Consider the following 126194-nt stretch of genomic DNA (forward strand, 5'->3'; position numbering starts at 1 on the left):
AGGGACCACCTTATCAAAGCAGGTTTCTGTCTTGTGATATTAACAATACCACCACATCCTTTGGAGTCCTTTATGACAGTCTTTTCTGATGCCATGTCACTCCATATCCCATTGAAGGTACTTGGCTTCTGTCGAATAGAAAAAGCACCCGATGTAAACGCTGGCAAAACAAATATCTTGTATATAAACTGGCAACCATCTAGAATAGTTCACCCAGTTTGTGACAAAAATGAAAGGCACCATAGCCGACATCGACGACAAATGTAAACTCCATAGTCCTTCTCTTTCGGATCGAATGTTTTGCAACATTATTTCGACTGTCGTGAGGAGCATGTCCCAAAATTTCAATGTTGGTGATACATTGCAACCCCATTGTTTCAAGTCTTTTAAGAGAGGAAGCATGTGACGTTCAATGTCAGCCATTGCAGAATTAATCGATGATAAGACTTCTGGATTTGAATTGAAGTTAGAAGCTATGTACGACAAAGAAGACCACAGTGATAGGAAATGACTTAATAACGTCTTTTTCGACGCACCATTTGAAGAAAGCAGACAATAATGATAAATACAAAGCTTCGAATGCCAAAGTCAAAGCTCTTACGGCTCGATTTAACTGTTTTCCATTCAGCATAAACCGAAGAATCAACCAACAAATCTTTAAAACCTCCATCACCACATAACTTTCCAATAGCTACAATGAAGCATAGTGATATGATAGTGTATGGAAACCACCTAGGCGTATTATGTGATTTTGGAATGTCTCTGGCATAATCCATGCGACTTGCTTTGATATGGAGTATAGTTGTTTGTCAAATGTTTGAACTGAATACTTTTGTCCCATGGCTACTGTCATATCAACACACTTTCGCATGGTAGTGTATACAGTTGCCATATCATTTGGCTTAGAATCGATAATTGGTGTATATGACACTATCGAGAAATGGGGTTTGAAATTCGACAAACAGCTGTTATAGCCGGTCCAAAACGGTATTTTCTGAGGTACGTCTGTTGGGAATAAAACAGTAATGTCTAAATTCTTTCTAGAGATCGACCGTAAGAGAACTTAAAGCATTTCTGATGTATTGGATAGTTTGCTTGCATGGTCAGTTATGTTGCCATATACATTTTTATTTCTACGAGGCGTTTCTCTTTGTTTTTGGTTTAACAAACGGCATACAAGCGGACAGAGAGGAAGCACTGTCATCGATCTGTATTGACCTTTCTTTGGTTCTTCGTTATAATGTCGAATTTGGAAAACAGCCCTTGCCATTGAATGGAATGTGTCTTTTCCATCTATGGTTTCCGTGTTAATATCAATATTATCAGCACCTTCCTGAATCAAACCTCCGCCATCTGGAATAGGAATTATTCCATCCGGAACATAAACAGTGATTTTTTTCTATTTCATGATTGGCAGTGCTGGTTAGGTATCGTCTGATCTCTCCGTATGAAGCACAGAAACCATCAGAATATAACGTCTCTATGAGATGTTTCGATCCGAAATCGTGGTGTAACTCACAGCAAGACCAATGTAGAACGGAGTAACAGTATACTTGGAAACCGAAACAATACACTCAGTTATACCCATCACCTTTCTTATTTTGTCAAACGGAACAACATAAGGTTCAGACGAGTCCTTCAATGACTTGTTGTCCATCAGCCAACAGACAAATTTTGTAAGCGATGAAGGCATCCGCTCCATAGACACGGCAAATGACGCCTCGTTTGGAGTTGAGTATTCATCGGTAGGAACGGTTAAATGTCACGTCTAAGGATTTTAGCCGCGGAATGTAATATTTGATCATAGCTAATATTGTCGGACACTTGCGATACTTCGTGTTCAATTTCAGATGTCTTTAACTTTGATTTCAACTTTCCCGCGGCTGCAACAACTTAACCTTTTGATACGTTGGTGCTAAATACAAAGTTTGACTTCCCTTGACCGCGCTGTGGTTGCACAATAATTGCCTTGTCGTAATACCTATCCAGTTTGTCTTGTAGTTTGGTTACAGGGTATGTCTTTGGCAGGTGATCAGGAAAATGAAAAATATATATTTGCAATATTTGCGACATGGGGAATACCTTTCTACCAACAAATAAATTTATGTGTACATCTGAAATTGGCGACCGAAAAGCGGTGTCGTGGTCTAGTATAGAACTAGCAATGTTTAAGCTTTCAGACTTAGCTTTACTTAACAAATATTTGGTAATACAACCTTTATGATAGACTGCATTGTCAAACAATGCTTTTTCATCCATCATTTCAAGCATTCTTAGGTCATTCTTTTCAAATGCTGATCTTCTTAAATTATCCTTTCTGTCATTTGACTCTACTTTGCGGAGCTTCCTGTCTTTTTTAAATGTTTTATTTTCACATTAAAAAACATCACAATTTAAAACTTTGCAAATAGATTGAACCTGCATGTTTGGCACAGGGGTTTGCTCGGGCGTACCTAATGACGATTCAGCTTTAAAATAACTGCAGTTGTGTCTGCTAGTGTAGGATTTATAGCACGAACGGTTGTATAATATTTTGTAATGATCAGCACGAAGATGATTTAGGTCTGAAACAATATGCAATATCCTAAAATATACATGAACATCAATAAAGCTATTTTTGCTAATTCCTCGCATGTTGATGAGCAATTCAGAAGCAGAACCCTGACATATAATACACTGATCCCATTGTATATTTCATTCCTACAATGTTTCGGACTTGATGGACATAGTTTAACATGACTGTGAATGTGCCATATGAATTCAATAAAACAACTTAAGTGTTTTCCTCAAATAAAACAACGAACTTCAACCATATTCCGGGACTTAAACGTGACCAAAGGATTTAATTGGTATGTTACAATTATAACAAAACTATGATTTCAATACAATAACTTAAGTTTTCCAACAAAAAATATTTCCTCAAATAAAGCAAAAAACTTCAGCAATATTCCGGGTCTGAAACGTGACCGGCGGATTTGATTTGTGTATTACAATTATAGGTAGCACTCCACAGATAGAAAATAAAGTTAAAAATGAGCCGCAAAATGTTTTATCATCTCCTATTCCTTGATTTCTAATACATTAACCTAACTGTTTGTGTTGTACATGTGCATATGTATGTAATCAGTATCTTCCATAGATTCAATTTTCAAAAGTTAAAAGGATGAAAGTTAATTCCTTTCATGTGTATCCATGGCAACATTCTGCATTTATTTACCATAGAATATTGCAAAAAGGGGGGTGAACATGTCATATATCCCCCCAAAATTTGGATCAAACTAGAATTTCAATGCCTTTGAGTGATACCTTTTTAGAAACTGTTTTCTTAAATCTTCCTTATGATCAAATAAAAATTGGGTGTCTTTCGCCTCATTTTTTCGTAAAATCCAATCACAAAGTTCGTGCGATAAAAAGTTGGAAAAAAACATTGCAATAATTGCCGGACCAATGTATGGTATGGACATGCAAATACGGACTGTCATACAGAAAACAGCCTATATTACATACATTACATAACCTTGATGTTCATATAAACCCAATTCAAAGGCTATTTTAATACTCAGCTATCCAAAAATGAATTTTATTGCACACTAGCTCTCATATTTGAAAAATCCACAGGGGCCAAAATGCGAAACTACACACCTAACTGTGGAGTGCTACCTTAAGGTGAAATTTTTCCCCTTCTGCATCAACATTTTTTATATTTTCTGTGTTCTACTAGCTGTTACGATGAAAGTGGTACCTTAGTTTTTAAAATTGGTTCAGTAATAAAGATTTTATGAAGGTTAGCAGTTGATGTTGAAACGCGACAAAAAGTGATTTAAAAATAAATGCTGGATCATAGTGAAAAACCCCAAGTCTGTCTCATTTTTGGGGTAAATTTCTAAAACTTTCCCCTTTTTTTTATTTGAAATTATAAAATTACCTTATAAGAGGACAAATTGTACAAATTTTAGGTGTTTGAAAGCACTTATAGGTAATTTTTGCTGTGAATAGCATACCTAACCTTGGTTTAGAAGCTCTCAAGCAGGGTATAAATTTCTAACAGTACTGGCATCATTAAATTTAATTAATGCCAAATTATAATATAAAATCCTGCTAAAAATGTTTATTTGACTTATTCGCATTCAAAAATATAAAGCGATACATTCTGAGATTATCATATAAAGCGCAATCTTTGGTTACAAGGGCAAAGCTTACGGAGTAAAAATTTAAGACCGCAACATGTCTAAGTGTCAAAATGTGTATACTTGGTTGCTAAGGACAGTTAACAATAAAATTAACATAAATTGCATTCCTAGCAGTTTTTTTACCTTCAGAACTAAAACAAGAACATAAAAGACTAAAGATTTGTGGTCAATCTTATCTTCAAAAGTGCATTTCTGTGCTTTCTGATGTGCCATAAGGTAGCACTCCACAGATAGAAAATAAAGTTAAAAATGAGCCGCAAAATGTTTTATCATCTCCTATTCCTTGATTTCTAATACATTAACCTAACTGTTTGTGTTGTACATGTGCATATGTATGTAATCAGTATCTTCCATAGATTCAATTTTCAAAAGTTAAAAGGATGAAAGTTAATTCCTTTCATGTGTATCCATGGCAACATTCTGCATTTATTTACCATAGAATATTGCAAAAAGGGGGGTGAACATGTCATATATCCCCCCAAAATTTGGATCAAACTAGAATTTCAATGCCTTTGAGTGATACCTTTTTAGAAACTGTTTTCTTAAATCTTCCTTATGATCAAATAAAAATTGGGTGTCTTTCGCCTCATTTTTTCGTAAAATCCAATCACAAAGTTCGTGCGATAAAAAGTTGGAAAAAAACATTGCAATAATTGCCGGACCAATGTATGGTATGGACATGCAAATACGGACTGTCATACAGAAAACAGCCTATATTACATACATTACATAACCTTGATGTTCATATAAACCCAATACAAAGGCTATTTTAATACTCAGCTATCCAAAAATGAATTTTACTGCACACTAGCTCTCATATTTGAAAAATCCACAGGGGCCAAAATGCGAAACTACACACCTAACTGTGGAGTGCTACCATAACAAAACTATCACTTCAATGAATCAAATTAAAGTTATAAAAACCAACAACAAAAATATTTCCTCAAACAAAACAACGAACTTCAAATTTATTAGACTATTCAAAACATAAAAATTAATCATACAAGCATAAATGAGAAACGAAGTGAGTGACAATTGTCCTAATTAATGACCTGGTTGTGTGAACTACAAAACGATTCACGACACGAGGTAATGCGTGTTTGAATCAAGGCAGAAATTTGGACTAAATTTATGTTTTAAATTGCTATTTTCTTCGCATCGATTACATTACACGAAAGATATTTGGCACAAATGTGAACCCTGTCTTATTGCTTCAATCCGAATAAAAATCCCGTGATAGCAACACGTAATAAAATTCCTTTCGTTGAAAATGTTGTTAATTTCAGCTATAAAAATAGACATACCAAATAGTTATCAAAAGTAACAGGATTATAATTTTAAACGCCAGACGCGCGTTTCGTCTACATAAGACTCATCAGTGACGCTCAGTTTTGCAGTCATTGTCGATACGATGGCCGTTCGTACGTTTATGAAATGGCTGTTCTGACTCGCCACCACATTTTTTTCTACTTTTACATGTAGGCGATACACAGCATTAACTATATATAGTAGTCTTGCAATTGATATTGCTAAATATGGTATCTTCCTAACCAGTGGAGCGACTTTATAACCTAGGTTTGCACTATTTGATTGCAATTCAGACACCAATCGTTTACGCACCACTTGCAAGAGCCAATAGGCAAAAATGAACCCTCACCAGAAAGTCTTTGAAGCTTTTGGTACTATGGAAAGCACGAACAGGTTGCTCAGGTAAGATCTTGGATAATAACGACGTTTCCGATTTCTTTCCAATTTTCGCAGATAATATGTGATTACTTGTCAAAGTTGTAATGGTCAGTGAGTACTAATGGCACTCTTTTTTTGTCTTCATATTTTAAATGTTCATCTCGGCTCATGTAATAGGCACAAGAAAAACGTTTATCATTTGTATTATATCCATTTGACGTGGCTCTGTACTTATGCATCCCGTAAATGTGCTATGGTAATTTCTTGCATTCTTTTAGTGTTTCTTAATTACATATTTGTTTGTTTTCATAGGAATTAAGATTATAACCCAATGTTGACTGCTGTATCCCAATTTTAAACAGTTTTATCTATTGTGTCTGTTTTTTAGTTCACACATCGTTGTTAATATAATGGTATTTAGCGCAAATGTCATTCAAGTTAGAGGTTTAGCTAACTGTAAAACCAGGTTTAATCCACCATTTTCTACATCCAAGTAGGTAATATGACAGTTGTTATTCATTCGATTGATGTGTTTAAGCTTTTGATTTTGCCATTAAAATTTGATTGGGGACTTTCCGTTTTGAATTTTTTAACGGCATTCGGTATTACAGTAAAAAAAATTTAAGCGACACGAGTAGAATTAACATCATTATTAGAGTATCAATACTCTTTCACATGATATCTTCTGCTTCTTATGATTATGAGATCATGTTACTGACTAGTTCTGTTAGAATAATAAATATTTGCTTATAGTCTCTTTGACGCTCTCTCTTACAATGAGGCATCAGATTTGACATCCTTTTTGACCATATGTGGCTACGTAATTTACATCCAGAAAATCAATTATGCATCCTTTCTTATGAGAAAAAAAGTTAGGAGCTAACTGTAATCAACTGTATGTAGCATTAATGTACACAGCTAACTGGTACATGCTGATTTATGGTCATTTATGGAGCTTTTGTAGTTTCACCATATTATTTTGCTTAAGTCTACTTGTATCATTTTAAATACTTATGAAAGAAGCGAACGATATCTCAATCTCTCCTGGTGACAATAATTCTCATGGAGACGAGAAGATATAAGCCATACCAGTGTTGCAATATCGCTATACTGGCGTAATTAAGAAATTAACAGTATATAAAATACACAGTGCTGCGTTAGGGGAAAATATGTTTCAAATTTCCGGTGAATTATCCTTCCGCAAAATGGATATAGTTACTAATAAGTATAGCTCATATTACGACATACTAGATGTGTTTCTGTAGACTTAACTTGTTATAGGCATCCCTTTAATGAACAGCTTAATCAATATATATCGAAAATTTAACGAGGAATTCATACAATTCTACAGATTATTTTCCAGCAAAGAATCAGAATGGCTACGTATAAACATTAGTGGCAGAACCTCACGACATCGCTTGGAATTTAATTAAGATAGATTGGAAATTGTAGGAGTTCTACTGGGAATATTTCTTGTTGATCATTAGAAAACGTCTTGGATTGGGATTTATCAAGAGAGCTTCAGGTAATTTTGAGTTTATTCAACTCGTAAGTTAATAAGAAATATATATATTAAATATATATTAGTTATTTCAGTATTAGATATGACCGTATAAATGTATTTTTGATGTATACAAGTTTTGTTAACAATAGGAATACGGTGCTAATTTGTCGTTAATCAAATTGCAGATTCAAGGGAGGGGGTGGTGTTGGAATTATATCTATGTATCTATTTGACGATCAATGTTTTTAAATAGGGACATATGGTTGGAACACTATACATCCTACCACCCCCATCGTTTAAAAATTGCCGGATCATATCTTTTTTCTTCAAACATTTTCGTTTAATTACACAATAGAGTTTAAAAAAAAACTTGCTTTTAAATAATACAAGTTAAAACAGACAAGTAACGAATTACTTAACACGTTTTTTTAAAGTGTAATGACGTATGCAGTACATATTTTATTACACTATCTTACAATTGAACATAACGGACATGATAATCAAAACCGGATAAACTTACTACATGTTAAAGCTATGTTTGACATGAATAAATATAGGTCATGTTGAACACTGGTTCAGTGAAAAACATATATAAACTATGTTTAAGTGTCCTTTTCCACCACGCTTTCAAAAGGACTAAGACTCCATGGAATTCCATAAAAAGCTATTGGTTTACTTTAATAAATATAAATAAAATCGGTACCATGGTCATCTCCAGTTCGGCAGTGAAACCCATGTTGGAAGCGCCTTTTCGGTGGTTGGGATGTATAAGTACGCAACCACGTCCGATGGTTTTCTGTATGTTTTTTTTTTTGGCTGTCCGTATTTATTGATGTTATGTAATGACTGTATACCATTGTAATTGCAAAGGTTGAACAGATTAATTATGAAACATGTTCATGAATCATTGCACTTAATTTTCGAGGAATTATGTGTCTCATTGCAGGAATATTTATTATCGTCTTGAATATTTAAATGAATAATTGCCACTAGATGTTATGCAAATACAATTTCAGAAATCAACCTCTAAATACACCCATGTTGGACTGATAAATTTATATCAAAGTTAACTTTATCAGATAATATATCGCGACTAAGCATTTGGCTACGGACTCTCTCGAACTACATTTATTTCTAACTCTACGATAACAAATGCACACACTTTATTCGATATGAGTAATAGAGCGAAACATTCAAAGTTGCGCATATTTCAACATCTCTTCATTTGAACCTATTTCAGATGTTGCGATCAAAATCGAAGGTCCTACCAACATGGTTTCATTTTCGAAGTGGCAGTAAAATTTGAACATTTATTATCCTGGTCCATCGACCTCTCACTAGTTAATTGAATTAACGGTTTACAGTAGAATTGCCTCTCCTTTTATATGCATGCAATATTTGCCAATGGTCATTAATCAAATATAAACCAATCAGTCAATCAATAATTAATCCCTGCTTTAGTCGGTCTAAACCTCAGAAATTCTTGTAAGGTTTGCATTCAGAGATTAAAAGCTTTATGGATCTATTTATACTTTTATAACTTCTTCAACTGAAACAAAAAGATGATTAAATGTATTTTAAAATATACTTTACAAGTTCGACCGTAAAATTTTTCCTGTTTCAAGTTCCCCATAACAGCAGAAAGTCCTTTCCTTTCTTAAATTAATTACTCTTACCACTATTTTCTGGAAAACTGCAATAATTACACAGGAAACTGTTAGGAGGAGGGGTTATTCTGAATAGTTTCGGATTTTTTCTTCTTCATGTTTATTCGATATTAACGTTAATAGCAGTATTGAATAACTTTCCCAAATCGCAATTAAGGCTCCTTGGTATGAATATCGTTTTGTGTCGGAAAAAATATGTATTGTTAAAGAAAATTCAGTGGAGTATTGAACTGATCACCAACTTTTTGTAAACGCTCCTTGTTTAACAAACGTTAACGTTTTACTTTTCACAAAAGCGAGGTTTGGTAGCCACAAAACCAGGTTCAACCGACTATTTGTTTTCTTAATATGTCCTGTACAAAGTCAGGAATATGGCAGGTGTTATCTAATGGTTCGTTTCTATGTATGATGCATTGCAGTTTGTTTTTTGTTGCACTTCGGTGTTTCTGTTGTTTCTTTGTTCCAAGTTTCCTCTTATAGTTTGTGTGTTTCTCTTTGTTTTAATAAGTAACCAAAACTTGACTAGTGAACAGCGATATACTACTGTTGCTTTATTTATAAAAGTTTCTCGTCATTTTCCATGTGTGCATTTATTATAAATGATATGAATGTGGCAAAGAAATTTGAATTTACCACTCTTTTTCTGGCCTTTAATGTTACTTCTTCGTTATATTGTGTTTTTTCTTTTATGTCACAAAAACAATGTGTTTATATGGGTGTCATCGTGGTTTTCCAACAATGAAATATAACTATTTTGTATAGGGAAAATCTTGTTTTTTCCGAAGCTTATCAAAAATTTCACTTTAGCACATTTATATTATGTGCCCACGATTAACGCTTTTACAACCCTATATAATTAATAAAAAAAAAAAGCAGACAGTTCTTATGCCACAAACTTACTGTTACGAGTTATACCAAATGTTTTTCTGTTTTGTCCTGTGCATTGTTGGTTTGCTCCCACGAGGAGCACGTGCTGTCTTTTTTTTTGGAATGTTCTCAACGGATTCTTATGAAACATACTAAATGACCAGCTTCAACATTTTTTTCGACGCTATCAATCAATTTTTTTCTACAAAATTTGACATTATAATTTGGTATGGGGAAATCTGGATTTGGATTTAGAAAAACAATTTTTTCATCTGCTTGACCACATTATATTTTTCCCAGGAAATTGGGAACAGAATATATTAAGGACCCCCCACCTTTTTTTTTTTATTAAATTGTCGTAGCCTTATTTATATTCAAAACACAATAAGTCAGTGAAGATTAACAACTCGCAAATTAAAATTTATTTGAAAACAAAAATAACTTACAAAAACAAAACAAACAAAAAGAGTTCATAATCAATCATATCGTCAAAGCCGCATATTTCTATCAAAGCTGTCACCATATTTACTATTTTCCTGAAACGAAAATAAAAATTCCAATTTAATTTCTTTGATATCCTACGTAAATGCGTCCTGTCGATACCTCTATTTTGGTATTGAACAGAACAAATTCAGTAATTGCGAATACTCTCAAATCTTTACTTTGTGGGGTGTTTATTTGGTGTTTAGTTTCGTATGATGACGTAATTCTTTTTTGTAATTAGTTGCTTGTTCTTTCACTGTTCGGTATCACGTACGACAACGGCATGACGAAACAAAGAAAAATTCTAAAAGACTACAACAAAACTTAAAAAACTAAAGAATGAGCAAAAATTACCGAACCAAAAACCGAGGGTAATCTCAGGTGCTCTGGAAGGGAAAGCATATCTTGTTCCACATGTAGCATCCATCGTTTTGCTTAAAAGTATGCATTAGTACAATAGCATACTTCGACGGCTTATCTACACTACGAGACACTTATATTGCTTTTTGAAGTAATATCAACTTTACAGCATAGTATAAATGAGTATTGGCAAAATGTGTACGACTCCAATCTTAATAGACTCAGTTAATAGTTTTGATACCGAAGGTCGGTAACTTTCTCTGGGTACTCGGGCTTCAGCCACTACTGACTGACTGCCAGAATGTAGCTTGTTGTGTATTAGTAGTAGCTTTAAACACCTAGGAGCAATCAAGATTAAGATATATGCAAGTTATTTCAAACGAAACTCACCGAAATAACTCTCCAGCAGTTGCACATCTCCTACTATGGACTTCAGGATACCTTCATCTTCAACCATATATCCTTCCACTTCATTTATTGCTGCGTCTGTGAAAAATATTTATGAATATAGTTATAGAACCCACTGGTTTACTTTTACAAATTGTGACTTGGATGGAGAGTTGTCTCATTGGCACTGATCATTATATTCTTATTTCTAACTAAGATTTTAGTACCCACAACTCTTTCTGTCATTAAAGCTCAACGGTTTTTTTTATGTATATAAAATTAAATAATAAACGTGCAACGATCATTAGAACACACATAAAAAAGAAGCTTAATGTATTGATCTTTAAAATATATATAAATAGATATAAGATTTTTTTTTAAAACATGTTCATATCATATTTTCAAGACGAAACCAATGCTTACACAGATCTACACAGATCTACAGACAAATGCGCTTAAATCAATTTTGATTGACGTCACGTGTTGTAAGAAAAATTAAACAATAAAAAAAAGAATATAACATACCAAAACGTCCCCGAATTTCAGCCAACTGGACTTTTAATTTCTCACTATTGGCCTTTACGTTCAAATTTATGTCTAGTAAGCTGAAAGTTGTGTACTGATTGGACCAACTGTCTTTGAGATAGTCTACATCGTCTTTAATGAGTTCTAGATCCCCCTTTCCAGGAATAATTTCTTCAATCTTTTTGAATCTCTTCTCCATAGCCTTCGACTTTCTTTTCATTCCTTTAATTAGGCATTCTGTGTCTGGAAGTAAAAGTTAAAGATGTATATAGCGTTACTGTAGTAGAATAGAAATTTCTTTATTGGAGTTGGAAAAACAAATCTAAAATATTGTTTTCACATTAAGAAATATCAAACTATTTGTTCCTTATACGATTGAAATAAAGGTATATATTTTCCATGAGGTTCATCTGTTACGAGTAATATTAAACAAAACGTTGATGCCGATAATGAGGGAATGGATGGGGCTCCTTCATTTCTCTAAATATATATGGATTATATTCACTAAAATTAACAAGTATAATTTATTACCTGAGTAAAAGTTTGAAACATCAGACATTTCTTCATCACCTTCAATACATTGGCCGAAAACTGTTTTCATTTCTGAAAAATGATTACGTGAAATTGTAAGAAAACAATATCAAGCAATCAATTCAAAGTTGCTAGATAATTTTTAAAACGTGCAAATCATTTTTATGGTTATTTGTGTTTGTTTGGATAGTTCATCTTATTTGCAATCTCCTTATGTTTTATATATAGAAGTTTGTCAGTATCTGCTTTCATTTACATTAGAAACTGTCATTGTGTTTTCCAAAAAGAGTATAGGGAGCAAAAACATGGTTGTTTTAACCGTGCCCCCTCTTGTCTCCACCTTCTATGCTAGAGTACTTTACCTTTAATTTCTCTCTTGAGTAGTTTGTGTTGATAGACCGCTGCAAGGAATAATGCAACAATCAGAACACTCATCATGATCTCCTGACAAGTATAAGGGCATCCAAAAGTCATATTCTGAAGAAGAAAAAAAGGTCTTTCATTCATCAGCACAAATATAAAAGAACAGTTAAATCGCTTACATCCGGGTATCTTTGTGGGAATGGTTATAATAGTGAACCGATCTAAAATATATGGTAAGCTTAAAATAAATTGTGACAATAAGCTCTAAAAATGAAATTGCGACACCTCAAAATGTTTAAAAAAGCCAATATAATACTTCAATGTTATGGTGTGAACCCTTACCTCGTAATCTATAAATTCTAGGTCAGCGGGATCGAAGGTAAATACTGGTTCCATGCTGAAACAACAAAAAAAGACGGATTAGCCATATAACAAACTGAAATTATTGCTTGTATATACATATTTACATGTATATATTTTATCTAAATCTAAATAAAAATGAAAGCTATATGTACAAAATACAGTTACTTTACTGATTATGTAACTGTAGGCGGTCGGGCTCAGATGCTTTCACTGAATTGTGTGGTACTAAAAATTTTACCGAGTTTTGTTTAGGCAGCAACCATTTGATTTTCGGAAGGGGGTGGGGTGGGGTCTATGGATTTTTTTGGGAAAAAGTTTGTTTACAGTTTTGGGAGAAAAAAATAATTTGTTGTTGATTTCGCCAAAGTCGAAAAAAAAGTTTGTCCAGAAAAAAATCCATAGCCCCCCCCGAATATCAAATGGTTGCTGCCTCAGTATCAAACAACAGACAGGTACATTGATGGCTACACAGGCTCGATTAGAACCCCTTCGTATCTCTTGCCTACTATTATAAATTTACAAAATAGTACATATTATATATTATGAATTATTTTATCTTAAAACCATGAATTATTTATCGTTCTTCAATAGAAATTCATAACGGTAACAGTAAAAATGGTATTTCGGGATTTGCACAATATAACAAGTATTCTTTATTTGCAAAAACAGACAAAAAAACAATTTTGTTTATGGCAAATACAGTAACAAAACAAACATGATTAAACATAATGAAAACTCGAGAATATTATAAAAAATATGATAAAGTTATTGTTCTCCTTTCCTCAGTTCTAATGACTCTTTAATGGAAGAAACAACCGCTTTTACAATTCAATTGAATTCAATATTTTATTTAAGTCTCATATTTCAATAATATATAATACAATATTACATGAATTATAAATTACATCATTTGATGTTGATGGAGTATAATAACGGGTTTATCAGTAACATTAAGTGTATCAAAATTTACATATTAATATAAACACTAATGTTTTGCCCAGTTAACGTCTTTGTTACCGCTAGTCTGGTACAGATGGGTTTTTTTATATGGAATTAAGACCGTGATAATGCATGGTTACAATATATTAAGTAATTCACTTTTTGGTTAAACTGTTTGAATTATCAAAGACGCTTTGGATAGGGGTTAGAGAAAGGAGAATAATGCACAAAGACTAAAATTGTAAATAATAGAGAAAAGTAGGTCACAAACATAAAGAATAGAGAAAAATGGGATACTAAGTGAAATTATAAAGAATAGAGAAAAATGATATACTAAATAAAATTATAAAGAATATATTCAATAGAGAAAAATGGAATATTAAATAGAATTATAAAGAATAGAGAAAAATGGGATTCTAAATAAAATAATAAAGAATATAGAAAAATGAGATACTAAATAAAATTATAAAGAATAAAGAAAAATGAGATACTTAAAATACAAAATTATAAAGAATATATTCAATAGAGAAAAGTGACTGACTAAAAATACAGAATGCAGTTGCAAGTATTTGATGAATACAAACAAACACGACCAGTTCAGTAGAGTCTTAATAGTGTTAAGGCTTACCTAATTTTATCTTCTGGATTATTAGCAGACTGTAGAACCATAACTGCTACCAGTGATGTCAACCATACAAACACAGCCATGGCGAATGTTGATGATACAGGTGTAACTTTTAACACGATATAAGCAAACTAACAACACAAATAAGACAATATAAAACACACGCTTCAGGTTGTCGCGCTGTTGCGGTTGTTAATGAGGTTCACGTAACGTCACAGTGACTTTTACTTTATGACCGTTACATGCACAGTGACGTCAGGCAGTCTTTTCCGTCAAACTTCATGGTATGCGATCGAATAAGGCATTGTTAGAGGGGTCTACCTTTATTTATGAATACAAATAGCTGCAAACATCGGTGTACTGAAGTGCGTTTTTTTTCTGGTTTTTTTTTCACGAAACAAGAACGATAACTGTAAAATGCAGTTAATATTCAACAATTTTATGGAGTATTGTTTATGACAGTGACAAAAAAGAACATGTGGTATGATTGCCAATGCGACAACTCCGCCACGAAATCTCTACAAGAGACAAAATGACACAGAAATTAACAACTATCACCGTACGCAGTGGCAGATCCGGGGAGGTCCGGGGCTTGGAACCCCCCTTTTTGGGGCCGATCAATGCATTTGGATGGGAGCATATAGTTGGACCCCCCCCCCCCCTTTTTTTTAAACTGGCTGGATCCGCTCTTGGAACCAATAATGCCGTACGATATTGACACAAGAAATAATTTTAAATATTTTAACTTTTATTGACTAGCCTAGATTAATAAAACACTGTGGACTTGTTCATTTGATCCCTCTTAAGTTCTCCTTATTGTCACTTTTTATTCAGTGGCAGTTCCATCATCATTCTACGTTTCACAATATTTAACGCCCACTTAGTGTTCGTTTTCAATCAATCTAAATGAGGCAGTAACAACGGTATAAACCATTCACAATGCATGTAATCTTGAATAATTCACTCCATTGATATTAAAATCAATTATTTTCCTTGTGACAACTTCTAAATAGTCCAAAACCAGGGATTTGAACTGATTCGACATTTGTAAATAGAAATAAACTATTAAGCTTTTACAAATTTTAATTAAATAATGAAACGCATTTGACACAGTTCGACACCAGATAGACTACCGTCGTTGTACAGTAATGGATTTTAATATCTAAAAATGCATGTACTATTATTGACATGAATTATCATTGATAAATCAACTGCTTACAAAACTTATAGTTGTCGTTGTATTAGTGATTTTCTGCCCAATGAATACATTGAAAACCTTGCATGTATTTAGCGATTATTTTTTTTCGGAACTACACGTATATCCTCGATGCTCTTATGATATCTAATGGTTCGTTTCTATGTATGATGCATTGCAGTTTGTTTGGTTTTTTTTGCACTTCGGTGTTTCTGTTGTTTCTTTGTTCCAAGGTTCCTCTTATAGTTGGTGTCTTTCTCTTTGTTTTAATAAGTAACCCGAACTTGAAAAGTGAACAGCGGTATACTACTGTTGCTTTATTTATAAAAGTTTCTCGTCATTTTCCATGTGTGCGTTTATTATAACTTTAATGTTACTTCTTCGTTACATTGTGTTTTTTTTAATTTTATATCACAAAAACAATGAGTTTATATGGGTGTCATCATGGTTTTCCAACATTGAAATATAACTATTTTGTAGGAAAATCTAGTTTTTTTCCGAAGCTTATCAAAAATTTCACCTAAGCACATTTGTACAATGTGCCCACGATTAACGCTTTTATAACCCTATATAATTAATAAAATAAGCAGTCAGTTCTGACTTATGCCACAAACAAACGGCTGTTACGAGCTATACCAAATGTTTCGTTGTTTTGTCCTGTGCATTGTTGTTTCGTTGCCACGAGTAGCACATGGTGTCTTGAAAGTTCCATTTATTCGAGAGAAAAAAAATCATTTTTTGAAATGTCTTCAAAGGTACGGATTCTTATGAAACATGCTAATTGACAAAAACAAGTATTTTAATTATTATTATTATTAAGTGTATATTGCAGTCATACAATCTGTTTCATGTATTAAACAGACCGAACACCCTTCTTTATTATCGAACCAATAATGCCGTACGATATTGACACCAAAGAAATAATTTTAAATATTTTAACTTTTATTGACTAGCCTAGATTAATAAAACACTGTGGACTTGTTCATTTGATCCCTGTTAAGTTCCTATTATTGTCACTTTTTATTGCAGTTCCATCATTATTGTACGTTTCACAGTATTCAACGCCCACTTAGTGTTCGTTTTTAATCAATCTGAATGAGGCAGTAACAACGGTATAAACCATTCACAATGCATGTAATCTTGAATAATTCACTCTATTGGTATTAAAATCAATTATTTTCCTTGTGACAACTTCTAAATAGTCCAAAACCAGGGATCTGAAAAGATTCGACATTAATAAATATAATAAACTATTGAGCTTTTACAAAATTTGATTAAATAATGAAATGCATTTGACACAGTTCGACACCAGAGAGACTACCGTTGTTGTATACAGTAATGGATTTTAATCTTAAACTTAAATACATGTACTTTCATTGACATGGATTATCATTGATATAAATCAACTGCTTACAAAACTAATAATTGTCGACATATTAGGGATTTTCTGCCCAAGGAATGCATTGAAAACCATATATATTAGACATACTGTTCCCAGGGTGTATTTAGCAACAACAAAAATTCGGAATTACAGATCCTCAATGCTTTTGCTTACAAGATTTTAATATAAAAATAAGGAGACGTGGTATGATTACCAATGAGTCAACTAAACATGCACCAAATTTGAAATAAAGTGGATGTAAATAATTATCGAGAAACTTATAGGTAACCGTAGCGCCTTCAACAATGAGAAACACCCATATAGTATGGTTGGCTTTAGCAGGCATGAAAAGCTCTTACTTTGTTTATAAGTTTGAAAACAAATTTAATTGTTTGCCTAAAAGATAAGACTGTTCAACCTCCAGTGTTTAACATGGTATCTTTATATAGTTAGATCTATTTCTAGATGATTCTATTTAGTAAATAATATGTGTAAAAGATTGTAAAAATAAATTCAAACTGTATGAATTATTTAAAATAAAAGGATATGATGATTTTGATTTTACCATTTAACACATGCATATCCTAAATTAAATCCTATTAAATTTCATCAGATACTATATAACGAGAAAGAAACAAAAATATCCAATACACTATCAAATATTTGTTTTGTCCTTAAATATTGCCATTAACTTAGGTTCATCGTTAATTTAAACAAACAAACTTCGGTTAACCAGATAATAAGTACTTTTTATGAGAGTAATGTACTGGTTTATGGTATCAAAAGTCACCTTGGCTTGGCCTCGTTTTACACATAAGTATAAGAATGTGCTTGAAGTAAAAAATTCTGAAAGCCTAAGGGACATAACTTAAGCCATTTTTTTTTACCTATACAAGTAAATAAAATTCACTTGTATAAGTATCCTACAAAATTACTTATATGTGTATATTTTTTTTTACTTCTTCAAGTAAATAAAATACACTTGTATAAGTAGTACCCCTGACTGTATTAGGATGACAAATAGCACAATTAAAAAGAATATGGAGTTTGGAATTTCTTTTTAATATGTGGATTTCATTTTTGTTTTCTAGTACACTCGAAGCCAGATAATCCAAAGTTATTAACTTAATTATCTCAAAAATATCTTCACCTACCCCATGGCTGTCTTAATGTTTGTTTTACTTCTATATCAAACAGAAATTGTTGAGCAAATTACGATAGTACTTGTTGTATTTATTTGCAAGTAATGGTCAATTATTTATTTAAAATAACCTTCATCTGCATATGTGCTTTGATGGAAGACTATAGGCATCCATCGAAGTCTTCCGCCCAAACGACAAGTTTTCGTGATTAGGTCTATTTCCAAAATAGCTATAAGTAATTAGTCAACTTTATCTTTTGTATGTATTGTATTATTATGAGGTCCATAGTATTATTTTGAGGTGTTCATGCCCCTCAGTCAAAGTTCATCTGACTGTTACTTGATTTTCATGCACCATTGATGATGTTTCTGTTATACACGTTATTAGAATTTGTTCTTAAAGACTTTCAACATAAAATGTAATCATAAACAGAAAAGCAAGTGAGAGAACTCATGCTGTATCATATACAGAATATTGCCAAAACCTGATGACGCTCGGTCTAAATTTTCGTATAATGTTTTATGCTTTTTCCTGGGATGTTGAGCAAATAAAAATCGTTGGTTTTAGACATGCAAACAACATGAATTGACATCTTCCTACTTTTTAGTCCATGATCCAGTGAATGAATAATCAAATATTTAAAGTCTATCATTGCACATTGAAATTTATACAATATGAAATGTTTAAATGACTCACCGTGCACAATCATGAGCATCACCAATTTAGCATATTTACATCATTATAATGTAAACATTTCAAATTTTTAAATTGATTTGACTATTAAAGTTAAATATTGACAATATTCTTCACATAATCATGGTGCATATACTATGCAGGAGACCATAGAATGGCATTTTATGAAGTGATCAATTTTACGGTAATTTTGTCATATGTCATGTATGTGTATTCAGAAACTGTTAATTCAGTTAAAATATTATAAAATGCAAATAAAATATATACCGATACAGGTCTATGGTCTTATACAAGAATTTACAAATAATGGTGCCATATTTCACTCAATCAATTGTAAACTGCAATTGCATAACTTTGACTGTTGAATACTCTGATACATCTGTTTCTGATACAAGGAGGATTACTTTTGCAAAACTTGTTTCAACACTGTATCTAGACTCACCATTCATCGGTGTTTCATGCAGATCAGATAATGAAGATGTTATATAATAGAAAAGTTTACTATTATATGTATAAGACTCTAGGAGAGCCTCATAACTATGGTCCCTAGGTGTATTTTGCAGTTGAGCTACCGACTTCTAACATGAAAAAAAACCCTCTTTAACAAGTTGAGTTATGTATAACGAAAAAAGACATGTTATAATAAAATTAACGGTACCAATTTTCTTGCACCAGATGCGAATTTCGACAATACATGTCTCTTCAGGGATGCTCGTGGCCAAAATATTTGAAATCCAAAGCTTATATAAAAGATGAAGAGCTTCAATCCAAAAGGTCCAAAAAGTATAGCCAAACTCGTGAAAGGAATCAGAGATTTGCATGAGGGAGATACATTCCTTCATTTAAAATAATTTCTAATATTTTGTAACAGCAAATTTTAATAACACAAAAAATCCGTAATCCGTAAAACGATGACGAGCCGGGGTGAACCCGAGCTGCATCGCTGGACTCTTAATTCAGGTTATATCATACTGAATAATGTATCGCGCTGGTTGCTTATATTCTGCAATTATTCAATTATGAATGTGCTTTTAAATGCGCAGTGTAAATGCTCCTGTGGGACACTGTTTGACATGATAAATATTTGATAGCATATGATATGTCAAGCATTCAATTTGTTTTTTTTAAGCATAGATGTAATATGTAATGTAATGTTTAAGGTTAAACCCTCATACTTTGCTCAATGATTTGTATTGGAACGTTGCTTTGAAATATAGGAGGTATATCGTTTGCCAGATCCATGATTTTGGGGAAAAAAAAAGTTTTTTTTTTAACTTAAGTTATGTTAAAATATTATAATCGTATTTCAATAAAAAAAAAAGTGCATTTATGGTTCTCCCTCTAGATCCATTGTCATCGAGTTATTTACCAAGGCACCAATGGGATTTATCTTCAAAGATTTATAGGCCTAGATTCGTTATGTCAGATCAGATGTACATTTATATTAATAATCAAGACAGATAAGAAAGATTGCCATCGTCTTTTGTTGACCTTACAAAATATACTGTGTATACTAATATCAATAGTCGATTTATCAATAGACTTGGCAACAGATGTTTATAAGTTATATGTGCAGACTTTCTCTTATTCACTTGTTCGACACATATTTTTTCACATTGCCAAATTGATGAATCATTCTGAAATGTTAATAAAACATGTACGTTTACACCATGGTACATCGCATGGTACCATGCTATCCTGCATTTTTTTTGATTTATCCTAAAATAGTTTCAAATTTCCCAAAGTGTTCTCCTTTAAATGATTTAAAGCTATCATTTTGCATTTAAAACAAAATGGTTCAAACTAAAGATACTAGCATGACTATAGTATACACAAAGGGGTTTAAAATCTAATATACATAAAATATATAAATTGTATTATCATGATTAGGTACGACAGAAGCAAAAGTCAGTGGCATACAGCTGACGAAAATGCTTGAGCCTCCATTACTAGCTATTATTAAAATTCATTTTTAAGTGTGAAAATAATGGGGACAAATTTTATTATATTATACGGAAACAGTTATCGTCTTTAACTAAAAGAAGGAAGTATAACTTATACTGAGATATTTTTAGCACAACACATTAAATTGTACATCTTGAACAGTAGCTTTTCCTACATTTTTCAAACTAAGCCCATCAATCACATAAACATATCATTACTTACAAATATATAGGTTATTTCAGATTCTGCCCACGATAAATCCGTAAAGATGAACAAGTTCAATTTAATTTCCTTTTTCTGATGTGTACATACATCAGACTTTACGCTAGTTTGACGTTTCTAAACATAACTTCCCTAAAGCTAATGAATTTAGCAGCCACACGAAAATCACTACTTAATTTCAGTTCCTAACAATGAAATCATTTTCAGTATGGTAAATCAATTTGATGTCGAATGTTTCATTCTCATGGCGGGTCTTATCTCCAGCAGACGATTATAGTCACAGGTACTTGTCCTTGATTCTCGAACTCTTTGTTGAAACCTCAAAGTTGATGCATATTTGATTTATAAGTACTTGTATTATAAATTCTTTCCGATTGCCCTTTGATTCTTGTCAAAATGGACTACAAATAAATCTAACAAAAGCTGACACACACATATGTATAATCCGAATAATATACAACGTTTACGATTTAAAAAAATAGCGTGAGGGATTATATTTAAACTTATAGTATATACATGTAACCTTTTATCGTATTTATTAATGTACTGTGTAAGAAAAATTAATGATCCACTACACTATTGACCGAGGCAAGCATATTATTACACCAACATGTACATTCATCTCTTTGTTGTAATTATGCAACGTTATGTGATCTTATGAATGTTCTACTTTACATGCCCTTTCACAATAAAACTTGAATTGTTCAAGTTCTTTATTATCTAAATCAATATCATAGATTTTAAATTCAATTTAAAATTCAATTTAAAAGAGTAATGGGATTTATCAGTCAGTTATGCATGCACAGTAAACACACGTGTACTTATTGTCAGCTGAACAGATGTGTGGGAAAACACATGCTGCGAGTTCCTCTGTATGCTGTAAATACACTTATCATTGGTACCAGGCTTATTTTTTTACGCTAGATTTGCGTTTCGTATCTGTACTTTGTATGCTTTAATTCAATGGTCTCACCAATCATAAACAATGATAAAAAAATAATATGAATCAGTTAAAGCGAGCACAATAGTTGCCACAACGTCACCCAGATGGTATAGCTTGCTGTTATTCAAGCCAAAATTTTGCACGCTTAATTCCTTAACTAAAAATGATACGATGCATCTAAAAGAATGCAACCCAAAATGATTTTAGAGATGAGTCAGACGAATTTTACACTAAATCTGTTTGCTGTATGACCTTCCTTATCTAATTCCTTTGCACCTGTTAACTTCAAATTAATCAAAATGATAACAAATATAAAAATGTTAATGTTAAAACTTACCTAAAGGACTGATATAATAACAATATCTGTGTCACATCATGCATCGATTTACTAACAGATTTAAACATCCCATGATTAACGAGAGTGGTAAGTAATTTATATGCTATTCATATGTTGCAGATCGATGGAGTTGTGAAAATGGAAAACAAGTGCGACAAAACATATGTAAGGCCACACCAATTTAATTTCTTGTTCTACGGATTTTTGAACTCCAAAAATTGGGGCGAGCGAGCGATTTGAAAATTTTAATAAAAAAATATTTAATTTGCAAATTTTTGAGGCGAACCTTAAAAAGTAAAGGCGAGCGATTATATTTTTTTTTTGTAAACATAAAATAGTAGGTTTTGACTATATTAAAACTTGATTTATCACTTGTACCTTGACATTTCTTTAATTTATGAAGTATTTTTTCCCTGTTCAACAAGAAATAATTGGATAATTAAATCTGGTCTATGTATGTGTGACTGACAATGAGACAATTCTCCTTCCAAGTCATAATCAAGTTCAGAACAACCCCTTAATGTTATGAATATTAATGTTATGAATATCCCTGTTATGAATATCCCTTTTATGAGGGGTCAAAATAAGTTATAATATATTTTTTTTGTAAAAACACTTCAAGTACAAAAGGGCTTATATTTTCCCAAAGAACTAATGGTCAAAACATGTCCAAGAATTTTGTAATATTCCTGGACTTTATCCATGTTAACACATTTACTTTAACAGTTTAATATTATTCAAAATAAGTGGACCCATCCCTCTTTTAGAAAAGTTGTTTAAAATATAATGTATTTCTCCTCTTTTAGAGTAAAAAATTCTAAGTTGTCAAAGGTTTTGTATAGTAGCACTGTACAAATCCTTAGTATTTCTATTTTCTTTTCTACAACAGTAAACATGGTAAAATGACCCCTTCAAGGCCCTTGTCTGAAGGAGGGTTGGTCCCAACCTGATAATAACAAACATAGGTCAAAGTACGGCCTTTTACACAACAGAGCTTTGATCAAGACCAACCAGCAAGCTATAAGAGACCACAACTTAGTATTGTACACAATTCGAACAGGAAAACCAACGATCTAAATTATATTTCCAAACGGGAAAATACCAATGAACCACATCAACAAACGATAACTGCTGAACGACAGGTCCGTGAATCAACAATGACAGGTGCACAAACCTGCAGCGGGTATGACCGTAACCATACATTATAATTGCAGTTGAAGGCAAATCCTTCAGAAGTTCTTTGTACTTTATTTTAACAACGAACATTTATTTAAAGGGAATATAAGTTAGGGGGAAAGAAACCAACGTTTTGTTCTGTACTGGTATTTCTATTTATATCGGAGCACTACCGCTTGGAATAAATTGGTTTCATGCTGAAACAAATATTCTTGCAGATATTTACAGTGTTGTGGGGTGGTGATAGGTATAAAATCGTTATATAAAGGCTAGACTGTGATTTAAAAAAAAAATGTTGAGATCTTTATATAATATTTACAAAAAAACGGTGCGGGATATGGACATGATTTCATTTCCGGATGCGGGAAGCGGGAATATAATAAAAATAAAAAAAATCTGTTTTGAAAAAAATAGGTGCGGGCGGGTCCGTCGAACAAGGAATCAAATTGGTGTGGCCTAAGCACATTCTTATACTTATGTGTAAAACGAGGCCAAGCCAAGGTGACTTTTGATACCATAAACCAGTACATTACTCTCATAAAAAGTACTTATTATCTGGTTAACCGAAGTTTGTTTGTTTAAATTAACGATGAACCTAAGTTAATGGCAATATTTAAGGACAAAACAAATATTTGATAGTGTATTGGATATTTTTGTTTCTTTCTCGTTATATAGTATCTGATGAAATTTAATAGGATTTAATTTAGGATATGCATGTGTTAAATGGTAAAATCAAAATCATCATATCCTTTTATTTTAAATAATTCATACAGTTTGAATTTATTTTTACAATCTTTTACACATATTATTTACTAAATAGAATCATCTAGAAATAGATCTAACTATATAAAGATACCATGTTAAACACTGGAGGTTGAACAGTCTTATCTTTTAGGCAAACAATTAAATTTGTTTTCAAACTTATAAACAAAGTAAGAGCTTTTCATGCCTGCTAAAGCCAACCATACTATATGGGTGTTTCTCATTGTTGAAGGCGCTACGGTTACCTATAAGTTTCTCGATAATTATTTACATCCACTTTATTTCAAATTTGGTGCATGTTTAGTTGACTCATTGGTAATCATACCACGTCTCCTTATTTTTATATTAAAATCTTGTAAGCAAAAGCATTGAGGATCTGTAATTCCGAATTTTTGTTGTTGCTAAATACACCCTGGGAACAGTATGTCTAATATATATGGTTTTCAATGCATTCCTTGGGCAGAAAATCCCTAATATGTCGACAATTATTAGTTTTGTAAGCAGTTGATTTATATCAATGATAATCCATGTCAATGAAAGTACATGTATTTAAGTTTAAGATTAAAATCCATTACTGTATACAACAACGGTAGTCTCTCTGGTGTCGAACTGTGTCAAATGCATTTCATTATTTAATCAAATTTTGTAAAAGCTCAATAGTTTATTATATTTATTAATGTCGAATCTTTTCAGATCCCTGGTTTTGGACTATTTAGAAGTTGTCACAAGGAAAATAATTGATTTTAATACCAATAGAGTGAATTATTCAAGATTACATGCATTGTGAATGGTTTATACCGTTGTTACTGCCTCATTCAGATTGATTAAAAACGAACACTAAGTGGGCGTTGAATACTGTGAAACGTACAATAATGATGGAACTGCAATAAAAAGTGACAATAATAGGAACTTAACAGGGATCAAATGAACAAGTCCACAGTGTTTTATTAATCTAGGCTAGTCAATAAAAGTTAAAATATTTAAAATTATTTCTTTGGTGTCAATATCGTACGGCATTATTGGTTCGATAATAAAGAAGGGTGTTCGGTCTGTTTAATACATGAAACAGATTGTATGACTGCAATATACACTTAATAATAATAATAATTAAAATACTTGTTTTTGTCAATTAGCATGTTTCATAAGAATCCGTACCTTTGAAGACATTTCAAAAAATGATTTTTTTTCTCTCGAATAAATGGAACTTTCAAGACACCATGTGCTACTCGTGGCAACGAAACAACAATGCACAGGACAAAACAACGAAACATTTGGTATAGCTCGTAACAGCCGTTTGTTTGTGGCATAAGTCAGAACTGACTGCTTATTTTATTAATTATATAGGGTTATAAAAGCGTTAATCGTGGGCACATTGTACAAATGTGCTTAGGTGAAATTTTTGATAAGCTTCGGAAAAAAACTAGATTTTCCTACAAAATAGTTATATTTCAATGTTGGAAAACCATGATGACACCCATATAAACTCATTGTTTTTGTGATATAAAATTAAAAAAAACACAATGTAACGAAGAAGTAACATTAAAGTTATAATAAACGCACACATGGAAAATGACGAGAAACTTTTATAAATAAAGCAACAGTAGTATACCGCTGTTCACTTTTCAAGTTCGGGTTACTTATTAAAACAAAGAGAAAGACACCAACTATAAGAGGAACCTTGGAACAAAGAAACAACAGAAACACCGAAGTGCAAAAAAAACCAAACAAACTGCAATGCATCATACATAGAAACGAACCATTAGATATCATAAGAGCATCGAGGATATACGTGTAGTTCCGAAAAAAAATAATCGCTAAATACATGCAAGGTTTTCAATGTATTCATTGGGCAGAAAATCACTAATACAACGACAACTATAAGTTTTGTAAGCAGTTGATTTATCAATGATAATTCATGTCAATAATAGTACATGCATTTTTAGATATTAAAATCCATTACTGTACAACGACGGTAGTCTATCTGGTGTCGAACTGTGTCAAATGCGTTTCATTATTTAATTAAAATTTGTAAAAGCTTAATAGTTTATTTCTATTTACAAATGTCGAATCAGTTCAAATCCCTGGTTTTGGACTATTTAGAAGTTGTCACAAGGAAAATAATTGATTTTAATATCAATGGAGTGAATTATTCAAGATTACATGCATTGTGAATGGTTTATACCGTTGTTACTGCCTCATTTAGATTGATTGAAAACGAACACTAAGTGGGCGTTAAATATTGTGAAACGTAGAATGATGATGGAACTGCCACTGAATAAAAAGTGACAATAAGGAGAACTTAAGAGGGATCAAATGAACAAGTCCACAGTGTTTTATTAATCTAGGCTAGTCAATAAAAGTTAAAATATTTAAAATTATTTCTTGTGTCAATATCGTACGGCATTATTGGTTCCAAGAGCGGATCCAGCCAGTTTAAAAAAAAGGGGGGGGGGGGGTCCAACTATATGCTCCCATCCAAATGCATTGATCGGCCCCAAAAAGGGGGGTTCCAAGCCCCGGACCTCCCCGGATCTGCCACTGCGTACGGTGATAGTTGTTAATTTCTGTGTCATTTTGTCTCTTGTAGAGATTTCGTGGCGGAGTTGTCGCATTGGCAATCATACCACATGTTCTTTTTTGTCACTGTCATAAACAATACTCCATAAAATTGTTGAATATTAACTGCATTTTACAGTTATCGTTCTTGTTTCGTGAAAAAAAAACCAGAAAAAAAACGCACTTCAGTACACCGATGTTTGCAGCTATTTGTATTCATAAATAAAGGTAGACCCCTCTAACAATGCCTTATTCGATCGCATACCATGAAGTTTGACGGAAAAGACTGCCTGACGTCACTGTGCATGTAACGGTCATAAAGTAAAAGTCACTGTGACGTTACGTGAACCTCATTAACAACCGCAACAGCGCGACAACCTGAAGCGTGTGTTTTATATTGTCTTATTTGTGTTGTTAGTTTGCTTATATCGTGTTAAAAGTTACACCTGTATCATCAACATTCGCCATGGCTGTGTTTGTATGGTTGACATCACTGGTAGCAGTTATGGTTCTACAGTCTGCTAATAATCCAGAAGATAAAATTAGGTAAGCCTTAACACTATTAAGACTCTACTGAACTGGTCGTGTTTGTTTGTATTCATCAAATACTTGCAACTGCATTCTGTATTTTTAGTCAGTCACTTTTCTCTATTGAATATATTCTTTATAATTTTGTATTTTAAGTATCTCATTTTTCTTTATTCTTTATAATTTTATTTAGTATCTCATTTTTCTATATTCTTTATTATTTTATTTAGAATCCCATTTTTCTCTATTCTTTATAATTCTATTTAATATTCCATTTTTCTCTATTGAATATATTCTTTATAATTTTATTTAGTATATCATTTTTCTCTATTCTTTATAATTTCACTTAGTATCCCATTTTTCTCTATTCTTTATGTTTGTGACCTACTTTTCTCTATTATTTACAATTTTAGTCTTTGTGCATTATTCTCCTTTCTCTAACCCCTATCCAAAGCGTCTTTGATAATTCAAACAGTTTAACCAAAAAGTGAATTACTTAATATATTGTAACCATGCATTATCACGGTCTTAATTCCATATAAAAAAACCCATCTGTACCAGACTAGCGGTAACAAAGACGTTAACTGGGCAAAACATTAGTGTTTATATTAATATGTAAATTTTGATACACTTAATGTTACTGATAAACCCGTTATTATACTCCATCAACATCAAATGATGTAATTTATAATTCATGTAATATTGTATTATATATTATTGAAATATGAGACTTAAATAAAATATTGAATTCAATTGAATTGTAAAAGCGGTTGTTTCTTCCATTAAAGAGTCATTAGAACTGAGGAAAGGAGAACAATAACTTTATCATATTTTTTATAATATTCTCGAGTTTTCATTATGTTTAATCATGTTTGTTTTGTTACTGTATTTGCCATAAACAAAATTGTTTTTTTGTCTGTTTTTGCAAATAAAGAATACTTGTTATATTGTGCAAATCCCGAAATACCATTTTTACTGTTACCGTTATGAATTTCTATTGAAGAACGATAAATAATTCATGGTTTTAAGATAAAATAATTCATAATATATAATATGTACTATTTTGTAAATTTATAATAGTAGGCAAGAGATACGAAGGGGTTCTAATCGAGCCTGTGTAGCCATCAATGTACCTGTCTGTTGTTTGATACTGAGGCAGCAACCATTTGATATTCGGGGGGGGCTATGGATTTTTTTCTGGACAAACTTTTTTTTCGACTTTGGCGAAATCAACAACAAATTATTTTTTTCTCCCAAAACTGTAAACAAACTTTTTCCCAAAAAAATCCATAGACCCCACCCCACCCCCTTCCGAAAATCAAATGGTTGCTGCCTAAACAAAACTCGGTAAAATTTTTAGTACCACACAATTCAGTGAAAGCATCTGAGCCCGACCGCCTACAGTTACATAATCAGTAAAGTAACTGTATTTTGTACATATAGCTTTCATTTTTATTTAGATTTAGATAAAATATATACATGTAAATATGTATATACAAGCAATAATTTCAGTTTGTTATATGGCTAATCCGTCTTTTTTTGTTGTTTCAGCATGGAACCAGTATTTACCTTCGATCCCGCTGACCTAGAATTTATAGATTACGAGGTAAGGGTTCACACCATAACATTGAAGTATTATATTGGCTTTTTTAAACATTTTGAGGTGTCGCAATTTCATTTTTAGAGCTTATTGTCACAATTTATTTTAAGCTTACCATATATTTTAGATCGGTTCACTATTATAACCATTCCCACAAAGATACCCGGATGTAAGCGATTTAACTGTTCTTTTATATTTGTGCTGATGAATGAAAGACCTTTTTTTCTTCTTCAGAATATGACTTTTGGATGCCCTTATACTTGTCAGGAGATCATGATGAGTGTTCTGATTGTTGCATTATTCCTTGCAGCGGTCTATCAACACAAACTACTCAAGAGAGAAATTAAAGGTAAAGTACTCTAGCATAGAAGGTGGAGACAAGAGGGGGCACGGTTAAAACAACCATGTTTTTGCTCCCTATACTCTTTTTGGAAAACACAATGACAGTTTCTAATGTAAATGAAAGCAGATACTGACAAACTTCTATATATAAAACATAAGGAGATTGCAAATAAGATGAACTATCCAAACAAACACAAATAACCATAAAAATGATTTGCACGTTTTAAAAATTATCTAGCAACTTTGAATTGATTGCTTGATATTGTTTTCTTACAATTTCACGTAATCATTTTTCAGAAATGAAAACAGTTTTCGGCCAATGTATTGAAGGTGATGAAGAAATGTCTGATGTTTCAAACTTTTACTCAGGTAATAAATTATACTTGTTAATTTTAGTGAATATAATCCATATATATTTAGAGAAATGAAGGAGCCCCATCCATTCCCTCATTATCGGCATCAACGTTTTGTTTAATATTACTCGTAACAGATGAACCTCATGGAAAATATATACCTTTATTTCAATCGTATAAGGAACAAATAGTTTGATATTTCTTAATGTGAAAACAATATTTTAGATTTGTTTTTCCAACTCCAATAAAGAAATTTCTATTCTACTACAGTAACGCTATATACATCTTTAACTTTTACTTCCAGACACAGAATGCCTAATTAAAGGAATGAAAAGAAAGTCGAAGGCTATGGAGAAGAGATTCAAAAAGATTGAAGAAATTATTCCTGGAAAGGGGGATCTAGAACTCATTAAAGACGATGTAGACTATCTCAAAGACAGTTGGTCCAATCAGTACACAACTTTCAGCTTACTAGACATAAATTTGAACGTAAAGGCCAATAGTGAGAAATTAAAAGTCCAGTTGGCTGAAATTCGGGGACGTTTTGGTATGTTATATTCTTTTTTTTATTGTTTAATTTTTCTTACAACACGTGACGTCAATCAAAATTGATTTAAGCGCATTTGTCTGTAGATCTGTGTAGATCTGTGTAAGCATTGGTTTCGTCTTGAAAATATGATATGAACATGTTTTAAAAAAAAATCTTATATCTATTTATATATATTTTAAAGATCAATACATTAAGCTTCTTTTTTATGTGTGTTCTAATGATCGTTGCACGTTTATTATTTAATTTTATATACATAAAAAAAACCGTTGAGCTTTAATGACAGAAAGAGTTGTGGGTACTAAAATCTTAGTTAGAAATAAGAATATAATGATCAGTGCCAATGAGACAACTCTCCATCCAAGTCACAATTTGTAAAAGTAAACCAGTGGGTTCTATAACTATATTCATAAATATTTTTCACAGACGCAGCAATAAATGAAGTGGAAGGATATATGGTTGAAGATGAAGGTATCCTGAAGTCCATAGTAGGAGATGTGCAACTGCTGGAGAGTTATTTCGGTGAGTTTCGTTTGAAATAACTTGCATATATCTTAATCTTGATTGCTCCTAGGTGTTTAAAGCTACTACTAATACACAACAAGCTACATTCTGGCAGTCAGTCAGTAGTGGCTGAAGCCCGAGTACCCAGAGAAAGTTACCGACCTTCGGTATCAAAACTATTAACTGAGTCTATTAAGATTGGAGTCGTACACATTTTGCCAATACTCATTTATACTATGCTGTAAAGTTGATATTACTTCAAAAAGCAATATAAGTGTCTCGTAGTGTAGATAAGCCGTCGAAGTATGCTATTGTACTAATGCATACTTTTAAGCAAAACGATGGATGCTACATGTGGAACAAGATATGCTTTCCCTTCCAGAGCACCTGAGATTACCCTCGGTTTTTGGTTCGGTAATTTTTGCTCATTCTTTAGTTTTTTAAGTTTTGTTGTAGTCTTTTAGAATTTTTCTTTGTTTCGTCATGCCGTTGTCGTACGTGATACCGAACAGTGAAAGAACAAGCAACTAATTACAAAAAAGAATTACGTCATCATACGAAACTAAACACCAAATAAACACCCCACAAAGTAAAGATTTGAGAGTATTCGCAATTACTGAATTTGTTCTGTTCAATACCAAAATAGAGGTATCGACAGGACGCATTTACGTAGGATATCAAAGAAATTAAATTGGAATTTTTATTTTCGTTTCAGGAAAATAGTAAATATGGTGACAGCTTTGATAGAAATATGCGGCTTTGACGATATGATTGATTATGAACTCTTTTTGTTTGTTTTGTTTTTGTAAGTTATTTTTGTTTTCAAATAAATTTTAATTTGCGAGTTGTTAATCTTCACTGACTTATTGTGTTTTGAATATAAATAAGGCTACGACAATTTAATAAAAAAAAAAAGGTGGGGGGTCCTTAATATATTCTGTTCCCAATTTCCTGGGAAAAATATAATGTGGTCAAGCAGATGAAAAAATTGTTTTTCTAAATCCAAATCCAGATTTCCCCATACCAAATTATAATGTCAAATTTTGTAGAAAAAAATTGATTGATAGCGTCGAAAAAAATGTTGAAGCTGGTCATTTAGTATGTTTCATAAGAATCCGTTGAGAACATTCCAAAAAAAAAGACAGCACGTGCTCCTCGTGGGAGCAAACCAACAATGCACAGGACAAAACAGAAAAACATTTGGTATAACTCGTAACAGTAAGTTTGTGGCATAAGAACTGTCTGCTTTTTTTTTTTATTAATTATATAGGGTTGTAAAAGCGTTAATCGTGGGCACATAATATAAATGTGCTAAAGTGAAATTTTTGATAAGCTTCGGAAAAAACAAGATTTTCCCTATACAAAATAGTTATATTTCATTGTTGGAAAACCACGATGACACCCATATAAACACATTGTTTTTGTGACATAAAAGAAAAAACACAATATAACGAAGAAGTAACATTAAAGGCCAGAAAAAGAGTGGTAAATTCAAATTTCTTTGCCACATTCATATCATTTATAATAAATGCACACATGGAAAATGACGAGAAACTTTTATAAATAAAGCAACAGTAGTATATCGCTGTTCACTAGTCAAGTTTTGGTTACTTATTAAAACAAAGAGAAACACACAAACTATAAGAGGAAACTTGGAACAAAGAAACAACAGAAACACCGAAGTGCAACAAAAAACAAACTGCAATGCATCATACATAGAAACGAACCATTAGATAACACCTGCCATATTCCTGACTTTGTACAGGACATATTAAGAAAACAAATAGTCGGTTGAACCTGGTTTTGTGGCTACCAAACCTCGCTTTTGTGAAAAGTAAAACGTTAACGTTTGTTAAACAAGGAGCGTTTACAAAAAGTTGGTGATCAGTTCAATACTCCACTGAATTTTCTTTAACAATACATATTTTTTCCGACACAAAACGATATTCATACCAAGGAGCCTTAATTGCGATTTGGGAAAGTTATTCAATACTGCTATTAACGTTAATATCGAATAAACATGAAGAAGAAAAAATCCGAAACTATTCAGAATAACCCCTCCTCCTAACAGTTTCCTGTGTAATTATTGCAGTTTTCCAGAAAATAGTGGTAAGAGTAATTAATTTAAGAAAGGAAAGGACTTTCTGCTGTTATGGGGAACTTGAAACAGGAAAAATTTTACGGTCGAACTTGTAAAGTATATTTTAAAATACATTTAATCATCTTTTTGTTTCAGTTGAAGAAGTTATAAAAGTATAAATAGATCCATAAAGCTTTTAATCTCTGAATGCAAACCTTACAAGAATTTCTGAGGTTTAGACCGACTAAAGCAGGGATTAATTATTGATTGACTGATTGGTTTATATTTGATTAATGACCATTGGCAAATATTGCATGCATATAAAAGGAGAGGCAATTCTACTGTAAACCGTTAATTCAATTAACTAGTGAGAGGTCGATGGACCAGGATAATAAATGTTCAAATTTTACTGCCACTTCGAAAATGAAACCATGTTGGTAGGACCTTCGATTTTGATCGCAACATCTGAAATAGGTTCAAATGAAGAGATGTTGAAATATGCGCAACTTTGAATGTTTCGCTCTATTACTCATATCGAATAAAGTGTGTGCATTTGTTATCGTAGAGTTAGAAATAAATGTAGTTCGAGAGAGTCCGTAGCCAAATGCTTAGTCGCGATATATTATCTGATAAAGTTAACTTTGATATAAATTTATCAGTCCAACATGGGTGTATTTAGAGGTTGATTTCTGAAATTGTATTTGCATAACATCTAGTGGCAATTATTCATTTAAATATTCAAGACGATAATAAATATTCCTGCAATGAGACACATAATTCCTCGAAAATTAAGTGCAATGATTCATGAACATGTTTCATAATTAATCTGTTCAACCTTTGCAATTACAATGGTATACAGTCATTACATAACATCAATAAATACGGACAGCCAAAAAAAAAAACATACAGAAAACCATCGGACGTGGTTGCGTACTTATACATCCCAACCACCGAAAAGGCGCTTCCAACATGGGTTTCACTGCCGAACTGGAGATGACCATGGTACCGATTTTATTTATATTTATTAAAGTAAACCAATAGCTTTTTATGGAATTCCATGGAGTCTTAGTCCTTTTGAAAGCGTGGTGGAAAAGGACACTTAAACATAGTTTATATATGTTTTTCACTGAACCAGTGTTCAACATGACCTATATTTATTCATGTCAAACATAGCTTTAACATGTAGTAAGTTTATCCGGTTTTGATTATCATGTCCGTTATGTTCAATTGTAAGATAGTGTAATAAAATATGTACTGCATACGTCATTACACTTTAAAAAAACGTGTTAAGTAATTCGTTACTTGTCTGTTTTAACTTGTATTATTTAAAAGCAAGTTTTTTTTTAAACTCTATTGTGTAATTAAACGAAAATGTTTGAAGAAAAAAGATATGATCCGGCAATTTTTAAACGATGGGGGTGGTAGGATGTATAGTGTTCCAACCATATGTCCCTATTTAAAAACATTGATCGTCAAATAGATACATAGATATAATTCCAACACCACCCCCTCCCTTGAATCTGCAATTTGATTAACGACAAATTAGCACCGTATTCCTATTGTTAACAAAACTTGTATACATCAAAAATACATTTATACGGTCATATCTAATACTGAAATAACTAATATATATTTAATATATATATTTCTTATTAACTTACGAGTTGAATAAACTCAAAATTACCTGAAGCTCTCTTGATAAATCCCAATCCAAGACGTTTTCTAATGATCAACAAGAAATATTCCCAGTAGAACTCCTACAATTTCCAATCTATCTTAATTAAATTCCAAGCGATGTCGTGAGGTTCTGCCACTAATGTTTATACGTAGCCATTCTGATTCTTTGCTGGAAAATAATCTGTAGAATTGTATGAATTCCTCGTTAAATTTTCGATATATATTGATTAAGCTGTTCATTAAAGGGATGCCTATAACAAGTTAAGTCTACAGAAACACATCTAGTATGTCGTAATATGAGCTATACTTATTAGTAACTATATCCATTTTGCGGAAGGATAATTCACCGGAAATTTGAAACATATTTTCCCCTAACGCAGCACTGTGTATTTTATATACTGTTAATTTCTTAATTACGCCAGTATAGCGATATTGCAACACTGGTATGGCTTATATCTTCTCGTCTCCATGAGAATTATTGTCACCAGGAGAGATTGAGATATCGTTCGCTTCTTTCATAAGTATTTAAAATGATACAAGTAGACTTAAGCAAAATAATATGGTGAAACTACAAAAGCTCCATAAATGACCATAAATCAGCATGTACCAGTTAGCTGTGTACATTAATGCTACATACAGTTGATTACAGTTAGCTCCTAACTTTTTTTCTCATAAGAAAGGATGCATAATTGATTTTCTGGATGTAAATTACGTAGCCACATATGGTCAAAAAGGATGTCAAATCTGATGCCTCATTGTAAGAGAGAGCGTCAAAGAGACTATAAGCAAATATTTATTATTCTAACAGAACTAGTCAGTAACATGATCTCATAATCATAAGAAGCAGAAGATATCATGTGAAAGAGTATTGATACTCTAATAATGATGTTAATTCTACTCGTGTCGCTTAAATTTTTTTTACTGTAATACCGAATGCCGTTAAAAAATTCAAAACGGAAAGTCCCCAATCAAATTTTAATGGCAAAATCAAAAGCTTAAACACATCAATCGAATGAATAACAACTGTCATATTACCTACTTGGATGTAGAAAATGGTGGATTAAACCTGGTTTTACAGTTAGCTAAACCTCTAACTTGAATGACATTTGCGCTAAATACCATTATATTAACAACGATGTGTGAACTAAAAAACAGACACAATAGATAAAACTGTTTAAAATTGGGATACAGCAGTCAACATTGGGTTATAATCTTAATTCCTATGAAAACAAACAAATATGTAATTAAGAAACACTAAAAGAATGCAAGAAATTACCATAGCACATTTACGGGATGCATAAGTACAGAGCCACGTCAAATGGATATAATACAAATGATAAACGTTTTTCTTGTGCCTATTACATGAGCCGAGATGAACATTTAAAATATGAAGACAAAAAAAGAGTGCCATTAGTACTCACTGACCATTACAACTTTGACAAGTAATCACATATTATCTGCGAAAATTGGAAAGAAATCGGAAACGTCGTTATTATCCAAGATCTTACCTGAGCAACCTGTTCGTGCTTTCCATAGTACCAAAAGCTTCAAAGACTTTCTGGTGAGGGTTCATTTTTGCCTATTGGCTCTTGCAAGTGGTGCGTAAACGATTGGTGTCTGAATTGCAATCAAATAGTGCAAACCTAGGTTATAAAGTCGCTCCACTGGTTAGGAAGATACCATATTTAGCAATATCAATTGCAAGACTACTATATATAGTTAATGCTGTGTATCGCCTACATGTAAAAGTAGAAAAAAATGTGGTGGCGAGTCAGAACAGCCATTTCATAAACGTACGAACGGCCATCGTATCGACAATGACTGCAAAACTGAGCGTCACTGATGAGTCTTATGTAGACGAAACGCGCGTCTGGCGTTTAAAATTATAATCCTGTTACTTTTGATAACTATTTGGTATGTCTATTTTTATAGCTGAAATTAACAACATTTTCAACGAAAGGAATTTTATTACGTGTTGCTATCACGGGATTTTTATTCGGATTGAAGCAATAAGACAGGGTTCACATTTGTGCCAAATATCTTTCGTGTAATGTAATCGATGCGAAGAAAATAGCAATTTAAAACATAAATTTAGTCCAAATTTCTGCCTTGATTCAAACACGCATTACCTCGTGTCGTGAATCGTTTTGTAGTTCACACAACCAGGTCATTAATTAGGACAATTGTCACTCACTTCGTTTCTCATTTATGCTTGTATGATTAATTTTTATGTTTTGAATAGTCTAATAAATTTGAAGTTCGTTGTTTTGTTTGAGGAAATATTTTTGTTGTTGGTTTTTATAACTTTAATTTGATTCATTGAAGTGATAGTTTTGTTATGGTAGCACTCCACAGTTAGGTGTGTAGTTTCGCATTTTGGCCCCTGTGGATTTTTCAAATATGAGAGCTAGTGTGCAGTAAAATTCATTTTTGGATAGCTGAGTATTAAAATAGCCTTTGTATTGGGTTTATATGAACATCAAGGTTATGTAATGTATGTAATATAGGCTGTTTTCTGTATGACAGTCCGTATTTGCATGTCCATACCATACATTGGTCCGGCAATTATTGCAATGTTTTTTTCCAACTTTTTATCGCACGAACTTTGTGATTGGATTTTACGAAAAAATGAGGCGAAAGACACCCAATTTTTATTTGATCATAAGGAAGATTTAAGAAAACAGTTTCTAAAAAGGTATCACTCAAAGGCATTGAAATTCTAGTTTGATCCAAATTTTGGGGGGATATATGACATGTTCACCCCCCTTTTTGCAATATTCTATGGTAAATAAATGCAGAATGTTGCCATGGATACACATGAAAGGAATTAACTTTCATCCTTTTAACTTTTGAAAATTGAATCTATGGAAGATACTGATTACATACATATGCACATGTACAACACAAACAGTTAGGTTAATGTATTAGAAATCAAGGAATAGGAGATGATAAAACATTTTGCGGCTCATTTTTAACTTTATTTTCTATCTGTGGAGTGCTACCTTATGGCACATCAGAAAGCACAGAAATGCACTTTTGAAGATAAGATTGACCACAAATCTTTAGTCTTTTATGTTCTTGTTTTAGTTCTGAAGGTAAAAAAACTGCTAGGAATGCAATTTATGTTAATTTTATTGTTAACTGTCCTTAGCAACCAAGTATACACATTTTGACACTTAGACATGTTGCGGTCTTAAATTTTTACTCCGTAAGCTTTGCCCTTGTAACCAAAGATTGCGCTTTATATGATAATCTCAGAATGTATCGCTTTATATTTTTGAATGCGAATAAGTCAAATAAACATTTTTAGCAGGATTTTATATTATAATTTGGCATTAATTAAATTTAATGATGCCAGTACTGTTAGAAATTTATACCCTGCTTGAGAGCTTCTAAACCAAGGTTAGGTATGCTATTCACAGCAAAAATTACCTATAAGTGCTTTCAAACACCTAAAATTTGTACAATTTGTCCTCTTATAAGGTAATTTTATAATTTCAAATAAAAAAAAGGGGAAAGTTTTAGAAATTTACCCCAAAAATGAGACAGACTTGGGGTTTTTCACTATGATCCAGCATTTATTTTTAAATCACTTTTTGTCGCGTTTCAACATCAACTGCTAACCTTCATAAAATCTTTATTACTGAACCAATTTTAAAAACTAAGGTACCACTTTCATCGTAACAGCTAGTAGAACACAGAAAATATAAAAAATGTTGATGCAGAAGGGGAAAAATTTCACCTTAAGGTAGCACTCCACAGTTAGGTGTGTAGTTTCGCATTTTGGCCCCTGTGGATTTTTCAAATATGAGAGCTAGTGTGCAATAAAATTCATTTTTGGATAGCTGAGTATTAAAATAGCCTTTGAATTGGGTTTATATGAACATCAAGGTTATGTAATGTATGTAATATAGGCTGTTTTCTGTATGACAGTCCGTATTTGCATGTCCATACCATACATTGGTCCGGCAATTATTGCAATGTTTTTTTCCAACTTTTTATCGCACGAACTTTGTGATTGGATTTTACGAAAAAATGAGGCGAAAGACACCCAATTTTTATTTGATCATAAGGAAGATTTAAGAAAACAGTTTCTAAAAAGGTATCACTCAAAGGCATTGAAATTCTAGTTTGATCCAAATTTTGGGGGGATATATGACATGTTCACCCCCCTTTTTGCAATATTCTATGGTAAATAAATGCAGAATGTTGCCATGGATACACATGAAAGGAATTAACTTTCATCCTTTTAACTTTTGAAAATTGAATCTATGGAAGATACTGATTACATACATATGCACATGTACAACACAAACAGTTAGGTTAATGTATTAGAAATCAAGGAATAGGAGATGATAAAACATTTTGCGGCTCATTTTTAACTTTATTTTCTATCTGTGGAGTGCTACCTATAATTGTAATACACAAATCAAATCCGCCGGTCACGTTTCAGACCCGGAATATTGCTGAAGTTTTTTGCTTTATTTGAGGAAATATTTTTTGTTGGAAAACTTAAGTTATTGTATTGAAATCATAGTTTTGTTATAATTGTAACATACCAATTAAATCCTTTGGTCACGTTTAAGTCCCGGAATATGGTTGAAGTTCGTTGTTTTATTTGAGGAAAACACTTAAGTTGTTTTATTGAATTCATATGGCACATTCACAGTCATGTTAAACTATGTCCATCAAGTCCGAAACATTGTAGGAATGAAATATACAATGGGATCAGTGTATTATATGTCAGGGTTCTGCTTCTGAATTGCTCATCAACATGCGAGGAATTAGCAAAAATAGCTTTATTGATGTTCATGTATATTTTAGGATATTGCATATTGTTTCAGACCTAAATCATCTTCGTGCTGATCATTACAAAATATTATACAACCGTTCGTGCTATAAATCCTACACTAGCAGACACAACTGCAGTTATTTTAAAGCTGAATCGTCATTAGGTACGCCCGAGCAAACCCCTGTGCCAAACATGCAGGTTCAATCTATTTGCAAAGTTTTAAATTGTGATGTTTTTTAATGTGAAAATAAAACATTTAAAAAAGACAGGAAGCTCCGCAAAGTAGAGTCAAATGACAGAAAGGATAATTTAAGAAGATCAGCATTTGAAAAGAATGACCTAAGAATGCTTGAAATGATGGATGAAAAAGCATTGTTTGACAATGCAGTCTATCATAAAGGTTGTATTACCAAATATTTGTTAAGTAAAGCTAAGTCTGAAAGCTTAAACATTGCTAGTTCTATACTAGACCACGACACCGCTTTTCGGTCGCCAATTTCAGATGTACACATAAATTTATTTGTTGGTAGAAAGGTATTCCCCATGTCGCAAATATTGCAAATATATATTTTTCATTTTCCTGATCACCTGCCAAAGACATACCCTGTAACCAAACTACAAGACAAACTGGATAGGTATTACGACAAGGCAATTATTGTGCAACCACAGCGCGGTCAAGGGAAGTCAAACTTTGTATTTAGCACCAACGTATCAAAAGGTTAAGTTGTTGCAGCCGCGGGAAAGTTGAAATCAAAGTTAAAGACATCTGAAATTGAACACGAAGTATCGCAAGTGTCCGACAATATTAGCTATGATCAAATATTACATTCCGCGGCTAAAATCCTTAGACGTGACATTTAACCGTTCCTACCGATGAATACTCAACTCCAAACGAGGCGTCATTTGCCGTGTCTATGGAGCGGATGCCTTCATCGCTTACAAAATTTGTCTGTTGGCTGATGGACAACAAGTCATTGAAGGACTCGTCTGAACCTTATGTTGTTCCGTTTGACAAAATAAGAAAGGTGATGGGTATAACTGAGTGTATTGTTTCGGTTTCCAAGTATACTGTTACTCCGTTCTACATTGGTCTTGCTGTGAGTTACACCACGATTTCGGATCGAAACATCTCATAGAGACGTTATATTCTGATGGTTTCTGTGCTTCATACGGAGAGATCAGACGATACCTAACCAGCACTGCCAATCATGAAATAGAAAAAAATCACTGTTTATGTTCCGGATGGAATAATTCCTATTCCAGATGGCGGAGGTTTGATTCAGGAAGGTGCTGATAATATTGATATTAACACGGAAACCATAGATGGAAAAGACACATTCCATTCAATGGCAAGGGCTGTTTTCCAAATTCGACATTATAACGAAGAACCAAAGAAAGGTCAATACAGATCGATGACAGTGCTTCCTCTCTGTCCGCTTGTATGCCGTTTGTTAAACCAAAAACAAAGAGAAACGCCTCGTAGAAATAAAAATGTATATGGCAACATAACTGACCATGCAAGCAAACTATCCAATACATCAGAAATGCTTTAAGTTCTCTTACGGTCGATCTCTAGAAAGAATTTAGACATTACTGTTTTATTCCCAACAGACGTACCTCAGAAAATACCGTTTTGGACCGGCTATAACAGCTGTTTGTCGAATTTCAAACCCCATTTCTCGATAGTGTCATATACACCAATTATCGATTCTAAGCCAAATGATATGGCAACTGTATACACTACCATGCGAAAGTGTGTTGATATGACAGTAGCCATGGGACAAAAGTATTCAGTTCAAACATTTGACAAACAACTATACTCCATATCAAAGCAAGTCGCATGGATTATGCCAGAGACATTCCAAAATCACATAATACGCCTAGGTGGTTTCCATACACTATCATATCACTATGCTTCATTGTAGCTATTGGAAAGTTATGTGGTGATGGAGGTTTTAAAGATTTGTTGGTTGATTCTTCGGTTTATGCTGAATGGAAAACAGTTAAATCGAGCCGTAAGAGCTTTGACTTTGGCATTCGAAGCTTTGTATTTATCATTATTGTCTGCTTTCTTCAAATGGTGCGTCGAAAAAGACGTTATTAAGTCATTTCCTATCACTGTGGTCTTCTTTGTCGTACATAGCTTCTAACTTCAATTCAAATCCAGAAGTCTTATCATCGATTAATTCTGCAATGGCTGACATTGAACGTCACATGCTTCCTCTCTTAAAAGACTTGAAACAATGGGGTTGCAATGTATCACCAACATTGAAATTTTGGGACATGCTCCTCACGACAGTCGAAATAATGTTGCAAAACATTCGATCCGAAAGAGAAGGACTATGGAGTTTACATTTGTCGTCGATGTCGGCTATGGTGCCTTTCATTTTTGTCACAAACTGGGTGAACTATTCTAGATGGTTGCCAGTTTATATACAAGATATTTGTTTTGCCAGCGTTTACATCGGGTGCTTTTTCTATTCGACAGAAGCCAAGTACCTTCAATGGGATATGGAGTGACATGGCATCAGAAAAGACTGTCATAAAGGACTCCAAAGGATGTGGTGGTATTGTTAATATCACAAGACAGAAACCTGCTTTGATAAGGTGGTCCCTTACACTCCACATTCTAGCCGATTTCAGTTCTGAGATGAGAAAAAGATCTGGTTTCACTGCTGTTGCGGAGCAACTGTCCCAAGAAGAGGCAAAACCAACATCTATGAGAAGAGACGCTGATCATCTGAAACTTCTCTAAGATCATATGCAGCAAAGAATGACAGATCCCTTTGACGTCTCACTGCATCCAAAACCTCTAATCAACATCTCGACAGGAATGCATGCACCAAGAGATATCGAATCATCATTAATCAATGCAGCACAGGATGGTGCGAAGATGGCAAAATCATTTATTGACGGCGCTCTTGCAGACGACCAACATGGTAATTTTTATGGTCCAATTACTCGTTCAAAGTTAAAGATCTTACCAAAAAGACAAAACTGAAATGTAGGTCAGGTGAAATTATTGAAGGTCACATCAATCCCGAGTTGGTCTTTCGTCGGGCATTGGTGCTTGCAAATAGTCGGGATGACGTCATTGTGGAAAAAGTCTTGTCATTTCCTATCGGGCAAATACCAACATCACTTTTCATGATGATGGAACTATGATGAAAACATGCAAAGCCGATCTTGGCCATCAACTGGAAGCTTCAGTTTCAAGTGTGAAGTCTTTGGAACATTCCGATAAATTTTCTACTGTATTTATACGAGACGGTATGGCTTTGATTCAATCTCTGCAAGTGAAACAATTTGGTGATTTGGCACTAGACTTTATCAAATCCCAATTGTTTTGTTTGAAAAGTACAATTTGTCTCGTCGACGTTTTCGATAGATATGATTTAGAACAGTCAATAAAATCAGCGGAACGTGACCGAAGATCAAGTTCTTGTTGGTCATTTAAAGTCATAGACGGTCGTCAAATTCCCGACTGGAAAAAGTTTCTTGGAGTAGATGAGAACAAGCAGGCCTTAATTAGATTTCTTGGCGAATCGATTGTTCAGCATCACGATAGACCAACCGTTTCAATGACCCCACGGGAAGTCATTTATCTAGCTGGCACTTCCACTGACCCTATTTCTGTTACGAAAATATGTTCAGAAGGAGTATTCAGATTTGATGAATTGTTTTGTACACACGAGGAAGCGGATACTCGCATGATTTTACATGCTATTCATGCAGACAAAGTGTTTGGTGTGAAAGGAATCAAGGGAAGGATAATAATGAAGTCACCAGATACAGATGTACTGATTTTATGCGTTCGTTACTTCCCCTCCATGCAGCATACACATGAGCTATGGTTTCAAACAGGCACTATAACTTGCACACAAGATTTGCGTCGCTATATACCTATCCATGAAATATGTAAAAGTCTTGGGTCTATCATGTGTAACATTCTACCAGCTGCACATGCTGTAACAGGATGCGATACAACGTCATCCCTGTTAGGAATCGGTAAGCGCACTGTTTTTAAAGTCTTGAAGGACAACCCTGATGATGTCTCCGATTTGTCAAACCTTTCGAATTGTGACATCGATGAATCTATAGTTGCAGCTCGAAATCTTGTTGTTAGGTTGTATGATATCAAGTCAAAACTCAAAACTGATGATAGTGACCTAAACAAATTGAGGGTAAAATTAGCTACAATTAAAAATTCCTCCCTTGCCAAACTTCCTCCTTGTTAATCTACCTTTCAACAACTTGAACTAAGAGCTTAACTACAGACATATATTTGGATGTCTTCCCATATAGCAAAATTACCCCATCATTCTCCTCTGGAAAAAGAGGAACGGACTTGTTCCTGTCTATTTCAAAGGTCAGATGTCATCCGAATTTCTGCAAGATTTAGTTTGCACTTGTAAGGGAAATCAGTGTGTTCAAAGAGCTGCATTTGCTTCGAACAAAATCTATCGTGTACAGATTAATGCCCATGTCAGGCAAATGCCATTTGTCATAATGTAAATACTCATCTGGTTAAAATTATAAACACGACGAAGATGACGATGTATAAGATTTCAATTATCTGTTGGTACCTTACCAATCATTGGAACATATAGAATGAAAAGTCAGCAGTCCTTGACCTTGACGTGGTTGGTGGGCTTTAAAACTAACAGGAGACCGTATATCATTGTAGCTAATATAAGCTTCGATCATAATTTTCTTTATGCACTTGTTCTTTTTCTCGTCTTTCTTGTTTGTTTTCTGCCATACTTATGTCACCATGTCTTCCAAGATTTTAATGTCCCCAATGGTATTTCACGCATTTTGTGTTTGCATCTTTTTGAATTATACATCGATGTTGTACATAACACTCTCCCATAAACAAAATTTGAAAACTTGTACACATTATGGTCAATAGTTGCTCATTTAGTCATCTGTATATGTAGGATGCGGTATTTTACCTGTTTCTAATAGACGTTTGTTTTCACAACTTTAACCCCCCTTTTCTCCGTTTGCAATAAATTTTACTTTTGTATAAAAGCAAAGCTATTCACAGAGCTTTATATTCAACCAAGTTTAACGTTAATGTTACACAAATTTCGAAACAAATGATAATATATACTATTTTATACCCAATAACTGAAATTGATATTTACCTAGAAATTGACGAACACCTAACAATTTAAAGACGTAAAAAACACATTTTGTTTTCGACAAATTATTAGGGTTAAGATTTAAAACACATCTTTAGATGTTACTTGTATCGAATTGAATTAAAAAATTTGAAATTTCGAAATAAAAATAGGTCAAGGTCACTGTTATTTAGCAGCTGTTTGAAAATTTAAAATTTGCATACTATATCCTCTTTCCAATGATATAAAATATAGCAGTATGCTATTCCGTTAAGGCAAATCGATAATATTTGTTGATTGGGCACCCGACTACTAATTACATAACAATTAATAATGTAATAATTATGTCATAATGAAATTATCACTTTTAGAAAGATTAATCCTTCTTCTTTCTTTTGGTACCTCATGCATTTGTAAACTTTTCAAGAAGGATGAATGGAATTACATCAGTTTAAAGATGTCTGAACGGGGATGAAAAATCTTCGTATTGTGCTACCTTAAATCGCACATTAATATTTGTCTTAGGCAGCAACCATTTGATTTTCTGGGGAGTGGGGGGGGGGGGTATGTTTTTTTTTTGGATAAAAAGGTTGTTTACAACTTATGGAGAAACAAATAATTTTTTTTTTGACCCTGAGAAAAAAAATATTGTATATTTCACCCTCAGCTGCCACTACATGTAATGCTAAAATTGTTAAGAAAAAAATTGTTTTCGACTCGGCGCCAAAAACATAGATTGTTTTTTTTTCCGCTGGCTAAAAAAATTCCATAGCCATCCCTCCAGAAAATCAAATGGTTGGTGCCTTAGTAGCATATCTATTATGTCTCTGTTTAAAAAACCTAACCTAGGTCAAATTTGAAATTAAAGATTTGAACACAAAAAAAACCCTAAAATCACAAAATTACTGAACAAGGAATATTAAAAACGGATAGTCCAAAAAATCAAACGGCAAAATCAAATGATAAAATGGACAAGTAATATAGTGGAGCGGCGAATGTTGAAAAAGTCGCTTAGTTAACGATTTTAAATTACCTAAATACCTCATGGAATTTTAAGGTCTTAAAATGTTTATCGATTATTCAGCTTTAGAAAAATATTTGTCGTCAATATTAAATGTGGTACAAATGACGTTAAAAATAGCATTTACTGACGTTACCCAACTTGTATCGAATACCCCACTGCCGTTTCGGTAGTAAAATTTCACAACAAACCCGTTCTAAAAAATAATTTTTGAATGAAATTGTTAAATATAGTCATTCGTGAACTTCATACAATGTAAGGGCATTTCCAAATAGTCCTAAATTTAATGCTTAATGCATCTGAAAATGGTTGCAAATAACACTGTAAAAATCATCGTTTTTCATCTAGCATTATTGCACGTGCAGTATATATGTATTTTAAAGGCACAACAGTTAAGCCGCCGTATAATACTTTAATCGACCCGATTTACTTTTTGAAGTAAATTCCTAATAATATAAATATTTGACTAAATATCTGCTTTTTATTCAGATTTCAAGTCCGAATATTTGTCACAGATTTACCGACATTGTTGTGGTTTCTAGTTATAGTCACACATTTATCGATTTAGCGAAGGTCATTTGTAGTCATTTTTGAGCATATTTCTTGTTCATTTTAAATTTCCAAAGCCTTGTGATTAATTTATGTTGTTTGGTATTTTTGTATACTCGTTTTTGTTGAATTAAACTTGGAAAGTGAATTTGATTTTAGGGTTCGTTTGGTTTTCAGGTGTGTTTGATTTGATTTTTTATTCAATCACATGGACTATTTAACAATCTCGTTAAAACTGGTCCCGCTAGATGCCAAAACAAAAGGAAAGTGGAATTTTGTGTTGACAAATGCATTATCTGCGATTCTGTTGTTGATGAAATATTAATAACATCAACAGAATCTGGAAGAAAAAGTCTGATTACTGCTGCAGCAAAGAGACGTGATGATTTGTTCAGTTATTTGAACGAATTCTGCAATGAAACAGCAAGTGAATTACCCGTATTTAGGTATCATAGGTTATGTTATAAAAGCTACACAAGTAAGCAGAATTTAAAATCAGTATCAGCTGAAAAGGAATCACCAGATATAGGTTCCGATTTATCTATAATGAATTGTTGGGTGCCTGAAAAAATGATCACAATACATAAAAGTGTATTATTTGCAAAAAAAAATCTCATAAAAGGGTGAAAACATTACATACAATTTCATCTGCTGAAAAGTTAGTCAATCTTATAGATGCTGCTTTTAGAGCATGCGACGATGAAATGATTAATCGAATATAGCAAGATAATTTGCTCAATAAAGCAGTATATCACGCAGCATGTCTGACCACAAACTTGGCATATAGACCAAAATCCACTGATCAATCTGCGTACGATTTGGCATTTAGCATACTAGTAGTTTAAATTATAGACAGAGACCTTATTCTTGACAAAAAGTCTCTTGTTTTATCATCACTTTTGACAAGGTTTCAGTCATTTTTACCTGATAAAATAAGCAAGACATACTGTAATTCCTCTAAACATAAGGCTAAACTTGAGAGGTACTACAGGGATGCCATTGCCTTTTTTGCTCAACAAGGACAATATAAATCTAGCATTGTATTTGCTAGCAATATTTCCATTGGAGAAGTTGTTAAGACAGCGAATAACATCAAAGCATAATTAAAAATGGTTGAGATAAAAGCCGACTTAAGTACATGTAGCTCCACCAAAACCAACGAACAAATCGGTATGCAAGTACTTTATGAAGCAGCCTCAATTTTATGACAAAAATTGAAAAATATTTATATATCTAGGGATTATTATCGTGCAAATAACCAAGTACAAATGCATATCATTGGAAATATCAGAAGAAATGTTGTCAACCTGTTTGATAAGTTTTGTTACTTGTCTCTTGAAAAAGTCTTTTGAAACATTTCTTCAGTATCAATGAATATTTCGCATGACATTCGTGGAAAATGTGCTACTCTCGCAGAGTGCCTGGTGTCAAATTGTAATAACATAATTACTCCATTTAAAGTCTTATTATGCCGGTCGTTCATGCTCTGGGTGGGTGTGACTTCACTTAAAGTTTTTTTTGGAATCGGTTAAAAGTCGGTATTTAACCTCTTTAGGACAAAACCAAACCGTTTCGGTAATCTTGTAGCATTAGGTCACCTTATGGCCTTCATCAATGAGCAACAGTGTAAAGCAATTCAAATGAAAAGCTTTCGGCATGTGAATTCGTATATAAGCATCACGTACTACGTACAATGTGGCAAAGCAAAGTTTGGTTGTCGGCAAATCTAGCCAACCGAAGTAATGGCTCCCCATGTGCCTTTGTTGGAAAACTGCGCAACATGACAAGTTAGAGCCAGTTTTCTTTGAGGGACAAATGGCATCGGACTTTCAACAAGATATAATTAGTTCATGTAAGGGGGAAACCATACTAGGCAGCACGTGTTTGCAAGGAGCAGGGTCTTCCTTGCACTGATTTATGTTTTTGTCAAAATGTAGGTAGTTGTAATGAAATATCATGAAAATAGTTCTTGTAATATTTAGTAACTTTATTTTAATTTGCTCCATGTTTTCGACGTTTCATTTGGTATGAAAATAAACTCATCATAGATACCATAACGGTCATGTCTCAATTTTAGGAATTTGTTCTACAACACGCTTGCACTAATTGAGTAACATATCAAACTCCAATAACTATATTATATAAAAGGGTATCTTGTATTGAGATAGTTTGAATTCATTTTCAGAAAAGTCAGTATCACGTCGAATCCTTGAAAACTGAAACGATTTTTTTCATGGCTGCATATTTGATTTGATTTATTAACTATGCATTTCAGATACTCTTTGAAAACTTTTTAACTATAAAAGTATTCAAGAAATGCTATTTGTCGATGTCAATTATCAATGTTTATATGTTCCTATTTTCCATTAGACATTAAAATTTGTATGTACCATGGACTACCTTCAAAAAAGTTAAATAAAACGTTGTTCTGACGTCATGTGCAAATATGAAAAAGATTTTGTATGAACTTACGTTTTTCTACATAATACTACTCGTATACGTTATTGAATAGATTATTAATTTTGAAAAATATCAATGGTATTGTGTCTCTAGATGAAAGTAGGATTTTTTAAAGTGATGACCTTTGACCTTGGTTTCGATATTATTGTACCAGATTTGATATTGACGACACATATTTTCAAAAAGTACAGGATTTCAGCTTTCCAATGAGCTATAAAAATCACATGAGGTATTTAGGTAATTTAAATTTCTAAAATTGTCCTCTCCGCCGCTCCACTAATATTCCTGACTTGGTACAGGTATTTTCAAATGTAGAAAGTGGGGGATTGAAACGTTACTGTCAATTGTATAATTTTCAAGATTGTTGCAGTGAAATCAGACCACCCGGCCAATAGGTAGCTATAATCAACGCTATGTGGGTAACCTCTTAAGCATCATTTATGGTGTTATGCTTCAATATACATGTTCATACATCAATGACAGCTCGCTCGGTCCAGCATAAATTGAATCGGTATATTACAATATGTTTGAATTTCGAGAATACTAAAATAAAAGCCTGTGGCCAAATACTGTAAACGTACTGAATCAGGATGTCGAATATCATATAACAAGTCGTAATTTCCTACGTTAGTTTCACACGATGAACATCCATATTGGGTTCGTCTAATATTGACTTGCTCATCATTTGTTGGTCTCCTATAGCAGCCGTGACACCTTCCTTGACTGTTCAAAATTGTGTCACATGCAGCCGTTTCCAAGCTTCCTACAAGTCTAAATAAAGCAACGGGGATTTAAACAAGATGTCAATGTTTACATTTACAACCTTGAACAGCAATAATTTCTCCTTCATCACATTTAAAGAATCTTGGCTGCCCTATGTACCAACGTTTCTGCCTGGATAATAAAAACCTATATATTGAAACTGGTCCGACATCCTGTGTAATCAATGAAAGTCTCCTCTAGACGACAACACTTTATCTCATAGAATCTTTATTAGTAAGCGTACATATCGACTGACATAGGGCGTTTTATTAAAGGTAAACACTCAGTTATAAATACCGTGTCGCACATTTTGTATAAGGATATACTGCCAATTGCACCTTCTTCTCCACAGGCATAGATTACCTTAGCTGTATTTGGCAAAACTTTTAGGAATTTTGGTTCTCAATAATGCTCTTTTTTTTAAATTCGTACTTTATATCTTTATATAGCCTTTTTTTTTTTTTTTTTATATATATATAACTGTTTGGGATTCGAGCGTCACTGATGAGTCTTTTATAGACGAAACGCGCGTCTGGCGTATACACAAAATTTAGTCCTGGTATCTATTGATAATAAAAACATGATCGTTGGAAATTTATTTACTTATGAATTTCGTAGTAGCAAAACCGTTACAATGCCCCCTAATAAATTTAGTTAATCAACAAACTGAATGTACATAACAATAATGAGAGACTAAGACTATGAGGTTACATTTGATATATGCCTTTTAGTGCTCAATATTTTCTGTTTTTTATTGGTATTAAGATACGTGTTGATACCTGTATACATTTTGTCATTGTTTTTTATGTTCTCGTATTCGTGTCTTTCATTTTGCGAATGTGTAATGTCTATATGCCTTTTGATGTTACTTCGAAAACTTGTTGGTTGCTCCGTCTTTTATGTTTGTTATGTGCTTTGTCTATATGCCTGTTTATGGTTCTTCTTTGCATATATGACGTGGCTCTGTACTTGTTCATCAATTTGTTATTGTATAATGGTAAATTGTGTATTCTTGTCTTTAATTTTGACTAATATGCATGGTCTGTATCCCAATGTTGCTTCTTTGTCACATGGTTGTGTGTTTTTTTTTAGTGATTAGGATTAAAACACAATGTTGACTGCTGTATTATAGACATTTTTGCCCATGTGATAGTGCACTTTCCGTTTTGAAATTTCATCAGAGTTCAGTGTTTTTGTAATTTTACTGTATATATAGATGAATAAGGAGAAAAAGATTACATATAATATATTGACGCAAATACATGTTTAAAAGTACCGAACATGTACTGTTGTATTTTCAACATTCGATAATGTCACATTTCACTTCTTTGTCTGCATGAGTTTTGTCCTCAATTTCCCACTTTTCTGTTTATGCTTCTGATACGGTTTTTGTTGGTACGACCTAACGTCTTTATAACCCAAATCTATCCTTTAAAACAAGGATATTCATGCAGCTTTAGTTATTTTGAAATTATACGGAAAGGAAAATTGCTAAAATTCCTTATTTCAAAGAAAATCAAAAACGGAAAGTCTCTTTTCAAAAGCTCAAACACATCAAATGAATGGATCGATAACTGTCATATTCCTGACTTGGTACTTGGTCTTGAAAATAAAATGATGAATTTAACCTGGTTTTATAGCTAACTACTCCTCACACTGGTATGACACTTGTATACAAATTATTTTTTATTGACAAATAGGTGAAATGTTAAAATTGGGATACAGCAGTCAATATTGTGTTTTTATAAAACCCAACAATAAAGTAACAAAGAATCACAGAAAGGCACATAGACAAGACTAACAAGAAAATAATAAAGTGCTCTCAACCTATGAAATGCAAGACTTTTCGTCTTTTTAATGGCGTAGAATGACACAAAACATGTTTTTAGTAGCTGGTACCCTTATTGTTCTGTGATATATGCAAATGACCATTCACTGCAGCAAAATTTTACCTTGGGACATTTGTTACAGAAAGAGAGCCGAAAGATTTATAAATAAAGGCACCAGTAGTATATCGATGTTTTAAAATTCGTATAACCCTGGCTATTTGAACAGTCATTAGACATCAACTATTTGTATAAATAGTTACAATGATGAATACATTTTCAATGAAGTAAATCGAATTTCCAAACATAATCTTTTTCCATTTTTGATAATAACAAGTTTGTTAATTGAATTTAGCACATTTATTGTCGTTGTATTGTCATCGTTTTTTTTGGAATGGACAAGTCGTTTTACTCCTTTATATATTTATTGACAGATGTCGGCTGTAATGACTTGCTATCATTTTCTTGTAATGCTTTCATTGGGCACTTGTATATATGCAATGATGCAGAACATACACACATGGAATATATTCTTGTGATTGTAACAAATACTTACAGTTGGTGTATCTGCATGAACAAGAATGTTAGATGTGGAGCCTGACTGAGTGAAAGGTGTGGATGCTACATGTGAAAACAAGGTGAGGTAAACTGTGCTGTGAACTGCGAGTGCTTTTTGTACTTCTTTGTTTTGGTTGTTAAATTTGATAAATGCTTTATTGTACTTCTTTGTCGTGGTTGTTAAATTTGATAAATGCTTTATTGTGTTTCTTTTTTTGTTAAATTTGTAATGCCTCCAATGGACACTTGTATGTAGCCAGGGCCGACGATCGGTGACCACTCCTAGATTTCACTGTAACCTGCATGAAATAGTGTAGTGCAACATGTAACTTTTCCAGAATGAAAATATTTCGATCGGTCATGGGAATGCCAATAGCATTGAATAATTCTTTCATTTTACTAGATTAAGTGTTTATTCGTATAAGCTGTACAGTGAATCGGATTGAACCTTATGAAACGTTTTGAGGTAAAGGCTTGCGTTCAAACCGACAGATGTGAAATTAATGATAAATATTTTTTCTTTTTTTTTTACTGGGCATCTAGAATTTGATAGATCACTTTTTTTTTTAGTTATGGGTCTTTAATCAATATTTCTGTTGTGAAGTCCACCTAGTACATTCTTGAACAACCTCACGGTGGTATAATGTAGTAACTTACTACCATTCGTGCAACCGAAATACGATACTGACTAGCGTCAAGTTCTTTGTGTTCGTCTAGTGCACGAAATCCAAAGAGCTTGTAGTAATAAGAGACAAACAATTGGTGTAAAGCCAGTTGCCGTTTCACAATCAAAAACTTTACTATCCCACACGATTTCCTCGTCTGATATCAATATAGGGTCTGTGCCAATACTATCATTTGTTCCTTTATTCGACTATCTAGACATGATCTAAACAAAATTTGAAAAAGGTTTATGTCATTTATGCAGACAGTTCTCGGATACCTAAAAAAATGCGGATTTGTTCTTGCTATATAATACATTGTAAGCATTGTTTGTCCTATTTCTTAAACATCATAACTCATTTATTTATTTATAAAAAAAAAACGTATGCATATTCAGGACGAGAACATTTTTGAATCAATGAAGGTACTTTATGCTGTTAAATTGTCTGTATTTTGTTTTTTTGTATTGTGTGGTTTCTGTCGCACTTGTACCTTAAATCTCATTTTTTTATAAATTTTTTAACAGTAAAATACGTATGCATATGCCGGAAGAGAACATATTTGAGTCATTACAGATCCTCTATGCTGAAAAATTGTCTGTCTTTTGTTTCTCGTGTTGCTGTCAATACGTGATATCTCATTTATTTATTGAAAAACAGTAAAATTAATATAAAGAAAAGTATGGTAAGACCAATTGATAAAGAAAATAACCAATTTGGGTTAAATTATTTCTAGAATATGTTTGAAAGTATCCTTAATCTGCACTTAATTAAATATAAACATCCGAGGTTAAAACATACCAATCTGGACTTTATCTATATTAAAAAGGAGAAGGTAGATGCATCTTAACAGTTGCACCCACTCCCTTTCCACCCACCACTGAAATTTGAAAATGTTAATATACCTTTTAATGTATGATGCAATCTGGACCAATGAATTTGGTGGATAAGAGCTGCTACATTCTTGTATAAAGTGTGCCATCCAATAATTTGAAAGTTCAATTGAAAGGCAATTTGCATCACTTGGTATTGAAGCACCACCTTCAGCAAATGTCTCTACACACATTCCTCTCTAAAGTTTAAGCAACCCAGACTTCTAAAGCCTACTTGTTGTTATTTTTCTTTTTTTTTCTTTTGTGTTCGAAACTGACATTAGAACCGAAAATCGACGAGTGGCAGCAGCCTCATTCACGACATGCTTGGTTTTAATTTAGGTAAGTCCTGGGTAGGTAAATTACCTAAGATCTAAAGGTGCTTTAGGACAGGATCCTGTTGTTAGTCCCCATTTTCCCTCTCCCTTATTATCCTAAATCTAAGATTTTCCATATTGATTTTTTTTAATTTTATTGCTCTTGTATTTATTTTGTCCCAAATTTCGGGCAAATCGCAATGTTCATAAATTATGGAGATCATCAACATATTACAAGTGCTTGCAGTCATTCTCTCCAGTACAAAATAGACATTTTAATATTTCAAAAATCACTTTCACTACCGAAAAAACCCAGTTTTTATATACAAGAAAAAGGATTGTCCAATAGATAGTCAATTACAGAATTTGTCAGGTGAGGTGCAGAATTCATTACTGAAAGGTATACTGTGAATGAAATATCTGATTATTTAATTTAACACCCAGGCACTCGTATTTTAGCGTAAAATTCAAGGTGTTTATTTATTTCTATCACACAGTCGGGGTGTTCAAACATAATATATGCAAAATCTATCAGTTTTGCACCGCGTACAACTAGGCAAAGGCAATTTGTGACCCATACCTTCGACTATATGTTGAAAACAAGATTGATGAAAAAAAGTAAAATTACAAAAAATAGAAGTCAAAGGAAAATTCTAACTTCCATTACAAAATGGCAAATCAACAGCTCAAACACATTTAACGAATAAAATACAAGTGACATATTCCTGACTTGATACACAAGATACTAGTAACTATTTTATCTACCAGAAAAAGAAAGAAGAATAAAGATAATTAAGAGGAGCTACCAATGATCACCATTCAATTACAAGCTCCTGACTAGTATGATCTTGTAAAACATTAAATGTGTATTTTCATTAAAATAAACACTCTGGGCATTTAATTCTGAACCATAATCTACACTAGTATTATGAATGTGATCATCTGTTCACCCAAATCCAGAAATGCGTCATTATCAATTAATAGTCTTCTATATTTCTCACATTCATTTATCTTTGGTAAATCAAATGTTACTGTTGAACAGGTACTCTTCTAAGAAATAATACAAAACATAAAATTATTAATACATTTAAAACATCTCTTAAATCATACAAATATGATACTAGTAATAATTTTATCTACCAAAAAAAAAAAAAAAAGATAATATAGAGGAGCTACCAATGATCACCATTCAATCACAAGCTCCTGACTAATATGATCTTTTGAAACATTAAATGTATATTTTCATTAAAATAAATACTCTTTGAACATTCAATTCTGAATCATAATCTAGTATAATAATGAATGTGGTCATCTGTTCATCAAAATCCAGAAATGAATCATTATCAATTAATAGTCTTCTATATTTCTCACATTCATTTATCTTTGGTAAATCAAATGCTACTGTTGAACAGGTACTCTTCTAACAAATAATACAAAAAATAAAAATATTCATACATTTAAAACATCACTTAAATCATAAAAAAATGAGAACAGACATTGAATAATCCCACCAAATAAATAAGAAAGTAAACTAGAGTTTCCTATTTAGTGCTGCGAGTACAGGATTAACCTTTAGGAAGAAATATTCATCAGAAAAATTGCAAAAAACTATCAATTATTCAATAATTACCGTATTGTTTCATGTAAGGAATTTATAGGTGCAATTTTGCAACATTGGAATTGGAATTCAAATGACAGACTTACAATTTTGTCTGTCTACATTTATCCAGAAATGCTACATCAAATATATTGGCATACATAAAAAGAAATGCAACTTTGTGAACTGTTTGTCGCTGGTCACTGTTGATAACGTTCAGACCTTCGTCCGATCAATATTGATAACGTTCAGAACTTCATCCGATCAATATTGATAACGTTCAGAACTTCATCCGATCAATGTTGATAACGTTCAGAACTTCATCTGGTCACTTTTGGTAATGTTTAGAACTTCCATCTTTTATCGCATCTGAATCCCTGAAGGATGGCATACTTTTCCGCTCATCGTTTTCCAAATTGTCTCTTCCGTCCCCAAACCTTATGTGCAACTTGAATACCAACGAATGACTAACTTTGTTATTTTCTCCGACTTTAAAGAATTTGTATGTTTCTGTTGGAGTTTTTCCGATGTCTACACATAACTTTATAACAGCCCGCTGCTCCACCTTTTTTTGTAAATTTCCTTTTATTCGGTGATGCTGATTCTGGATTCAATGCTTCAAACTGAAATTTCTCCGAAATTTTGACCAATCAAATTTAGCAGGTTTAACGTCAAGACTATAGTGGACGTCACATTGTAATTTTCATGTATTTTTTTACGCATTTTGAAACTTAAAATAACAAAAATATTAAACACACCAGCTTGCATGTTATGTGATGCTTTAGCCATGCTAAATAAACGGATATACATATGAGGGTTTTTCATAATCTTTAGAAATAAGGAAATAAGACCTTTTTTATAATAATAATAATATCTTTATTTGCAAAACATACAAAAACCAATTTTGGTTGTGGCAAAAACATTGACAAACAAATATAAGGAAACATTTAATAAGAATGAGGCAACTCTACACCAAAGAAAACAAATAACATAGAAGTCAACAACTTCATGTAACCATACACCATTAAACGACTAGTCAAAACCCATAGAACATAAGAATAAAGGCAACAGTAGTTTACCGCTGTTCAAAACTCATAAATCCATGGACAAAAAACAAAATCTGGGTAACAAACCAAAACCGAGGGAAACGCATTAAATATAAGAGGAGAACAACAAAACAACACCGAAACGCAACACACACAGAAACGGACCAAGCATCAGACAAAACACCACGAGAATAACAAATACATGAATTTGGGATAGACAAGTACCGTGCCACGTCTTATCTCAAAAATAAGAGAAAACACAAACGACTCAACGTTAAAATGCAACACACACAGAAACGAACAATAATATAACAATGGCCATCTTCCTGACTTGGAACAAGACACTTTTAAAGGGGACTAAAAGTGGTGGGTTGAACCTGGTTTTATGGCATGCCAAACCTCGCACTTTAATGGCAAAGTTAAATATATCATTGAAATGACAACATAATATTACAGGACTACAATACAAATAAATAGGAGATCATATTAGACAAAGAAACACATGATTAATAGATAACAAAAAGCATCAGGTTTAAAATTTAAAACGCTAAAAACGCGCCTTGTCCACACAAGACTCACCAGTGACGCCCAGATATAAAAGATCGAAAGTGAAAAAAGTACAAAGTTGTACAGCACTGAAGTTGAAAAGGTTTCGCCAAATACGGCATTGTTTTTATGCCCGGGATAAGAACATTCTTATAATATAGAACTATTCATGCTATTGCTAACAGTAAATTTCATTAAATGAATATGAAAGAGATATACACAAAGAAACTTTAAGTATTAACTAATTACAGAAAACTAAAGCCGAATACATAACGCCAATATATAAAAGATCGAACGTGAAAAAAGGTACAAAGTTGTACAGCACTGAAGATCAAAAGTTGAAAAGGTTTTGACAAATACGGCATTGTTTTTATGAACGGGATAAGAACATCCATATTATATAGAATACTTAATGATATTGCAAACAGTAAATTTTAACAAATTATGAAACTAAAAAAGACTAAAATGACAACCCAAATTAATTCAAACCAAACAATGAACGAATAACAAATATAATATACAGGAGGTACCAACGATAAACATTCAATTACAAGCTCATGACTGGTATGATCTCATGATACATTATATGTATATTTGCATTAAAATAAATACCTTTTGTGCATTCCATTCCATTCTGAATCATAATCTATTATAATGAATGTGGTCATCTGTTCATCTAAATCCAGGAATGCATCTTCTCACATTCATTTATCTTACTATAGGTGCCTGAGATCAGGATCCTGTTGTTAGCCCCCATTTTCCATCCCCCTCATTATCATTAATCAATTGTTACTGTTGAACAGGTACTCTTCTAAGAAATAATACAGAAAATAAAATTATTCATACATTTAAAATATTTCTAAAATTATTCAAAAATTAGAACAGACATTGAATAATCCCATCAAATAAATTAGAAAGAAAATTATAATTCCTCTTTAGTGCTGTGAGTAAAGGATAAATAAAATCAACGGTACCAATTTTGTTGCACCAGATGCGCATTTCGACAAAACATGTCTCTTCAGTGATGCTCGTGGCCAAAATATTTGAAGTCCAAAGCTTATATAAAAGATGAAGAGCTATAATCCAAAAGGTCCAAAAAGTATAGCCAAATTCGTGAAAAGAATCAGAGCTTTGCATGAGGGAGATACATTCCTTAATTTATAATAATTTGTAATACTTTGTAACAGCAAATTTTAATAACACAAAAAATCCGTATTTTCATGACAGTACCGAGGTACTGGCTACTGGGCTGGTGATACCCTCGGGGACTAATAGTCCACCAGCAGAGGCATCGACCCAGTGGTAGTAATAAAATCAACGGTACCAATTTTGTTGCACCAGATGCGCATTTCGACAAAACATGTCTCTTCAGTGATGCTCGTGGCCAAAATATTTGAAGTCCAAAGCTTATATAAAAGATGAAGAGCTATAATCCAAAAGGTCCAAAAAGTATAGCCAAATTCGTGAAAAGAATTAGAGCTTTGCATGAGGGAGATACATTTCTTTAATTTATAATAATTTGTAATACTTTGTAACAGCAAATTTTAATAACACAAAAAATCCGTATTTTCATGACAGTACCGAGGTACTGGCTACTGGGCTGGTGATACCCTCGGGGACTAATAGTCCACCAGCAGAGGCATCGATAAACCTATATGAAAACATCTTCACCAGAAAGTGCAGGGATCATCAATTATTAAATAACTACCGTATTGTTTCATGTAAGGAATTTATAGGCGAAATTCTGCAACATTGGAATTCAAATTCAAATGACAGACTTACAATATTGTCTGTCCACATTTATCCAGAAATGCTACATCAAATCTATTGGCATACATAAAAAACATGCAACTTTGCGAAATTTTGTCTCGGAATTTATACACCACGCCATTGTGTAAATGTGGTGTAATCGTTTTTTGTATTCTCATCTTTCATTTTTGCTTATTTGCTTTGACTTTATGACTGTTTTTTTTGTCGTAGCTGTTTGTTTTCATAGTGATAACACTAAATTTTGACACCTTTTCATATTATAACCGTTTGTTTTGCTTGCATATTGTTGTCAATAAAGTGAGAGGTTTAGCTAGCTATAAAACATGTTAAAGCCAGAGTGTTCTAAAAGTGAACTCGCTATTGAAAGGTTGTGACGACTAACACGTAAATTCTGCCTGCCTTATGGATTCATCATTATGAAAAGGCGATGTTTGTATTCCCGATAGGAAACATCAAAGCATTTTCTCCCTGACTAGAAGTTGGAACAGTATTCGGAACCCATCGATTCAAATCAATACAGTACACTGAATATTGCCGGTAATACTGTGGATTCATTTATTTTCGTGGATTGTGGAAAACTCACATGTTCGTGGATATTTGATTTCGTGGTTTTGCCGAAGTCTGCATACAAGCCATTAGAAAATTTGTCATTCGTTGAACATTTAATTTCGTGGTTCAACTGCTCCCACGAAATCCACGAAAATTGGTATCCAACGAATAATAATGGTTTTCGACTTTTCTGCCAAAAAATAAGTTTGTCAGGGAAATAATCCATAGCCCCCCTCCAGAAAATCAAATGGTTGCTGCCTAATCAGTTTTTTCTTGCAAAAGGGGAGGGATAAGGTTGTTCCTGAGTATTCAGTATAGAACCACTTTTGTTAATTTTATCGAAGCGTGTGTGTATGCTCACTGTTGAATATGTCTGTGTAAAAAAAAAACCACTTTATCTTAAATATTTGGCAGTTTTTGTTTGACTCTTTTGAGTACAAAATTGAGAATGGAAATTGGATATGTGTCGAAGAGAAATAAAAAAAAAAACCAACATAATCTTGATAAAGACCAACAAAGACGAGAATATATAAAAAAGAAGATGTGGTATGATTGCTAATGAGACAACTATCCACAAAAGACCAAATTGACACAAACATTATCAACTATAGGTCACCGCACGGCCTTCAACAATGAGCAAAGCCAATAACGCATAGTCAGCTATAGAAGGCCCCGATAAGACAATGTAAAACAATTCAAAAGAGAAAACTAACGGCCTTATTTATGTAAAAACATGAACGAAAAACAAATATGAAACACATAAACAAACGACAACCACTGAATAACAGGCTCCTGACTTGGGAAAGGCACATACTTAAATAATGTGGCGGGGTTAAACATGTTAGCGGGATCCCAACCCTCCCCCTAACCTGGGACAGTGGTATAACAGTTCAACATATGAACGAACTATAAAAATCAGTTGAAAAAGGCTCAACTCATCAGATAGACAAAAAATACTATTGGACGTGGCCGGGTACTTATACATCCCGACACAATGAACAGATCTGAGAGTACTCGCAGTTATCAGACAGCTAGTTCAAAGCCACTAACAACTAATAAAAAATCATGCCTCTAAGACTAAACAATATATATAAGAAGTCTATATCGTAATATTGATATTGATCCACTGGGTTTCATAAAGACGTAACTCAAAAATTTAATATGACCACTGTAATTGAAGTCAATGACATGACAACAGACATTTGCTCATTCCAACAAAGCTAGATATGACCAATCCATATACTTATATACATATATATGCATTATTAAAACTGTAGAATTAACATATAGGTCATGAATTGTTCCTTATTTTTCATGTCAAGGCCTTTGACAGCAGACTACATGGTATTGATTTTTCTCACTGTTGAATGACAGAGTTGCTTTAAACTTTAGTTTCGTTCAATATATTTGAACTTTGGTGAATAACTGTCTGATAGGCAATCATCCTTCATCTCCTTATCTGTATATACTTGCATTGTTCTTGAAAGTAATCAGCATGCTTAAAAAACAATTGACCGACCATGTATCATTACACTGTATCATAAAGTTGAATGGACCTCTTTTATAAATTTTGACCTGGTTGGAGAGTTGTCTCATTGGTTTGTAATTTCACTTACCTGGTCAGACTGTTCTTCCCCTAAATGATCAACAGATTCACTCATAGGGTTGGTTTCTTCTACATATTGCTATGCACTGGTACCTGTCTCCTGTAATTAAAAAAAACTGCTTCAAAGTTTAACATACTTTCATTTTAAAGAATAACCGGCCTTAACATTTCAGCAATCCCCTTTTTAGTTGACACAGATTTAAATCCTTTCATATTATAGGATAAACATAATACATTCAATTCAGTTTTTTAAAGTTTGTTTCTAAAAATGTAACATTTGATAATAGTTCAGATTGTAACCTTCTGCGTGAGGCAGTTTTTTTTAAGGAAGTGTCATTTTTTATTGCTTCTATAGTACAGGGACTTGTTTTTTTACCCTCTGTTCTCATTTTAATTTGCTTTCTAGTATCTTCTAATTTTCTGGTAGTTTTTTTTCTCCAGATACTCTTTCCTTAATTGTGCTATACTAATTAAAGAGGGACGAAAGACACCAAAGGGACAGTCAAACTCGTAAATCTAAAACAAACTGACAACGCCATGGCTAAAAATGAAAAAGACAAACAGAAAAACAATAGTACACATGACACAACATAGAAAACTAAAGAATAAACAACACGAACCCCACCAAAAACTAGGGGTGATCTCAGGTGCTCCGGAAGGGTAAGCAGATCCTGCTCCACATGCGGCACCCGTCGTGTTGCTTATGTGATTACAAATCCGGTAAATAGTCTAATTCGGTATGTCAAATTCATGAAAGGGAAGGGGATTGTAGTTACGACGTAAGGAACATATCCGATATCATTTGTGAAACGTTATTCCATAACGGTCAACCAACTCGTGATGGCGTCCGTAAAATTTACGAAGGGATGATTTCAACTTCACCATTTGGAACTCTTGGTTTAATAGCTTCCTTGTGAGCAGTAACCCTCTTTCAAGAAAATCATGATAGGAAATGCAAGCACGGGAATATCGTATAAATTGGGAGATATATACCCCGTATGCAGGTGCTGCTGGAATGTTGCTACTTAGAAATGGAAAGTTCACAATTGGAAAGCTGAAATCATCTCTTTTGTCGTAAAGTTTTGTCTTCAACCGACCCTCATTGTCAATTTCTAGATGTAAGTCAAGATATGAAGCCGACTTAACTGTATCTGTAGTATCCTTTATCTCCAATTCGATGGGATAGATGCGATCCACATAGTCACCAAATTTTGAATTGTTTAGTGAAAGAACGTCATCTATATAGCGGAAAGTAGAGTTAAAGGATATTGCTAACTTCTTATCTTTCTTCCTAAGAAGTTCCTGCATGAAGTCAGCCTCATAATAATAAAGAAACAAGTCAGCAAGTAGAGGGGCACAGTTTGTTCCCATTGGATGTCATGCTATTATACCAATTTTTACTATCTGCCATGTAATTGTTTCAGAGAAATGAAATATTTATTCAATATTATTTTTTACTTAAAATTAGAGGTTTCCCATAGCTAATTTTCAAAAAACTGGTGTCACGGCATCAGAGCTGATCATCATAATCTGGGATCTGATATCCACTCAACAAATTTAGGGCTTTATCATAAACTATATTTTGCAAGATGGTGGCCAACAGAATATGGAATTCATGAAAATTCACTTTGACAATGAAATGGACGCTTAAATTAAAAAGTATTGCAGTGAAAGTCTTGTGAACCCGGAGAAAAAAAATAGCTCATTCACAGGACTTTTCACAAAATATGGAAAAAACTTAGAAATGATATGCTAAGCAGCGGGATAAATAAATTTCACACAAGAACACTGACAAGAAATGGACTAACTATTGTGTGGGAGCAATGGATAAATGCAGCGAAATGGGATGAGGAGAAGAACTCCAGACTGTTGAAAAAAATGCGGAACCACTTGGCAAAAGATGTACTAAGAGAAGACATGCTACATCTAATGAAGGAATATAGAAACTCCTTTTTGAATGGTGTCGTTTTGGATAGTGCTATAGAATTTTTGAACACACCAGCATACTTGTTTCTGTATTTCGTGATGTGAGAACAATTCTCTCAAGCCATGACAAAAACAAAATCAATTGCTTAATTTAGTGTTAATCTATGTCCAATCTTGGATTCAAGAAATTGAAAATCTTCCTATCACTAATAAAGAAAAAGAGAGAATTGTTTTAGATGATTTTGATAGTTTGATTTTAACATTTAACGAAATTTGTATTAGCCACAACAGTGAGTTCCCTGGTGAAGGAGTTGAACCGTCAAGATTTAATTCGGAAATTATTGAAAATATTTTTTGTCAGGTAAGAGGACTACATAATGGAAACACAACAAATCTAAACTACCGCACATACCAAAGTACTATGAATAGCGTTATTTTGGGCCAGGCATCTAAATCTAGAGGGCGAAAATCTAATGCTGGTCTTTCTGACCCATATAGCTGTGATGTGGATATGCCGTTACAAAAGAAATCAATCATGAAACTTTTGTGAATTGTTTATATCTATTGATGTAAGCTCCCTTTTGATTTGTATAAATATCAGATTTTACATCAACTATACCAATTTCGTCAGATTTAGATTTTACATTTTATGCTGTCTTATTAAAGGATTTATGGGCCTTTATTTATAAAAAAAGGGGGATTTTTAACACTTCGGACAATAACTCAAAAAGGCTTTCACCAATGTCCATGAAACGTTGGTGAATTGTTTATATATATTGATGTATTAAGGGGGCTCGCGGGTCTAAATCAATTTTTTTATTTAATATAAGATATCGCTATATTTTTCTATGAATGAACTTTATCTTATACCTAATAGAAAAATGAAATAAAAAAATGGGGTCACCGTTCATTTACGCTCATAATCTGCCTTCGAAAGAAACATACATTTTTGTTAATGTTCGTTTTTTCTGTTGAGCTAATAGACGAAATACCGGTAATATCGAAATAAAAAAAGAACTAAATTACAGAAATCGCTAAAATTTTACAATTATTTAGTTTATGTACAGCTTTTTCGAAAACAACAATAAAAAATATAGGTCACCGATGAGTTAAAAAAGATATTTCAATTTTAATGCCAAAAAATGGCATTTTTGCACCAAAGGGAGATAATTTGGAGCTTTTTCAATGATATTTACATTTTAAAAGTCACCTGGGGCCAACGGGTATTGACTTTAAAGAATGATTTTTGTACCATATGATAAAGTAACAACTTCTTAAGGTAATTTATCAAATTTGTAATGAAAAATAAATGTTTGATTTTTTTCTAAAAATTCTATCCCCGCGAGCCTCCTTAAGAAGTATTTATAGTGCTAAATTTTTTCATAAAGTGTATACCTCAAGTTTCCCTTTTGTGATTTCTGTTTTTTTTTTATACTGGTAAATTCTTAATTATTTGAAAATTTTCATTGCATTACTTCAACAAATTGATTCTTTTTTGATGAATTAATTATAAATAGAATGAGCATAATATATTCATATTTCATAAATTCAAAATTCAAAGCAGATTATACCAGGAATAACAAAAAGCATGACAGCTATATTTGTATCTATCATCACATTCCTACTAATATAGTCCTCCACGTTGGTGTTGCTGGGCAACATGCAGCAGTATGGATACAATATTCCATTTATTTCAGATTTATTTAAAAACTGTCTAAGCAGACTATACATCTATTTGCATACAAAAAATACGCGATAGATATTTATAGCAAAGTACCAGTACAGCAATAGAAATTATTCAAAAGTGCATACTGCTGGATGGCTAAATGTCATGCTTACACATTGTGAGGGTTGTTTACTCACTTAGCGGTGGATGGTTCCTACCCAGTGGTAGAGTAAATCAATTCAGAAATTATTCATGATCTGTACATGCTTTCACCCTTAGTTTGATTTTATGTTAGGCAACCAACAACCTTAATTAAATCCATTATTCCTTTCTAATTACATTTTATAAGTAGTAATCAAATTTTTACCAATAATTTGATACAAAACAAAATCTTACTGAGCTGTAAGCATTTTTTCTATAATAATATTCAAGATAATAACAAAAAACAGCAAAATTTCCCTAAAATTACAAATTCAGGGGCAGCAACCCAACAACGGGTTGTCCGATTCATCTGAAAATTTCAGGGCAGTTAGATCTTGACCTGATGAACATTTTTACCCCATGTCAGATTTGCTCTAAATGGTTCGGTTTTTGAGTTATAAGCCAAAAACTGCATTTTACCCCTATGTTCTATTTTTAGCCGTGGCAGCCATCTTGGTTGGTTGGCGGGGTCACGCCACACAATTTTTAAACTAGATACCCCAATGATGATTATGGCCAAGTTTGGATTAATTTGGCCCAGCAGTTTCAGAGGAGAAGATTTTTGTAAAAGTTAACGACGACGGACGCCGGACGCCAAGTGATGAGAAAAGCTCAAAAAGCTAAAAAGACATATCTCAGTCAAGCGACCTTCAATATGGGTACAACCATCTGCTAACTCCAAAAAGACGATGTAGACAACTTCAAATAGCAGCTCCTGGTACCAAAATCACACCAAAAGACAGTCTCAAGTATTTCCATGACTTTTCTTTTACTGGCCAGCTATGAAAAGCTCCATCACAAGGTACTGCAAGGAATGCATATGTGACCAGTGTACTGCTAGGAAATCACGGAAGCGGAATATGGCTCCGTTAGGTCAATACTTGGTTGGCGAGCCTATGGAACGTGTTGCGATTGATATTATTGGTCCACTTCCATTAACAAAACCGTTATATTCTGGTCCTATGCGACTGCTTTTCTAAATGGACTCGAGCAGATGCTATCCCGGACCAGGAATTCCTGACCATTTTCCGTACCATCGTGAATGAATTTATTTGTAGGTTTGGTGCACTGTTACACCTCCACTCAGATCAAGGAAAGTCTTTTGAAGCAAAGCTGTTTCAAGATCTGTGTGATCTACTTAAAATTGACAAAACTAGAAGTACAAGGCAACACCCCCAGTCCAACGGAAGCGTAGAAAGATTTTACAGAACACTCCTAAGCATGCTAACATTTTATTGTCAAAATGATCAGAGAAACTGGGATGAGATTTTGCCACAGGTTATGATGGCATACAGATCATCAGTTCACGCAAGTACAGGACAGACCCCTAACATGATGATGTTCGGCAGAAGCATTTCTTCCTATAGAAGCTGTTATTCCACGTCCTGATGGACTAAATAAATCCACTTCCCCTGAAACAGATAAATATGTAAATGAATTACAGGACGCTATGTGAAAGCCACATGTACTTGCTAGGAAACATCTTTAGCAGAATTCTGAGTATAAAAAACGTCACTATGACTTGAAAGCAGTAAAGCGCGTATTACAAGTAGGTCAAGCTGTATGTCCTTATGATGCATCGGGGGGGGGGGTTTGTCATAAGTTGACATCAGAATTTGTCATAAGTTGACATCAAAATGGAAAGGACCATATGTTCTCACAAGGAAAATTGACGACATCACTTACCTTGTGAGAAGGTCAAAGAAACAACCAGGGAAAGTCTACCACATTGATAGACTACTGCCCTATCGAGGACGGAATCTGCCCACTTGGTTTTCCAGTAGGAAGGCTTGAGATGCCTTTCATCGTTGTTTGAAAAGTCGAAATTAGTTGTAAAATTTGTTACGTGTTTAATTGCTTTGATGAGTTACACCAATATACAAGAAAGGACTTTACTATCCAGACAAGACTACTTAATACAAGAAGAACCTTTAATATAGCCACACCATTATGTTATCTATAAGGGATCGTTGAGTCTCTGGCTTTTGGTGAATATGAATGAGAAAGTTGGATATACAATATATAATTTATTAATTACGTATATGAAATATTTATACTATAAATAAAAATATGTCTTATCATAGTCAATATATTTCTGGGTAGCTGCCTGATCCTCTTGCACAATGTATTTTTTGCGGAAAAATACTGGAAACCTTTATATAGATATGGAAATAACGGACAGTCTTCTTTCTTTAACTGACGGTTGCTATGACGTAGTAATATTCTATATTATAACTCTATACAATTTATAAAGTATCTGACCCGATACTTTATTTATTTGTACGATAACTATTTATAATGTTGCCTTAATTCGGAAAAGTAATTATATTCCTTTATATTCAGGAATTTTCTATAGGAAATAAATAAACATATATTTTTCCTTAAATATTACGTTTTTTGCTTTTTGCTGAATTTATTTTACAACTTTTGTACTTCTGAACCTTAATTGTTATGTACGAACACCGTTCACAATTTATTACGTAATTAAGCGTAAGTAAAGGACACCCTCTTTGTATCATTTAATTAATTTCTCTTTAAGAAATGTTCCGTCTCTAGAAACCTTTCCTTGTTTCTCTTTAAGACAAATAATTAAAATTGCTCTTGCCTTCTGACTAGCAGTTCTTTTTATTTTTAGTTTCCGCCTTGAGTCTTGAAGCCAGACTGCCCAACACAGTCTGTGCATGATGTTTTATAATAATATTTACGTGCAGTATCCTCGTGCTTCTCACGAGGTCCCCTATGGTAATCTCAACAACCAATCAGCCAATCAGAAACTGATTTCTCCGGGAAACGTCATATTTCCGTTTCCTACCTGAACAGACTTTTGTAAATATGTCTTTATTCCGTATTTACGTCGTCGTAAAATTTGTATAATTATATTCTAGACATGGAAAGGAATTTAAGCATTTCTCGTTTATTATGATACGAGTTTTCTAAGTGATCAGCCACATGAAACAGCCATGAATATTGTGCCGTCTAGATTTCGATTGGAACAACGTTAGTTTGTTATCAACTCTAGACCGTCTATTTGTATATTCAGCTGTCACCTTCTACTAAAAATTGTTATGAATTTATTCCTAAGATTATTTGTGTTCTATGGACTATTCATTTGAGCTGGTAAGAGTTGTGTACGACGAGAACGATGACTATTGCATCCAGATTATCTACCTTGTTCTAAACAGTGTTTGTTTACGTCACATTCCAAAGAATGACAATGTGTATAAAACTTCAATACACATCTTTAAACGTTATAACGTTTGTAACAAAACCGATGTTATTATGAATTTTTATAACTTCAACAATATTTATGTATAAGAATATATATTCTTTATCAATTATGAGCATTACGACTCTTTGTGTAACGAAAATAAATATAAAAACTGTAAATAGCCTGGCTGCTTGTTTTTCTTTCTAAAAAATAGTTTTTATAAAACCTCTTCAGGCTCTTGTACGTACAATATTTTTTTACATAGATATCCGGTGTATGGTACATGGTTCATGACCGTGACAATATATATTGTATGGTGGAGGGATTTATAATTGATGATTCAATTTTAGAATGAAACCATCATCCCAAATTTAAGTAAAGTGTTGGCTGTGTCCCATGACGTTCCGGAGACGGGAGACAATTGAAAATCATCTTGCAGCTGCCCCACACAAACGGCTTTCGGTCGTTTGTGTTTGGTGTCCTGAAGAAAAGTCATACAGGAGGACGGTTGACCTTAAGGAGCATGTCATGGCCAACCACCGCAGTAAAATAGAACTCATGCATTATAGTTTCCTGAGTGAAAACAATGGATTTTGGATGGCAAACTACCCAGAGACCTATGCTCATGTAATCTTACCATCCAACGTAAACTCGCAAGAAGCAATGAAAGCCAGGATTGAGGAATTCTTGAACAGGGTTGACAACACCAACAGAAAGAAGGAGGATTGGACTCTAGGGTGGAAGTGTCCAAAGGAAATGGTAAGAGGTACACAAGAAGAAGAGGTTGAATCGGAGAAAACCAATGGGTCATATTCGCCAACACGCCCCACAATCTATGAAGGGTTGGCCCTCCAGCAACTTACATTTGGACTTGGGGACTCCACAGCCATTTTCAAATTGGACCTTGGAGTGTCTATTAGATTATATTAGATACATTTAAATGACTTGGTTCTTATAGATGACAAAATGCTTGACGCTCTGATAAGAAAGATGACAGCACTGGTAAACATAAAATATGCAGGATCACATACCTTCTCTATCTCTATAGAAGGTAAACTAAAGTCTATAGTGACTCCAGTAGTAGATAGGAAACTATCAATATCAGAGGAATATATAACAGATATAAAAACGTCAGATGAACTATTCCCAGGAAAACAGACAAAAGCCGTCACAAATCCTCTATCACCACTGAAAACGCCATCAAATTCTGATATTATTTTGGAAGACGACAGCGACAATGAAGAACCAGAGATTTAAGAGAAAGCAACAAGCCAGAAGAAGGATAGAAAGACCGAGAAGGAAGAAGAGAGAAATGTAGAGAAAAGAGGATGAGGAAATAAGACTTAAGGAGGAAGAACAAAGGAAACAGGAAGAAAAAGAAAAACACAACGAAGAAAGTAAAAGGGAACTGAAAGCATCAGAAAATCAGGGCGTAGATTGTATAACTCTCAACGACAACATAACCGCAAGTGAACGGGCAAGGGAACTCATTAGGAAAGGTGGCATGCCACTTTTCCCAGCTGGAAGAAGAGAATGGAACCAAGAAGAAGTCATCCCGCTGATTACCATCCCCGCAGTTGTTAGTTGGCTACCTAACAATTAGAAAAAGATGACTCCAGAGCAGAAGTATTTCAATTTGGAGTATGCCAGCATTGCTCTGGAGTTGAACTCAGGGAAGCAATTGCAATTATCTAAGGAAGAGTTGCTTCTTAAGTACCACTTTTTAACGTTACCAGGCACAAAAACACCAACAGGAAGTGATGAAAACTAAATGGCAACCAAATCTCGGTTTTATCTATATCAAGCTTTGGCTTATTGTATAAAAAGTGACAAAGAAGATGCATCAACGGTACAAACATTGAAGATGTTAGAAACAGAAGTGAAAGAGAGAGATAACTATATAAAATTATATCACAGTTAAGAGGAAGACGAGTACACCGTTTGGGTCATGTCGGGCGTTTTCTAGTTGATTTCTGTCTTGAAAACGTTCAAAGCAAAATAATTTGATATATATTCTCGTTTGATTATATTTAAATATTGAGGCTCACGCTGACTAAATAACATTTAAAAAACACAACACAACAAAAAAGAAATGTATGGGGCAAGTGAAATACCTTCCTTATAAGTCTTACTAAAAGTACTTGATGGCATACTTTTTAATACTGGTATTTAAAAATGTATTCTTTTGAAATCCACCAACCGTATGAGGATCGTTATAGGACTATGAGGATAAATATATCGGTTATAAAAAGCTAATTGAGAGGCGCGTCATCCCTACACTATGCTTTTTAGCTATTGTATAAATTGCGTACTGACGATCTTTATCATCTTAATACGTGTTATAGTGATTTTTATTTGACTTTATAAATATTGGTTTAACTGTTTTCCGGGATATCCATTTAACATGGCTCTGTACTTATGCATCCCGTCATTGTGTTGTTTGCATTAACTTTCGTGTATGAATTGTCCTGTTTGCGTTTCTTTGATGCGTGACGTGGCTCTGTACTTATGTATCTCGCTATTGTGTTGTTCTATTATAATTTAATGGTCTGATCTTGCATATTTGCTTATGCTTTGTCTATATGACATTTTGTGATTCTTTTATTCAGAATGGCGTGGCCCTCTTTTCATTTTTTTTTATAGAAGAAACACATAATTATATATCCTATCGACAAGTGTCATGAAGGAAACCTAATGAAATTTTCTTATTTACATTTTGCAAAGGATATGCCTAAAGAAATATGTTGAAGGCTGTAATTTTACCTATAATTGTTAATTTTTGAGTCATTTTGGTCTCTTGTGGAGAGTTGTCTTATTAAGGCTGTAATTTGACCTATAATTGTTAATTTTTGAGTCATTTTGGTCTCTTGTGGAGAGTTGTCTCATTAGCAATAATACCAAATATTCTCTTTTTACATGGACTATATTATTTTCATACTTTGAACCACAAAATTGTTTTATAACTGTACCTGTGTGACATTTACATTCTGACGTCAGGCGCTCGATTCTCTGTTAAGAGCCATGATGGACATGATGATCTGGTCATTCGGTCCTACTGCTTAGAGGTTTTCAATCGGGTGGATTTATCATACTTAAATAAACTATGTAGTTGTTACTGAGACGAACATTTTTTAACAGAGAGCCAATTTTTTTTCAGGGCCAATCACCATCTACTGAACACAATCTGTTTTGGTCATCTCATTACTCTTTAGCGTCTATCACACAGAGTTCGTGGTGTAGGTTGAGGAAGGGATGGGTTTTTGCTGTTTTTAAAGTCCATTTTCAGTCGTGTGATATTTAATTGATACAGACGAAAAGCAGCCTACTTTGTTCAGATATATTACAATGATACAAGTATACCATCCCCGGTGCTTTTCCAACCTGCTCCAATACCTTGTAGACGTGTGTACGTCTGTAGAAACTATAAGCTAGCCAGCTTGAGCATTTTGAATATTTCTTTGTATATATCAAGATGTACGTATCCTTAAGCTGGATTTATGATTTCAACGTGATCTTTTGAGTGAATAGGAAGGATTACATTCAGGTTCTGTTTGTGTTTACCTGTACTTGCTTTTTTTTTCGTTCTCGTCTCTCTTTCAGCCTTTATACTATTCATCTTTACACTGGTAAGTAAAATTAAAAACTAATGATAGAATTGTTTTATTTTTGACTTTTACTTATGACCTTTCAGAACTGATTGCAGAAATAAAAACAATATAGATCACAAGGGTGACTGGGGAATAGAAATATGGTCATGTTAATTGTCCCTCGAATGGCAGTAGAACCCCTTCCACAGTTGCAGGTTATTAAATTGTTCTTGGACCAATAATTTTCCTCCTAGTATACAAATTAAACTTTGAATAATAACCATTACTGGAGTCACTTGTCATGTATGCTTTGATTCCATATTTTACCAGCGTTGTATGTTACCCTCCTAGGAATCATTCCCTTATCTAAAAATGGATTGATTTTGTGAGTACACTGAGTGAAATCTTTTTACAACACGAATATAGAATGATCCAAGTTATGGTTGGTTGATTTTTAGGAATAAACTCGTCATTGTTAGCAGGATGGAAAACATATTAAATTAAGAGAAAAATGTCTCTTTAACATAGAAACAGAATATAACGACAGAAGGAATGATGTTGAGGTGACATGGTTTTTACTCAGTTTGTTACATCTGCCTGTAAATAAATTAGTGATAAAAATGTTCATTTCTGAGGCAGTAGTGTTTGTACACTTCCTGGACCTTGAAAATGTATTCAAGGTATTTTTGTTTTATCTAGATACTCCTGTGTACATCTATATATGTTTCTTTTCTCAGGAATATTCTCCATATCATTGTCATTGGTCTATAAGGAGAAATAGTCAGAAAGAAACGCATTATCAAAGTTCACACTCTATTCCCAGAGTTTGTGTGAATTGCATAAGTTTTGGTTTCTTTTCACCCATATTTCAGTTATCAATGTAAAAAGTAAATCCTATTTTTTAGAAACATTTTCAACATGTAGGTCATCATCATCATTCAAGTCATTTACAGAAATCTCGGAAGCTCACCTTGTCCGCCCTCAGTATCAGTAAAGAGTTCACAACTATTCACAGCAGTAAAAGTGCTGACCTCTGCTATTATCAGAAAATAAACACATAAACGCAATCTGTTTTCTTTTCTTTTCTGGGAACCCTTTGGCCCTGCCAAATTTCTAGAATTATCACTCAACCGAGGAGTACATTCAAAAATTCATATAAGCTATATTTGAACACAAGAAACTTGTCTATTAAAATTATCAAGTGGTACACAATTTAAACATGTAATCAAAATAAATTTCGTTGGTTCTTGTCATTTAGCTTGCATCATCTATTTTTGTTAAATCCCTTTGTACGGCCATTTTCGTTTACAATTTTTTTAAGCCATCAACGTGCAACTTACATGACTTGAAGGGTATTTTTTAATCGAAAAAATACACATAAATGAATAGAATCTCACTTTTCTATGTTTCATTTTGTAAGTAAACAGTTTTTGTAGATTCCCTTCCTTCTTCAGTGAAATCGCGTTTCTGTTTAGCCTTCGAAACCGTGTTTTTCCATTAATTGTATCTCAACTGCAGTTCTTAATGCAATGTCTAGAAATTTTATTTTTATAGCGATTTCTTCCCAAATATTTTGCTTTTTTTCATGTATATTTTTTTTCTCAGCAATGGCATACTTAGTTTTGCGTTGTCTGTGGAACTTTTGCAGGTCAGGAATTAAGGTTGATTTAAAAATGAATAACATTATTGTGGTCATTTTTACAAATTTGCTGTTTTTTTTCGAAAAACGAAGGATTTTCTTATCACAGGTATAGATTACCTTAGCCGTATTTGGCACAACGTTTTGGAATTTTGGATCCTCAATGCTCTTCAACTTTGTACTTGTTTGGCTTTATAAATATTTTGATATGTGCGTCACTGATGAGTCTTATGTGGACGAAACGCGCGTCTGGCGTAATAATTCCTTACTATTCATCATGTAATCTACTTGTCCGGAGGGTTAAAACGATAAACAGAAAAAGACTTCTAGCACCGAAATACTTTCCAATAGCCGTTGAGCGGCGCGGGATGTACAAGTACGCCGCCACGTCTGGTCAGAATTGGAACGTAAAATCATATACCTCTTGCAACTATTAATGTAAAAGAAGAAAAAGCCGCAAATTGATTAGGTTCTAAATAGAACAATTCATTATGCATGAATATGAATTTTAGCTATTCAAGGTCAACTAAATCACACAATTTAAATCAAGTCAAAGAATCAGCATAATGTCAGTGTTTAAACAAAAATCAAAAGTTTTAATCAATAGAACCATTCCAAATTTTGGCCAGAGTTGGGGCTAAAATTTTTAACGAAAACAATTCAACGGAATGTGTAATTACGGGAAACCGAAATGTCATTCGCACGTGCAATTTTGTTGTCTACCTTACACTTCATCTAATTTTTTGTTGAATAAAGCCAACAGTAGTATACCGCTGTTCAAAACTCATAAATCCATGGACAAAAAAAAAATCGGGGTAACAAACTTAAACCGAAGGAAACGCATCAAATGTTCTTCTAAATTTGAGCTAAAAATATCATCCAAAAAAATCAAAGAGGTCCAAGAATATTTTACTCCATACATCTGTGAAAAGTTGAAGGAGCATAGCATAGTCCGAAAGGCAATCTTAGTGAACTGCCAAAGACCATAAAAATTATTTCGTAATGAATGAATATTATGTCGATCTTCTGGTGCCATGCCAATTACCAAACTTAAGGTCCATGATTGAAAATATGCAAGCGCTGGGTAGATCATCTCGGCACATAGATATATTTGGTAAAAGGTATGCATCCTTGATAGTCGATGCATTGAGTTTCCTGTAATCTAAACATCACCTAACTGAGCAGTCTTTCTTATGAACTAACCAAATAATCTACCTGCATACTCACGAAGAAAGTTTAATGATCCCTCTTTCCAATTTGTCTTTCAAATACGACGCTTCCTCTCCTTCAATATTCTTAGTGTACATCTCAAGGGTTGCCTGCCTAGTTTGTGCTACCATTATTGTGAATATGTAACTACCGAGCAGAATAGTAGAAAAGGCTACAAAGAAAATGAAGAGTTCTAAATAAAATAATTTATTATGCGTGAATATTTCAAAACGTTATAGTCAATTAATGCATACAATTAAAATCAAGTCAAAGAACCTTCATAATGTCAGTGTTTAGGCAATAATAAGTTTCAATAAATATATATATTCCAATAATAATAAAAGTTCAAATTTAGGCCAGCATTGGGCAAGATATGTATAATGGCAAAATCACCAATGTCAAGTAAAATTTGTAACAGAATAACCGTCTTTTTACTCTATTATTACTGGAAGATGTGTAAATAACTGAAAAACAGCTTAATTTAACTTCTTCCTAAATTCACTAAGCCAAACGTGAAATGGATAGGTCAGGAAAACGATAAACAGCCGTTCTCTGGGACAGTTAAATGTTGAATTACCAAGTTGTTTACGTTAGACACTTAAATTTAATTCAAACGGGTGATTTCCCGCATTAAACTACAATATGCGGATCTCGTGTACGCGTTCATTTCTTTGACAAATATGCATGAAAATAAAAAGTATACAATTACTAGTTTTCTTCCTTAAAAAACAGTATTTCAATAAGCAAAATCGTTTAGAAGTAACTATTTTTTTGTATTAAGAAAGACAACTTGTGCACGAAATATGGAGCTACGGTTTGGCAGAAAAAGTGTCAACAGAGTTAATTAAACCGAAAACGCTAATTAATAAATGAAACAAGGCTACAATGTGATATCTCAGATCCGTCAAACCATCACCCAAATTTGGCGGACTTATATGATACGAAAGGAATGACATTTTTATTTGAAATTATCAGTAAAAATCGAAATGTGTCATAATACCATTTCAATTTCACAACACTAAGAGTTTGTAGGTGCAAGTTCATTTCTATTACTATCAAATATATCGCCATTTTCCAATTGCAGACCAAATATCCTCCACTTTCATTCAGGACGGCATCTACAGTATCCCCGTTTGTATGTATTTTTAATATCTTCTCATCCTGCATACGAGTAATATTTGTCACTGGACGTTAGGTAACCATTCAATAAATTGGTTAATATCAGGTTAAAGTTTTTGGTCGAGGAAGTTTGTGATAAAACTATAGTCATTTCAAAAATGAAACTTATATCACATAATTTATGTTCGTTATAACGTCAACTGTTTAAATATTAATATGCCATCATTTACTAGTACTATAGTAATTTTGCCCAATTTCACTGTTAACTGAACACGGAAAATGACAGTGCGGATGTGGTCCGTTCCCCGGTGGACAAGTGTAAGTGTTCTTGCTTTCTTGTATAATTTAAAATTGAGTCAATTATAAAAAGATACACAAATCTTAGCATTGTGTTACACGTTCACAGAGTAAATTGTAGCATTTTTAAAACATTGCGTCCATATTCTTTGACTCAATACACTATCTTATCAGAGTTATCTTTCGTTAAATGATGATTTTTTTACAAGAAATGTAACGATTTTTTTATATTTTAAATAGTGCCAAACATTTAAGGCTATTGGTGTCAGACCACCAATTACTCCCTCCAATTTAGAACGTATGTAAAAGGAGCCCTACTCTGACACAAAATAGTGCTTTTGATGTCCGTGTTTACTTAAACTAACCAACAAATTTGCAGAAATGAAATAAATAGTTAATAACAACTGGTTACTTCTTCTTTGGTACCTGTGATAATTACAATAGGGATGGGGTTTTTTTGTATTTTTTTTTTGGGGGGGCGGGTGTCAAATATGGCCAGGTTGACTGGTTATATCCAAAAATACTTAAAAATAATCACACTATATAATCCTTACAGATCCTTACACATTTCAGCATAAATTGGAGCCTCAAGATAATAAGATCAACTGAGATCATCCCAAGTTTTTGGTGGGGTTCGTGTTGTTTATTCCTTTAGTTTTTCTATGTTTTGTCATGTGTACTATTGTTTGTCTTTTTCATTTTTAGCCATGGCGTTGTCAGTTTGTTTTAGATTTATGAGTTTAACTGTCCCCTTGGTATCTTTCTTCCCTCTTTTAATACATATTATTCTTTTCCTTGGGACTTGGGTTTATTTGCACTGGTACTGGCTGAGCTGACTGGGTTGTTGGCCGTCCAGCATTTGGTTTTAAAGTTTCAGTCTGTTAAGTACGGCTGCATCAGATAACTTGGAGTGTTGGTCGCCGGCAATGGCCGAGTAGACTGTGTAGTGGGCTGTACGTCAGTTGGTTGCGGAGTCCCTGTAAAGTGGCCGAATCACAGGTGTTGAGGCGATGGTCATCGGCAATGGCTGGGTAGACTGAAGTGGACTGTCCAGCAGCTGGTTGTGTAGACAGTGTAGTCACTGAAGTATTGCTGCATCATAGAAAATGGGGTGATGGTCACCGGCAATTGCTGAGTATGTTGTTCAACAGCTGCCTGCACTGGACGCTCTTGAACTGGAACGAGCGGTAATTGTCTGAGGAGCTACCAGTGGACTGAGAAATGTCTGGTCTGATCCAGGTATTTCCAACATACTCATTAGATCTAAAGGGATTCCCGTCTGCAATGGTCTCCCCAGGAACAGCATGTCTTCATCTGGGGTCAGATTTATTGATGGCATGTCCACGTATTCTGGTGTGGACTTCTGACGGGCGTCATCTGAAAGTGGTGGAATGTTGAACTATTTGTCTCTGCAGGGGTTTATTTCTTGGCAACATACTTAATATTTTTCTTGTTTATCTTCTGACTAGTCTTTTTAATTCCATGCCTTCTCTCTTCCCGAAATTTTAACCGGTGTTTGACATTTGCTGGTACCTCATATTGACTGAACTGACACTGTACAAACTGTGAGCCATGTGCATATCTTGTTTGCCTTCTCATCCTGGGTAGGTCCTTGTATGTTTTGAAGCATATCTGGCAAGTCTCCATTTGCAGAAAAGAAGATGAACTATCTGTAATACTAATGACTATTAACTAATTTTGGACAATCGGGAAATTGAACCAGAGCCGTGGGTATTAATAGTATAATAGGGTAAGCATTTTTCAGGAAAATCATAGTTTAACAATTTATTAAATCAGTAATATTTGTACATATTCTAGATAATCATCTCTCTGCTCTTCTAGTTTTTGTTGGGTTAAAAACCCAAACTGCATCACCAACGCTATACTTTCGTGCATTTATCTTTTGGTCAGGAACGAAATAAATAGTCAAGTGAAACTAACGATGATTCTCTGGTTCCTTGCTGTACCGGTATCAACGATCATAAGTCTACCAGACATGGAGCTTTTCAATTTCCCATACAGACAGATTTGTCGAGTCCTCCTCAATTTTGCTCACATCAACAGTAGTAGTTTTTCCAACTTTATTCAGAAAAAAGTTTGGACGATCTTGACTCTGTTGTATGAAAACTGGGTTGCTCATTCCAAGAATAGATATTATTGTTTTTATTTAATCTGATGTTATTGTATCACCACTCAAGTTAAGAAAGGGTTTCCCAACATAGAAATCTGGTAGTGTATGTAGACTAGCAAATAAGGACGAAACTCCTTGCCCCTGAAATGGAACAGACACGCATTCATATTTATTACAGGCACATATTTTCTGCCATAACATATACTGTTTATGTAGGTGTACTATGCAAATTGACAGACTATGGACTGCTATATCTTTCAATTGTTAAGTATACATAAAGGCAAAAGTAATATTAATAGAACTTGCATACATTTCCTCGTTTGAACTGTTTTACATTGTTATTTGGTGCTATTTAAAGCTGACTGCGGTATGTGCTTTGTTCATTGTTGAAGGTTGTATGGTGACCTATAGTCATGGTTGTTAATTTCCGTGTCTTTTGATCTCTTGTGGAGATATTCTCATTAGTAATCTTGCCACATCTTCTTTTCTTTCGCTTCTTGTCGTCGTTCGCCACTTGGAACTTATAAAAAGAAAAAGAAAAAAAAATGCCAAGAGGAAGTGAGGAGAGAAGGTAGTTGGTCGATTCCCGTGTAGGTAGCTGCGGCTCTCTGGCTTCTTGTTGTCGTTTAGTTTAAACATATTTTATTTGCTGAATTAAAGCAAAATGGATTAGACAAGTAAATCATGTCTTCTCCATAATACAATATAAAGTTACAATAATAGTATAATATAATGGACATGCATATAAAACAAACAGTTTATACAATATAATACTAGCTTTCATAGGTGAACAAAGAGGAGACAAAGTAAAAAAGGAAAAAGAAAGTTTGAAAAATCGTATACTTCTGTGACAATGACTTATGGATTGATGACAACGATGACGTCCTGTGTCAGCAATAATAACGCTCTATCAAGGCATAAGAAATCTGTTTGACCTTTTTATGTAATTTTGAACATGTTTGAAAATTTGAATATTTTGTTCGTTCAAAAGTTCTAAGTGTCCGCAAATTAATAGTTTTGTATCAAAAACAAAGTTTTCAGATAGCCAGTTAAGGTTATGGAATAAGTTTTTCCTACATAATGTGTATTTTGGGCAAACGAAGAAGTATTAATGGTAGACATCCTCAATATCGGACCCACAATGACAAGAAGGATCATTTATAATGTTAGCTCTACATAGGTCATTGTTTAAGGATGAAGCGGAACATCGAAATTGCGTTAAGATAATATTTAATTTCCTTGGGCCGTACAAATAAAACGTTTCCATTTTCCATACTAGACTATCGTTTTTTAATTCTTTCTTAAATTTAGAAAGAGTCGACAATGCGAATTTTTTAATCAAGTTTATTCCATTCACGTATAGTAGAGGGAATAAACGATTCCGTAGTAAGGGAAAGTCTACAAAATGGAACAATAATATCATGACCATTTCGCAACGGGTAGTTAGTTGTAATTTGTACACAAGGAGGTACAAGATTACATAGATATTCTGGTGCATGCTTTTGGTTCATGTTATAAAACATCTGTAATGTTCTTCTCCTTCTTCTTTCAAAAAGAGATTCCCAGCCAACCTCAGAATATAAAGTTTCAGTTTTTGTAAATATTGGTAGACCTGTTACTATTCTTGCGGCCTCTAATTGTAGATTTTCTAATTTATTTGAGTAGCCTATTCCACAATTATCCCACACTTCCGTGGCATATTCGAAAATGGGTCTAATAAAAACTAAGTATAGTTTTTTCTAAATTATTTCTAGATAATCGATATTTAAGTTTACGTAAAACATTTAAGTGTTTCTCTACACTTGTAATTATACTTTCAATATGATTGTTCCATTTTGCGTCCCTACTGAAATTAACTCCCAGGTGCTTATGAGATGTACTTAACGGTATATTTTTACCATTTAAGGAAAAGCTGAGGTCTGGAGTCTCAATTTAAAAAAAAAAAATCGGTTTTATCTGGGTTAAATGACATAAGCCATTTAGAAGACCAAACATCCAGCTCTTTCAAGTCGCGATCAATAACAGATCTAATCTGTTCTCCATCGTTACCAGAATAGTTGAATGATGTGTCGTCAGCAAAAAGCCGACACAGTGAAGTAAGCTTATCAGCAATATCATTAATATATAATACAAAGAGAAGAGGGCCCAGAACTGATCCCTGGGGGACACCAGCTGAGACATTACAGAAGGAAGAAGTCGAGTTATTTAATACTACTCTCTGTTTTCTGTCGTGTAGATAATCCTGAAACCAATTCAATACGTTTCCGCCAACATCATATGCTTTCATTTTATATATAAGACCCCTATGCCAAACTTTGTTGTCGTTCACCACTAAAGGACAACAGAGTCGACGCAGACCACTAGTTAATCTGCCCGCTTTGCACCAGCCGTTCGTACACCGTTCGAAAACCTAGGATGGGAATCGAACCTAGGATGGGAATCGAACCCACGTACGTCAACTCTGTTGTCTTGTGTAAATTTATATATAAGACCAAACAAAAAAAAGGCTTTTATACATTTACATGCAAAACTTGTATGAAGCTGACAGAATGATAGATTTTCCCCAAATATTCACACATACACACACACAGGTTCCTTAATCAAGTCTTGTACGGAGCCACTAGACACACTGCTCAACTTTATAGCAGCATCATGGTCACCTGTATGTATACCTAGAAAGGGAATAAAACCCTCATACGAAGACTCTTCCGTAGCCTTTGTTTATATTCCATACATATAAACAAGTCTCAGTGTGTATTTATTAAGGGAGGGGGTCCTGGGCCTAAAAGAAAAACTACCTGAAAAAACTAATCCATATTTACCATTTTTCAACAATGTGACATTTATCAATAACTACACTTTGAACTTTGCTGGTAAATGTCTTATTTCTGAGAAGTTCTTGTACAGATTTTGTATTGAAAGTGCCTCAGGATGGCATAAAATAACTGAATATTTGACTTCCATTACATCTGTTAATGAATAGTCCTTAAAGTCGATTTTATTTTCTTCTCAATCTTCTACATTGCACGGAAATGTTCGTTTGTAAGCACTGGTTCCACTTGTCCTTAAAGACGAGAGCTGATCTTTCTGAATAATGTTCAAAGGACTAACCACTAACACTAGCCCGTTCAGTAAGCTCGGTGAGAGATGATAGCATAAAGATTTGCCATAGGCAACCGGTAAATAACAAATAACATCATTGCCTTTTAAAATGTTGCTCAAGCACTCAGATTGTTTGTCTTTCATTGTGATATTTCGTCATATTTACGAAGACATTCCAAAATACGTGCATTCGGATCCATATTTTTGTGTACATGTGCGTTTGTTTACATATTAAACAGATTTACAAATGCAATGTCCTTTCACGAACTATTTTCTTTTAGTTATTTAAATATTGAACAACACATGGGTGTTTTCATATATTTTGGTAAAAAGACATAAAAGAAGATAAGTTATGCTTTCGGGAACTGTCGTCGGTCGTTTTATTATAAACGCGTACATAGTCGCAGAATGCGACCAAAATTATCCGAGTGCAGATAGATTATGGAGGAAAGGACGACAACTCTGTATTGGAGATTGGTAGCATTTTACCCTTTTTATAAACGAGTTACTTCAACCCTGGGGCCGCCATTGTTTTTTTTACAAAGGTTTTTTTTTTTAAAAATCCCCGTGTTTGTGTCGTGACGTCATATGACGAAATAAAGGTCAAAAGTGTGTCGTATACTATAAATGCATGCGCGATAATCTCTCATATTCAGTCTTGTGCCTTCTGGGCAGCCGTTAGTTCACTTAAAAACAAAATTACAGAAATAGAGAATTTATCATGTTTTCGTTAAGGTTAGGTTCTAATAATTTAGGAATTCGAGGATAATTATTAATATTTATTGAAATCTGTTTAATACAAAGGGTCATTAGGATTACGCTATCTAAATCAGAATGTTCATTCCATATTATTAGTACGTATGACCAATTGCGGAACACCGCGGAAACCATATTTTTTAACTATAAACTGTTTATTTCTTCTATAAAGTTTCCTTAAATGTATCAACTTGAGTCTTCAATTGATGCTGAAAGGTCTTTCTTCGTTTCTTGGTATTTTTGGTAAACATTTCGTTTACATTATTTTTATTATGCTCCTGGTACCATTATCTGTATTCGTCTTGAAGTAAGTTATCGGTGATATTTGTACTTGGTCTGCTTACCACTTTGTTCTGTTTTATTAATATTTGCATCAAATATGTTCCAAACAATATATTGTATTGTTATATTAATTGATATGTCTTTAGTTTTCTATGTTGTGATTAATTTATAGTTGTCTGCCTGTTGGCCTTCTTCATTTTCAGTCCTGGCGTGGTCAGTTCATTTTTTTACTAAAGAGTTAAAATGTCCCTTTCTTAGCTTTCGTCTATCTTTTTAATTAGACCCAGTCTTAAAATACAGAATTTTTGAAATGATTAAAACATAAATAAATATTAGTCGCAGTGGGAAATCCGTCATGCTTACATATACTTTTTTATGCATTAGTTGTATAGAATATAGAATTCTACTTTACTTTGGTTTGATTGTATTTCTATAGGTTTTGTTTGTACGAAACATCCACTAATCATACATCTATTTACGTTTTTCCAAAGTTTAAAACTGTACAATTTATTCTGTTTACATTCTATTGTAGTTGATATTTTATTAATAATCTATTGGGGAAATATGTAAATATCATAGATTTTAGTAATACAATACTAAACAGTTGGTTGTTCCTTTGTTCTACAATCGATTGTCTTTTAAGTACTTTTAATGGTTTGTATATTTTTTAATATGTTGACATCTGGCAGATACTTGTACGTTTCGAGGATATCATCAAAAAGGTATGTTGAAATTTATGTCATTTTTCATTTTAGGCAGCACACTTAATGAATCAGAAAATTATTGACACAGCACTCCTATATATTTTCATTTGAATAAATGGGAATATAGCTCATACACTAATGCCACTGCAACCTAAAGAAAAAAAGAATCAAAATATATATAGGGAGCAACATGAATAAAGATGAGAATCGAAATGGGGAATGTGTCAAAGAGACAACAACCCGACCATAGAAAAAATATCAGCAGAAGGTCACCAACAGGTCTTCACTTATAGATGTTGAATATAATTGAATATAATTGAAGTCTTCAATTATAGAGGGTAATATACAAATAGTAATTATGGCGTCGGTGATAACTATGTTCAGGTTAACGTATTTGACGTTAAAAGCTGTAATATCCCATTGTGTGTAGATCTAAATAGACACAATCACAGGGAAGACCGATGGAAGCAGCAATTATGCACTATATTAAACCATTTGTAATATAATTTCTAAAAAAAAACAGGTTTCGTTCAACTTTTAATCAAGATTGAATGTTTTCTGAACGTTAAAGTATACAAAAAAATAATCAAGATAAGTATGTGAGCGTGTCTATTCTCGATGAGAACGTCACATGTTTCTAAAAAAAATAATAACTGGCTTATGTTAACTTCGTAGCATTTTCTGACTTGTAAATTACTGGACTTCAGTCTTTCCTAAACTCTTTTTCTTTAAACAATTTGAATTCGATAAGAACTTTTAAAAACATGGTTCCTAAATGAAATAAACTTTATAGTTATTGAAGAAATGATCATTATCGTGATAGATGGACTGTCAATAGCACAGCCCGTGTATCACGATAATGACATTTTTTTAGGTTGTGCATATATAAAGACCGTGGACGTCACATGGATAAATGTCTATTTCTTTTCTGAATCAAATTTCGAAAAAAAAATGCTGGTCATTGGTCACAAAATTCTAACTTAAGTGGTCATTCGACTCTCAACAAGTAATGTGTACATTATTTTGATATACGCATTCGGTATGCAATTGCTTGCAGATGCTACATGAACCAGGGTTATATCACAGAACGTCTCGATATTTCATTTTTAAGTCCATCGGGAGATACCAAGACCTTGTTGATACATTATTCGTATTTAGTTCACAAATAATACATGGTGGTATTTTGATATGGATTCTATGTACTGACGTTGTTTATCGTCTTAAAAACACAATGCTGACTACTGTTAACTTATTTATAAATATTTTTTTCTATCGCAGTATACTACTGTTGCCTTTATTTACCTATTATGTCTGTTTGTTTTGCTCACACATAGTGGTCAATATATTGGAATTTATTAGACTGGCATACAAGTGACGGTGGTTCAAGACAGCTATACAACCATATCCAATCACCCATTTTCTACGTAAAGAAAAGTCAGGAATATTACCATTTTTTTTTCATTTGTATGTGTTCCAACTTTTTTCCAATTTGTTATGGGAATTTCAGTTTTGAATTTTTCTAGGAGTTCGGTATTTTCGTTGTTTACTTTTTATATTGATCTGTTACTGAAACCATCCTATAACTATACTGCAATAACCTTTAAGTACATGTCACAGGTTGCAAATATGGTTAATCCATACGAAAATAACTAGAACAGACTTATTTGAACGTTAAAAACCGATATGGTCATAAAATGTATGTTAAAAGGATGTTTTCAGTACGTTTAATCTTAAAATGTCATTTTAATTGGGTTAAGATATAAAGATAACTAGATTTCTTGTAATTGTATGCATTTACTAAAAAGGAATTTGATTCTAAAATAAAATTAAAAATTTACCCCGAGTTTTCAAAGTACATATATAAAAACAGTTTTAAACTACAGACTTTGGTATGGTTTGTGTTGCTTAATCATCCTAATTTTATGGCCAATGTCATTTTTCATTTTTTTTCTTTGGTATGCTAATAAACCTCTATTTTTATCATAAAACAAATGCCAAATTAGAAGTTTAACAAAAAATGAGTTGGGAAAGTCAAATGTTCATGTCAGTTAGAATCACAGAAGGGTTTACGCAAATGTATAGAATGGTGTTTGATAGGGTATAATTAAGGAATATAAGTTCTGTAGTTGAAGAATTGTCGCCGTCAATTGGAGATTTTTTGTTCCAAAATGCAGTTTTGAATTAATACCTCTTAATAAGACATATCGTAGAAAAATATCATTTTGGTAAGACCGAGGGTCTTAAATATTAGCGAAAAGATATTTGAGTATTACTGTTCTGGTTGTTGTGTTGCCGTTTTTAATTGTATAACGAAAAAATGATGAAGTAAGTAAAGTAGACAAAATACACAATAATAAAAGTATTTCATTAAATTAAAAATGCACATATAAAACCAATAAGTGATAACAAAAATAACAGTATTTCATGAAATTGAATATTAAGATATAAAAGCAACCAAATCTCACATGAATACAAATTAAAAATGTACACATAAAACCAATAAGTGATAACAGAAATAACAAAAAAAATAGTATTTCATGAAATTGAAGTATTAAGATATAACAACAACAAAAGCTAACATGAATATAAGTAAACCATTGACAAATTATAAAAAATATCTTCAGTTATGAGATTTTGTAACAAAATACCTTTTTCCAAGAAATAGTGCAATTATCCCGCCCTTCTTTCCATCAAGCCAATTCACAGAACCCAGAAGGTTTTTTATTGGACTTATTTTTGAATATTGTTTGTCTTGAAAATGCACGATGTACTAGTAATTGCCACTGGATGGTAAGTAACCAATGATAACTCATCAGTAAATGTCATTGAAATTTAAATGAATTATTTAAAAAAAATAAACCCTGGAACATGGAACAGAAAATATATTGTTATATTTTGAGCTAAATTCTATTACTAGAAATTCAATCCTTCTATATAAATACACTGACTAATAAATGACATTAAAGATACAATATTCGTTTAGTTTTATAGAATAGTCTAGACTTTTATCAATATGTATCTTCATTTTTATTTCGAAGCATATGTTTATTGAACAAAAACATATCTATCCACCCTTTAACGTTTTATTTACTAATTACGGAAGCAATAAAAGATATAAATAATTGTTTTAATTGTCATTTTAATACATGAACTTACTTTAGGCAAAACCTTTTTTTTCGCGAATGGCATAACTTGGCATTTAACTCTCTTTGATAAGACTTGAACGTCGTAAATATATTCAATTATCTGCTATATTGGATTAAAATAAAAGCATGAAATTACTTTGTTTTAAACATTGTTAAAGGCTAACAAAAAATATTAAAAACATACAATTGTGCTTTAAATAATCTTCCTACGCAAGTTTTTTTTCTTTTTTTTGGCTGAAGAAATCATATTGAATATAAAAATAAAATGTAGAATGATTGCTACTGAGACCAAAAACCGTAGAAGTAAGCAACAACCGAATGACCTTCAACACTCACCAAAACCCATACTACATATATATCGACTCCTGATTCATTTAAAATAATATATAGAAAATAATGTGTCTGAGTAAACTAATGTTCTCGCTCAATATTGCTTTTCAAACGAAAATGGAATTACGGACGGTCAAGGGAAAAGTTAATGCGACCTGTTGCGGGGCACCACAGAATTTTTTTTTGAAAATATGGAAATACGTACAGAAACAAACGATTTTTGCCGGTGATCAACCCTCACCTTATCTACGGCAGTAGTGTAACAGCACAATTTAAGAACAAAATAAAATAATCTGTTGAAAAACGCTTAATTCTCGAAAAATCGATACATAACACACACACACAAAAAATAATTAACGAATTATATTGACAACGATATGTGAATAAAAGAAACAGACCTAGTTGTTAATTTTTCCTTTGGAATTGAGATGTTCCTTTGGCCTCATCTTACGGTGTTTATATTTCACAAGTACTAAAAGTTCGCTATGCCCGTGTCTGTTGTGACGTTTTTACTATTATAAACGAATGCAATCTATGTTTAACTGGTAAATTATTAAGCCAGGGATTTCGTTACAACAAATTTCTTAAAACCTTATTAAATTCTTCCATCGATATAAAGATTTGGCTTTGAACTGTGGAAAACTTTTTTTCAAACGGGATAGCACCTCCTCATTTATACGGAAATGTTTACTGTGCCTGGAAATGTAGAAATTATCCTTGTAAAATTATCGATCCTTCAAATAGACTTATCGATCCTTTAAATAAACTTAACGATCCTTTAAATTAACTTGACGATCCTTTAAATAAACTTTATTGCAAAAGGTTATCACTTAAAATCTGTAATAAGATAATTAAATATTGTTTTTATCGGTATTAGTATTAGTTTTGTTATCAGTAAATGAAAAGCAAAACTAAACAGTTTTGTTATATTATTGTTATAAACATAATATTACACACATTCATGGATCCACAATCTGTCCATACCAGTATCTTTGCATTGCACAAGGTCATGTTTTTTTTTTCTTGGACTGTTCTTGACGTCATTACACTAAATCCATTGGGTGTGTACTGATTAATAATTTAGTCCTAGAACCATGATTTTTTGTTAATGAGTTGTTATTGGCTTTGAACTAGCTGTCAGTAACGGCGAGTACTCTCAGATCTTTTTGTTGTTGGGATATACAAGTTTCCAGCCACACGTTCACTCTGTGTTTTTGTTAGATATATTTCTATTTTTATCCATCTGACGAGTTAAGTCTTTTTCAACTGATTTTTATAGTTCGTTCCTATGTTGTAATGATAGACCACTGTCCCAGGTTAGGTCAGGGTTGTGATCCCGCTAGCATGTTTACCCCGCCACACTGTATGTATGTGCCTGTTCCAGGTCAGGAGCCTTTAATTCAGTGATTGTCGTTTGTTTGTTTGGTACATACGTACGGTGACCTATAGTTGTTAATTTCTGTGTCAGTTGGTTTGTTGTGGAGAGTTGTTTCGTTGGCAATCATACCACATCTTCTTTTTTATATAATAGGTTAAAATGTCAAAAATAGTGAAACAACTGTCAACTTTGTGTTTTGACCTTACTCATTATATAAACAACCAAATGTGTAACGTTACAAAAAAGCACAACAAGGTATATAGTAATACCACATTCGCAAAAATAAAAGACAAAAATACAAAATTTTACCATAGAACAATAACACAATAATGGGATGTATAAGTACAGAGCCATGTGAAATGCATACTAACCTGATATGACCTTACTCACAGCAGTTGTCCATTCGTTTGATGTGTTTGAGCTTTTGATTTTGTCATTTGATTAGTGACTTTCCGTTTTTATATTTTTTCGGAGTGCCGTTTGTTTGTGATTTTAATACTTACAATCTAACCCGAAGTGCATATAGTACACCAGAATTTAAGTTGTTTTATTTTTAGGTGTTTGTCTTATATATGAGAAACTATAATAGGTAGATAGACAAAAACTTTATGAGCCAATAATGATCAGCAAGACATGGTCTACAAATAAGTCTCTATAATTAAAATCGTTTGATGACTCCTTATTGGATTTTATTTCATAGGTGTTACAATTCATGAATCTTGCATCTAAATTGCAACTAAAATACGCAATAATGTTGTAAATACTCAATTGTTACTGATTTCTCATTTTATATTCAACTAAGATTAGAAATTACACCTTTTGCATAGACTGATGCAAAAATAGATAAATTGTAGGAAAGTGAATCGGAATGATTTTAAAAAACTGTTAAGAAATAATTTCAAATTATTTTAACTTGTGCACTAGGCCGGCCTCAAAGCAAAAGGCCTCTAACTATCGATCATACTCTTTACTCAAGAGAGGCTTTTACTAGGGACTGCTATTGTCTGTTTTTTTTATAGCTCGATATGCGGTTTGAATTTTGAATTATGAACGCCGTCCGGTGCCAATAGTTATATAGCATACACGATATCATTTTTTTTCTGAACCAGTTGCACATTTCAACAATCAATGACTCTTTAGTGATGCTCAAGGCCAAAATATCTGATTTAAAAGATTGATTGCTATAAACCAAAAGAAAAAAGTTAGCCAAAACCAGACTAGGAATCGGAGCTCCGCATGATTGGAACATGTTTATTAAGAAATACACAAAATTCACGAAAATACCTAGCAAGTTGAAAATACATAAATCTAATACGTCAAACTCATATAAATATATACTTGTACATGAAAACATGGTATATTTGTTTTAAAAAAAAAGACTTGTTTTCTTCTAGTTACTTTTACCATTAAGTCTATTTTTGACATTATACATTTGACATGATTCGGTACTTATACATCCCGTCATTGTGTTATTGTGCTATGGTTAAATTTGTGTATTCGTGTCTTTTGTTTTTGATAATGTGCCTCGTCTATATGACTTTATGTTAATCTTTGTTGAGATATTTGCTTATTTTTTTTTATTAAGTTATTAAGATTAAATCACAATGTGACAGCTGCACTCCTATTTTTGACATTTATACCTATTATGTTTTTGTTTTGTTCACCGATCATTGTCAATATAACTTCATGTAATGCGACTGTCATACAAGTGAGAGGTTTATCTAGCTATTAAACCAGGTTTAATCAACCCCGGTGTTTGAGCTATTGATTTTGTCATGTGCTGAGGGCTTCCTGTTGAGAATTTCCTCGGAAGTTCGGAATTTTTGTTATTTTACTTCTGCCAGGTCATACATATATTTTAACAGTGAGGGTTAAAATCAAGTGACTTGTCAAAACTCTTTCTAAAGATTAAAGACAACTGACAGTATTAACTGAGCAGAGTAAGGCGTTTTAATCCCTAATGGTTCTTGTGTAAAATAGTTATTTTCTCCTTGTGGTGGAACATGCTTGGATCTAGAAAGAGTTGTTGCTCATATTTCAGGTGATATAAGTTAATAACTTGCTGTGACGTTTACTTCCTGGTTCTGCTTATCTTTTATAGCGTGGCATAACGTGCATTTTTCTTCTTTCCTCTGATGATGTCTAAATTTCTTTTTATATCGAAGGCGAAATTCAATAAAAATAATTGATGCAACAGTTTGAAACTTAAAATTATAAATGTAGTACACAGCAGATCGGGTCTTTGTCTATGTTTGAAGCGCAATTAAACTATCTTGACTTTAAAGCTTAATTCAAACGTACACAAAATTCATTATGAATTATTTATATTAAAATCAAAGTATTAATTGGCGATTTTAATAATTAGTCCGTGGCTTTTATTTCTTCTTTCGTATTCAATTATCTTGATTATGCCTTACGGTGACTTAACTTCTGTATCCCACAAGGTTTCGTTTGTAACAAATTGATTTAAATATTTCTACATCACTGAATTCAAATGCTGATTGAATGTAGAAACCCTGAAATCGTATTTCACGCCAACTAGAAATAGAATCACCCCATGACCATCTTATTAAAACGGCAGAAAAAGATCAATAACTATACGGTATAAGATATTTGTTTTTTATAGAATTTGTTTAGACTTTTTAATTGCACGGATTTAGAAATCGTACATTACTAATTTGTTCCAATTTAGCGGCTTCCAATATTTAACAACTTGTTTAGAAGGTCGATATTAAATGAAACCAAGAGAAGCAGCCATGTTTTTTTAACAATTTTTATAAATGGAAAATCGTTACCAAATAAACAAAAATGAGCTGAAAGTTCAATCATTCTTTAAAAGAGACAGAGATATATAAATTCATAAATCAAAATCACTACGTACTCTTAAAATTCCAAAAGGGACAACGCTTTCATTAATGTAATAGAGCTAATATACACTATTTAAATAAAGGCAACAGTAGTATACCGCTGTTCAAAATTCATAAATTAATTGAGAATTGTTTTTTAATCTGTCCTCTTCATAACTTTGTTGGAGCAGCTTCTGCGTTAGGCGTACTCTCTTGTATATGAAGTCCGTATAGTATGAGCATGGACGAGACTTACGTTTCAATTGAGATGGTAAACACCATACGAAGGAAGGGACAGAGGGAATGTTACTACTTAGAAATGGAAACAGTTTATGTATAATAATATGATACCATTTTTGGATTTAAAATATAAGATATGGGAATTTTTTTATTTGCAAAATCATTATATTAATTAGCATCTTTAAATGTTTACCACACACAATTTTTGCTAGAAATCAGTATTTAATGTAGTTTTGTATTTTGCTTCTTTAATAGTTGAAGTAATTTATAAAGAAAACCTTATTTTTTTTATATAGAAAACAAAAAAACAAACTATAAAGAAATCAAACAGTCTCACTTTTGTCGAGCAAATAACGAAAGTCACAGGAGTCTGCTGTCTGAGTCGCGATGAAAAATCAAATTAAATATAGAGTTTTACAAAACTTGGACAGAAGGTTCAAGCTAAATTAGGATCAAAAGACAGTTACAGTATCTAGAGAATATTGAAATATTTTCTCTCTCATTTTTTCATCTTTTACTGATGAATCATGGACTAAGGTTTTTTTACAGGTAATATTTATCCACAACCTTAAGTTAAAGACTAAGTCTTATTGACATAAATAACTTTGTCAACCTCCGGAGAACATTTTGGAAATGGAAAGACGTATTTCCGTCTTTGTTTTAATTTCACACCACGTCTCAATGCATCACTTAGACTGGCTTAAAAGAATAACAAATCCTGACAACAGACCGGAGATGTTCGGTTTGAAAATTTAGAAAATTGATGGAAAGCATTAGTGACTGTGAGGAAAGGTAGAGATATCATGATATTCATCAATTTGTTGCCAAGGTCTTAATTGCCCTTAGCAGTTTCTAGTCAGTCGTAGACGGTAATAGATAGAGAATCCCATTGCAGCTCAGAGCTAATAACTTCGCCCTTTAAATTTGTTGTCTGTTGTTCAAGTAACATCGATAATGCGTTTTATTCCAGTAGAATTACTTTGTCACTGAAATTAACTGTGGTATTATCTATCTATATTGTATGTTCGTAATAACTTTGGCTTCCTCTTGAAGTTTTATCACTCTGAGAACACTACCGTAATTACTGATCATTTAATAGATCAATATGTCGCCTTATTTATATTGCAAATGGCATATATCAGATAATGAGTTATAAAATTAATCGATTCCTAAGCCGTTTTTTTGTAAATAATCGCATAAATGACGTTCATAATCCTATTCAGATATCTCAGGGTACCCATTAAAAATAAAATGTATTTTTTTTAATGATCATGCTTTCTTGCTTATTGTCTTCGCAAATTAATATCCATACGTCATCCTGTTATCCGCACATTCTTAAGTAATGTTACGAGTACGAGTTGAAATTTATTTTTTAATTGTCCCTGGTACCTCTTTGAATTTACCTTCATTTAAATCAAGAATTGATACTTAAATTTATTGCCAATTACTAGTACCACATTTCCGTATTTTCAATTGGCACTGTTCTCATTATAGGTAAGGGTGAACTGTATGCATAATTAGGTATCTTGGTCTTGCCCTTTTGGTAATGAAATCATAGATACCTATTTTCATTTTTCAATGACATTTTTGGAAATCAAATTGGAGTCTACATATAATTTAATTTTGAATGTTTCGCGTCTTACGATTGGCTGACAGTATTTATCTATCAGCTCATAGACATAATATTGTCATGTGATCGTGACGTCATCAATATTTTTTATGATTGATAAGGAATTTCTGTAATATTTTTTCTGTCCATTCGAAATAAAATTAAACAAATGTGGTGCACAATTTAAAATCCCCCCCATACGATTTATTCAGTATTCAACACAGTTTTTTTTAATGTTTTTATGTTATTTCTTCATAGACAGAAAAATATTACAGTCATTCTTTAAATAAATTATAGAATATAGAATGGAAGCGCTGAATGTCTCAAAGGACAACAACCCGACCAAAGAGCAAAAAGAAATAATACAATGCCAATATTTCCAAGTATTTATTGCAAATTAACATCGTCTCATATTTATCAACCATAAAAAAATAAACGTAGCAAATGTAATTTTTCGAGGCACGAAGGATGATCAATGGAAATAAAGACAATAACAATTAATAATAAACGTGACGACAAAATAGCTGGTTATCAGCTCTAAAGACTTTAATAAAGGAATAGGCTAATTTCAATTACTCATCAAGCGTGCTCAATTCTCATGCTTTAACAGAATTCATCATCATTTCAATACCGATATCTGTAACAAGAATTCTCTCCAGTTCTAATTAAAAGTCGCAATACAAGATGCAGTAATGTATTCATTAAAGCATGGAAAAGATCACAGTACGTCGAATGACATGACGTTGCCCGATCTAGCCTCATTACATTAACAAGCACTCGTACAAGTAACCTTATTCATTTTTATTCATATCAATATCTAAAGAAATGTAGTAATATTTTGTTCTGTGTGAATATAAGGATCGTATGATTGATGGGATGAGAAAAAGTTGATTACACTTCCCTGGCTTCTGTTATCTTGAACAAACACCTCTGATCATAATTCTCTTCCGACATACAGTCGTTTTGTTGATATGTTTCCTTCACGCTATTCTCTTACTTTAATCAAATGTTCGAACAAGACTTGTATGGTTTTGTATATAAATTGTATTATTTCTGTACGAACCATTAGTAAACATTACAGAAATTGTATTCCGCGATGATAATTTAAAAATTGAATAAAGGAATGAAATAAGTAATATGTAAATTCATTTAGGAACGAGATGTTATTTGCTTCTTTTTTATGTTTTTAAAGACGTTTGTCTGGATTTCTATTTGTAACAACAACAAAACGAAAACAATCAGTTGAGACCACTGTTTGATGTAGAGTTCAAAGCTGTGAAAGCAGCTATAGGCATAAGCGACTGCATCTGTTACCTAGAAATATAAACGCCAGAGACCACATAGATGCTCTCGATTCTTAGTCCTCATAGATAATTTCGTAAGTCAACAATACTTTTAGTATGGAAAAACATTATTCAATTCTAGGAAATAAACTTTAACTAGCTCTCAGTACCTGCGAGTACTCTAATAAGTTAAACCTAGTGTGTTTGTCTTCTCGTTTTTTGTTTGCTAATTGCCGAACCTATACAAGTCAAACATTTTCGTCCTTTGGTCTCTAATGGCAGATTAGCTCACTGCAAGCATACCAAACCTAATTTCTTATGTTTAAGACAACAGTTTTGTTAACGTAGTCATTCGTTAAGATTATTTAAATTACATACAATGTAGTTTTTAGTATTAAATGAATTGCTTCAATAAAAAAATATCCCTATAATTACGTCTGTACAAAATCACAAGTCATAAAACGGTGGAACACTTGTAGGCCAACAGTTTACACCGTGAGAGACATAGCCACACTGTATAATGAAAAAAAAACCAATTAGCTTTTCAAATGCTTTGAAAGATTCAGAGCAGTGGTGTAGTGTTTAGTGCATCGGTTCACATCAGGGACTTGATTTTCGGCTCTCCCTTTGACACCATTTGCAAGTATGGTCTTGATAAACGATGATAATCCGTTGGAAGAGGACGACAAATGCTGACCCGTGTTAAGAGAAAGACATATATCTTGCACTTAAAAAAAAACCTAGAAGATTTTGAAAAAGAGCAGGATAATGCCGCTACAAGGCAGCACTTGCACCCGCTAAGTGGACAGGGATCAATATACGTTGCATTAATAACTTGTTTCTTAATCCACCAGAAATAAATATGTTTAAACTATAAAACTATAAAGATTCAGTAGTTCAATTCAAGTATTAAAACCCAAAATAGAAATGCAATTTTTTTTTTAATTTTCCTCTCCTTGGTAGCCAAGACAATAATTAGAAATTGTTCCATGATTTTCATTAAATCAGTCCTTGATATATTTGTACTTGTAGGTTTTGATTAAATTTTTCTAAATTGTTGATATGAATTATATTTAATAAACATGATAAAACTGTTTAAATCACATGAGGATTCTAAAGACATGATGTGTCAATGCTTAGCCGACAATATTTTTTTTAGACATGACAAAGAATATGAATAATAGAAATTCAATTTACTTTCTTTATCTCTAAAAAGCCACAGAAATTCAATTTCTTTTCTTAAATTTATGGATTAATAGTAATTGATGATTTCTTTTTTCTTCCTCAGTAGGTTTTATTTTTCTCATTAGTCTCTATTATTTTAATGTGCTTGCTTAATCTTCTGGTGAAAATGTTGTCTTCAAAAACTAATCGTGAATTCGTTTGCTCAATACCATAGGGACAAATGAATCACTGAATTTCTTCTTCCCAATGTAAGTTTCTTGATGGGATATTTCATCTTACTATCTAATTTACACAGTTGTCACTTTTTTTCATAGGAAAATTGATGCACAGAAACCATCAGAGCAATTTAAGAAAATAAATCATTTGAAAAAAAAGAAGACCAAAACAAGAATATTTAATCAGTCTAAAGAACGTCTTTTAACGTTGTATATACTGAATCCATTAATAACATTTTACTTTTATTCTACGACCATTCATCCTGTCTAAATATAAATGCAAAATAGTGCTGAAAACTTAACACTAGCTAAAGTAATGATTTTGTCTTGCAAATCAATCTAAATTGCGATCTGTGACTCGAAGAGGAACCGAGTCCAAAGTTCAGAACGATAAAAGTATTGCTGTATTAGAGTTAATACAATAACGAACATCGATTCTGGGTGATAACTTCAAGCGTTTCATTGTATCTGCTTCCCGATTACATGATGGGACTCTTGGGAATCTAGACTAGGAATATTTATCAATGCTTCGACAGTGACTGCTTCTTGGGTTACTGAAAAGAAATCATCCATTAAGATGGAAGTCGGAAAATTAAAGGTTAACCAAATGGAAAACGCAAGATTAGGCCACACCAATTTGATTCCTTGTTCGACGGACCCGCCCGCACCTATTTTTTTCAAAACAGATTTTTTTTATTTTTATTATATTCCCGCTTCCCGCATCCGGAAATGAAATCATGTCCATATCCCGCACCGTTTTTTTGTAAATATTATATAAAGATCTCAACATTTTTTTTTTAAATCACAGTCTAGCCTTTATATAACGATTTTATACCTATCACCACCCCACAACACTGTAAATATCTGCAAGAATATTTGTTTCAGCATGAAACCAATTTATTCCAAGCGGTAGTGCTCCGATATAAATAGAAATACCAGTACAGAACAAAACGTTGGTTTCTTTCCCCCTAACTTATATTCCCTTTAAATAAATGTTCGTTGTTAAAATAAAGTACAAAGAACTTCTGAAGGATTTGCCTTCAACTGCAATTATAATGTATGGTTACGGTCATACCCGCTGCAGGTTTGTGCACCTGTCATTGTTGATTCACGGACCTGTCGTTCAGCAGTTATCGTTTGTTGATGTGGTTCATTGGTATTTTCCCGTTTGGAAATATAATTTAGATCGTTGGTTTTCCTGTTCGAATTGTGTACAATACTAAGTTGTGGTCTCTTATAGCTTGCTGGTTGGTCTTGATCAAAGCTCTGTTGTGTAAAAGGCCGTACTTTGACCTATGTTTGTTATTATCAGGTTGGGACCAACCCTCCTTCAGACAAGGGCCTTGAAGGGGTCATTTTACCATGTTTACTGTTGTAGAAAAGAAAATAGAAATACTAAGGATTTGTACAGTGCTACTATACAAAACCTTTGACAACTTAGAATTTTTTACTCTAAAAGAGGAGAAATACATTATATTTTAAACAACTTTTCTAAAAGAGGGATGGGTCCACTTATTTTGAATAATATTAAACTGTTAAAGTAAATGTGTTAACATGGATAAAGTCCAGGAATATTACAAAATTCTTGGACATGTTTTGACCATTAGTTCTTTGGGAAAATATAAGCCCTTTTGTACTTGAAGTGTTTTTACAAAAAAAATATATTATAACTTATTTTGACCCCTCATAAAAGGGATATTCATAACAGGGATATTCATAACATTAATATTCATAACATTAAGGGGTTGTTCTGAACTTGATTATGACTTGGAAGGAGAATTGTCTCATTGTCAGTCACACATACATAGACCAGATTTAATTATCCAATTATTTCTTGTTGAACAGGGAAAAAATACTTCATAAATTAAAGAAATGTCAAGGTACAAGTGATAAATCAAGTTTTAATATAGTCAAAACCTACTATTTTATGTTTACAAAAAAAAAATATAATCGCTCGCCTTTACTTTTTAAGGTTCGCCTCAAAAATTTGCAAATTAAATATTTTTTTATTAAAATTTTCAAATCGCTCGCTCGCCCCAATTTTTGGAGTTCAAAAATCCGTAGAACAAGAAATTAAATTGGTGTGGCCTTACATATGTTTTGTCGCACTTGTTTTCCATTTTCACAACTCCATCGATCTGCAACATATGAATAGCATATAAATTACTTACCACTCTCGTTAATCATGGGATGTTTAAATCTGTTAGTAAATCGATGCATGATGTGACACAGATATTGTTATTATATCAGTCCTTTAGGTAAGTTTTAACATTAACATTTTTATATTTGTTATCATTTTGATTAATTTGAAGTTAACAGGTGCAAAGGAATTAGATAAGGAAGGTCATACAGCAAACAGATTTAGTGTAAAATTCGTCTGACTCATCTCTAAAATCATTTTGGGTTGCATTCTTTTAGATGCATCGTATCATTTTTAGTTAAGGAATTAAGCGTGCAAAATTTTGGCTTGAATAACAGCAAGCTATACCATCTGGGTGACGTTGTGGCAACTATTGTGCTCGCTTTAACTGATTCATATTATTTTTTTATCATTGTTTATGATTGGTGAGACCATTGAATTAAAGCATACAAAGTACAGATACGAAACGCAAATCTAGCGTAAAAAAATAAGCCTGGTACCAATGATAAGTGTATTTACAGCATACAGAGGAACTCGCAGCATGTGTTTTCCCACACATCTGTTCAGCTGACAATAAGTACACGTGTGTTTACTGTGCATGCATAACTGACTGATAAATCCCATTACTCTTTTAAATTGAATTTTAAATTGAATTTAAAATCTATGATATTGATTTAGATAATAAAGAACTTGAACAATTCAAGTTTTATTGTGAAAGGGCATGTAAAGTAGAACATTCATAAGATCACATAACGTTGCATAATTACAACAAAGAGATGAATGTACATGTTGGTGTAATAATATGCTTGCCTCGGTCAATAGTGTAGTGGATCATTAATTTTTCTTACACAGTACATTAATAAATACGATAAAAGGTTACATGTATATACTATAAGTTTAAATATAATCCCTCACGCTATTTTTTTAAATCGTAAACGTTGTATATTATTCGGATTATACATATGTGTGTGTCAGCTTTTGTTAGATTTATTTGTAGTCCATTTTGACAAGAATCAAAGGGCAATCGGAAAGAATTTATAATACAAGTACTTATAAATCAAATATGCATCAACTTTGAGGTTTCAACAAAGAGTTCGAGAATCAAGGACAAGTACCTGTGACTATAATCGTCTGCTGGAGATAAGACCCGCCATGAGAATGAAACATTCGACATCAAATTGATTTACCATACTGAAAATGATTTCATTGTTAGGAACTGAAATTAAGTAGTGATTTTCGTGTGGCTGCTAAATTCATTAGCTTTAGGGAAGTTATGTTTAGAAACGTCAAACTAGCGTAAAGTCTGATGTATGTACACATCAGAAAAAGGAAATTAAATTGAACTTGTTCATCTTTACGGATTTATCGTGGGCAGAATCTGAAATAACCTATATATTTGTAAGTAATGATATGTTTATGTGATTGATGGGCTTAGTTTGAAAAATGTAGGAAAAGCTACTGTTCAAGATGTACAATTTAATGTGTTGTGCTAAAAATATCTCAGTATAAGTTATACTTCCTTCTTTTAGTTAAAGACGATAACTGTTTCCGTATAATATAATAAAATTTGTCCCCATTATTTTCACACTTAAAAATGAATTTTAATAATAGCTAGTAATGGAGGCTCAAGCATTTTCGTCAGCTGTATGCCACTGACTTTTGCTTCTGTCGTACCTAATCATGATAATACAATTTATATATTTTATGTATATTAGATTTTAAACCCCTTTGTGTATACTATAGTCATGCTAGTATCTTTAGTTTGAACCATTTTGTTTTAAATGCAAAATGATAGCTTTAAATCATTTAAAGGAGAACACTTTGGGAAATTTGAAACTATTTTAGGATAAATCAAAAAAAATGCAGGATAGCATGGTACCATGCGATGTACCATGGTGTAAACGTACATGTTTTATTAACATTTCAGAATGATTCATCAATTTGGCAATGTGAAAAAATATGTGTCGAACAAGTGAATAAGAGAAAGTCTGCACATATAACTTATAAACATCTGTTGCCAAGTCTATTGATAAATCGACTATTGATATTAGTATACACAGTATATTTTGTAAGGTCAACAAAAGACGATGGCAATCTTTCTTATCTGTCTTGATTATTAATATAAATGTACATCTGATCTGACATAACGAATCTAGGCCTATAAATCTTTGAAGATAAATCCCATTGGTGCCTTGGTAAATAACTCGATGACAATGGATCTAGAGGGAGAACCATAAATGCACTTTTTTTTTTATTGAAATACGATTATAATATTTTAACATAACTTAAGTTAAAAAAAAAACTTTTTTTTTCCCCAAAATCATGGATCTGGCAAACGATATACCTCCTATATTTCAAAGCAACGTTCCAATACAAATCATTGAGCAAAGTATGAGGGTTTAACCTTAAACATTACATTACATATTACATCTATGCTTAAAAAAAACAAATTGAATGCTTGACATATCATATGCTATCAAATATTTATCATGTCAAACAGTGTCCCACAGGAGCATTTACACTGCGCATTTAAAAGCACATTCATAATTGAATAATTGCAGAATATAAGCAACCAGCGCGATACATTATTCAGTATGATATAACCTGAATTAAGAGTCCAGCGATGCAGCTCGGGTTCACCCCGGCTCGTCATCGTTTTACGGATTACGGATTTTTTGTGTTATTAAAATTTGCTGTTACAAAATATTAGAAATTATTTTAAATGAAGGAATGTATCTCCCTCATGCAAATCTCTGATTCCTTTCACGAGTTTGGCTATACTTTTTGGACCTTTTGGATTGAAGCTCTTCATCTTTTATATAAGCTTTGGATTTCAAATATTTTGGCCACGAGCATCCCTGAAGAGACATGTATTGTCGAAATTCGCATCTGGTGCAAGAAAATTGGTACCGTTAATTTTATTATAACATGTCTTTTTTCGTTATACATAACTCAACTTGTTAAAGAGGGTTTTTTTTCATGTTAGAAGTCGGTAGCTCAACTGCAAAATACACCTAGGGACCATAGTTATGAGGCTCTCCTAGAGTCTTATACATATAATAGTAAACTTTTCTATTATATAACATCTTCATTATCTGATCTGCATGAAACACCGATGAATGGTGAGTCTAGATACAGTGTTGAAACAAGTTTTGCAAAAGTAATCCTCCTTGTATCAGAAACAGATGTATCAGAGTATTCAACAGTCAAAGTTATGCAATTGCAGTTTACAATTGATTGAGTGAAATATGGCACCATTATTTGTAAATTCTTGTATAAGACCATAGACCTGTATCGGTATATATTTTATTTGCATTTTATAATATTTTAACTGAATTAACAGTTTCTGAATACACATACATGACATATGACAAAATTACCGTAAAATTGATCACTTCATAAAATGCCATTCTATGGTCTCCTGCATAGTATATGCACCATGATTATGTGAAGAATATTGTCAATATTTAACTTTAATAGTCAAATCAATTTAAAAATTTGAAATGTTTACATTATAATGATGTAAATATGCTAAATTGGTGATGCTCATGATTGTGCACGGTGAGTCATTTAAACATTTCATATTGTATAAATTTCAATGTGCAATGATAGACTTTAAATATTTGATTATTCATTCACTGGATCATGGACTAAAAAGTAGGAAGATGTCAATTCATGTTGTTTGCATGTCTAAAACCAACGATTTTTATTTGCTCAACATCCCAGGAAAAAGCATAAAACATTATACGAAAATTTAGACCGAGCGTCATCAGGTTTTGGCAATATTCTGTATATGATACAGCATGAGTTCTCTCACTTGCTTTTCTGTTTATGATTACATTTTATGTTGAAAGTCTTTAAGAACAAATTCTAATAACGTGTATAACAGAAACATCATCAATGGTGCATGAAAATCAAGTAACAGTCAGATGAACTTTGACTGAGGGGCATGAACACCTCAAAATAATACTATGGACCTCATAATAATACAATACATACAAAAGATAAAGTTGACTAATTACTTATAGCTATTTTGGAAATAGACCTAATCACGAAAACTTGTCGTTTGGGCGGAAGACTTCGATGGATGCCTATAGTCTTCCATCAAAGCACATATGCAGATGAAGGTTATTTTAAATAAATAATTGACCATTACTTGCAAATAAATACAACAAGTACTATCGTAATTTGCTCAACAATTTCTGTTTGATATAGAAGTAAAACAAACATTAAGACAGCCATGGGGTAGGTGAAGATATTTTTGAGATAATTAAGTTAATAACTTTGGATTATCTGGCTTCGAGTGTACTAGAAAACAAAAATGAAATCCACATATTAAAAAGAAATTCCAAACTCCATATTCTTTTTAATTGTGCTATTTGTCATCCTAATACAGTCAGGGGTACTACTTATACAAGTGTATTTTATTTACTTGAAGAAGTAAAAAAAAATATACACATATAAGTAATTTTGTAGGATACTTATACAAGTGAATTTTATTTACTTGTATAGGTAAAAAAAAATGGCTTAAGTTATGTCCCTTAGGCTTTCAGAATTTTTTACTTCAAATGTATAGGTAAAAAAATCATCCTTTCTTCTTTTCTTGAATTCGTAAGATTTCTTTGCTCTAGTAGAATTTTAAATTGTGTACCCTTTACAGATGTCTTTAATAATCATTTTAAGTGTAATTTCATGGACAATGAATGTCCCATTTGTTTGTTATCTTCTTAACACTGCTCATTTACAAGCCCCAAAGGAGCAATTTTTGAAGGCCTTGCGCAAATATACAAGATCTTTGCTCAATCAGTGTCTTTGATGAATTAATGAGATGAAACATTGATCTTTAAAGAAAAAATTTGAGCAAACCTGGGAAAAATTTTTAAAGGCATGATTTTACATCTCAAAACTTGAGGATTTTGTTGGATTGTAAGAAAAATTTACTTATACAAGTAAATTTTTCAGAAAATAAAGGGGAGATTATTCAAACATTATTTATTTACTTATATGTGTATATTTTTTTTCACTTCTTTAAGTAAATAAAATACACTTGTACAAGTAGTACCCCTGACTGTAATACACTGTCTTTCATGATTACTTATTGCAACGAAAAACCAATAGGTTTTCAGAATATAGCTGCTAAGCATTCGTGGTGTTATATGTTCCTGTCAGATGACAATACCATACTATTTGAAATGACTTCTTACTTTGTTCACGCAATCTCTATTTCTATATATACTTCTTCCTTAAGTTCATGGTGTCAATCATTTAATGTGGCTCTTGGCAGATTATAGAGCAGACATGTCACTTGCAATCAGCCCTTACAATTGTATTTCCCACTCAAGCTAATTATACAAAAATAAGGTTACTAGTATTGATCTGCATTCTTTTTTCTACAACACAATAAACTGCCTATATTATATGTAGGTGTAAATTGCACAATGCAGTTGTTTAATCTGCGATCGCCTTGGTTATTTGGTCCCGGGTTATTTTTTTCCATTCCCCCCACCCTATGCATTAAGCATGTTTAGACTTCAAAAACGCAAAACATATCTTACCTACGATATATTATAAAAAAAACTAGACCTCCAACAATTCTTTTCCTTTTTATCTTTCAAATGATATAATGGCATTTTTCTACCATTTAATTCTACTTCCATATTTCTATATTATAAATAAGTAAAACAAAATTTGAAACTACTGTATGGTATAATCGCTGCTAGAGTACCTTGACTAGGATATTAAACCGCACAGGTGTCGGTGTTTCGTTTAAAAAAATAATCAGCTTATAGAATATGTAACTGTAACGAAAGTAAAGTCAAAAGAGCATACGAAAGATACGAAAGTGACATTCATTCTCATAAGTCGAAAATAAACTGAAAACTCAAGGGATAAAAAAAATAAAAAAAGACAAACAGACATGGAGGCAACTGTAGTACACAAAACACAACATAGAAAAGTAAATACAGAGCAACAACTGCGGATGATCAGAGTTGCTCCGGAAGTATAAGCGGATTCCTGCTCCACATGCGACACTCGTTGTTTTGCTCATGTTAATACAAACCAAGTAATTAATCTTATTCGGTTACATGTCACTCTTGCAAGTAAATAAAACGTTCATAATAAAATTGAGAATGGAAATGGGGAATGTGTCAAAGAGACAACAACCCAACCATAGAAAAAACAACAGCAGAAGGTCACCAACAGGTCTTTAATGTAGCGAGAAATTCCCGCACCCGGAGGCGTCCTTCAGCTGGCCCCTAGACAAATATATACTAGTTCAGTGATAATGAACGCCATACTAATTTCCAAATTGTACACAAGAAACTAAAATTAAAAGAATACAAGACAAACAAAGGCCAGAGGCTCCTGAATTGGGACAGGCGCAAAAATGTTAAGTTTATTTTGAAAAATGATTTTAATATATTTGTTTTCCCAAATGATTTCACGTATTTCATCTAGAGCAAACCTCATTATGGTTATTCCAGACACATATAGTACGCAATAAATTCAGGTCTCCAGTATAATATGAAGTCATCAGAAAATAAAATGTTGACCAATTTTCTTTTTACAGAGATATGTCAGTGCTGTGCTTTGATGGCGAAATCATACAAATACCAGAATATATTGTAAGGATAGTTAAGAGAGCTCAAGAGATTATAGCCAGTGAAAACGAAGGAAAACCCACGATAAATATCCTAGATGGCGAAGTACTATCTAGATCGCAGACAGACGGTAAGAAACTGTATACATGCAGGTTTACTTAAATATAAATGATTGGAAAGAATCAAAATCAAACAACTGTAATCAGTGGCTGTCTGAAACGTAGTGAATTTGTCACAATTATCGCAGTGGAGTCTCTTTAATGATTTCTGACTCTTCTCATATATCAAGCGTCACAGGATAATGATGCATGCACTTATTCAACTATATTCTATGTGATACATCTTGAAAAAGTTAATGCGACTGACCTTATGTACTGCTGTTTTACTTTATCCGGTTTTTTTCGTTCATATTTTGCCATGGCGTTGTTTGTTGCATTTGAACGTTTCTTTGGTATCTTTTGGTCTCTCTTCTATCTAGATTTTAAGCAACAACAAGAGTCAACTGGGTAATAGAAATATCCTTTGACGAGTTCTCCCGTTTCGGCAGTAACCTTACTAAACTGGGTCTTCCGTTTTGTTGTGTTGGATGTATAAATTCGCAGCCACGTTCTGCCAGAATGGGACGTCAAAGCCATAATCTCGATTTTCAGTTATAGCGCAACAAGCCAAAGATGTATATTTGCAAATTATTACCAAATTCGGATACATAGTGCATTTACTTGTAACTTGAACTTAAAGCCTTAGGAATGTAGGAGTGTCAAGGTCGCTACACGATAACCAAAATGCTCTTGGAGGATTCCGTTATTGGTCTCTTCCAAGCCGAAATATTTTGTCCCCATCCATTTAAAATTGTGAAATTTATACTATTTTTTTTACTATTGTTCTAAATTATTGTCACTGAAATGTAGATTTTTACTGGTTTTTTTTTTTGCAGTTTTAGCTATTAATTTAAAAATGAATAAAGCCTCTAGGTTTAACATGTAATTTGCATAGAGGATAAGTACCCTATAAAAGTAATTATAGTATGTGCATGAAAAGTCCTTATTAGCAAAAGGTCGGATTTTTTCACTAGATAAACGATTGTCACAGGTGTGCCTCTTGTTTGGTTTTTATGTTTAATGTTTGATAATAATTCCAATTGTTCATACAATTTTATAATGTGTGGTATAAAGTTAATTATCTGTACAAGTGAATAAGAATAATTATGATAAAAAAATATTCATTTTACTGAACAAAACGCAGAGACATTTCAAATTGTTTTATTTAAAAGGAAAACAACAAAAAAAAATATTCTGAAAGTTGTTATGAACAGGTCATGCAGGTAGAGTTCAAATTATCTTACACTTATGCAACCCCAGTAGTCGGTATTTTGGACGAATATAGATTTCTACGGTAACAGTTTTATTGAGGAAATTGCTACTTTTGTATAAAAGCAAGGCATGACATAGTCTAAATAATAAAAATCTGCCGTTCATGTCTTTCCAATAACCTGACCATTTTGAGGCATACAAACCTAGGCCACACCAATTTGATTCCTTGTTCGACGGACCCGCCCGCACCTATTTTTTTCAAAACAGATTTTTTTTATTTTTATTATATTCCCGCTTCCCGCATCCGGAAATGAAATCATGTCCATATCCCGCACCGTTTTTTTGTAAATATTATATAAAGATCTCAACATTTTTTTTTTAAATCACAGTCTAGCCTTTATATAACGATTTTATACCTATCACCACCCCACAACACTGTAAATATCTGCAAGAATATTTGTTTCAGCATGAAACCAATTTATTCCAAGCGGTAGTGCTCCGATATAAATAGAAATACCAGTACAGAACAAAACGTTGGTTTCTTTCCCCCTAACTTATATTCCCTTTAAATAAATGTTCGTTGTTAAAATAAAGTACAAAGAACTTCTGAAGGATTTGCCTTCAACTGCAATTATAATGTATGGTTACGGTCATACCCGCTGCAGGTTTGTGCACCTGTCATTGTTGATTCACGGACCTGTCGTTCAGCAGTTATCGTTTGTTGATGTGGTTCATTGGTATTTTCCCGTTTGGAAATATAATTTAGATCGTTGGTTTTCCTGTTCGAATTGTGTACAATACTAAGTTGTGGTCTCTTATAGCTTGCTGGTTGGTCTTGATCAAAGCTCTGTTGTGTAAAAGGCCGTACTTTGACCTATGTTTGTTATTATCAGGTTGGGACCAACCCTCCTTCAGACAAGGGCCTTGAAGGGGTCATTTTACCATGTTTACTGTTGTAGAAAAGAAAATAGAAATACTAAGGATTTGTACAGTGCTACTATACAAAACCTTTGACAACTTAGAATTTTTTACTCTAAAAGAGGAGAAATACATTATATTTTAAACAACTTTTCTAAAAGAGGGATGGGTCCACTTATTTTGAATAATATTAAACTGTTAAAGTAAATGTGTTAACATGGATAAAGTCCAGGAATATTACAAAATTCTTGGACATGTTTTGACCATTAGTTCTTTGGGAAAATATAAGCCCTTTTGTACTTGAAGTGTTTTTACAAAAAAAATATATTATAACTTATTTTGACCCCTCATAAAAGGGATATTCATAACAGGGATATTCATAACATTAATATTCATAACATTAAGGGGTTGTTCTGAACTTGATTATGACTTGGAAGGAGAATTGTCTCATTGTCAGTCACACATACATAGACCAGATTTAATTATCCAATTATTTCTTGTTGAACAGGGAAAAAATACTTCATAAATTAAAGAAATGTCAAGGTACAAGTGATAAATCAAGTTTTAATATAGTCAAAACCTACTATTTTATGTTTACAAAAAAAAAATATAATCGCTCGCCTTTACTTTTTAAGGTTCGCCTCAAAAATTTGCAAATTAAATATTTTTTTATTAAAATTTTCAAATCGCTCGCTCGCCCCAATTTTTGGAGTTCAAAAATCCGTAGAACAAGAAATTAAATTGGTGTGGCCCTACGGTTTTCTTACTTTGATAATTTCGCGACATAATAAAATTGTAATAAGAAAAGTCTTTTACCAACTATAATGGGTTCCTTCTTAGTATCATAAAATGCAATCATGACCGAAAGACTAAATTTTCTACATGAACATGTTTTTCCGTCATGGCTTTGTAAGATATATTGATTATCATGACTTTACGTGCAAGAAAATCGCTTTTGTGGATACTCCCGGATTACTGCTGTCCGGTATTACGCTTGTTTCGAGTTTATAATTCCTTAGATGACAGAATACGTCTTACAAGTAAAAATCTCAAGCAAGATAACGAGGAGCTATAAAGAAACGTGATTATCATTTAACGACAATTCATTAATTCCAATGCAATTGTGTTTGGTCCGATATTAACATCGTATTCATGCAAATACGCATAGAATTAAGAGTTTATTTGTCATTTCCTTCGAAAAGAGATTTGATTTCCTCCATTTTTACACCACTGAATGGAACTACCAACTGTACACTGCCGTAGCACACGGTACGGTTGGTACGGTTCCGACCGTACCATTTTAAACTGCAGGTACGGAAAACCGTACCAAAAAAAAATCAAAAATATATAAAAAAATATGTTAGAATATTATGCAAACTTTATACAATAAAAGTTTTACATTTACTTCTGCCTGTTTTCTTAAAGAAAAAACGTCTCTCAACGTTAAAACTTTAAAGTACAGAGCAACGTACGTAACTGCAGATCTTACCGTTATCGATTTATTGATTAGCAATTAATTAATTTATTAATTAATCGGAATCGTGCTATTGTTTTGATGCTGATGCGAATAATGTTTGGTGTTGTCCTGGATCATGCACTAATCTGACACAGATTAAATAAACAGAAATGTCATGATGGGGTCTTCCAATCAGAGGTGCTGATAATGATAAAGATTCTAATTTCTATCAGTTGAACAACCTGAGATGTCAAGAAGATCCAAAGTTTAAAGAATGGCTTCAACGAAAAACAGATAGGTATACCTCTCCTGAGATCAAAAATGAAATCATTTCGGTAATGTCTGATCAGGTTGTTAGAAGTTTAGCTACAGAAATTCGACAGTCCAACTGCTTTGCCATATTGGCCGACGAGACAACTGACATTAGAAACCGTCAACAGTTAGTTGTTTGTCTACGATGGATTGACGATCATCTACAGGCACACGAAGACTTGATTGGTCTTTATAAAGTAGACAACACACAGGCTGCAACCATAGCAGAATCAATCAAAGATGTGTTAGTAGGACTGAACGTTAACATTGGAAATTGTAGAGGCCAAACATATGATGGACCCAGCGCAATGGCGGGACGAAAATCTGGGGTAAACAGAGAATAAAAGAAATTGAACCAAAAGCACTTTACAACCATTGTCACGGTCATTTGCTTAATCTTGCATGTGCAGATAACATCAAGAAGAATGAATCGCTTTCCAGTGCAATGGATACTGCTTACGAGATAACAAAACTTGTAAAGAAATCGCCTAATCGTGATACACATCTTGAAAAAATTTGTAAAGATGATGCAACAGATCTTGACAGACCAAACTCGAAGATAAGAAATCTATGTCCAACTAGGTGGACAGTGAAAGCAGATGCCTTGCTGAGTATCATTGACAACTACGACACCCTCAACGACTTATGGGATTGGTCCCTGCAGACAGTAAAGGACACTGACATGAAAGCGAGAATAAGGGGAGTGCAAGCCCATATGCAGAAATTTGAATTTTTCTTTGGGTCATCCTTGGCAGAGGTGCTGCTTAGAAATGCAGACAATCTAAGCAAAACTCTTCAGTGTAAAGATTTGTCTGCCGCTGAGAGTAAATCTATTGCCCAGAAGACAGTTCAAACTCTGAAAAGCTTGAGAGATGACGAGTGCTTTAATTTGTTCTGGGAAAATGTAATTATGAAATCCAGACGGAAGTCAGTTGAGGAACCAGTTCTCCCAAGGAAGAGAAGAATGCCTTCTAGATTTGAAACTGGGACGGCGACTGCAGAGTTTCATTCTACTCCTAAAGATTTCTACCGTCAAAAGTATTATCAAGCTGTTGACCATATTGTTCAAGCTATTACTGATAGATTCGAGCAAGAAGACTTCACCATCTATCTAAATACAGAGCAAGTTCTTTTAAAATGCATCAAGGGCGTTGATTTCAGCGAAGAATTTAAGATAGTTTGCCAGTTTTATAAGGATGATTTACACGAAGCAAATCTTCAATGCCAGTTAAGGCTATTTGCAACTATATTCGAATCAGCAACACCAAGGGAAGATATAGTCCCTGCCGATATCATTACGTTCATAAGAGGATTGACACCAAGAGAACGAGTGTTATTGTCAGAGGTTGTTACAGTCTTAAAACTAGTTTTAGTCCTGCCAGCAACAAATGCAACAAGCGAAAGGTCGTTTAGTACACTTCGTCATATCAAGACATATCTACGGTCGACCATGAAACAGGACAGGTTAAACGATCTCATGGTGCTGCATGTTCATAAAACAAGAACAGATAATTTGGACTTGAAGAGTATCGCTAGGGAATTTGCATTCAAGGAATACCGTAAAAACATATTTGGAAAGTTTCAATAAATTTATTCTTCATACGTTTCTAAACATGAAACGTGTACTGATTACGGGTTTATAATTTGTTTACCGACCAAGGTGGCCTTGAAAAGGGAAAAGGCTTTCAATTTCTTGGGGGTATCATGGTTTGTTTTGGATAGGGAAAAAACTTTAAAATGAAAAAGAAAATCGACAAGGGGTGAAACATTCCTTATCATTCTAACATGAAAAAAGTTTTCCTTTTTGCAAGGGTGATTTTGGCATTTTTCATCAAAGTAAAATCAGAGATGGAGAGTTCCCCCAACCGCTACCGGTAAAAATGATTAGTTCTTTGATATCGGAAACTGATTTCTTATGCAATAAATTTTTCAACCAGAAAAATACAAAGCCACCAAAATGTTTAAAAGGTGCAATGTAGTAAAAAGAAAAGTTGACAAACGAATCACTAACCAAAAAAATAATCGCGATCAATGGACAAAACAAGCTAGGGAACAAATAAGACGCACAAGGACACCATTCAACTGTGAAAACTAAATACAAACAAGACACACAGACCCCAAAAATACTGGGGCGACATCAGGTGCTCCGAAAGGGTAAGTGAAGACATCCAAAAAAATCTGTGTAATTGTGTAGGGCTCTCTTGCCTTACCGCTGAATCATCTTCCGTCCTTCAGGACTACCTCCACCATCATCAAGAATATATAAACAGTTTTATGTACACATTATATAAAATTTCTGTTATACACAGCTAGTGTTCCATTTCACACGCTATTCGATGTTTATCTTTTGATCCATATAGATTTTGAAATGACCTTCTTTTCATCGGAGTTTTAGCTGACGAGTTGCATATGACAAAATCGTACACAATACATTTAAAAACGATACAAATAATCAAGAAACACAGTGCTTTATTTCATTTCTCCATCTTGATAGTAGCTGTATGATTTTCAAAAAATCATTCAAGTTCCTACAAGGTCAAGACGACCACCCTAGTGTCGACTTCAGTGGTAGTCTTGAAAGTTCACATTAAAACATTTTTATCCCAACGCAATTTTACGCCTGGCCCAAGTCAGGAACCTCTGGCCAATGTTTCTTCTTGTTCTGTTTTCAGTTTTAGTTCTTTTGTGTGTAATGGAGTGTAGAAGAGCGAATTTCTTTGAGCTAGTTTACATCGTTGTTACTAGGCCGGATGCAGCCTACCCCAGTGTGTGTTAGGATTTCGGTATTGTTTTGACACATTTCCCATTTCCATCCACTTTTCTATTCACTACATGGGAAAACGGTACTACTATTACCTTTTCCCCTGCATTAGGTTGGCTTTTTGTGTACCAAAGGCAGGTGAAGGAAGTGAACCTAGCAGCGCTGTGATTGGATGTAAGGGTACAATATATTTTTTATTTATTTATGAATAACAGCAGTGTGTATATTTACAATATAAATTTTGAAACCGATTGAAATATTTTTTAGAGAATTTGTGAAACGATTATTAATAAACTACAAAACCGGCAAGTGATTGGACCACAGACATTAAATTTTTTTTCTTCAAGTTGTCAAGTAAAAAATACTGCTTTTCAAAAACAAATTTTAGTGCCAGGAAACACCTAGAATGCAGGATTTTAACGCTATTAACCCCAGAGCTTCTGGGGGCCTTGAGCGGCCCCCAGACCCCCTGCCATAAGGGAGCCTCGCTTCGCGAGGCTGAAGGCACACTTCGTGTCCCTTAGGTTTACTTTCCAAAACCGTACCATTAATTTTAAACATGCTACGCCTATGCAACAATTGCTTTCTAGTAAAGAGCAACACGACGGTTGACTAAAAAAAATTTATCCGGACTTTCGGAGCACATGCGATCACTGTCGGCTTTTGATGGAATTTATGTATCTTGTATTAATTTTTTGAATTTTATATCGTGTCTTTCTATGTTATAATGTTGCACTACTATATTTCTGGTTGTTGCGTGTCTTTTTTATTCATGTTTTTTTCTCTTTTTTCTTTTTCTTTCAATTTTTTATTATCTTTTGGGTAAGTTCTGATTCTTTTCAATCGTTTTATCCTGAAACTGCATTGAACAACTGCAGACCAATACTCGAGTGCTAGATGCATGCCAGCGGTTTACGTCTAGACGTTTGTCAACATAAGGAAGTCGATATGTATTTCTTTAAAAATAAAGGATTCGGTACGGATTTTTAAGGCATACCTAGCCTATGGGTTTTGTTTTCAAAATTTGTAGCTTAAGGTTAAAATTTCAATATACTATATTGTGCTATACATATATGAATTGTCTCGCCGGAATAACTAGTGTGTATCATTCTTTACAAAGTTAAGCTGTTTCCTTTTTTTTCAACAATTATTGACATATTGAATATTTGATATATTGTGTTTTACATCGTCTTATATCTTCTTCCTTTTGATCAAATAGCTCTTCAACAGTGTCGAATCATTTGTTTTCACAGTTTTCAGCTTTGAGCGTTCCTGGTGATGGTAAATCTAGGAAAGGGCTTCTGTGTCTTATTTTAACACTTTTGTATTTCACATTTTTGTGTGAGATTTAAATTATCTCCCACATGTCCCACTCATTCCAATACGTGAACAAATCTTAATAAGAGCGGGTACATATAAAAACAAAAGTGGGTATAAATCTTAATGGTAATGACAGGTCAATGCACCCGTGTACATCTACATTTTAGAATCAACTTAATTTATCTGCCAATACGTGAACAAATCCTAATAAGAGGGGGTTCAAATATAAATAAGAGTGGGTATAAATCTTAATGGTAATGACAGGTCAATGCACCCGTGTACATCTACATTTTAGAATCAACTTAATTTATCTGCCAATACGTGAACAAATCCTAATAAGAGGGGGTACCAATATAAATAAGAGTGGGTATAAATCTTAATGGTAATGACAGGTCAATGCACCCGTGTACATCTACATTTTAAAATCAAACTTTTTCACTAATATATATCAATATTAACACCTATACAGTAGGTGAGAAAATATCGAAATGTCTTGTCGTAATACTACATCATTGTTATGACATTTCACGTTTATATGCACAATCGATCGACTGGAAGTTACATATTCATTTTATATCTGTCGCAGCTGCTATAGTTTCTCATTTCTTTACTTTTTATTATTATTTTAATTCGCATTGAACGGTGAATTTACTTACATACATGTGAGAAATGTGAAAAAATACCGAATATGTTGACAAAATTTTTCAGAAAATTATTTTCTCGTTTAGAATCTGAACCAAAAGTCAGAGGACCTGATGGAAATGTACAAACACTTTCGGAATATATTCTGGGAATCATTCGAGCGGCACAAAAAATAGTCCAGGAGGATTCTCCACAAGAGGAGGATATTAAAGATTATGACAAGTTCATTGATAATACTTTCGAAGCAATGTTGAGTGAGGTCGACTCCTCGGACTCGAATGACGAATCTACTGCTGTTATCCAAGGTGTTGTTGACAAGGTACCAGTATGCATTATTTTAATTCATTCTTAATAATTAAATTATATCGACTTTAATACTGCAGTCAGCATGTTTTGGAACATTTATTATTATACTAAAAAAATTGCTATTAAACGCCCTGCCACATCTGTCTTTTGATCTTAATGACATAAGCTGAGGTAAAAATAGCACAAGATTATGCAATGACTGCTTTGGAAATTTGAAATTCCAAATATTCCAACTTCGAAAATGCCACGTTCTTTGAAGATGCCATTGTGCGTCAGGACGAACACTCAACAAAGGCAAATTCATACATGTTTTTCTTACTTGTTTATTGAAAGACATGATATTGGGTTACCAAGTGTACATGCATAGGTGTTCCTATTTGGGGGAAAAGGGAACGAAATGCATCACTGTACCTTTTCAGTTATAAATTACTATTCACTTTTTTACTCATTTCCCACTCATTATTTGACTCGGTTTTATACTTTGCAATACAACTCAGCTTTTCATATTTATTCCCAATCCATAATATCAAATGCTTTTCTGAAACATTACGAGGGAAAGCGGTTACATTTTGTGACATCAGCTTCGTTCAATACGAAAATCGGAACTTTTCATTGTTATAGTTAAAATAAGGGAAGAAAATAAATGTTCAATTCAGAATTGTCTGCAGTCAAATATAATCCTCAGAATCGATTGAAAATATCTTTAGGGCATCTTGAAATTAAATGAATTGTCTTTCCTTGTCAGGTTCTATAGTGTATATGAAGATGTTGAGCTTGATTATATTTTCATGTTTCAATCAATATGATTTCATCCCAATATAATATTTATACTGTTGATGCTAAAAATAATAATTTCTCACCGACCGAAAAAGTAAAACTCAAGAGATTTTTTTTTTTGCTATTCGGAATGTACAAATCCGCAGCCACATTCGGTAAGACTAAAAGACAACCAAGCTCTGGACATTTTTTCATATCCGAAAAAATGTGAAAGAATTAACAGGGACAATAAACTAATTTCCCAATGTCAGTCGAAATCATCGACCTTCACCCCTATCGACCCACTGCAAATCATACTCACCCACTGCAAAACATACTTTATGGATTTGTTGGTTATTTGGTTTCAGCTCTCTGACAATCTTACCACATCTCCTTTTTAATAATAATCAATTAATTTGTTATTCAGTGTTATAAATATGATTGTATAATATTGAATACCATACTGATGATGTGAGGTGACCAATTTACAATCTTCATTCGTCATTTTTATGTTGAAAATTAAATTTGGCAGTTGGTGTTTTATATATGACTATATGAATAAAGGGAATTTTCTTACAATATTGTACGATTATTCAGTTTGTTTGTGATTTTAAAATTTGCTGATTAATTAGAAACAGTTCGCATAAGTAACTGGTGTTTTTGGGAAGATCGCATTCTTGTATGTCTAACTTACCATGTACATTATTTAAACATTATTGAAGGGAATAATAACGGTTAAGAAAGAAAATCGTATTTAAAAGACCTTAATTGATATCAATTTTATGTTAATCTTCCGTTTTGTGAATGATTTATAAGATTTTATACATTCATTGAACAGAATTCTAAAGGAGTGTATAATAAGAGCATAGTCTGTTGGATATAAGTATTGAAAATTTCGAATTTTTCCTTCATAAATAATTGTTCGAGGCCTTCAAACTTCGTGTACGAAAACTGAAAAATTAACTGTCTCGTCACAAAAACAAAAAAGATACAAGTGATAGTATTCCCCCTGTTAATAACATTTATCGGACCACAGATGAATTATCACGTTGTGATTGGTTAAACGCCGTCACGTGGTGACCCCCTATGAGACCATATGGGGTTAGTAAGTTTCATATGGGGTTCGTGACGCGTTAATGGCGACGTCATCTATAAATGTTGTTGCGTTTCGTTGTTTATTTTTCAACAAAACGACGCAGAAAAAGTCCAGCGTCCGATAAATTCGTTATACGGTTAACTACTGACCCCCTACGGATCCATAGAGGGTGAATAAAATACATAGGGGACTCGGCCTCCGGCCTCACCCCCTATGGATTTTACTAACCCTCTATGGATCCGTATGGGGTCAGTAGCGAACCATATAACTTATAGTATTGTGCCAAAAGAGATGGCGAAACAAATAGATATGTTTTTGAATGACGTTATTGTTCATATCAAACTTTTAAAAACACTGCGTTGGGAATGGCAACATTTTTTCAACTCTATCAATGTTTACATTTTTATGACTTATCACAGTTTCATCCCATATAACCTGTCTGGTTTTTTTCTCAATTTCGTTGGACACACAAGTTTTAATGTTATTGTAAAAATCAAAATCATAAACAAAACAAGTCTTATTATAAATTTATTATATAAAATATCAAATGTTCATTAACCTATGTTGATTCTTTTATTTCTAATTTTGATCGTATGGTGTAAATTATACTAATTTCTTGTTACATTTTATCACGTCTCTTGACGTCTACCAACATTTGCCATTTGTGAGCATGCTCAGTTTACCTTCGGTTGATATCGCTTTTTCGTCACATCGTTTCGAGTATTTATCGGTTGAGTTCAATATCGTAGCAGCCACGTAGCGGCTACGTACATCAGTGCTATCAATATCTTTATAGCAGCTAGTCTATAGCTAAACGTTAAAAAGTCAAAACCTACGTAGCTCTACGTAGCAGCTACGATATTGAACGCGGTCATGGATTCATACATCCTTGGTTTTCAGGCAAATTGTTCCGTTTAAGCACTCCAGTATATAAACAGTGAAGGTGACCCCAGAAAAGTGATATGGACAAATAAAAAGTTATTTTCAGATTTAAAAAAAATGTTACTTTGTTATAATACAAATCAGAGAAAATAACTGTTTTCTTTTTCCAGAGGCAAACTGACGATTGTTGTATATATATAGCACATTTAATCAGTAGGAAAGAGATGGCGTGTAGAATTATAAAACCATACAAAACTAGAAGTGTATATTAAAAATCGATGTGAACTTTAATCGGTTTTATTACCATGAGGAAAGTAAAGCAAATGTCAATCGAACTAAGAACAATGTCTAAGACGTCATTATATTTCTTTAGAAAACGTACGCATACATATTGAAAGTATATTACGATAAATTTATAGATTATCGTTGATCATCTCAACGAGATTGATTTTCTCGCTTGAGCTGGTACAGCGAAAGTGAGAAGAGCAATCGAGTTGAGATGACCAATGATAATCTGTTTATCGCTATTTTACCTATGACAACGTTGTCAATTTCAATGTCAATTTCGTTAGCAATGCACGTGCCTGCTTAGTTTCTAGCGATATTTTTTCCATCTCAGGCGAGAAGCATGATATGAAAATTATCACAAAAAAAGATCAAAAGAAAAATGCGCAAAATAGCGATAAAACTTATTAGTAATCCGTTCTACCATGAGTTCCCAAATGAGTGGCGATTACACATTCGTAAGAATTTCTCGGGTTTCTTATGAATGCAAGGAAAGTGTAATTATTCAGTAGAGGAATCATTTTCTTATTTCTTTTTTAGGATCATTGTATCTCTCCTGACGCATATAGCCATGCGAACTAATTGCAAACGTTATCCATAAACATTTCTTTTAAGATATATACTCCTCCGAAACCGCTAAATGGATTGAAACCATCTTTTGTATGGTTCGTTTGTTGTAAAGTTGTCGTTCTTGCATTTTTTTCAAATATCTTTAAAACAAAAACAACTACTAGTATAGGGCAAAACTAAAATGGTAGAAATGGTCTGCATGAAAAAATCAGAAAAATCTGCCTTCGACCCCTGCGTCCTGATCATTGGATACAAATAAAATACCGAAGCTCCTTTTGGTGTTATTGTCAAGTTTCACATAGTGTTTTCTTGTTCAATGTGTTCTTATAAGCACACCCTTTTACTGGTTATCGGCACAGCAGATAGGATAGGTACTGTTGGTCGTCTGCCTACAATAGATTTGTACTCTTTGTTTCCGATTGCCACTCACAATACCATATTATTTTGCAATCGTGGACCGCAGATTTTTATTTTGTCTGTGTACGTGTACCAAATTTCATACCGGAAGACGGTATAATATATTAAATCAACAGCTTCACGTCATATACATATGCTGTACCAAATTTGTAAGGTTTTGGAAAACTTATATCACTTGTCATCAATTTTGCAGCAGTAAAACTGAATTTAAAGTGGGAAGTAACGCTCTAGAAGCTGAAGTACTCTTTATTTGATTTAAACGTATTTTATCAAAATGCGTTGCTTAAAGTACAAATACCTATCTGTAAAACCGCATTTCAGTAAATTGATAGATTGTTGGTGTTTGAACGCCTCTTTTAAGCGCCACTTTTGGCCTTTTTCGTTGCGGTTAGTTTTTATGGGCGGAGGAAGCCGGAGTTCCCGGAGAAAACCACCGACCTTGCATAGGAAAACTGACAATCTATTTTAGTTAATATCAACAGTTTGTTTTACTGATATGACACTGCAACTGTTATTTTGCAGTTTATGAAACATATTGATATGGATAGGAAGGAAAGCTTCTTTAAAATGTGCCAAATTTCGATCATTTCTCGTAAATACACGGGTTTAATTTTTCAAGTTTGAAAAATATAATTGATTTAAATTCTCTTGTATAAGAGACTGTATGTTCCTTCGACAATGTATGTTATGGTTATTGTGAATGGACATATGGTGAGCCAACTAGATATTGCACTCTGTGTGTCTTTATTTCTATCCATGCTGAAAGAGTAAACACAAAATGTTGTGTCCGTGATGCACATTTGTTTATGTTAATCGTTTAGATATAAGTAATAACCCATATTATCCATTTTCAAATACAATAAAATTCGCTGAATTGTTGGATAATTTGACAATATCATTTAGTCAAACATGTCAGCAAGTACTTATTATAATAAGGAGTTAGCACATTTCATATTTAAAACCATGTAATATCCTGAGTAATATTAAAGGAACTAGATGGTACTGCGAACATTTGAACCCCAGGGTTACACATAGAGATTGTCACCTATTATCTATTTAATAATCTGTTTTCTTGCGTTGTTAGAATTACTTCCCTTCTGAAAAAATGTTAGACATTTAAACAATTATCCACCTCTGGTCATTTCGCATAATTTCTGATGCAACAATCCATTTTTCCTATTATAATTGTGTTCCTCATACTCAACATTATTAATTACTTTCCCTTTAGGGTATATTTTTCAAAAGAAATATGAAATAATTTGGTGTTATAGATTATCAATCTTTTGTAAATATTTATATAATATCTAGACATGCATGAAATTCTTAAGTAAAATGAAAAACAAGAGAGGAAAATGAGATCGTGGACAGATATCAAAAAGGTTTTAATTTAGTCTTAAATATTTTGTCAATCTATATGGTACAGTATTTTAATATATCTGAATTATGAAGCTACTTATCATATAATTACATTTATTTTTTTTCCTAATTTTATTGATTTACTTCTGAATATTGTAATTTATATTTTATCATATAGAACTTTTTTTTTTCGTATCATAAGTTTGTACGAAAAAATTAATACCAAAAACGTTGCATAACACACCAATCGAGGATAATCTGACTAGTTGTTGATTAGTATTACAATAGACTAATGAAAAAAGCTGTTATTAGTGAATAATTTATTAATCTGATTGTTTCAACTCAAAGAGAGTAATTATAGAGAAGAAAGAAAAGAGAAACAATACGACATATGTTCTTATTTTATTTTCCAGCTAATCGACGAAGTTTGTAGCTCACCAAAACTCAAGATGCCTGAGATGGAAAGTTCTAGTGTTTCGACCTTTCAAGAAGAACCCCAAAATGTTGCATCTGATATTATGTCTGAAGTAGACAATAAAATAGAAAAGGCAAATAGTGTATTGGAAAATGGAATAACATCGGCTGAAAATATAGAGGTGAAAAACATAGTTACAGAAAACGATACAAATAATGCCAAAGACATTACAAAAACAGAAATTTCGAATGCAAGCGAAGGATTTCGTGAAATTAAGAATGATATTGAAGAGATTGCAGTAGAGAAAGTTGAAAAAATATCTCCCGATATATCAAATGACGAATTAGAGAAAATAGCTGAAAAATTTGTCGAAAATATTTGCAACGATGCGAAGAACGAATTCTTTGTTGAAGAAGAAAATAAAGCGAATGAAAAAACAGACTCAATCAAGGACAGTGACGAAGGTATCGACAAAGACCTAGAAAATCAAGACAAAGAAGGAACTAATGAAGATGATAATGGCCAGATTGATAAGGAGGAAGAGGAGGAAGCATCGGAGAACAAAATACAGAACCATTCAGCAAAAGGTTTGTTAAATAAAACGTCAATAAGAATTGTATATATGTGTTCAAATACCACAAAAGTATACAGCTATGCTATTTCGAATATAATTTTAACTATATTCTAGTTCATGTTATTATACAAAAGACAACTTTGGTGTGTCCGAACTAGCGAGAACATCTAGGTTGTTGACTCTTTGATATATTCCCAATTTCTAGTCTCGATTTTATTACATCAAATCAAATCAGTCAATCAAATACTTTAATGCCATATAAATCAAAAACATTATCTATGACGAACTTAAGAGTGAGGGCTAACATGTACATGTAATTGTAAGGGGGGAAAATGACGTGCCAGTAAAAAAACTTAAGAAATGTCAAAACATCGAATTACTAGTATCATTTGTGACAAAAAGCATGTAAACTTTGCAGTCTTTTGAATACAACAATAGTGAACAAAATTATTTCATAACAGTTTTCGCTCGTGATGTCATACATTCAGTTGTTTCAGTGTTCCTCTACTCTATAAATTTATATTTTTCATTTTCATCATAACATCAGAGACATATTGTTTTTCATTTAGATTTTACGTTTCAAGGCAAAATTCATTTATTAGTATATAAATCATAAAAGATCAACCGATGCCCTTAAATCTTGTAAAAACTGCCAACCTTGATATTAGATTTTTATTGTTTATCGCACACACGTATTTGAAATGAATGAAATGCCAATTGGTCAGGCAATAGTACCAAAATAACAAACAATTGGTTTCACCTCTTACATCATATAAACTAATTTAAATGATTGTTTGTGATATTTGATTCTATAAAACATGCAAATAATGGTTTTAATGTCTGACAAACAATAATTATCCCGCGTAAAACAATCACATACAGGAAAATCAATAGAATAAACAGAAACACTTCAAAAGATCTCATTTTGATAGAGAAAATTAACACGATTTTAAGTTTGAAATCAATTATGTCATTTATTTTAACATATCAGTTGTTTAAATGGAACTTATCTCTGAAATCTTAACAATCGATCATTTTACACATCCCATGCTCTGTAGGCATGTGGTCTGGTAACATTACATTGTTCTTTCAATAAGATGGCGTTTTAATTGATAGAGCTAATCTCGATTTTAATAGGTAAAATAATAAAGCGTGTCAATATTTCATTTCTTATTGACTTTTTATTCAGATAAAACAGTAAATCTGCTTAAACAGAATATATTCGATTTTGAATTTTCTGAAGTACAAGTGTGGATTGACGCCAATATTATATTGGCGTCAATCCACACTTGTACTTCAGAAAATTATAATTAATCAGTAAGTTAGTACATTTAGAACAAATTCGTGAAGGTGTGTTTTTCTTTTCAGTGCATCCAGAAGAAAGTAAACCAACTGTGGCCAATTCAGAGGACATAACCCAAACAGAAAGTCTTCCTACAGAGGGTAAAACTGGTAAAGACCAGAAATACGATGTGACCAAGGACAAAATAAAACCCAAACGAAGATCCCGTGGAATCAGAAACTCTTTTCGTAGAATGTTCTCCTGCTTTTCAACAAAATCCTCCCAGCTGGAATGATTGTTACTTTGATTTTGTGCTGTTTTTGGTCATTTTCTGTATATTTATCATAAATCATCATTTTGTTTATTTTCTAGTTGTTTTTTGTTTTGTGTGTTTGTTATCAAAGTTCGAAAATAACATTCTATGTAGTATACACGAAAACATTCTTTTTGTCACTACCAATTTATTTTGTTTTTACAAACCCCATTAGCATTGCCTAATATAGTTACTTCGTCAAAATCACAAACAATGTAAATGGCAGTTGACCAACTTGTCAGCCTGTTAAACATCCGCTTAAAACTATGAGTATATTGTAGTCTGCCACCGACCATCCCTCCATCCGTCTGTTCAAAAGCATGTCTGTATCGTTTTGTCTTGGAAAACTATAAATCATAGTTTCAGGATATATAGAACTAGGGGTCATCTTATTCTTGCTTCTAAGTTTCTTCGATGCTCTTCTTCCTTATAAAATGAGGATGTGTTGTATTATTGCCAATTAAACAACTATTCACCAAATTTTGAATGAAGTATATTTGAGCAATTATAGGTAACTGTACGATCTTCAACAATGAGAAACACCAAAATCGTATATATAGTCAGGCCCCAACATGAAAAATTTAATGTTTGCCAAAAACAGATATCCGTTTAATGAATGTTCAAATAGTAGATAAAGGCAACGGTAGTATACCGCTGTCCGAAATTCATAAATCGATTGAGAAAAAAAACAAATCCGGGTTACAATCTAAAACAGGAGAAAACGCATCAAATATAAGAGAATTACGACACAGCAGAAACCCTACATTCAAATGTCACACACTCAGAAACGAACTAAAATATAACAATGGCCATATTCCTGACTTGGTACATTTAAAAGAAAATGGTGGGTTCAACATGGTTTTGTGGTATGCCAAACCTCCCGTTTTTATAGCCATGTTAAATATAACGTTAAAATGACAACATTACATGACAGAACTACAATACAAATAAATATGAGAACATATAGGACAGAGAAACAGACGAACAAAAGCTAACAAAAGGTACCAGGTTTATAATTTATTTCGCCAGACGTGCGTTTCGTGCACAAGACTTCGACCAGTGACGCTCAGATGAAAAAAGTTCAAAAGCCAAAACAAGTACAAAGTAAAAAAAGCACTTAGGACCAAAAGTTCCAAAAAGTTGTGACCAATATGGCTTGGGTTTTCTGCCTGGAATAAGAACATCCTTATTATTTGAAATAATTCATACTTTTGCAAACATTTTTTTTTTAAATCAGTAGATATATATAGGAAGATGTTGTGTGGGTGCCAATGAGACAACTCTCCATCCAAATTACAATTTATTAAAGTAAACCATTATACAATGTACGGCCTTCAACACGGAGACTTGGCTCACACCGATCAAAAAGCTATAAAGGGATCAAAAATTACTAGTGTAAAACCATTCAAACGGGAAAACCAAAGGTCTAATCTATATAAAAAACGAGAAACACGTATAAATTACATAAACAAACGGCAACTACTGTACATCAGATTCCTGACTTAGTGCAAGTGCATTAAATGACTATATAATGGATATACATGATAAAATCGAAGTGGTGACAAATTACAGAATAAAAACGGATACATTGCATAAAACAAGCTAAACAAGCACACAAAAATACACAGCCGAGTTAGCCAAAGCCATCAACGCACACAGTGACGTCACATTTGAATTTCTTAAAAGATTTCCCCAAAATAAGATAGAATTAGTATGAAATTCAAAATTAGTATTGTAAGACTGGTATAACACGTATTAATAACAATGAAAATAACAATACTGATTATTATCAAATTGTGGTAGTAATTAGATAATTCATTGCATTATCTAGCTATTTCGGTGGGTTTTTTCTGAATCAAACTATTATACAGTAACTGAAACAAAATATATCGTATACATTTCGTGGATCCAAACTGAAATCTAATAAATGAATTGAATACTAACTATCTTTACCATAACACACGAATACAACAGGAAAAAATAAGATTTACAACTGCAAACGTTGACAAAATCCGATGGGATAACAAATATAACATCAAAACTAAATACATGAGTTTGGGATAGAAAAGTACCATGACACGTCTTATATAGCAATGCGAATTCACACTCAGCAGAACAGTCACAATTGGGAATATGTCACGTTCGGTAATTAAAAGATCTGACGACGTAATGACGACAAACCACTATCTAACATGTGGTAAAAATGTCTTTAGTTAGTTTAGACAAAGACACATCGTATGGATCAACCAATTCGTGATGATGTTTGAAAAATTTACAGAGTGTCATAGTAGTCAATAGCTAAAACTAGAAGCTCTAAAGAGCCTGTGTCGCTCACCTTGGTCTATGTGAATATTAAACAGAGGAAGCAGATGGATTCATGACAAAATTGTGTTTTGGTGATGGTGATGTGTTTGTACATCTTACTTTACTAAACATTATTGCTGCTAAAATTATCTCTATCTTGGCCCAGTAGTTTCAGTGGAAAATGTTCGTAAAAATTTACAAATTTTATATAAAATTGTTAAAAAATCATATAAGGGGCAATAACTCCTGAGGGAGTCAATTGACCATTCCGGTCAGTTGACTTATTTGTAAATCTTACTTTGTTGTACATTATTGCTGTTTACAGTTTATCCTTATCTATAATAATATTCAAGATAATAACCAAAAATGGCAAAATTTCCTTAAAATTACTAATTCAGGGGCAGCAACCCAACACAGGGTTGTCTGATTCATGTGGAAATTTCTGCGCAGATAGATCTTCACCTGATAAACAATTTTATGCCATGTCAGATTTGCTCTAAATGCTTTGGTTTTTGAGTTATAAGCCAAAAACTGCATTTTACCCCTATGTTCTAATTTTAGCCGTTGAGGCCATCTTAGTTGGATGACCGGGTCACAGGACACATTTTTTTAAACTAGATACCCCAAAGATGATTGTGGCCAAGTTTGGATTAATTTGGCCCAGTAGTTTCAGAGGAGAAGTTTTTTGTAAACGATTACTAAGATTTACGAAAAATGGTAAAAAATTAACTAAAAAGGGCAATAACTCCTAAAGGAATCAACTGACCATTTCGGTCATTTTGACTTATTTGTTAATCTTACTTTGTAGAACATTACTGCGGTTTACGGTTTATCTCTATCTATAATAATATTCAAGATAATAACCAAAAACAGTAAAATTTCCTTAAAATTGCCAATTTAGGGGCAGCAACCCAACAACGGGTTGTCCGATTCATCTTCCTTTCAGGGCAGATAGATCTTCACCAGTTAAACAATTTTACCCAGTCAGATTTGCTCTAAATGCTTTGGTTTTTTGAGTTAAAAGCCAAAAACTGCATCTTACCCATATGTTCTATTTTTAGCCATGGCTGCCATCTTGGTTGGTTGGCCGAGTTAACGGACACTTTTTTTAACTTGATACATCAATAATGATTGTGGCCAAGTTTGGTTTAATTTGGCCCAGTATTTTCAGAGGACAAGATTTTTTTAAAAGTTAACGACGACGGACGACGACGGACGCCAAGTGACGAGAAAAGCTCACTTGGCCTTTTAGGCCAGGTGAGCTAAAACGTGTTTTCATACAGAAATTTTGGTATATAATTGTATTTTGTAACTTAAAACAAAAAACATTGTACACTTGAAAGCTGCTTTTAACGAATCGGCTAGTATTTCATATTTTCACGTATGATACGTGAAAATATGAAATACTAGCCGATTCGTTCAACTCAGCAAGAACTAAAGATTTAAAACCATGTGTCTACATCTCGGCTTTTACGTAGTGATAGTTGCAGTTAATATCATATTTTGCAGATTAAACATTGTTGTGCTGATATTTAGAGAAATTCGCCCTATTTCTTTTATCATGAATATGCACGGGTTGTGTCCAACGACGGTGTAAAGTTTTATCAAGATCCGTCTATGAGTTTCCCCTACACGACACACGTGGGTGAGGTTGGAAGAATTTGGTTTGCAGAATGTAGTTAATGAGAAAGATAAATTCGGTATACTTTAAAAAAAAAAAAAAAAGAGATAATACAAAATTCAAGAGATGACAGTATTCATGCATATATAAGCCATACCAAATATTCATCAAAATATATGTGGTCAGCTAAACAGTGGAAAACCAGTAATGATGTGTGGAATTATTCAAGAATGATAGAATGATCGCAGACTTCTTCAGACTGCTATACCTTAATGGATTCATAGGCAACTTAGGGAAACATACAGATATGTTATCCCTTTGGGAATCTATTGTCGATTGTTGATCTGTTATATAATACTCTGCTAAATTATGTGTAAGCATTTCTAGACAAGGTGATTTTGGGCTTAAATTATAGCACATACAGTTGTATATTGTTTTCGAGTTTGTTGACCTCTAGATGTATCTGTCGTTTTTCTGTCTCGTAAACATTGGTAATGAGTTACATTATAAACGTATATTTTCCAAATATAATTTGAAGACAAGTTTTAAAATAATGTTTTTGAAAGAAACACATCACGACTATTTAAAGGCAAAGAATACGGATAGAAAAACAGTAAAACATTTGTTTTAAAAGCTTGGGTGTTTTTGAAGACTACAGAATGTATGTGGTATAGAAAGAAGTTTCAGATTTTGTTCACTTTTGTTTAGGTGACCCAATACAACTGAATTAAGATGTTTAATTGTTGGTTTTTATTTATAAATTGGTGTGTAGCATCACTTTAAACACTATTGGGCTATTCCATGGCGGTCAGTTTTTATTGGTGGAAGAAGACAACCGAGCTTCGATAGGAACAGACCATCCTAGTTAATTAAGATAAGGGTTCAGCGCACCTGTCCTTTGTGGAACCTCAGTGTTGATTGGTTAAAGATGCAGAAGTTCATCTTGGACTTATTGGCCATTATTAGTGTTATATTCTAAAGTTCACTTTCGAATATATTCATAACAGTGATGAGAATCTGATGGGTACCGAAATTGAAATACAAGTATAAAAAGCTTTTATTACAAATCTGAATGATTAAAACAACAGAAAAAAAACATTGCTCAAAAGTGCTGGATGCACTCCACGAAGAATCTCTCATATTTCTTGGGCTGAAATAAAAATAGAAAAACAAGCATAAATCGATGGTGCCATCTGTTGATCTTAATTATCTTCGTCTATTATTACAATAAATTTGTCATCTAGACAAACTTTATGTGAAACGAATACCGTGCATCAAAATAAAAGATAATTACAAGCTCTATAAACGGCATTCTTTGGCAAACTGTAAATAATGTAATTATTTCCATGAAACTTCCATCCCTTTCTTCATTAGAGTTGATTGTATACTGCATCTACAACATTTTTTCAGAATGTTTTTATGGTTTCCCATTACAAGAATGTTCCTTTTTCATTCCTTCATATTGCACATTGCATCTGTAATATTTCTTCCATTACCATACGATACATGTTCAATGTCCAATGGCGAATATTTTGCTACAGCTACTTGATAAACAGCAAGTTAGACATAGGAAGTTCAAATGCATTAAACGAAGTATGAAACTTGATACCAAATTTCAGCAAGCTTCAATTAGTAGTTCGTGGAAGTATGTTCATTGTGTGTAAGAATGTAAGTTTACTGTAAATATGGAGTTGATGACAAAGGAATGTGAAAATGCATCACAGGGTAAAAATAACATAAAATTGAGATGGAAAAGGGGAATATGTCAACTCGACAACAACCGGACCATAGAGCAGACAACTCCCGCATCCTTCAGAATGTTTACCTAAAGATAAAATTGAGAATGGAAATAGGGAATGTGTCAAAGAGACAACAACCTAAGGCCACCAATGGGTCTTCAATGTAGTGAGAAACCCCCGCATCCTTCCGAATGTTTACCTAAAGATAAAATTGAGAATGGAAATGG

The 126194-nt window shown here is 33.0% G+C and overlaps 3 protein-coding genes across 5 annotated transcripts; 2 read left to right on the forward strand and 1 right to left on the reverse strand.

Annotated features, from left to right (window-relative positions):
* Positions 1–7085: 7085 nt before the first annotated feature.
* LOC134715943 (neurofilament medium polypeptide-like) lies at positions 7086–120354 on the forward strand. Of its 3 annotated transcripts, none has more exons than XM_063578510.1 (5): positions 7086–7401; positions 103302–103462; positions 112138–112370; positions 118133–118721; positions 120077–120354. In XM_063578510.1, the coding sequence occupies exons 2-5, from the start codon at positions 103306–103308 to the stop codon at positions 120283–120285; spliced, it is 1188 nt and encodes a 395-aa protein (XP_063434580.1). In that variant the 5' UTR covers positions 7086–7401; positions 103302–103305; the 3' UTR covers positions 120286–120354. The 3 variants fall into 3 exon arrangements, with proteins under 3 accessions (XP_063434580.1, XP_063434579.1, XP_063434582.1); XM_063578509.1 differs by lacking the exon at positions 7086–7401 and adding an exon at positions 96679–96848; XM_063578512.1 differs by lacking the exon at positions 7086–7401 and adding an exon at positions 97715–98128.
* Positions 10341–12792, reverse strand: LOC134714171 (uncharacterized). Its single transcript, XM_063575411.1, has 5 exons — positions 12563–12792; positions 12201–12272; positions 11670–11912; positions 11148–11243; positions 10341–10450 (listed from the first exon to the last, which is right to left on the reverse strand). Exons 1-5 carry the CDS (start codon positions 12705–12707, stop codon positions 10443–10445), a joined length of 564 nt encoding a protein of 187 aa, XP_063431481.1. The 5' UTR covers positions 12708–12792; the 3' UTR covers positions 10341–10442.
* On the forward strand, positions 29089–31552 carry LOC134714172 (uncharacterized). Its single transcript, XM_063575412.1, has 5 exons — positions 29089–29318; positions 29609–29680; positions 29969–30211; positions 30638–30733; positions 31431–31552. The coding sequence occupies exons 1-5, from the start codon at positions 29174–29176 to the stop codon at positions 31436–31438; spliced, it is 564 nt and encodes a 187-aa protein (XP_063431482.1). The 5' UTR covers positions 29089–29173; the 3' UTR covers positions 31439–31552.
* Positions 120355–126194: the final 5840 nt, after the last annotated feature.

The sequence above is a fragment of the Mytilus trossulus genome, chromosome 4, assembly GCF_036588685.1.
Source record: "Mytilus trossulus isolate FHL-02 chromosome 4, PNRI_Mtr1.1.1.hap1, whole genome shotgun sequence".
NCBI classification, from domain to species: Eukaryota; Metazoa; Mollusca; class Bivalvia; order Mytilida; family Mytilidae; genus Mytilus; species Mytilus trossulus.

Bases quoted from the DNA above. Each gene is read 5' to 3' on its own strand.
- LOC134714171 (XM_063575411.1), bottom strand. From the start codon at position 12,707: ATGAATGAAAGACCTTTTTTTCTTCTTCAGAATATGACTTTTGGATGC. The intron at 12,273-12,562 runs GTAAAGTACTCT...ATCATTTTTCAG, and splicing joins ACTCAAGAGAGAAATTAAAG to AAATGAAAACAGTTTTCGGC. The intron at 11,244-11,669 runs GTATGTTATATT...TATTTTTCACAG, and splicing joins TGAAATTCGGGGACGTTTTG to ACGCAGCAATAAATGAAGTG.
- LOC134714172 (XM_063575412.1), top strand. From the start codon at position 29,174: ATGAATGAAAGACCTTTTTTTCTTCTTCAGAATATGACTTTTGGATGC. The intron at 29,681-29,968 runs GTAATAAATTAT...TTTTACTTCCAG, and splicing joins TGTTTCAAACTTTTACTCAG to ACACAGAATGCCTAATTAAA. The intron at 30,212-30,637 runs GTATGTTATATT...TATTTTTCACAG, and splicing joins TGAAATTCGGGGACGTTTTG to ACGCAGCAATAAATGAAGTG.
- LOC134715943 (XM_063578509.1), top strand. From the start codon at position 96,781: ATGTTTAAATCTGTTAGTAAATCGATGCATGATGTGACACAGATATTG. The intron at 96,849-103,301 runs GTAAGTTTTAAC...TTCTTTTTACAG, and splicing joins TTATTATATCAGTCCTTTAG to AGATATGTCAGTGCTGTGCT. The intron at 112,371-118,132 runs GTACCAGTATGC...TTTATTTTCCAG, and splicing joins TCCAAGGTGTTGTTGACAAG to CTAATCGACGAAGTTTGTAG.